This window comes from Orbicella faveolata, unplaced genomic scaffold, assembly GCF_042242905.1.
Source record: "Orbicella faveolata isolate gen_17 unplaced genomic scaffold, um_ofav_v1 contig_34, whole genome shotgun sequence".
NCBI lineage: Eukaryota > Metazoa > Cnidaria > Anthozoa > Scleractinia > Merulinidae > Orbicella > Orbicella faveolata.
This window is the reverse complement of record NW_028301563.1, coordinates 24,631,862-24,757,500: the sequence shown is the minus strand read 5'-3', so window position 1 is coordinate 24,757,500 and position 125,639 is coordinate 24,631,862. Positions and strand designations below refer to the sequence as shown.

Sequence of the window (125,639 nt, the reverse complement as noted above, 5' to 3'; positions counted from 1 at the left end):
CTGTGCGTGCCAAAAATGCAGATTGCACTTGTACCCATTCAACAAAAAATAAAATTCAACGTGAGGTCCTGTGGTGCGTATGAATCCGAGTTAGACTTTGCACCTAAACATTTCAACCTTGTTCCTAGTTTCCCAGGGTATGAGATTACTCAGCGTTTAATTTTTCTTTGATACTTTTATTCGGTTCTTCGGTTTTCGTTTTTTTTGTTTGTTTGTTTTGGCTTTCATTACCATTGCCATTGTAAAACAGTAGTGAAAAGCGCCCGTTTGGGCCGTAACCAATCAGGAGGCAGGGATGATACCACGTGACCAAGGTTTTCCCATACATTCTCTTAAATGTTCAAGCTCCAAGATGGCGCCCAGGTAGGTAAAACATGGCGCCCGTGACGTCACAGCTCGCAAATGCCCAAATAAGGAGATAGACCGGAAGTGAGTTTCAAAAATGATTTTTATTGATTAGAGGAAGTAAAAATTACAATGGTGTGTATCCGTACGGAAACGACATGAAAGTGTTCGTGTCTACGACGCGTTTGTCGCAGACGAGTCCGTAGCGTTTAGTCCGTGTGATGACTTTGAGATGTTTGGTGGCTGGGTTTCTCCAAAAGAAGGTGGGGTTGACGACGTTGATGTTGCGTCGTTCATCCTCGAGAGGTTGTGTGAGTTCGTCGAGTAGATTTTGTCGCATGACGTCATAATTGAGTTGCCTGGATCCTCGTACATTGAGTGAGAAGCCTCGGACTTTACAGCAGACTTTGCCTTGGTGGGTTCTGTATCCGTAATTTTTGGGTCCAGCGGCAGTGAAATCGGTGATGAAATCGCCGTCGTCGAGTTCGTTGGTCATCTCTCCCAGGTAATCGCCTAGGGCGACGTCGGCTTGACCTGGTTTGTGCGAGTAGATGACGGAGTCGGTGTCGAAGTAGAGAACTTGTTGTTTCAATTGTTCCAGGTAGCTGTATAATTTGAGACGCGCCCAGCAGGTGGTGAAAGCGGCGACGAAGATGTTGATTCGTCCGTTATCGGGTTGATTGTTTCTGAGTTCGGCGTGGACGACTTCTAGGGCTTCGTCGTTGGCGATTCTGACTTGTCGTATATCGTTGAAGGGATTGGAAACGAGGTCAAAGAGTTGCGCAGCGTTGTAGACGACTTGGGTGGTGGGTTTGTGTAGATTTTCACCGAACTTGCCCCAGCAGGAGTTGAGCATGAGTTTGGCGGTGGCTTTGCGTCCTGGATTTTTCTGGATCATGGTTGGATCGAGAGCGATGCCTTCTTTCTGTTGGTATTGTTGCACGTACCGTGCCTTGTCTTCGGGGGTGTTACACCAGTTTGGGTAACCAGCGGATTCCTGTTTGATTTTTAGCCAGGTGTTCACGTAATCGGCGAAGAGTCCTTTACGGCGTTGTTCTGGCGGGAAATGGTGGACTTCGTGTATTTTGTTGAGCGTGTATCCCACGGCAACGGCTTTCTGGATTTCGGGTGTGCACCAGGTCCCTCGTAGCGTGCGTTGCTCGGCCGTGTGAGGGCAGCAATGCGATTTCTCTAGGAGGGGTTTGGTCATTTCGTGTTCCACGCACGAGCGGCAGAGTGGGAAGGTGAGTTTACCTCCGTGCCGAAAAGGTAGAACGGGGTGGTATAGTTCGTGAGGCGGCAGTATGTCCACTTTGGCCATACCGAAGTAGTGGTGTATGTCTTGATCTTGGGGGTTGACAATGACTTGCGGGTGTCCTACAGGGTATTCGCCTTCCTTGTTGGCCCAGGGGTAGAGCGACGTCACGTCGACGTACTTGGTTTTTTCTCCTTGGGCCACATTGGTCACGTGATGCAGTTTGACGGCGTTCGTGCGCCCTCCGAAGAAGGCTTCTCTGGGTTCGAGCGGTTCGACGATTTGGAACGTGTCTAGGAACTTGCGGAGATCTGGGTCGGTTTTGACCTCCAGGTCCCAGTCGCATTCCTACTTGACGCAGAGCTGGTAGCCTTGGCGACTGAGAAGGTCGTGTTTCTTGAGCGTGGACTCGTAGACTTCCTGTAGGGTGCGATCGGTGTGGCAGATGGGATATCGGTTGCGTTGGCGAGGGAAACAGCGCGGACATCCGTGCCATAGACATCCGTGGAATTCGTAGACGGTACGAGTGGTTGGATCGTATCCGTCCACGAGTTGATTGGCTAGACGTACTTCACCTCCGTTTCGCACGGTGCGTATACGATCGCCTTGGTCGGTGTGTTGTAACAGGTGTTCTTGCCAGGCTAGCCATTTCAGGGCTTTGACGGACTGATTGGATCGTGCGCCGTGCCATCCTCGAGGTGGCCTGGAGGCGATGGTGTTGGGTGGGACGAGTTTCTTGCGCCAGAATCGGTTGCAGGCGGAGGCGATGGTGACGCATTTTTCCATGGGGTCAAAGTCGGCTTTTTGTTTGAATTCTTGCCGGAACTTTTGACAGCCCGCTTTGAGGAGTTTGACGTCAGACTCGCAGTAGGCTTCCATTTCTTGCCTTAGTACGAAATGGTGGTTGTCGTTGACTTTCTCTTGGTACCACTGTTCGAATTCGGCTTTCTTTTTGGCGGACATGCCGTCGGGATCGTACATGCCTCTCGGCGGCATGGGTCCTTCGTATTCTTGGTTTTCTAGGGTGTTGAATTTGTGCAGGAAGAATCCCTTGCACAGTTCGTGGATTCCGAAGGTGGCGGGAAAGTTGGCCAGCGGGAACGGGAGAAAGCATAGGGAATCTTTGAAAGTCAGTCTGTCGGATCTCAGGGACAGTATTTTGGTGCCTACGGTGATTTGGTCTATGACTTCTCGATGCGTGGCGTAACAGTGTTGTAAGATGAACATCCCGTCGTAGCCTTTGAGATTGTGAAAGAGGACGATGACGTCCCGATCGTCTCCGTCCACGTCGACGGCGAGGGATTCGAGGTGGTCGAACATGTCAGCGTGCAGGTGGGACCGTAGAAGGAGCAGAATTGATCCTCTTCATCGTCTTCTAGGCAGAGTAGAATGGGTGTCTGATCCCCTTCGGCGTCGGTGATGGCTTCGTAGTCGCAGTACACTTGAAGGGGCGGATCTCTGGCTACCCAGACTCGCGTGTCTGGATCATCGGGTTCGGGTTCTTCGAAGGGTCGACCTTTGACTTCGTCGCGTGACACGCGTTTCTTTTTGGGCTCGTCTTCGTCTTCGGGGATGCGTTGGATGTAACATAGGTGCGTCGGCAGAAAGACTTTCTTTTCGCAGATGTGGCATTCGCCCCATCCGCATACGTGATCGGGGTACGACGGTCACCTCCTCGTCCAGTCCTGTGTTTAGGTTCGTAGACGTGGCAACAGTCTGGGCACTTTTTGTAGGTGTCGCAGATGGATGGGATGTTGAGACTCCGGCGTTGCAGGTGGTAGTTGTAGCATTGGTCTCCGAAGAATTTTCTGTGACATAATCGGCAGATGGAGGTGGGTTCGGGAAACTTGCCTCGTGCTAGGGGTCGTTTGGCTTCGATGAAATCGGGGCAGTCCTTTCGTTTGCAAGCAGGACACCATTTACCGTTGCAGGGATGACGTTGAAAGTTGTCGTGATCGTAGCCTCGATTGCATTCGTCGCAGAAGTAGGATTTGCTTAGGAACCCGCTGAACGAGTTGCATCCGTCGTAGTGACTGTCTTCTTTGATGAGACGAATGATCTTGTCCGAGGGTTCGGGTCCCACGTAGATGAGCATGTGGGGTGGGTCGATGGAAAGGACTTTGAGTTGGTACCCGGGTAACGCGGCCTGAAACTGCTGCAGTTCGGGAATGCCGCAAGGTCCTTCGGGGACGTGGGCTAGACGGTGGAGTTCTTTGGCCAATCGCTCTTGGACGGGTCGCCCCTGTTTGAGGTTGTGGTTATCGGGGTCTCGCGAATTTCCGTTCGCGTCTACCAGGGCTTTCATGGTGACGATGGCGCGAGCGCAGCAGAGATTGTCTTTGTTTTTGATGGTCACGCGCGACCGTTTGACGATTCCCCGTACGGCGGCACAACTCGGTTTGTATCGTTTTCCGTGACCACGCCCTGGACCTGGGGTGTGTATGAAGGTGGTTTCCATGGTAAATGTGTCGTCGGGGGTGAATTCTTCGTTGGAGTTGAGTTTGGCCGCGAGAGACTGGAGATAAGTGTCTAGTCTTTCACTCCCTTCTTCGAATTCTCGCACGGTGAAGGTGGTGGATTGAAAGGCGTGCGTGAAGGCACTGGACTGCATGGTGAAGTGGACCGTGGAGTTGGGTGTCAGGGTAGGATCCTGAGCGATTTGTTGCTCGATGGATCGTTGAAGGGCCTGAGTCAATTCTTGGCCTAGATTGTCCCTGGGAGTCACGTCTCTGTGTTGTCTGAGCGTGGCTTCCAACCGTTGTTTGTTGAGGACGTTTCTCCAGTTACGTCGAGCGCCTACGGGTCTTAATTCAAATTCTAGGAGGGGTCTTGTACTACCACCTCCGGTTTGGATCATCACTCGGTCGAGAGCCGGATCAAAGATCCAGTCGTCATCGTCGTCGAAGAAGGCTTCGTCGTGGGTCCGTCTGTTCTGTGAAGACAATTAACACAACGTTTTTATTGGTTGTTTTTTACTGTCAGGTTTCCAAGCAAAGTATCTGACAATAACAATTTTTTGTCGGGTATATTGATTAACGCGTCATTAAAACTAAATCCTAAATAGATTCTCCTTTTCTCGTCACGATTGTTGACATAATGACCATATACAGCAGTGTGATGAGAGACTCTTTCATAAACCTTGTTACAATTACACAAGTTTGGTCCGCATTTACTCGTTCGTATTTCTACGTGACCGTACCCCCATCGTATTTTCAACATATCGTAATGTACAATTTGTTCGTGAAGTTTGTTCAATGGTTCATTGTTCCTGCGGTCGAATATGTGTTGCCAGGTTGCCAGGCAAAGTATGTGACACTTTAGTTCTTCTGGTAGCCTATCCCAGTGACTCTGTAAGAGAGTGAGAACGCTTTCTTGACCACCTATTATTGGCGTACTTGGTGGAGCGATCAGGGTAGAGGAAAGTCTTTTCTATGGGGGCGCGTTTCTTGGCCTCTTTTATAGTGCAAGATAAATACGTTTTTTGGGGTTTGTCGTCAATGTCGATGTAACATCCGTATATTCTCATATGTGCAAATCTGTCTGTTCTCTTCTTTTTTATACAACATGGTGAATTACATCGACATTGAACAATCTTAATGTGTCCTATGCCCCATTGTTCTTTCAGTTTGCCGTATTCTATTATTTCCTTGAGAAGACGTCGTAACTTTTTGTTTCTTCTGCGCTCGAGTAGGATTTGATTCCTGGCTAGGCGCATGATGTAGTCCTGTAGTTCAGGAGGTAATCGATCCCAGTCATTGCTATTCTGTGGGGGGTGAGGATATCAATCTCTTAACGTCCGGTATTCTTAGACAAGCATGATCTAACCCGTACCCTAAAAATATGGCTCGCTTAAGGTTGCGTTCGTCTGTGTAGATTCCATTCACGACCATGTGCTTGTTTTTCATTCCTGGAATTCTTCCTTTGGGACAATAATCTAGCAGACATGTCTCTAGAACTACTTTGATTGCACCTAGCCCCCATTCTGCTTCGACCTTAGCGAAGGTGAGTATCTCGTTACAAAGCTCTCTCCTCATTTCACGTTCGCGCGTCTCGACGAGAGACTGGGACTCTCTGAGGTGAAGGATGTAGGCTTGCATCTCAGGGGGAAGACAATCCCAGTAACTCTATGAAAAGAAGGTGATGAACAAGGCGTGACAAAGATGTCGTGAGAATTTGTAACCGCAAAACACAACGAAACAAAATCTCAAGTCCAAACGGAGGTAGAACTCTAGGGTGAAGGAGGCGACGACGAGTCTCAGTTCCATGGGTCAGTTGTCTAGGGAAGCCACGAACGTACTTAGCATACACAGCGTGTGACAGATCTGACAGTGCAACTTTTCCTGTGTCACCCCCTTGTTCACCATCTGATCATCGAGTGCCCTGGCGAAGCAATCGAAATGCACGTAGTGACGACAGCACTTGGCAAGGGCGCAGGTTTCGGTTCTAAGGATGACTTTCTTACATAGGGTGCACGTTATACTCACTGCTTCATGTTGATCCATCTGTTGGTTCATCTCCTCGTCGGTCAGCTCCTGTGCCATGATTTTTCAAGCGCTCGATACAAGTCAAAAACTCAGAGTGTCGTGAACGGTTCGAGCCGATCTTTTTATACTTACGGTAAAACTGGATCCCAGGTTGCACGCGACCTGGTCCCAGTCTCCGACCGTGAGTGGGGATACCCCCTATCCCCCGTGTCTACCCTGTACACGTGATGTCGGCCTTTTCGTTTGATTGGTGCATGATTGACATAAAGCGAGGTGCGCATTCGACATTTTTTCGGTTTTGGTGATGGAGACTGAATCTGGGCACCGCAGCCGCCGACCTCGAAGTCAGTCCCCCGAAGGATCACCGAGGCGCGTACGTCGTCGACGTCGTGCACGATCACACGATGACGATGAACCACCGAGACGTAGTCGTCGCCTTCAGGGTCATCTACCCGAGGAAACACCGATTCAACAGGTGTGTTTTATTTGTCAGAGAGACATTCACGTCGATTCTCTGGCATCGTGCCAACGTACTCCTTGCTGCGGTGTGTGGATGCATCGACGTTGCTACCAGGATATGGAGAGATGGGTTCTGAACTGCGGCAACTGCCGACGCGTGATCGGTGACAATCAGCCTGAGATCGTGTTGGAAACCGACGAGGAACTCGAGGAAGATGATCATGAGGAGTACCAGTTAACGGCAGGTGCGAATGATCGTTTAGTTAGAATGGATCAAGAGATTGAGCGATATCGTAGTGAGGGTAGACCTGACCACTGCCATTGCGAGGGGTCGTACTTGTGGAATCAATTGCCGTACGACTTAGACCCTAACGTTTGGAGACGTTATTATACCTTTCTCAGAAATTTCGTCACTCTGTATCGGGATCGAGACCTGTACATTCACGGTAGTGTGCGTCTCCCCGTGGAACCGACCCGAGAGGTCAGAGCTATTTTTTACCGTCTGTTCATTTACAATACTCCTTAATATACGTATAACTTGATCCGAATTCAAAGGTTCAGACTCTTCTTTAGACGCGTGGAAGGACAAAGGGATATTGAGATTCGACAACTGTGTCTACTGCCTTTTCCTGGGGGTCCCTCGCTTTACCAGGAGGACGGACTATGGACCTGACACTGTTTTTTCATTTTTACAGTGGACACTCATCGCAGAATGATTCATGACGCCCTTACCTATATGAGAGACCATGGAAAACCCTTCGACACGCACAATTCCTTGACGCGTTCCTGGAATCATTTGCCTTATCCCATTCCTGTCACGGTGTGGTTCCAGTACTATCGCGAGATGGAGGACTTTGTGCGATCCTCGGAGTTTCGAAGTCCCATGTACATTCACGGCACCGTGTTCTTTCCACTCAATGTCATTTCGTACGATCATATACGCATGGAGGTGTATCGCATGTTTTATTTCAACACCCCTTTCTTAGTGTTCGAATTCACCTCCAGAATTAGGTTTCGGTTGCTGTTCATATCTTCGTCGACGTTCGGGGACCAAATAAGGTTCGAACGTCTGTTTTTGACGTCGAATGCCTCGAATACTCTGTACCACAATGGCATGACGTGCGAGAGTTGAAGAAGAAAAACAAAGAGACTCTTTTTTGAAAGAACAACAAAGTGTGTAATTTAATGTTTACAACATCAACAATAAAGTTTACAATTTCAAACGTTTTCTTGTCTCAGGCAGAGTCGTATTTCAGTCCCTTTCTCCAAGGTTCGAAATCTTCCCATCCTTCTTGTAACTTTTCTGCTTCTGTCTTCTTGGACTTCTTGTACGTCTTGCCCTTGGCTTTGCCTTTGGGACTGTAACCACCGTCGTCGTCTATGTATTTCTCGGCGACACCGATGGATCTTAAGAACTCTTTTTGCGCTTCGGTCATGAGTTTACCTGGGGATGATTTGGCAGTTGGTTTGGGTGGAACGGGTGGCTTCTTGCTTGTGGATGGTTTGGTATATTTGAACTCCTTTTTGAGACCTGACGTGGAAGGTGTGGCGGGTTCTTGCTTGATGATCACGGGGGCTCGTGCTGCGGGGGGTTGGTTGACGCCCTTGATGATCTGTTTCAACAGACGTTCGACGGGTGCGTCGGCCATGCCTTCGGGTTCTGTCGTTCCTTGGTACGTGGGAGTGCCGCGTATGCCCGTCCGTATACGTTTCACTAGTTTGACTTCTTCGTTTGCCATGGGTTTGGTCATCTTGACGGCCATGCTGGCGGGGATACGTTTGTCTTTCAGGATGAGATCTTCTTCGGCGGCCAAACGTCCGGCTTTGTTCAACAAGGCGCTCTGGGTGATCTTACCCTTGTAATAATCTTGCAAACGATTGAATTCTTGAACGGGTACCATCATGACTTCGTTCATGCCTTCTGCTGACTCAGGGTCGTATCAGAAAACTCGGACAATTCTCTCAAGGCAGTCTCGTAACAGTCTTGCCAGTACCGTATGGATTCGTCTTTCTTTTCCAACTCGAGTTTAAGACTTTGAACGGTTTGCTTGCCTTTACCGCACTCCCTGCACAACTCGATGCACCCACCGGGCGGTGTGGTATCTCGTTTCGTTTGACAGGTTTGGCAGAAGTCACCGAACTTTAAAGCCATGTACTCTTGATACAGGTCGTGGTACCTCTTGTTCAAGTAATCGTACGAGTCTTTCCATCAGGCTTCGCGACGATTGGCGTCTTGCAACAACTGTACGAGTTTAGGAATGGTATTGGACTCCTCTTCTCTCGGCGGGAAATTGGGTATGACGTCGATCCCCTCCAGCGGGTAACCGTCTTCGCTGCGTCCTTTCACCGTACACAACATGCTTTGAAACAACCGTGTAATCCACTCCAGAACCCCGCTCCGTTTTGACTCAGGAGATGCTCTCTTCGGCGCTTGAGAGAGTTTTTGCGTCTACCCACTTCACGCAGAACCTTTTTATGTCTTTTCAGTTTCCCATAAGTCGTTGCGTTGATGGGGATCCTCTTTTTCAGCAAATTGAGAACCATCTCGCTGATGGCGTTGATCTGATCTCTGTCGGCGTATTGCAACATCCGTTGACGTTTATTTCGATTGGCTTCTTTCAGGACGCTCGTTAAGAAACGACGTTGTCGTCGCAACCGCTTCATCGTTCACGTCTAACGTCCGGTTGGTTCGTCACGCTCTTTTATTCACAAGTCTTGGAGAAGACTCAACACCGTCTTGGCTACGGTGCCGACCAGTTTACCAAGACCCTTTCCCCTTTGGACCCTCCTTCTTCCTCCTACTCGACGTATTCCCACTCGCCGTCTCCTTCGCCTTCTCCTCACCATGTCGTGTTCTGACACGCACGCACTTTTCCACTTGAATGACGTAGGCAGGTGATCACGTGTCCTTTTTATAGAGGCACGTATGAACGTTTCAGGGAATCCAATACCGCCGATTATTCATACCAACACCAACACCACCTCCACTTTGCGGCCTCATTCTTCTTTGAACATCTGAATACAACTTCCATGCTTTTTTCAAATTGCCAAAAAACCCTTTTCCCCTTTGGACCCTCCTTCTTCCCACTCGCCGTCTCCTTCTCCTCACCATGTCGGGTTTCCACCTTGAATGACTCACGAAGGGTATCGTGTGTCCATTTTTATAGAGGCGCGTGAACGAATCGTGTTTCGTAGTCTCGAAGGTATCGGTCGTACGTGGGAGGTGTGAAATCCGTCACCACGTCGTCCAACGTTTGCATCTTGATCAAAAATCCATCCAATTCCTCCACACCGCCCAGAGCGTAGTTCCGCAGTTCAGTCAATGTCTTTTCGTACGTCGTGTAAGCGAATTGGGTCATGTCCATCTTGAGCGAATACTTCTTGAAATCGTTCCATCCTTTCAGTGCGGCGGCGAAAGCCGTCAATCCTACCGCCACGTACCCATCTTTCCACACGGATCCCACGACGATGCTCGCTGCCGCAGTCAGTAAGGCCAGTCCGTTGAGAAGGGCGTTACACAATTTGTAGTAACCGAACATCTGCCTTCGACACCACCAATACTTGTGGTAGAAAGCATACAAACCGTCCAAACGTCTCAACACGTCCAATTCCACCTCGGTGGTAAAAGGTTCATCCAATAAACAGACCGAAGTACTCATGACTCTTCTCTAACCAGTGCCAAACGTAGTCTGACTTTCTGTCGGGACGTTCGATCCTTTTAGCTTGTTGCTCGTATTCCCAGATCTCGTCCTTGAAGGCGGTTTCTACGGATTGGTTCAGGATGTCCTGGACTTGTCTGTAACTATCGCACTCGTCCACGATACGTTTCATGTCTTCGTGATCCATGCTGGTCGCATCCCAGTAAGAGCGGGAGCATCGACATAGATGCAGGAAGTAGGGGAACCACTTGACTTCGCTTCTCAACATGTTGATGTTCTCAGTTTCGCACACTGGTCGAATTGCGAGTCACCGTAGGACGTTGTCCGTTCTTATAGGTAGTCGTGATCGTATTCGTGGTTGTGATGCCTGCGATTCGTCGACCCGCCGCCGTTTGTTGTTGTTGGCGCAAAATCTCCTCCAATTGTTGCTGCATCTGGGCTTGGTCGAGAACACGGGTGCCTCGCCTTCTTCCGCGACCCGATCGAATCGACCAAGGCGGTGTGGAGTCACTACCACTTCCGCCTCCACCTCCACCTCCGCCTCCACCTCCGCCTCCACCTCCGCCTCCACCTCCGCCTCCACCTCCGCCTCCACCTCCGCCTCCACCTCCGCCTCCACCTCCGCCTCCACCTCCGCCTCCACCACCTCCTCTACCTCTGCCTCTACCTCTGCCTCTGCCTCTTCCATCACCGCTACCACTTGCGCTAGTTCTTCTGCGGCTGCCGGAATCACTGGAGGACGTCGGTGTATTTTGACGTGGGACGCGTCTCGGTCGTTTCCCTCCTCGAACGGCTCGCGCCAAAGGTGTGGAGAACGTCGGTAGGGGTGAACGTCTTACACCTCGACGCGACGAATTGGGCGTGCCCACGCCCGTCGTGACGTTGGCGCGCGCCGACCCCGAACCGGCGCTACCGACCCACACCGTGACATTGGTCTGTGACGCACCCGAGCCAGGAGTGCCTACTCCGACGGACTAGACATTTGGCAGGGGCGGTGTCGCCAGTGACGATAGCGGTGAAAGAGCGTTCAGACTCACACCCACACCCGCTGCAGGCGGAATCGGAGTACTCGTCCGATTCGGTGTCCCCCAAGGCGAATAATCGTTCAGAGCCGATAGGTTGAAATCGTCACTACCATATGAGCTCATTTTTATCCATTCCCCTCTCTCTTTCTATCTTCTTCTCAGCGAGTTCTCGTTGTTTATGGACCAAATCATCGAAACCTTCACCATTATATGCGTTTATGATGGACCGTACTTGACGATAACTCTCGCATTCTGTGACCTGTCTCATCGGTTCGTAGTCCGTTTCATTGGGATTCATGCAGTATTTGAGTCTGGTCTTACATATGACTATGAAAAGCGGAAACCACTCGACTTCGCTCCTCAGCATGACGGTGCCGCAAACTGATGGCAACGTACGAATCCTTCGTCTTTTAACACGTGGCTGAGAACGCGTTGATCGTCCTGACTGGCCGGATGAAGATCCAATAGCATGTAACCGTAAGGTCGATCGGTGACCTTTCGAAACGTGTCCAACACTTCCTGCCATTGCGTGGGAAACGATTGCAGTAATAGATTTCGTATCCCCAACTGATCCCGAGGGTTCTTGAAGGCCGCGATGTAATGAGCGTTGCGGGAAATGGTCTTGGCGAATTTTCCGTTAGGGAATAGATCCTGGCACAGGTAAATCACCGTGATGTTCCGATGATGCGAATGTTTGGTGAAGAGATCCAACACGCGCTTGTCGTTGCCACCCTCGTCCATCAGGTCGTCCAGGACCAACACACCCCCTCCAGGAAACCATCGGGGTAACTGTTCGCTTTCAGGGATGCCTTCGTGAAACTTGACCCCACCCTTCTTGAGCTTTTGAAAACCATCTTGCCACGATCCGTAGCAGTAATGAATACTCTTCGGTGTTTGTTGGAACAAGTCGCCGTTCTCCAAGAGCAGTTTGGTAGTGAACACCGTCTTGCCGCACCCAGACGGACCCGCTATCAACAAACTCGACGGAGTGTGAAATCGAAACGCTTTGCGTCGTTCCATGATCTTGAAATGGTCCAGGGTCTCGAGACGCTCCGTTTTTTATCCGAACAACTTGGCCAATGGGGTCTTGACGGCCGGGATGTGTCTCAACAGACCCAATAGGGTGACTCTACGATTGAAACAGATGAGTTTTTTCTTGGCACGACTCTTGATCTTGGCCATGGCTCTCTTGGCCGCGGCTCTCTTGGGACGCTTGGCAGGCGCCGATCTCCTTTTTCGAGGTTTCTTGGCGAATTTACTCAAGTCTCCGAACTTGTCTTCGTACCAATGCCTCTTTTTCATTCTTCTTTTCCTATCTTCTTTCTCGGAAAGCCTCGGCATGGTGGTGGCGGCTCTCTTACGTTTCCTACGGGTGGTCACAGTAGCCGGTAATTCACCTGTGTCAAGGACAGCCGGCGGTTGAAAAGACACTTGTCTTCTGGCGGGTTGAAGTATTTTAAGATCGAGACGTCGTTTTGGCGGTTGGTTTTTCTTGAAATGAGCTTCACTCGGTTGAGGCGTCTTTTTACCGGATTTTCCGTAGCGTTTTTCTAACCTGGCTATCACGTCGTCCAAGTGTCTATGCCCTTGAAGCTGAAGAGCCATGATGTGCCTTGTTTTGTCAGTAACTCCATGATGAACAATTTTATTTTCCGTCGCACCTTTTTATGCACTCACAAAGTGATGGCGTAAGGACTTATTGCCGTAGCGAAGAACGTGCCAATACGGGTAACACTTGTAATCTCTACTAGCGTTCGTTTGAAGTCTGGCTCTGATACTCAGGTGGAACAGAACGTATCGAAGCCAATGATCTTTTTCCAGGTCCAGTATGAATCGGACTCGACGGTAACTGTCGCAATCCAAAATGCGTTCCATGACCTGTCGAAGAGGATCGTCCGAGGACAATTTCGTATACTCTTCTCGACAAAGTTCTAAGAATCGAGGGAACCATCTGCCTTCACCACGCAACATCCTTGTTCTCTCGAAAATAAACATCTTTTATTTCGAACAGCTTACTTTATAACAAATGACGCACTCCTCTGGAGGAACCGCACGTGTCCTGGTGACACGGGGTTTTACAAATCTTGAGCCAATCCAACTCGTCCACGATCAAACGTTCTAACATGTGTCCTACTTTACGATCGTTCTCCACAAACTCGTTTTTCTTAAAACGATTCAAGAACTCGTTCATGTCACGACCTTCGGCTCGGTCGATCAGGAACATCAGGGCGTAACCGCCGCAACTCTGACTGAAGAGGGACTGTAGACTCTTGCCGTTGTGAATCTGGTACTTGAAATGACGGTCCAACCAGGCTTGGATCGGTCCGGCAGTTCCGTACGTGTCCAACGGCAGACCGTAACTGTCCAGTATCTCGCACTTGTTCTTGTCGGCCCACAAAGCGATCCAATGAAATCCCGGTTTATCGTGTGGGTCCGTGTTCACGATGTAAGCGGTCGGTCCTTCTTGAGGTACTGTTCTTGGAAGCCGATCGCAAGGTACCGTGCCGTGAAAAACACAGCAGAGTGACGGATTCGTCCGTGCCAAATAATCCAATTGTAAATTATTCAAGGCCAATCTCTCCATTTTCTTCTCATTGGTACACGTCGTAGATGACAACTCGGTTCTCGTTGATCTCCAGCATGTTCTCGAATTCGCCGTACAACAAGATGGTCAGGTTTGAGCCTGGGGCGTCTCCAAAATCGATCACCAGACGCAGTTCACCTTCCTGCTTGGGGTTCAACACTGGACTGTCCAAACATCCATTGGCTGTGTTATCAAATACAAACAGGTTGCATCTCTTGGCGTGTCCCCAGTCCTCTTTTCGGACCATGTTTCCTTTTCCTCTGCACAATACTCCTGAGGCTTTGAGGAATCTTTGGTAACCTCTCAGATCTTTACTGTCATCATCGTGTTTGAGCTCCAAGGTCTCGTAGGGGTACTCTTCACCTCTCACCAGTTGTTTGATGGAAGCGAGATTGAATTGTTCAAAACTGAACGGATTGACCGTCACAGTTCCATTGAAGGCTATTTGTTTCATCATCGCCACCACTAACCGATTAGGTAGCTTATTGTGGAAAGGATTGTTGTACTCAAAATGACGATTGTCATTGGGATGAGAGTAAGTGCGAATTTCACCTCTCACCGTGGGGTAAGTGGCCACTCTTCCGCCTTTCATGCTGGTCATGAGTTCTCGGTACACCGAGGGAGTCACTCTCACTTGAGACAGGAACAATCTCACTTTCACGTCGGCTTCAGTCAGTCTGAGAGTATCGACACCGGCCCATTGGACTGTCCACATAGTGGGGGCATTGAAGTACATGTCAATCTGGATCTGTACGCCAGGTAGCAGTAACTTGCTGAGATAAAACACTTCCAAGTAAGGTTTGAACCTCAAGGTCACTCTCTTTCCACCAAAAAACTGAATTCGACTCTGAACCATGTTCTTGAGATCTTGGGGTAAAGCTTTGTAATCGTCGTGAGCAGGATCCAACTTATTGCCTGTCATCACATCCGCTTCTCCGCGACTGGGTACACCAAGACAATTGTACCAACCCTCTGGTGTCAGGATCGATTCACCGTCGTCTCGGTCATGGTTCAACAGCGCTTCGATGTAGGCTTTGTAGTGGTAAGTATCGGTCTGGGGGCTGATGAGAGTACCATTCAATCTCACATTGATCTGTTTGAAGAGGTTGTGGGCCAGATTGTTGGCGAGTCCTACGGTACTCGCTTGCGCTATATTACCTCCGGCAGTTGTCTTGACGGCCAACTCCACTTCGAAGAAACTCTCGTTCATGTCGATAAAGTCTTCTTGAGGATCGATTTGGAAGGTCACTGGGTTGATCCCCGTATTGAACGGATTGATTCTCACTTCACGTCGAGACGACATGCTGAGATCCGTGGGAGGAGTGGTGAACATGTCCAGGCGAGGGTTACGAACCTCCGCCGACCTAGCATGAGCCACTAGGTCCGTCATCGTCGTCTACGTCGTCTTCGTCTCCTTCTCAGTGCTGACTTTACCCAACGGTAGTCTGGGAGTTTTGAGCGTCTCCGGAAGAGCGAACCCCCTTTATACGTGCGTATCCCTCCGGGGAGACGTCTCACGCGTCTCGAGTAGATGGGAATCATGATCCAAACAGGTCTTTTCTTTTTCTTTTACTACCCAAAAAGCTTTGGAGCTCTTGCTTTGCTTTACGTTTCCCGGAGCGTAGGGCTCCCCGCTTTAACCCGGCGAGTGCACCTTTCCAATTGGGCTTTCCTCCCGTGCCGCCCGATTTTAAACCTTTCAGACCCTTCATGGCCGATTCTTTCAGAACGTCCTTGAGAATGCCGGGACCTCGTTTCTTGATGCCTTTCCAAATCTGACCGAACATGCCAGATCCCGATTGGTATCCGTCGGGATGAAACCGTATCAAAGTTCCCCGATCATGATTTCATAAAGTGTAACGTCACGATCGTATTACCAGCTCCAAAGGTCACCAGTTCTCCAGTTGCCTCAGCCACTTGCACCTCTATAATGTCCAGCACCTCCTTGCCCACGGGAATATATTGAATGTGGGTGGGTTCAAAGTACTGAACACCGGCACCTTTACGAATCAAGTTGACCTCTCTCAGTAAATCCGTGACTTGATTTCCCACCACACTTGCACCTCCCACGTTGGAGTAAACGAGCAAGGAACGCGAACTGCTTCCGATCACACTCTCAAACGCTCTGTTCAGGTTCAGAAAAGGCCAATTGCAAAAGACGCTGAGTTCCAAGAATGCAGTATTTCTGATGGGGTTTTTCACGACCTGGAAAAAAAGACGATTTCCACTCGAATCCTGTATGTCTCCTCTGGTTCGAATGTCTGGAATGATATCATCGAAAAATTCGATTCGCAAGTTTGGACCCAGCACGTAACCATTTCCCTTCTCCAGCAACCATCCCATTTTCAAAGCCAGATCGGCGTCAAATTGTAATTCAGGTGGTTCCCTTCTGGGACGGTAGACGTTTTTGTTATCCGTGACCAAGTCTTCGCCTTCCCACTTGAACGCAACGTAGGTTCTTCTCCCATCATTCGTGACGTATTTTGAGTTCACTCTCGGTCCAGAGTTATTGAAGACGCGTTCCCTTTCGAAGTGGCTTATAATAGATTTCATGAATTCAACACCGTTCACGTTACTGTAAACCTCTTTGAGGTCATCCGTGTCGAATGAAGCTTTTCCAAACGTGTAGCCATTGGGTGTCTCGGGTTCAATGCGTCTCCACGCAGTAGAGGCCAAGGTGACTTTACCTGCGGAATCCTTGAAAGAAGGAAGCGTCACGTGCGCATCTGGCATGTCGATACTGAACAACCCCACTTTCCATCCATATCCCTCCAGACGTATGGGATTGGGTAACCTGATCTTGAAACTGTTGGCCTTGTTCTCCGTAAACTCGTTCTTACTGCTGTCACTGGGCAATGTGATGTAAAAATCACTCATCCTTTTTTGAAATGCAACGTGATCGTGGTCACACCCGAAGCAAAGTCCACCAGTCGTCCGTCGTTCTCCGACACTTCAGTCTCGACAATGTCCAAAACGGCCGTGCGCACCGGTAGATATAGGATGTGTCTCGGTTGAAGGTCGACCACCTCCGGATCGTAACGAACTTGTTTCAACAGATCCGTGACTTGATTCCCCGTCACCATACTCTGTCCCACATTCGAATACACGAACAAGGAACGACGATTGCATCCGAACGCTTCCTCGTAACTGCGATCCAGGTCCGTGAAGACCCAATTGATGAAACAACTCAAATGTAAGGTGTCCGGGTCGATCTTGTAAAATAGTTCGTCCCCGTCATTCTGGGCTATGATCAAGTCCGTGGCCGTGGGTATGACTTCCTTGGGAAATTCTTTCCTCAGGTGGGGTCCCAAGACGTAACCAGGTCGTCCGTTTTGCAATGTTCCCGTCTTGACCCATTTCATCTTCTTGGCCAATTCGATGCCGATGGACATTTGGGGAAAGACGCGTTTACCATGGATCAGGAGGCTGATGCACGTTCTCGAGTTGTCCAGGACGCATTCTCCATTCTCGGCCCGATGCATGACCGTGTACAGCAATTCGGTGGGATCGTCGGGTTTGTTCTTTTTCTTGTACATGGTCACATCGTCATCCGTTCTAGATCTCAACCTATGCATGTATCGATCTCGTATCGTGTTCAGTAATTCGGTACCATTCCTCGGCGTGAATTCCAAATCGCTTTCTCTCGTCACTGAAGAGACCTGTGTGTATAGGTTTCGATCCGCGTTCACCATATCGATCCACCAGATTTCAAACAGAAGAGAATCTTTCAAACCCATCTTACGATCAGCCGAAGGAAAAGACAGGTCGCTGATACCCACTTTCCATCCCGGTTCTCTCAAATGTAACGGGTAAGGCAGACGATTCTTGAAACTGTTGGCCTTGTTATCCTGGAACTCGTTCGTACTGGCATTGCTCATCAGTTGCACGTAAAAGTCGTCGGGTGACTCATTCATCCTTGAAGTGTAATGTCACCGAGGTCACGCCCGATTCAAAGTCCACTAGTCTTCCGTCGTTCTCGGCCAGTTGCACCTCCACTATATCCAGAATATTGCTGCGCACGGGTTTATATTGAATCTGAGTCGGTTCGTGCGTCGTCTTCATCGGGTCGTGGGGGACTTCTCTCAAGAGATCCGTCACTCGATTCCCCGTGATGGTGCTACGAGCTACATTCGAATACAGGTACAGGGGACTGCGAGGCGTAGGCAGGTCCGGATGAACGACGACTCCACGATGATAGGCCTTGGCGTATTCCTCGTCCAAATAACTGAAGCGCCAGTTGCAATAGGGACTGAGCTGTAACACTCCGTTGCTGCTCAAATCCCAAAAGTTACGAGAACGAAGGTCGTGTTCGTTGGTCCAGTCTTTCTTGAAATCAGACGGGACGGTGTCGTTGGGAAAGATCTTGATCATCTTCATAGTCATGTGAACGGAGTAAAACGCTTCCTCGCGAATCAGACCCAACGTCTTGACCAGTTTAGGACCGAAAAACACTCTGGGACGTTGTCTGTCTCCGGACTCGTCGAGGAACGTGTCGGTGTTGTCCAGAATCAAATCGTTGCCCTCCCATCTGAACACGGGGTAGTATTTTTTCCCGTCCGGTGCTCGTAGACTTTCGTTGGCGCGATCCATATAATGATACATGCGCTCGTGAAAACGATGAATAAGGTATTGCATGAGAGATCTACCACTCGTCACCTTGTGTCGGTCACGGTTCAGTTCCTTCCCAGTGACTTCAAATTTTACGCGGTAACGCCCAGGAAGCCACGTCGACCCATCGGATTGCAAGATGAACGTTTCAATGGTCCACTCAATACCAAACAAATAATCATCATCGTCAAAGTCGTGCGTTTGAGGGCCGGTACTTGATGCGGTCGTGCAGGTGGTATCGGGTAAGAAACACTCACCAAGCCCACCTTCCATTCCTTGTCTGAGTCAAATAGGAGCGGGTAAGGCAGACGATTCTTGAAACTGTTGGCCTTGTTGTCCGGAAATTCGTCCGTGCTTGCATTGCTCAGCAAATGCACGTAAAAGTCTTTCATTTTTTCGTCTTTGGCTTTTTGGTCACGTACAAGCCTTTTTTATCCACCCAACTGTCGTACTTGACTGGCCAACCTTTCCAACGCACCAATACTTTATCTCCTTTTCGTTTGACGATCTTGTCGATGCGGAACAGATCGTCGTCTTTCACGGACACCTTTTGCAAATCCTGCGCGTAAAACGTGCCCTCGACCGCCGTGCCGTCCCATTCTTCCACCTTGTACGTGGTGACCTTACCAGGACGCACCCGGCGTATCACAAACACCTCTTCGGTCCAACCGGGTAAATACCCTTTCTTGAACTGACGGAACTTCTTGTTCAATCTCACACGATCCCCGACTTTCAGTGGAGGTCGTCTCGATTTTTTTCCTTTTTTCTTCCCGTAAAGAGTCTCCCACACGTCCTCGCTATTGGCTAAAGTCACTTGATCGGGAGCCATCTTGATACTGCGATGATACGATCGATTGTACCCTCGGACCAGATCTTGTAACACGGGCACATACTTCATCGTATTCTGCACGGTGAAGTATCGGTACAAACGTTCTTTCAGGGTCCGATTGAACCGTTCCACCACACTGGATTTCGTATCCCCACGCGTCGAAAAATGATAAATGCCTTTCTGCTTCATCAAATCCTGAAACGTCTTGTTGTAGAATTCCTTCCCGTCGTCCGTCTGGAGATTGATGGGTTTTCTACCTCCTTTCAAGATCTTAGCCATGGCTTCCGTCACCGCTTTACCCGTCTTGCTCTTCAAGGGCTGGACCCAGGCGTGCCTGGAAAACACGTCCACCACCGTCAAGAGATAACGATACCCTCGATTGTACCTTGAAATATTGATCACCTCGATCAGGTCGGCCGTCCACTGCTCGTCGATTCCGAACACCACCACTGGGACCGTGGGAAACCGACGACGTCTGGGTTTGTGCAACGTGTACCCCAAATCCCGTTGCAGTACCTCGCGAGCACGTCGTACCGAGATCTTATTGGCCTTGGCGAATCGCGTCAGACCGCTCAGACTACCGGGTCTGGAAGGATCCCGATACCGTCCCAGTAACGTCCCGGTCGAAAGCGGCTTTTTCTTTTGACCTTTCTTCATAGTCGATAAAGTTTGTAAACGCACTGTCTCCACAACTCGAAACGCTGCTCACGTACCTCGAGATACTTCTTAAATGAATCGGGTTGCTGTTTCAACCACAAGATATAAACGACAAAACGCATCACGTTGTGTTCGACGTCGGTATAGTCAAACACCTCCAAGGACGAATCACTGAAATGGTCAGGGATGGGTTCACCTTTACCGTATCGCTCGTAGACTCTAGTGCACTTGGAACACAAGGTTGTCCAACACCATCGATCGGCCATGGTCGCACACACTCTCGAGATCAACCAACTCAAGGCATGAGACATAATGATTTGAACCCAATTTTTTATTTCACCTTTCTTATATGTACAAAAACGTCGTGCCTGATTGGTTCTTACGAAAAACAACTCTGATTGGCTAAACGAAAAAAGAAGGCGAAAAAGACTAGTCTGAATCTGAAAAGTATGCAACATATTCCGTGTTCTTACATTCTTGACCATACTCATTATCACAGTCTTCCTCATAGGTATCCATGGCATAATATTTACAGTTTCTCCAATCACAACCCACTTTACCGGGTCTCCACTTCAGGGCTTCCTCCTCGTTCCCATTCACATAGAATGCTTGTCGCATACTCTCTCTACACTCACCACACAGGTCATCCTCATCCGCCTCGAGGGCACGGAAGAAAAACCGATCCTTCCACAGATCACGCTGACGCATGACATCGTAGATCAACTCTTCCACCTTCAGACACGTTTCCTTGTGAGCGCACCTGTTGAAAGTCAGTATCTCCTCTACCCTGGGACTCTTGTCTGACTCCAACACCCGTCGTGATAGGTCTCGAGCGAACCGCAAGGGTTCAAACAGATCACGGATGGCATCGCTCATCATGTACGTGAGGTTATCCGTGGCGATCAAACAGGAACGCACGGCGTCCAGGGAGGGATCCCGACAATGAATGAATTTGAATTGACCGCTACCACTTCTGTACATCACGCGACACCACTCACCGCAGAAAAGGTAAACATTTTCGTTCCTCTTCATCATCTCCAAAATCGTACCGCCCCAGTCAGGACGACGTCTCATCAAGAGCTCAAAAGACCACAGACAATCGGGTATTTGACCTAACGGTTCGAAGAGATTGTCAAAAATGTACATGTCCACTTTGGCATCCGGAATGGCATCGAGATCTCTTAAAGTGTGTACCTTCTGATCCACGATCCGCTCCACTAAGTCCCGAATCTGGTTCGAGTTGCTATAGTAAGTCATCTTGAAACACACTCTCCGACAGCCTCGTTAAACTTCTTTCATTCTCGATCTGCCAACTTGGTGATCTCCAAGCCCGACAAATGAGGATAGCAACTACGGTCGCCCCAGTCTATCAAGTGCCTCTGAAGCCTATAGTACAGAGGGGAAACAAGACGTAACTCCAAGTCAATTATCTTTACATGCAATGGTCTTTCGCCTTCTTCGAGTCTAGCCAAAATCTCAGAAGCTCGATTCAACTCTTGTCTCAGATCTTCAAGGATCTCCTGCACGGCTCTCTCATCCAAAATCCTATGGGTCATCACCGCATCAAGAGCAAGTCGAGAATGATTCACGGCGTCAAACGGGCTCCTTTTATACCCGCGCCGCGGATCCACTTTCACTCCGTACTTTCACGTATCACGTGCCCTTTTTCAGATCCACCAATCGGAAACGAAGACCGTCACATGATCCCATCGCGCCACACGTCAGCGATTGGTCGTAAAAAACGGTCATAAAGTCGAACCACGCATTCCATCACGAGTCACTTTTCAGAAGTCGTCATGGATTCACACGTCGAACCCGACAGGAAAAAGAAAAAATCGTCCAAAAAGAAGGAGGCGCGTAAGAAACTGAAACTGGTCCTACCCAAGAGAGTGGAAGGAGGAGGAGGTAAACTACAATCCACCTTAGATAGATGGTTATTCAAAAAACCTCGTACCAGACTACGTTTCAACGAACGCGTCCTCTTCAAAGAGATCACACCGGACTCTGTCAGTTGGACCACCGTCCCTCTCAAAGGCTTCTCGCAACCGTGGAGCGTCTTTTCGATCAAACGCCAAGAAGTCAAAAGCCAAATGAAAAGTAACCATTACAGGCGAAGGCAAAGACTGACCCCCAAAAACGCGCGAAAAACCACCCACATCCTAGAAACCATGCTACGGGAAAACACCTTGTTGGGATACTAACTCAATCTCTATCTTCCTCGTACAGACTCAAAGCTACCTGCCATTCAAGGCGGATGCCTGACCGTGATAAGAGAATCACCTCCTCGAACCAGGCAAGTCCTGGAACCCATGGGACTCGACAAATTCAAGAAAGACGACCTCGTAGAAATACCACCTGAAGTGGATGACCAAGGAGAATTCACCGAAGTACAAGTGTTGCAGGAATTCGACCCCGATCAGTTCCTGAACCAGCTGAAAACACAAGATCCCACCTGCCCGCGTTGCATGGTACCCATGGAATTTGGAAGAGTGAAAACCCCCGAAGGTGGTACCTGGTGGGAGTATTACCGATGTCCCTCTTCCAGATTCTACACCAAGTGTTATGTGACCTGTGGCGCCAAAGAGGTGAGCACTTACATGAGACGCGTCGAAGAACAGACCCATCCCTGCTACAGGAACATCGACCCAGCTCGTTTCCGATGTCTATGCAACAAGTCCCTGGTCTTAGCCACCTCCCACTCCCAGTCCAACCCAGACAGGCTCTATCTCAAGTGTCCCAAGCGTAACTGCAAGTTCTTCCAATGGATCGACGAATACCCGCGCGGAGTCGCCCAAGACATACTGATTCATGGACAGAACCCAAACTAAGAAAAGAGACACACAGTTTTTGTAAAAACACACTCTGATTTTTAATTCACATTTCTTTTTTACATGTTGGGTAATCTATCGTTCGCATCGATCATCGCTCGCATTGTGTTCTGATTACATTTGTTAAATGTGCTGTAATAAAAGTTGATGACATTGACATAACGTCTCACCGTATTCTTTTGTCTCTTAGTCCACGTGGACTGAAACGGTTCGAAACCGTAGCATGGCATAAGTCTATGAAACGTGATCCTGTCCACAGGCGGCTTCACCTTCACGTCCCACACAAGGTTCCTTCTAACGGTCAGGATCGCATTGAATAAAGTTCTGCCGAAACACTTCTCGATGCTAAGGTACTTGTGCCGGGTTCGGGTCCAGTTCTCCCTCTGCTCATCCATAAAGAACAACACCTGGTGCAGCATCACTTCCAGCTGACTAGAGTCTTTAAACCTTGTCAGCCAACGTCGGCCCGCCAACAAATCCCGGATGGGAAAATTCATGGCCTCATAGAATCGGGTCCAGGACTCGTCCATTCGATCGATTGCCTCCTCGTAAGTGACCTCGGGCTTTCTCGGTCTGAAATCGTTTTGAATTTGTATCTCCCTCAAGGCCATGGTAGCGCTCAATACAAGTTAAAAACTCAGAGTGAAGAGCCGACGACGCGGATTCGCTTTATGCAGATCCGTCCAGCCAATCACAGATCGAGACAAAGTCACGTGTCACCCCAGACCCAGGGGATAGGGGGTATCCCCCTACCACGCCCAATCACGGTCAGAGACTGGACACCATCATACCGTGTGTATAAAATAAGCGAGTCGGACCGTTAAAGGCACTCTGAGTTTTTGACTTGTATGAGCGCCCATTACAGAAGACTGGGGATACTATCGTTGCTGTGGCTTACCAAAGTACCAAGTGAGTATAGCATGGAAGTATTAGAGCGGTGTAACGTAGAGTTGACTACCTGGGAAAAGCGGGTGAGAGAGTGGATGAACGACGAAGAAGAAGAGACCCCTTTGTACAGGGACCTAGAACAACTTTCAGGTTTTATCGGGGTGGCCCTGGACGAACTAAATCTTTTGTGTCTGGAAGAGAGGTTGGGGGTCCTTGACGAGGACGATACCAATGATTTGGTGATTCATGTAGACTGGGTCCGCAACACTTACCAACAATTGCTTCAATTTTAGACATGGAACCACCCCTACATTGTCACGTATGCAAACAGCTGAGACCCTGCTGCCGCCAACCGATCCTAGAATTGAGCAGAAAAGGGAACCACACCCGATTCGTACGCGCGCTCACGGGACCCCTGAGAAAAGACTGGGGACTATGGTGCGTCTACGCAACCTGTTGCAGGGTCATCTATGGCATGTACCACAATCTGGAAACCAACTGTTACGAACCCGTCTTCCTGGGAAACAGTTACGACCAGGCCCTGTCACGTGTCAATCACGTCAAATCGTTTATTGATTGTTATCCCGAAGAAAAAGAGGGCGCCGGTCAATAGGACCGTGCACACGTCCCACCCTGTAAATTAAGTAGTGTCCAATAAAAAAGTTGTTTTTTGTTCCATTTTCAGACTCCATGTCACGATTTCCTAAACCCGAATGTATATGGTGTAAGGAAGGATACACTCCCAATCACAGTATCCAAGACTACTTCCTGACACCGTGTTGCGACCAATTCTTTCACGGAAGCTGTAAAGCCCTCCACACCTGGTGGTTGAAACCCTCCCAAAGACTCTGCCCTCATTGCAAAACCGTGAATTTCGGACTTCCTCCCGTTGACATCCCCAAAACCAAGTCCTAAAGAGGTAAGCGCTTCGATGGTCTAATGGTTAAGACGTTGAGTTGTGGCCCAGGTTCGATTCCTGGTCGGGGCATTAAAATTTTTTTCTTTTTCCATAGAGACCCCTAGCCTGCAAAATCTGTTTGGACGAACCTCACCCCGACGAAGATGTCATGCTCCTCTTCCTCACCCAACATTTCCCTACCCCCGGTACATGAGAAGAGACCTCTCCAAGGTCTGGCCCTTCGGACGCGTTTTTGAATCCTCCTCAGGCTTTCACGGAGAATTTCTCACCCCGCAAACCATGATGTTATCCCTCGTGCACCTGGGAACCAATGACGTGCAAGCACTCAAGATGATGCAAAAAATCACACAACAAACCATGTACATTCTCTCGTTAAAGGATCTTTATTAATTACAGGCATGATTAAAATGTTTTTTCACTCTGTGGCTGATAGTGGTGCAATTTCTTTAATAAATGCTTGGTACGCCAACTCTTCCTTGTTGTCCCAACTGCTCTTCCACGCATCCCATCCGGCCTCAAATCCATCCGGCAACTTCTCCAAACACACAGGGTCTTTAAACGATCTGGACTGGTCAGCAAGCATCTTCTCAGACAGGAGTTTCCTGAACCTCAGCACATCATCCGCCAGCTTCGTAATTTCTTTCTTCAGGAGGCCATCCATAACACGAGAAACGGCGTTCTTCATTATCTTTCCAAGAATACCCTCATGAACGGCATCCATCACTCTCGATGCAAATTCTTCTCTCGACATGCCGTCTGGTAACTCCTCCTCAGGAACGCTAATCACCTCCACCTTCGTCTTGCTCTCCTCTGAAGACATCTTCGCGTCGATCTCAAAACAACAATACCCACTCGATACTCACGCAAACCCTTTTATTTCCACATCCGAACCTCGATTTCAGGCATTGGCTAGCGCCTTATTTGACCATGCACGCGACAACCTCGATTTCATGTTGCCCTTATTTGGGCATTTGCGAGCTGTGACGTCACGGGCGCCATGTTTTACCTACCTGGGCGCCATCTTGGAGCTTGAACATTTAAGAGAATGTATGGGAAAACCTTGGTCACGTGGTATCATCCCTGCCTCCTGATTGGTTACGGCCCAAACGGGCGCTATTCACTACTTAAAACAACCCCATTATAAAAGGATATCAGTAAACTTACATACCATTACATTGTGTTGCATCCGGTAAGCAGTCCTGCTTCTCGGACTTCCGGCCTACGGTTCAGTTATTCACCATTCTTGGCTTATCGACTATCGCAATATCTGACTCGATTTTAGCCAAAGAAGTTACTTTGGATTGTTCAAAGGCATCCATTTGCTTTGTACATTGATCTCAACACATTTACTTTACTTCCTGGTTGGATAATATTGATGAATTTAGGTGCTCGACGGCAGAAATCGCGAGTATTACGACCATGTTTTGACCTTTCAACTATTCTTTGTCAAGTGTATGCGGGCTTCTTGTATCATCATCTCTGGTCTGAAACACGGCAAACTGGATATTCAATAGGAGTAACCGTTAGATTAGAGTCAGCGCTAGATTTGGTGAAGAACATGGAGCGAGCGAAGAAGAGACACTGGAGAGAACGACGTGACGAAAGCATTCTGAAGAAATTCCCAAACTTTCAAGGTAGGTTTTGTATCAATTTATATTCATCAAATTCGTTGGCCAAAACCCTATTAACTAAATGTAGGTAACAGATAAGATGATAAAAGATACTTTTGAAGCTGATTTTCTCTCTCTAAAGCCTGTTTGAGCCAAATACTAGAGCCCTCAAAATTACCAATTTTGCAATTTTTTTGCAATTTGCCCCAGGTGTCTTCAGCACCCATGGCCAGAATATAGTTTTAACCAAATTGATTTTATGAAATTAAGAAACGTCAAGATCTGTATAATCCCTGCTGCTAATTTCGTTTATGTGGAAAGAGTACTTTCGGAGAAATTACGAATATGGTTGTGCTTGTTTTTCCTGCTTGTCTAAATGGCTGACAGGGAACATAGTAATACGAGCATTTTCTACTGTTTATACAACCCAAATACTTTAACGGCGAATTTTTTAAACTGGGAGAGTGGCTCTACCATCTGTATGAATTTCATTTGAATTGGTTCACATGCACCCGAGTACCAGACTCGTTTACTTTTACTTTTTGACAGTGGAACTTTTGCTCAAAACATGGTCCTGAGGCCGACGTCATCTAGTGAGGTTACCATGGCAACGATACATCTGCCGATCCAAATATGGTTGTTTTTGTTTATCCCCCAAGGTAATCTACCTCCACACAAAAATTGTAGGGGGTTAAAATTTTTCATTTCCAACTTTGCTTCACTTTCCTGGAGAATTGCTCTTAAAAACTTTTACGTCACAGTTACCAAACGATCGCTCGAATCGTGGCGTATGCTCTAAACAAAAGAGGAATGAAATTTGTCCATGTTAATGTCGTTACATTGCGAGGTCATTTTGGTGACGTGGACGTGCTACTTGAGGAAACGGCACTTGATGTATTTGCAGTTACTGAATCACGTCTGGATTGTACCATCCCTGATGGACAAGTGTGTCCTTCGGGCTATGTTTGCTACAGGAAGGATAGAAATCGAAATGGAGGTGGCTGTGCGGTGTTTGTGAAGAGTAAAGGTCCTAGTAAGAGAAGAAAGGATTTGGAAAGTGAATCTCTCGAAATGGTGTGTGTGGAAATCTGTCCAGATAAAGCAAGGAACAGTATTTTTGGTGTGGTGTACAAGCCGCCAATTATGAATCCTGAAAACTTTTTATCAAGTTTTAAGCAAGACGTTCTTGAAAAGCTGACCGATGAAGCGAACAAGGATATTATTATGATGGGCGATTTTAACGCTGATGCTGTTGCATCTAAACCCTGTAAATATACAAGGAGCCTAATGCATGCAACCAGACTTCACGGCTTGAGTCAACTTGTCAAAGAGCCCACTCGCGTAACAGAGCACACAAAAACAGCAATTGACCTAGTATTTGTAAATAATTTGCATCGCATTGTTTCACATGGAGTACAAGAGTTCGCAGCTAGTGATCATTCTGTTGTCTTTGCTGTTGAAAGAGCTGGAGTTTGCAAGGCATATGCGGAAATTCGCGAAGTGAGGTCATTTAAGCGCTACAACAAAGAACAGTTTCGCAGTGAGGTGGCTGGTGTTCCCTAGAGTGTTGTTGAGTCATTCGATTCTCTGAATGATGCCGTTTCTGCTTGGAACACTCTTTTTGTTGATGTTGCCAATCGTCATGCACCTATTAAAAAGCTGAGAACGAAGCGTGCAATAAAGCCGTGGATCACAAAGGAACTGAAAGATGTTATGGCTGAGAGAGACTATGCGTATAAAGTCGCAAAAGATCGGGAGGTAAACAAGAAATGTGGGACAGTTATCGCAAGTTAAAGAACTTAACTAACAGGAAAATGAAGGCGGCTGAGGCTTTGTATTACAAGAAACTAATTGAATCCACCCAAGGCCCTAGAGAGATGTGGCGCGCATTGAATTCAGCTTTGGGAAATGAGAAAGTTGAAAATTTGACATTTCAATTGCAGGAAGGTGAACGTATTATATCAGAACCTAAAGCTGTCGCCTCTAAATTCAACAAGTTCTTTGCAAACATTGGATGTCGCATTACCAAAAAATTGTTTTTCATATCAAAGGATGCCTGGAAGAAATACGAATCTGCTGTCCAAACTGATGATGAAAATCTATGCAAACTTCATTGCGTCAGTTCTAAAGTTGTTTCTAAGATTTTGCATTCATTGAAGGTCAACAAGGCAGCTGGACTAGACAAATTACCGGCAAGGTTAGTGAGAGATGCCGTAGCGGAGCTTGCTCCCTCAATAACATATCTCATTAATAAATCGATCACAGACGCAACTGTTCCTGCCTTGTGGAAGGACGCGTGTGTAACCCCTCTGTATAAAGCTGAAGGCAAACTTTTGGTTGAAAACTATAGGCCTATTTCTGTGTTGCCGGTTCTAAGTAAAGTTTTCGAGAGAGTGATACACACACAAATGAGTGTTTATCTAGATCACCCGGGCTGGTTATACAAACATCAGTATGGATTTAGACGTGGGCGTAGTACGGCACAAGCGGTGGGTCAACTGAACAACTCTGTGCTTGATGCCATGGATGGAGGAAAAGTCGCTGGTATGATATTTCTCGAGATATCTAAGGCATTCGACTCTATAAATCACAAGATACTCCTGGGAAAGCTTGAACACATAGGGCTAGTAGCAAGGAGTCTGAGATGGTTTAAATCGTATCTTGCAAACAGACGGCAATGCGTGTGTATAAACGGGGAGGTATCAGAGACTCGCTCTATTGACCTGGGTGTGCCACAAGGAAGTATCCTAGCCCCGCTTCTATTTATTCTTTACATTAACAGCTTGTCAGCTGCTGTAACGAAGAGTGAACTCATATTGTATGCGGATGATGCTGTTTTAATAGTTGCTGCGTCGACACCCCAAGAGCTTAATGATGCCCTTCGACATGAATTCACCATAATCTCCAACTGGCACACCAACAACAAATTAACGCTTAATGTGAAGAAGACTAAATTGATGCTTTCGGGTAGCAAGACAACGTTGTCTCCGTTTAATGACTTTCAGTTTTCTTCTGATGAAGGGCAAATAAATCGTGTTTCACCTTTTAAGCATCTAGGCGTATTATTGGATGAGAAATAGAAATGGAAGATGCACGTCAATAACCAAGAATCTATCATATGCGGGATCAGAAAAGTCTCACATCATATTTTAATGGCCTTGTCCTACCACACCTAGATTATGCAGATATTGTCTGGGGTGACCAGCCTGGTCTTACAACACAGATGAAACAATTACAATCTTTTCAAAATCGCTTTGCGAAGAAGATCGTTAAGTCGAAAATGTCATCAGCAGAGGCTCTGACGTCGTTGCGGTGGGTGTCTTTACATGCGAGGCGGTTCGGTCATCGATGCTGTGTTGTGCAAGATGCAATGAAAGGTAGTATCCCCGAACATTTCGGTGTATTCGGATCCACCATGAACCAACAACACGGTTATAATACCCGAAATGGCTACATGCCCATAGTCAGTAGGCCAAGAACGGAATGGGGAAAAAGCAAAACATATTATAAAGCCATTAACGACTGGGCCACACTACCAAGTGCTTTAAAGAAACTGATGCCGAAAACTATTTTTAAATACAAACTGAAACAGTTTTTATTGAACCATTTTGAACCTTAGTTAGTAGTATTTTAATTCTCGTTTTAGTTTTTAATGTTAGTTAGCTTACCGCATAGGTTTTTGTCCTTTTTATTGTATTTTAGATTTTAATCTATTTTAAAGGTTTAACATTTATTTTCTCAGAGGACCCTCCTGAAAACCACCTCTAGGTGATTGGAGGCCTCCTCTCAAAATATTATGTATTATTATTATTATTATGCGTGTGCGGAACTGAAATATTGTATTAGTTAACATTAAAAACCCTGATAAATATTATGCGGTACTATACTAATGAATCCGCAACTTTTTGTCAGGTTTCGTAAAGTTTAAAGCTTAGTTTTCCACCAAAGAGGTTTTCAGACAACCCTGGCCAGAACTCTTGGGACATAGAGGCAATAACCCGTAAAAATGACTTAATTTCCCCCTCCCTCCGATGGAATGTTGATGTCAGGCATTAAAGTCATTTTCGGTAGACTCAACATTGCTTGGGGGAGAGGGGGACGAAAGAAATGGTTTACTAAAACTACATTGCCAACCTTTTTTTAAGAGGTGGATTCAGAGTTTAATTAACAAAGTGCATTTTCTCTCTTAATTAGCATAATTGGCCCATGATATTTTGACCAGGGTTATACCTTAAGTTAGTTTTTCTTTAAATTTCTGACGTAAGAATTCGATGTCTTCATGTAACTTCATGTAAGCTAACGCAACATCTCCCCCTATTGTACAAGAGTATCTAGAGAAACGAACAGAGTATGAGAACACTGATAAGAGATCTATGGAATGTTATAACACAGCTTCATCTCAAGCTAAACCTAGAGTCTTTCTAGCTTTCAGCGATGGTTTTATAAATCTCTTAGACCTATTTGCAAGAATAGGTGTTACAGGGGGTACTCGAATGTCTCCCTTTTTAACGGGAATTTCCTTCCCAATAGGGGTTGCAGCTTTGTCCCCTGCGGGAACTTAGTTCCTTATTGATGTCGGTCGCTCATGTTGCTCCTGCTGATTTGGCGGTGGAGTAAGGTGAGCACGGCTCCTTCTTATCGCGCTAGTCGGTGTTTTAACTTTATACGACCGAGGTATTGAAGCTGCGTCAATGACTTTTCCTGACCGCTAAAGGTCCTTGACGAAGACTTCAGTACCCGGTCCGATTGAAGGCGAGGGCTTGGTCCTGTGCCTGGTGTTGGACACTGTTTACTGCTTCAACTTGCTTATGTTCTCTCGTGCACTCAGGTTGCCTAAGTCAGGCCACTTTGGGTTCAGCTGGGTATGTAATAACGAGACTCTGTTCCTAATCTGCCTTTCCATCAGCAACTGTGCAAGAGAGAAGTTGCATGTTAGTGGTGTTGATCGGTAGGCTAGTAATGCTTTAGCGGAGTCTATTTCCTTTTTTAGAAGATTCTTCACAGTATTAACTCCCTGCTCAACTTCTTCATTTGCTTGGGGAAATCTAGGACTACTTGTGGTATGCTTGAATCTCTATTCCTTAGTAAAGTAAGAGAATTCTGCACTGTCAAACTGAGGTCCATGGTCGGATGGCACTTGCACTGGGATCCAAAGTCTGGCAAATGTCGACTTAAGTGCCCTAATGACCTCACTTGACTTTGCAATCTTCTGTATAGCTGCTACTTCCACGTATCTTGAGAAGTAGTCTACAACAATAAAGCAGTGGACGCCTTTAGCTCGAAGAGGTCTGTGGCTACGACTTGCCAGGGACGGTCAGGTAAGGGTGTCTTGATAAGCGGTTCGGGCTTGTTGTCCCTTTGTAGAGCACAAACTCTGCACTGTTGTACGAGATCCTGGATTTCTCGGCTTATTCCTGGCCACCAAATAGAGCTCTTGGCCCGCTCACGGCGTTTAGTGATTCCTTGGTGTCCTTCAGGGATCTTATCCAGAATCTCAAGACGCATGGAAGAAGGGATTACGATCCTGGATGCTTTGAGCAGAAATTTCTGTACCACAGACAGTTCGCCATTGCTTGACCAAGAGAGTTTCATTGCATCGTTTAATGAATGATTGTCAGGCCACCCCTCAGATTGCTCGCAGACAGATCCTCCTCTTGTGCTTCCATGATCTGCTGAAATCGCCCGTCTGAGGCAGGCAATAATGAGATCGGACTTCCAATGTGTGCATGTATTTCATCATTGTCAATTGTTAACTTCCCTGTTTAGCTTCGGACCGAGAGTCTTGAAAGCGCATCGGCTATGTACATCTTTATTTTCCGGGAACAAGCTTGATCTTGAAGCTTAATCGTATCAGTCGCATTCTAAATCTTTGAATTTTCCCACGATGTACTCCCAGACTCGTTTGCATGCCCATGTGAGCACTAGGGCTTCTTTTTCGATTTGTGTGGATCAGGTTTCAGTGGGAGTCTTTACTCTGGATATGAATGAGACTGGTATCCACGAGTTGTCAGGTTGGAGTTGAAGAATTACCCCGCTTAGGCCAAAGTAGGAAGCATCAGCTACCACTTTGGTTTCCTTGTTTGATCATACAGAGCCAGCACTGGGGCTTGTGTGAGGTCAGATTTGATCTGCTGAAATGCTTTCTGTTGCTCACTGCCCCATGTCCATTGCTTTCCTTTGCAAAGAAGGTCTCTGATACTCTTTGTCTTGTCAGTGAGGTGCTGGGAAAACTTGCTCAGTTGGTTCACCATGCAAAGAAATCTTCTCACTTCTTGCGCTTTCTGAGGTGGCGGCAGGTCTGTAATTGCTTAAAGCTCTTCAGGATCTGCCTCAATTCCACTGAAATTTATAACGTGTCCAAGGAACTTGACTCTGTCTGTGCTGGACTGGCATTTGTGTAGGTTGAGTGTCACGCCAGCTTCAACCAGACGTTTGAGTACTGCTTTTAACCCCTGATCGCGTTCAGTTTGGTCTTTGCCATGGACTAAACCGTCATCCATTTTGCAACTCCACGCCAATTATTCCCAGGAGGATCTGACTCATATTCCTCTGGAATTTCTCGGAACCAGACCTGAATCCGAAGGGAAACATTTTGAAACAGAAACGGCTCCATGGAGTGATGAAAGTTGTCAGTGGTCTTGATTCCTACGCTAGCTTTATCTGCCAGAATCCTGAGTTCGCGTCAAGGTTCGAGAACACTCTGGAACCTGCCAATCTTCCGAGAGTTGTGTCTACTGCTTGAAGTGGATGGTTCTCCCTATTGACGTAGTTATTTGGCTTGCTTAGGTTGACGCAGACCCTGACCTTGCCATTGCTTTTGGGAGTCACCACCGTGGGAGCGCACCAATCAGTGGGTTGGTCAACTGGATGTGACACCTGCCTCCAACATCCTTTCAAACTCTTCTTTTGATTTCTGATACAATGGGGAGTGTACTTTCTTTGGACCTGACACTTGGAAAGGTTTGGTATTTTTTTTGAATGTGATACAGTAACTGTCCTTCATGACACTTAGTCCCTGGAACAACTTGGGGTACTTGTCTGCCACTTTACTCTTGTAGTCATCACTGCTCAGGCTGTCAAGTCTGCACAGATCGCTTCAAATCCTCTACTACATACACGTGTTCCTAAGGAACCTTGTCTTGCCCTTGCCACTCTGTTATGAAAGTTGGTCGACAGCTCAGTTGATGTTTAAATGGAGCCGTGAGTAGCCTGGTGGTCCTCCTAAGTGATGGAGCTGGTTGCAAACTGTAATACAGACTAGGTAAAATTACTGCTACATCCGCACCGGTATCCAATTTAAATTCTGCTAGCAGTCCATTCAATGAAACTTTAGCTTTCCATGAATCTCCTGTACTTCCTTGGAAAGCAGATAGTTCAGTGAGTTCACCCAGGAAGAACTCTTCTTCCTCTTGTCTCCCATATTTCCGTTTTTTTTTTTCTGATTCTTCGTCATTATAAAGGCTATTGGGAACTTCCCACTGACACCATGTTGTGTCAGTTTGGGTTTAAAGTAGTCCTCCGTGAACAATACGTGTTTACTTCAATACGCCATCTTAAATAACCGACATGCATCTCGCGCGTAACTAACTTGAACAATACTTCAAGGAAGCAAACACAACAAATATCGCCTTGGAAAGTAGGAAAAAAAACACAGAAGAGGAAACCAAAGTTATTACAACAAGGGGTATTCGTATTGTGGTCACCCAGCCAAGTAGAGACCCCACCCGGGCTTAACTTTGTTGAGCGGACGATGACACGGTGCTATCCTTGTGGTATAAGGAATATACGTTAGATACAATTTTTCTAAGGTGTCTCAAAAGGTAACAAAGAGAGGAAAGAGAATCATTGATACTGGCTGGGAAGATAAAGAGAAAAAAGAAAACAAATGGGAATGAACTTGCTTTGGTAATCGGACAAGATGTAGCGACTTAGTCCTCCCTTGTATTTTTTTCTCGCTTGCCCTCTTTTTTCCACTCGTCCCCAACTACCGAGAGCTTGGAACAGGTTAGCCAAGAAGCGATCCTTTTTTTTTATAATTGTCTCGGATGACGATCAACGATAAGTTCGCTTTTTATTTATACGTTATTGTAAATAAATACACATAAATAAAGACTTCACACTAACTAAGGATTAAAAGTTAGCAAAATTATAAAATATTCTTATATACAAATGTTTTATACTGCTTTTCTTCTGTGTAGTTTAAGTTTGTTTAAACTCAAAACAGAAGGCCAAACGACATAAATAGAAAACCTCACCGCAAAGTTGCAAAACTGAAATCAAAACTCACGCATATCTTGGGTTAGCTTAATCGGGCTTTAAAGAACCCGGCCCAGGAGCTCCGCTTTTAGGCGTGGCTAAATCTGTATATCATGTTATACTGCCTATATTCATCCAAATGCCCTTCATGGTACGGTCAAGCATGTCTATTCTCCTTCCTACTTCACCTAGCAAACATTTGGCGCAAGCATTTCTTCTGAGGGACTTATCAAACTTGCATGGGCACCAAGGAAAATATATTCAGCGATACACGGCTCTTTCTCATCAAGAGTTACAGAAAATGATGCCAGATGCAGATGCAAGCCTGGAGTTTGTAGTGAGTAGTGAGCTCAGACGCAGAATGGAGGGATTTGGCCAGTCGAAGAGAGCAGCGCCAAGGGACAGAGTTGCATGGTGACTGAACTTTTTGGTTTCAGGACGTTCCTTTCGGCGCAAGGAGCGATGCCTCTCCCTGACTGCAACCATGCCTGTCACACGACACTCGATGGACAATTTTAACAGCCATTTGCTTTTGAGATGTTTATTTGTCCTGCTCTTTCTGTTTTACCAAAGTTTACAAAAAAACTAATCAAAATAACTACAAATAAGTTTTCTTTCCCGCAGGTACAAGTCATAAATGGTTCTCAAAAGCCGAGTAACTTATAATGGATATATAGAAGATATTATTGTGCATGACCGCCCGAATTTTCTTTTCAAGTGCACCATCAGTACGAGAACATAAAATTCGTATCTATAAGCAGCCATGCAACTTTCCCTGTTAATTATATAGATATCGATGAAACATCCAAATCTAAGACACCTCAGTTTTGTATTCATTTCAGAAGCATCGAAAACGGTGGTCACCTTAACTGAGGTGGGGTCTGTAATCGAAAATGTGTAAATTAATATGACAACCATTTTCATGAAACACAAAGAAAAATTACGTTTGCCTCTTAGAAATTGTTATTTTCTGCGTTAAAAAAGTAAAATTGAACTTTAATGACGTTGAAACAGAAATTATAATGTTCGTAACCATGATGGCATCTACATCTACGAGATGAAAAAGAAATACAAATTTTACGAACAAGAAAAATCCCGATATTTCATCAATATCCATGTAATAAATCATTTTACTTTTTAGCTGATATTTCTTTACCGATTAATCTTTACAGAAAAGCTACAAATTGTCTACAAACAACAGAAAAGCAGGCACAGATAGATCAGTAGATATCAAATCTGAAGGCCTCTTTACAGGACTCCGGGATATATGGATACCAGTCGGCTTGCCGCTAAACGATAGCAAAATGTAATCTTTACATGAGCCCCGGGCTGGCTGGTCGTATTGACATCAGCAGGGTCAACATCGCAGTAAACAAAAATAGGGGATAAGGGTGAAATAGCAGTATTTAGTAAAACTATTTCGACAAAACCTGGTCTCAGGACATTATAGTGGCCCATAACGGAACAACAATGGCTATATGTGCAAAAGTGTCAACTATGGTTTCTAACTGGTGGACTACATGGAAAATGTCAAGCTGTGTATCGGAAAGAGCTATCCAACAAAAAGCGTCAACCCGAAGCTGCGTCGCGGTGATTTTTTCCCAGTCAAAAACCATCCTGGTTCCTTGTAAAGAGACCCTGAATTGTAACAAATACCTGTGTATTGTTTCCTCTGCCACCCTGCTTTGTGTTTCACCAACTAGTTACATTGCCTACATACCTATTTATAGCAGGGACAAGCAATGAATACGACAAATGTCTAACAACGCGCATAAGCAATATAATATTGCAGAAAGAATAAATATGAGTTAAAATGGATACATCTCTTGCACCTTACCAAAATTTACGAAAAAATTAGTTTATGTATTCCTCCGATTTTTATTTTACCCAAAATTTATTGAAGGACTGTTAGATTGTCTACATAACCCTTTTCAGCAAGAACATGACAAAAAGGTGGCAAAGGCCCATTTTTAGATTCAGAAAACGAAACCTTTTCTTTTTTCACTGACCCAAACTGAAATGGATATATAAGGTTATCATTCTCCTGCCTCCTCATTTCCTAAAAATGCATGGGAAACAATTGATAAATTCTCCTATAAATCCCTCTTTCGCAGTAAGATTGAAAAAAACCCATGCAGGCACAATGCAAGTGTCAGAGATACGTTCTAGTTTACCACCTTATAAGCCTCCCTGCTTTTGCATCTCACCACGAATGCTACGATAAACGTATAAATTGTATACATATTCCTTTAGCGCAAGAGATGAATATCAAAATGTCACCAGACATATTAACAGCACTCTTCAGTGCAATTAAATTATAAGCAAGGGTAAATATGAATCAGAATGAATACAGAAGCATACTGTTTTCCTGCTTTTCTCTTATGACAAACTATTTGAGAAAATGTTTAAAACTGTCTACAAATTCCCTCAGAGCAGGCGCTACAGACCTATCGTCCATATATTCCTTGGCGGGCACACACGCCTGATAAATACATATGAACCAAAATTTATATATAATGTCCTTCCGTTTACGGAGTAAGATCATCCATGATTTGTTATCCTGCTGTGCGTTTTTATCAGAGTTTACTGGAAAACTAATCAAAATCTCTACAAACTGTATTGAGCAAGCACAGGCGAAAAATATTTCTTGAAAGCTAGATAATTATGATCTGAAATGGATGTTACGGTTGATTGTTTCAATCCCTTCCCGTCTACCAAAACTTTACTGAAAACCTATAAATTGTCTGCAAATTCCTCAGTCTGTAACAGGCTTAAGATATGAAATGCAGGCACTAGTGATGGAACGTTCTAAACTGATAAATATGAAATAAAGGGATTCCTTTCATTTCTTTGCCTGCTCTTGCAGTTACCTTAGCAGGCCCAATGGACAGATATGGGACGTACATATCATCAACCATGAAAACAAAACAAAAAAACAAAACAAAAAAACAACAAAAAAACACGCAGTAGTGCGGTATTTTTTTACGAAAATGAAAATCAGCTTGTAATTCACCTGCCTAGAATTTTATCACAAGTTTACGACAACTTCGGATCAAAGATGTCAGACTTATTAATGCCATGTGACTTCATTTGACGTCATAACTAACAGAAAATCTAATCTGGTAGACTAAGTTCAGGGTTATCTATGCAAAGCAAAAAAAGTTTTGATATGTCTTATTGCAACAAAAACCCAAGGAGTGTGGCATCCACCTCCAGGCTAAACTAGCTAAGGTTAATAAAACTTGGGCTATTTTAACATTGTCGAAACTTTTGTATGAAGCTGTTATATCTAGTTAATTGATCTCATTGGGTATATTTGTTACCATGGAGACGTGCTGATAGTGTCTCCATTTGAATAAAAGGCGTCTGGATGCCAAGGGCTTCGACTTATTATAAATAGCGAGAGAAGCCAGCATACTAAAATGGAATTGTACTATCAGACAGAAATCTCACCAACATGCTACACAAAGGCCTGGATCTTTGGAAAACAAGAGTGGTTACCTAGCTTTCTTTTCAAAAGTGAGAATGAGAGATTTTGAAAGAGAAAGTCGACGAGTGCAAATACTACTAAAACAAGAAACAAAACTTTGTTACGCACAATTTCTTTAAAGATCGAGGAACGTTTCTCGGAGCATAAAGTAAGACTATCGCACTGGTCTAGTCTACTCACCTAGTTTTGAGAGTTTACTTTTGTCTGTCAAATTGCATTTATGCTGCCATTGACACAGCAAATGAGGGATCCATTTGCTGTATCTTAAAGAGGTGATATTTTATTAATGTCTAAATACTGTCAAGAAAGAAGTCTCCCTTGAAGTCTAAAATAGTGAGTTAAAGAATTTTTAAACTTTATAGTGCTCAGCAATGATTCTCAGTTATGTTAGCTCTAACTTCTACACTTTCTGAATCGGGTTCTAGAGGAACTAAACAACTGGTATACATCGTGCAATAGGAAAGGTTAAAAGGGCTATTCTAGTTACCTAGCTCCTTGTTAGTATTATAAACTCACACTGCTTTACAGGTGTATGTCTTGAATTGTCTCATGCACCGGGAAATCAGCGACTGTCAGAAGCGAAGAGAATTCGGTTTGTGTTCCTTGGTGACACTTTTCGTTGCTGATTTTGGCGACTGGACGATTGTCATCCTGCTGGTCCAAAGCGTGATCATCGCCTTGTTCACCTTCCTCGAGAGTAACATCAAATGCTCCACTGTCTTTAACAGCCGTACGAAGTGTAGTCATTTCAAAGTGTCCCGTTTGCAGCTGGGTTTTCAAGACGTTTTTCCCAACCATTCCTCGAATTTCTCCTTGCAAATCGACGAGAGGGAGAAATAACGTCAGACAGCAAGAAAAGGAGCAATGAGGATTTTTACGCCACTCCTTGAAGTAGTCATAGAGGTGCAAGGCATACTGAACTGAGAACAAAACGAAAACAGAAAATTCGATGTTTTTGGCACAGCACGTGAGATATCTAGTACGTCAACGGTGGCAAAAATTTCACAGTTTCTATTCTCCATTAAAAATCATTGTCACATGTCTAGCATCGCACTTTCAAGAGGGTCGCAATGAGATTAGTCGTCAACCGTCCAAAAGGATAAAAATTAACTACCTATCGCCTAATAAGAAAAACTAAAATAAGCGTCAACTGTCTAAGCAGTCAGTCATACTTAGTTGTCAAATGTCTCAAAAATGAATCTACTCGCAAAAAGGCTAACACAAAATAAATCAATGTTGTCAAACAGTAGTAATTAGATGTTTGCAAGAAATTTCGATGTAACGGTTTAAAAAAACTTTTTTGCTAAAAAAGATCGTTTGCTGGCTAATAGCAGTTTTTATTACAATGACTGATCGTAGAGACCTAATCGCGGCGTGAAAGGTACCACTTGTCAGGCAATTAATTTAAGTGCCTAGGCTTTGTGTTATTTACGCAAGCAAACTACATTTTCGATAACACTAAGATAGAGTGCAACTTTACCCAGAAAAAACAAAATAATTTTGATAGGTAGTCTATGTGCCAGCCCACCGATTTGACCTGAATTTTGACGTGAAGCAACGTCGTCGAGGCGTATAATTTTGAAAAATTTGATATAAAATTGAGGTTTTAATTACATGCGGCTATGGCAACGCTAAAGTACTTCTAAAAGATGGTATATTAATATTATGGGGTAGCTTACACAACTATGTTTAGCTTGCTAGCCCTATAAAAAAATGTAATTGTAGGGTCTAGTTTTGCTCTTTAACGGGAAAAATAGGTAAGGCCACCTTGACAATAAAAGAAAAATTCAAACAATTTCTAAGATACAATTTCGAGCAAGTTGGTAAAGACCTTCATCCTGACAAAGTTGGAGAAAACCGTGCATAGGTTGCATAGGTATTGTTACTTTTATATACTCCAGTAACGTTACAGCAAGACGCTCTTAAATCCTGACAGGAGCACGACAAATTATAATTCCTTCCATAGAACTTTAACTACACTCTGAGACATTGTTTTAACTTTTGTTTATAGAAAAAGATGTATCAGTTCAACACCGTGACAAGCTTTTCGATTGTTCTTTGGCTGCAAAGTGGAACATGCACCTTATTTCCCAAAAATAGAGCTATAGCAAACCTTTTTTTGGTTTTCAAAAGCTTTGAGGTGCTTCTATCAGACACGACCAAACTTTTAGCGCTACAGTGAAAAATGGTCTTTTAAATCTTAAAACATCAAAAAAAAATATTGAGTTTTCTAACAATAAGAATCTAGATGTAAAGACAGTGAAGAATACGAAAGCGCGAAATATATTCTCGATATTTCGCTTTTGCTAAAATTCCATGTAAACGTTGCAGTCTTGGTAGTCCCAGTGTTTCAGAGCTTTAGATCTTGAACTGTAAAGATCCAAAGGTTCAGTGGGCTCAAGAATGCTCCGGCGCAATAATTTTTTTCCCATAGCATGCAACCGTTTCCATGTTTTTCCGCACGCTCCATTTACAGGCACTGTTAGGTAGTTCGCCCCAGACGTCCAGAAAGGCTTACCTGACAGAAGTTACATATGCAATTCTGACCAAACTACTTGAAGTTGCAAAACTCGCGTAAATCAGTAAAGGGATTATTCTTGAGACAAGTGACTTTCTTCGCCAATGCGCTACTATTTAGTCGACAGTACTATTGATTGCTACTTAGGCCCACGCGCATGGGCCCTGGGACCGACATGACCGGGCGTGTACATACAGTAAGCAGTGTGTGGCGTGCTCAACGTGTTCGAGCTTTGCTCGCCCGCTTTGGAATTATTCTTCATTTTATATTGGTATATAAGTCTTAGCCATCACCTTGCGATCTTGCTATAATCTTTTGCTCCACTTGTTGTTTCTGCCGTAGAATTAGGATACCATTTTGTGCACTCTTCCGTTTCTATGCGGCCACAGACTTATTTTTTGTACCGCGAGCTAGCCATGTTTTTTCTCCTCAGTCTTGTTTCTATGTCTTGGATTCGCCTGTACTTCCGTTAGTTTGCACATTTTGTATTTCTTGTAGTGTCCTTAGAAAGTTCCACCGCCAGGGTGAGCTTGTTTTCAAGTTTACTCGCTAGCTTTAGTTTAGATCACCTTAGCTCCCATTTTGCTGTAATTAGAATTTGTCCCCGGTCGTGATGACCACATGAGGTTTTGCATTACATTTGTTTTTTAGAAGTTTATTGTTGGATGCAGTGCAGCCTCCAAGTTTCCTGTTTCCTAGCTTTAGCCGCTGACATATATTTCACAAGCAAAACCTCGTATTTAGTTGAATCATGTCCTAAATATTAATTTCTTCAATTTGTATTAGGTCCTACTATATATTACAGCGTTGTTAAAGCAAAACCTATGTCTTATATGCATTCTTGGACCTGTTCTCCCATGACATATCTAAACAGAGGAGACAACTGTATACATTAAAATTCATTTCGTCGACTGAATTTCCCCCTTACCCTTCATCGCCGAAATTTAACTGCTGACCAACAAATGACAACTTTAGAGTTCCTGTCCATAAAAATGGAAAATAACTCGGCAAGGGTCGAAAATTCGATTTCGCTCATATTTTTATGGTAGATGGGCTAGGGCATGACAAAAACTACTGGATAGTTTTTTTTTTTTTGGCAAAATATCCTTTTATTTCAAAGAAACATGCAAATTACCAACTTCCGTTAAAATTGTCATTTGACGCACCATTTTATTAAGCAAGTTTGAGGGCCTCGCATGCAAAACCACATCATTCTTCCGTCTTTAAAACACTCAAATATTTTTGTGCATTGTTTAAATGTGTACTGGGTTGATTTTAGGAAATGTTGCGTTGTCTTTTTGGGTGCAAAATAATGAAATTTCGAAGACATGTATTTAATTCACTTAAAAGTACTTCGTGAATATAATTAATTTTCACCATGTGCGAAACCTTCTTGAATTGCAGAAGGATGGTCTACAGATTCCTGTAAAAAATTTTTGGGGCAAATGATTGTGAGAGACGCGAGAGCTTTTCAAAGTGCGTCAAAAGTGCAAATATTTGACCATTCCCTCGTCAAATTTCGATTCACGGGTCAGACGTATATTTTAACATGCGCCGCATGACTTGACCAATGTTAAGTTGAAATAGACACAGAGCTGATAATTTCGAAATGTTCTAACCTTATTTGATGTAAAAGGCAGGGCCAAAGCCGATTTGACGTATTTCTCTCACCATTCGTTGCACATAAAGCAGAAGTTTGCTTTTGTTTACATAACGTCCGATGTACATCGTCAACTGTCAACTTATTTAATGATCGAATACCATGAATCTGTGACCCTCTTTCGACACATATGATCACCGCTGCATCTAAGACTGAAACGGCTAAGTAATTTGTAGATAGTTGCTTGCTTTGCACCACACCAAAATATTACGTTTGATCATCATGGTTTGATGGCTTGAATCCTTGCTTGCAGCGGTTCCTTGTTCGTCACGCAATGCTGTCATCCCATTTTAGGGGGTAGGGGTAGGACAATTTCTATCCTAATACATAAGGCTTCGTAAGGCTTAGAACCACTGGAAGCACACAATCGTGTTGAGTGGGAAGAGATTGAATTAAGAAATGAAAAGAATGAATAGTTTACCGTTGCCCCAGTTGTTATTTTTTACTCTACCACCGCTACCTACATGCCCTGCGTAATAATGTAACGCTAAACTCATACCTAGGTTTTTTCGTGCTGTGCAATGATTTTTGGTTTACATGTAATACAGTGGGCTACCCTCGGGTAATTGAGTGGTGACCACTTAATGGGGCTAGCCGCCTAAATAGAGGTTGGTGTCAGTACCTTGAATATTTAGGGCTAGGGTTATAAATTTCGTGGTGACCATGGAGTCAGTTCAAGTCAGTCATGATAGACGTGTATTTGAATTATCACTCGTCATGCACCTTCAATTTCAGACTCTTATCTGCCATCGACCTTTCCAAAACAAAGTTTTTAAATTTTGGGTGGCCGGTTAATAGGGGTAAAGACAATAATTAAACCCTTATCGGAACGACCAAATGGTGGTGGAGGTAACCGGTCAATAGTTGTTTTATTTACAATATTTTACTGACAATAATTTTGGACTGTATTGACAGTCCTCTATTTTCTGTTACAAACATGCCAATGCCTCGCTACTAGGCAAACTAAATACTCCAAATGAAATGGCATGGTTATGGCTTTTTACTCACGTAATTACTAATTAAATTTAGTCTGTTTTTCTCACGAATTAAACACGCTGTGATTTCCTATTTTTATTTCAGCTAGTTCTTGCTTCATTGATCTATAATTTGTTTTATGGCAATTTTTAAAAAAAAATTCTAGTGAGTACAGGCACTAGCTTTATCAGCTGTTGTCTGAAACATCAGAACGTACAACAAACGTGATTTGGACCGAGGCCACGTACACTATAGAATACGATTATATAAATATATACATATTATTATATATGAACAAACAGATGAACAATGATTAAATTGTTTCACTTATCCTGAGAGTGCTCTGTACAAAAGAGATCAAAATGTGTAGCATATGCCGTGACAGCATTGCGTGAAGAACAAATAACGGCTGTAAGATTGTGCTGCGTCGACACGCTTATCGGCAATGGTCAGCAATTTATCAAACGTAATATTTTGGCGCAGTGCAAAGCAAGCAACTATCCACAAATGACTCAGCCGTTTTTTACTTAGATGCAGTGATGTTCATATGCGCAGATAGATGGTAACAGATTCATGGTATTCGACCAATCATAGGTTGACAGTAGCCGATGTACATCGGACGTTAACCTTGTGTAAACAAAAGCAAACCTCTGCATGCGCGACGAGTGGTGAGAGATCGACTAGAAACCCGTCAAATCGGCTTTGGACCTGCCTTTTACAACAAATAAGGTTAGAACATTTCGAAATTATCAGCTCTGTGTCTATTTCAACTTATTATAGGTCAAGTCATGTGGCGCATTCTAAAATATACGTCTAACCCGTAAATTGAAATTTGACGAGGGAATGGTCAAATATTTGCACTTTTGACGCACTTTGAAAAGCTCTCGCGTCTCTCACAATCATTTGCCCCAAAAAATGTTTACAGGAATCTGTAGACCATCCTTCTGCAATTCAACCACCAGAAGCTTAATCCATTTGAAGGTTTCGAACATGGTGAAAATTAATTATATTCACGAAGTACTTTTAAGTGAATTAAAAGTGTCGAAATTTCATTATTTTGCGGCCGAAAAGACAACGCAACATTCCCTAAAATCAACCCAATACACATTTAAACATTGTACAGAAATATTTGAGTGTTTTGAAGACGGAAGAATGATGTGGTTTTGCATGCGAGGCCCTCAAATTTGCTTAATAAAATGGTGCGTCAAATGACAATTTTAACGGAAGTTGGTAATTTGCATGTTTCTTTGAAATAAAAGGATATTTTGGCAAAAAAACTATCCAGTAGTTTTTGTCACGCCCTAGCCTATCTACCATAAGAATATGAGCGAAATTGAATTTTCGACCCTTGCCGCGAAATTAAGAATTTGTCTGATTTTTACAGGCAGGCACTCTTAATTGTAAACAGTCAAAAAGCTTTATTTTAAAATGTCAACCGTCTGAAGTAAACCCCCATTAAACGCCCATCACAAGCTTAAGAGCTTGACTTTGCGCAACAAAACAATACTGATTTTTGTTACCGCCGCCAGAGCACTCGTTTGCCGTGTGTTAGGATAAATTATAACATAGCCTTTAGCAAAGCGCGCGTTCTGATTGGCTAATACGCTCGATCTATTGTCCGTGGGTTGCACGCTCACGTAAGTTTGTTTATATGTACTTTTACTCGGAAATTTTGTCATTGATGTTTACACTTTTTAAAACATAATTCCTTTTTTTTAAAATAAAATCTAATAATTCTTCCGGAGATGAGGAAGATTATTCCTGTGAGCTAGGAAAGTTCGAGTTCAAGTCTTTTGCCGGACCTCCACCTAAGATATTTGAATCAGCTATACAAAGGCACTCGGCACTCGGAGAAGGACCAAAGAAAACAACAAACTGGTCTGTGTCAGCGTTTTGAGGTTAGTAATGCATAGCGGAAATTTGGACAGTTTCTTGAGTGCTTAGCAAACCTCCCAAGTGCATCCATAACTCGATAGTTGCACGCTGCTCGTTCACTCTGCTTGTTCGGCTTACATAAGTCAAAAGCGCCATAAACCGCGCGAAAATACTCATTCAAAAATCTGAAAAAGCGACACATCAAAATTCTTCTTGGATCGCGGCTAGTTTATAGTTTACATTTTCTCAATCTCGGGTAAACAAACAACTTCAAACTGTTCAGTTAATCTAAATATCAAGCTGAAAATCTTTTTTAAAAGCCATTTATGTGTTCAAGTTCAGCCTTAGACGCGCAACTGATCAAATATTTAAAACGAAGTGGAAAGGAAAACGAAACCCACAAACCTGTTATTGAATAAAGCATCTCAAACAACTCAAAACCAGGGTGTTTGTTCGCTTTCTTCTCCACTCTCGCTTTTAAGAAACGTCTGGTTCCATATTGTCTTCTTTTTTCCGAAGAGGCCGTGAAGGACAGAGAACTCAGCCACCAAAAGATTCAACCATGAGCGGTTTGTTTTTAATTCTTCGGAAAAGTGATCCAAATCCAAAATCGAAATCTCGAAAATAGCTGTTAAACACTGCAACTTTGTTTCGCGACCGAGTTTGAGGAGAATGGGTCCAGCGGGTGTTGTGACGTCTACCCAGGAAGGTTAAATATCTCACGCCCTCTCATTTCCTTCAGGATGGTGCAATACACATTCGAAAAGTGCGCAGAAACGCCTTCCAGAAGTGCTATCGGCTGTTGAAGCAATATCCCAGTTTTGAAGAAAGACATACTGTACAATTTACTGGCGATGATCGGTCAATGGTCCTGGTACCATAATTGCAACTTAAGGTGGCTCCCTATAGTTTTTTGACCGCGCGCGAACTGATTTCGAAAAACGCGCGATGGCGCGAGTGCTCAAAACTCTTCGCGAACGTCGCTCGCGAGATTACGCAGTAAAATGCGGACAAAAATGGCGTCCGCATTTTCGAAATTTGTTTTATCACAAAAGTTGCGTGAATCTCCTTTGGTTTCAAATTGTTTATCGACCGAATAGAAGACCCTACCCTTCTGTATTTGATTTAAAGGAGAAAAGTACGAGGTATGTAGGATTTTTAACCAGAGAAACTGATTTGGTCGATCGTCACGATCATCGCACGGAGCAAAACAAATATATTACCACACGTATTTGCAGTCTTTGGCGTTGTTTGTGGAGCAGACACAAATTGCCAAGATACGACGGAAGAGGATTCCGCTAAATCTGGAATGAGCCAGGATGTTACTTCCCAACAACCTAAGTCGTGTAACGAGCTCGTGGAGCATGAATATGCCATGAAATACCAAACAACAAAAAAAGGTCGAATTTTAGCAGCCATAATTGCTCATTTACAAGATGCTAGCTGTCCATAGGGTAAGAATTCCTTGTTCTAAATTTTCCTCTCTAAAAATGTGTCATAATATTGCGAAAACTAATTTTAGGTAGGACATACGAGCTAATCACGATTCTTTTCCGACTTGCACGCGCAAATGACGCCAGTGGGTCATTGATACGCATGCGCGCGTGGTCGTTTCGAGATTTTATGACGTCACAAAGAAACTAACGAAGGAAAAAAGCGCTTATTTTTCTCGTGTTTCCTTCGGTGAAATTTTGCGAAAGTTTTAGTCCGTGAGTCAGGCAGCCAAATTTAGGCTGTCGGTATCATTCAGGGTGAATAAGTTTCCTGGTGTTTTTTGAAAGGCCCTGCTATTGTAGACTTAGAAAATCCATGATAGCACTGGATCGATGGTAGCTCCTCCACGCTGACTGCATTTATTTGCACCCCCTCCCAAGCTATAGCACATTAGGCCCGAGTTAATGTTCAATTATATGCAAATACAAATGCTTATAGAATGCAATAAAATTAAGTGTGGAGACATAATTATACTTTTAAGAGTCTACATAATGTGTTCGAGAACATTTTGTTTAATACGCGACCCTGCAAATTTTGGTCAGCGGTTTGTTAATTTATGCCATGTCTGAGAACTCTGTTGTTTGGTGTATCCGCCATTTTGATTTTGAAAAGGCCAACTTCGTTAAGGTAAGTGTTTAAACTACTAGATATCTATCAGTCACTTAATTATTCCACAAAGTATGAATTTTATAAACATTTTATTTTTTCTGTACTCTTAATTTTGAATGAAAAAGTTTGAAAAACTTTGTTTTGATTGCAAAATAGCATGACAAAGACGACAGAGCTGAGGCACACTAGATACGAGATGTTCAGTAAAACATAATCTAGAGTACAAACAAACAAAGAAAAACAGTCCACTTCTGTCGTGGCAATCAATAGCTGGAAATATCTCTAACCTTCTTCATAAAAACTCTAGTATTTTTTTAAAACCCTCCCTCCTTTATGCAAAAAACTCTTCTTCTCGGTTTTTTTCCGATAATTCACCTTTTATCTACTTGGAACGTAAATTGTACGGTGTCTTATAAGAAAACAAATCAGTTCCCGTTAAATCTTTTTTAAACTGTTTTAGAAATTAGCCTTTCAGTTCGATCTAAAGTTTGAAAATACTCGATCTATTACTGAGTGCTAATTTACTAGTGCATCTATAACGTATATGAAATCGTTGATATCATTTACGCTATTGCTTCAGAGTAAATAATAGATTTATTTAAATTCTCCATTTACTGAGCTTGCGTTTGCCATTCAGATTGAATGGAGAAGGACAAGCACTAGTGCATAATACACTATGCTGCATGTGATAAGGAGGAAGAACATCTTGTGTCACCAAAGGACATCAGCTCTTGGCTGGCTTTGTGGAAATGCTTACCTGGAAATCGCTGTGGAAATGCTTACCCAGCTGCATCGTTTTCTAGTCGGACTGCTAACTGGAAACCCTCAGAATGAAAAGCCATCAGAGAGAGTGTCAAATCTCATCCAGTAATTTGGTCAAGACCTAATATATGCTGTCACATGCGGTCAGCATAAGCCTCCCAAGCATGTGCTCCTTCCTTATGCTGTCAAAACATTAACTGGAAACACAGAGATAATCAGGATACTTAACAAGTCTGGCCACGGGATGACATATACTCAGCTTGAGGAAAACGACACCGCTTTGTGTCTACAAAAGCTGACATCAGGTCTGGATGAAAGAGTGCCACTTCCTGCCTCCATTAAGCCACACGTCTTCACAAACCTTGCCTGGGACAACATAGACAAAATCGAGGAGACCTTGTCAGGGAAAGGAACATCCCACCGTGTCAATGGAATAGTTGTACAGTCTAGAGTCTTCGGTCCTGATCCAGCGCCGAAAGATCTACCACGCATTGACAAAAGGAAACAGAGGACTTTGAGCACACAACATCAACCCCAACTTGACGTATATGTCGCTGGCCCTCGTGTGGGACCACATCCCCTCAAAACTAAGGATGACTATGCTGGTGAAGCCAACAAAGCTGCGAGAAATGCAGAGCAGAAAAACATGCTATGGATCCTTGCTAGGCAAGTCAATTTAGACGTCCAAAAGGTGCCTTGTTGGACCGGATTTAACATCCAAACAAGGGATCAAGTTCAAGTAACAGCAGATTTCGTAGAGTATCTTCCGACAATAAATGCTCCAGCAACAGAATTAACAACAGTGTTTGAGATCCTTAACCAGTCAGAGGATATCATGAAGAAACTTGATCTATCACCAATTGTCGTTGTCATGGATCAAGCACTTTACGCAAAAACAGCGGAAATTTGCATGGAAGCAAGACCAGTTTTCGAACATTGTTTTGCGAATTGGAATATTTCACACGATTTGCGTAGCATTGGCTATCCTGGGGAAACGATTTGGAGATAGCGGTTTGAAGGACATCTTCATTGAATCACAGATAGTTGCTGAGGGCTCCATAAGTGGTGTCATTTATGGAAAGCATTACAACCGTGGCGTGCGGGCACACAAGTACGTGTATGAAGCACTGATGAAGTTAGCATGGACTGAGTTCATGAGAAGGCTCGAGAGCAGTGATCCCAATCATCGCATCACAGTGGCGTCTTTTCTTGAGCAGGTGGATACACTGGCTAATAATTTGGAGGAAGAGAGCTTAGACCAGCTGCTTCAATGCCCAGTCCTGCCTCAAGTGATGACTATGTGGAGAGAGTTCCTGAATCATCTTCGTCAAAGTAACGGTGAACTTTCAGCATTCTGGATGTCATATGTGGATATGGTAGAGGGAATAGTTCTTGGCCTGTTGCGAGCATCTCGTGAAGGTGACTGGATTTACATCTCCATTCCATACGAATGATGATCCCTTGGTGTTTCGCCTATGACAAGGTGAACTATTCACGATACCTGACTCCCTACTTTGCTCAGATGACAAATTTCGGTGACAAAAATCCTGAAGTACAGATGGCATTCAAAGAAGGCAGTTTTTCCGTTTCGTTAGCCAGCAGTAATCCCTTTGGGAGGATTCTAGTTGACCAGACAACTGAGGTCACAGTTAACAAAGATACCCAGAATCCTGGTGGAGCCATACGCTTTAGTTTAAAACCTGCAACTGTTCAGCGCTACTACCTCACAGCAGAATACCGAAGTGTATTTCTCGGGCAGCTAAGAAACATGGTACAAGGATCCAACTCGGAAACACAGCACACAGAGCTTCAGTCATCAAGAATAGAGAGAGATGAGCTGGCGGTTTCGTCCATAGTTGACCTCATCCAAGGCTGGGTTAATCCATTTTCCGAGAGCCAAGAACTGATTAGCATTTCAACTGCAAGGAAAGCCCCCAGAGAGATTGCCACAGACCTGAAAACAGCACACGCGGTTGGTGAAAGATGTTACGCAAAGTTTAAAGACGAGAGGATGGAGAAAACTCCTCAAATCAGAAAATTCCATGACCCTCTGGAGACCAACAAACTTAAGACATTCAGCGACATGAACAAGAACAAACAGGTGCAAACCAACGACCGATCGATTATTTTGAAAGCAGACAGGTCCTTGTTTGGAAGAATCATAGTTATTGCACAAGAACGAAGCTTGCAGATGGATACCATCCTTTCACACCCTCTTGGACCACTTCCCTGGACCTTGTCAACTCCAGATGGCCCTCTGACAAAGACAAACAAGGCCTCCCTGGCATCACTGTTACAGAAAAATGTTCAGTTCTCTGCGGAAGTCCCCGTAAATTCTGCTGCAGTTATTGATGGCATGTCTCTGGCACAAAGGCTAAAGGGAGATCAACTGACCTTTACTGATGTCGCTATGACTGTCCTGTCTATGGCAATGAAAGAAGGGATGTCGTGTAACAGAATAGACGTCGTATTTGACACCTACAAGGAGCTATCCATTAAGAACAGTGAGCGGCAACTGCGAGGTGAAGAGTCAGGACACCAGCTTGTTAACATCACTAGCACACAGACAGTTAGGCAGTGGAGGAATTTCCTGACAAGAGTGAGCAATATGACGAGTCTTATCACCTTCATCGTCAACGAGTGGAGAAAGGAAGCATGCAGACAGAAAGGAGAAACTGTTGTATGCCAGTGCTGGTGATACCTGACATGCTACAGAATCACCGCGGAAGGTAGTGAGGGGGTTCCAACACTGAAGTCTCAACAGGAAGAGGCAGATGGACGACTACTGCTCCACGCTTCCCATGCAGCTAATGAGGGCTTCAACTCTGTTCTTGTCTGTTCGGAGGACACTGATGTATTTGTCATGTCCTTGGCATTTAGCAGTGAGATAGGAGCTTCCCTGTTCATGAAATCTGGAACTCGTACACGGACAAAGGTTATTGACACTACAAAAGTTGCTGCCTCACTTGGTCCAGAAGTGTGCACATAACGAGCCAGACGTTCTTATCAACCAAAAAACAGACCTGGGATCCCGTGGAGATGTAGAACTTTTAGTCCTACATCTCCACGGGATATCCAGTGGCTTACAACATTCCAGTGTAATCATATCCCTGTCGGTGATCGTTTATGTTCCACAAAACGCGTCAAGTTTTGCACGAATGTGTCATAATCCTAAAGTGTGAAATTATATTTACTGTAAGGCAATTCCATCGTGTCAGAAAGATACAAAACATTTTAATAGACGGCAATTCGGGAAATCGCGCGACTGACGTGAGGAATTTGCATTAAAAGAAAAAATAACTTTGAAACAATGTGTTTTCTAGGTTGGGGCGCAAACGCCAGTTTAAAACTTAGACTTTTTGATACATTTCTTACTCTTGTAAAGCTACGGAGCACGCATAGATGTAACATTTTCGCCAATCTCAGTTATCAGTGTTATTCAGTAAGCGAAGTGACTATGCCCAGCAGCCCAGAAATGCTCGAGAGTCAGAAATGTTCTCAGATGTACCGCGGAAAGCCTCATTGAAACCTGTTTAGGGTATTCTCTGTATACATGTTTGTTGCTTAACGATTCCAAAAATAATCTGAATTTTCTAGTATTCGAATTCGAAGATCATGTGCACCGACACTTTGAAAATCAGTCAATGTTATGGGCAGTCAGGAAATTATCTCAAAAATGATGACAAAGCTCTCAAGAGCGATAGAAATCTCGAGTACATAATGCAATTCTTTACGACAAATGCCGAGCGATTCTGGAAACAGCACGACGGAAAAATCACTAACACGATTTTGTAACATATCCCGAAGCACTGAGGAACTGTATTGCATGAACTTCAGCCTGGATGAACCAGAAAAGGATACGTAAAATGTTCCTATAATGTCACGCACGACGGTAAAATCACTATGACGATTTTGTTACATATCCCGAAGCACTGAGCAACTGTATTGCATGGACTTCAGCCTGGATGAACCAGAAAGGATATGTAACATGTTTCTATAATGTCACGTACGACGGAAAAATAACTATGACAATTTCGTTACATATCCCGAAGCGCTCAGCAACTGTATTGCACGGACTTCAGCCTGGATGAACCAGAAAGGATATGTAACATGTTCCTATAATGGCACGCACGACGGAAAAATCACTATGACGATTTTGTTACATATCCCGAAACGCTCAGCAACGGTATTGCATGGACTTCAGCCTGGGTGAACCAGAAAAGGATATGTAACATTTTCGTATAATGTCACGTACGATGGAAAAATAACTATGACAATTTTGTTACATATCTCGAAGCGCTCAGCAACTGTATTGCATGGACTTCAGCCTGGATGAACCAAAAAGGATATGTGGCATGTTCGTATGATATGAATGAGCGAGGGGAAAATCACGATTTTGTTGTTGTTTTTGTTTCCTATAGTGTCACGCATTACTGAAAAATTATGTGGTTTTTGTAAAATATCCTGTAGCACTCGGTAACGTAGAAATACTGCGAGGATGTTTGCGAGGGAAAACCAGAGCGGATTTATAATATGTGGCTACATGGTGATTTTACTATATATCTGGACTCGTCTTTCAGAAAACTGGTGTACCATGGACTTCAGTCTAGGGTCTAGCCCACGAATGAAAATAGTGATTTAATATTTTAGTAGCTATCTAGTCCCCATACAATCTAAAAACATGAAAATGGGTGTAAGTTATGATATAAATAAAATACTAATCGGAAGACTTAGCTTGGTGCGTTTGACTTGTTGAGTTTTGAAGCTGTTGTCTTGATTCGATGCTCTGGGAGGTTGGTCACGGGCAGCGCAAGCTGAAAACACTTTCTGCTTCTCTCCGTCGTTCTTGGTTGAAGGAATTCATGTTTAAATCAATTGTGGCTGGCGGTTTCGTTTGGTTTTCAACAACTGTGTTATGGTTTAAGCGAAAACCAATCCAAATGTATAATCAGGGTAGCTCCTTTGTTTCCCTTCCAGTGAAAAGAAAACCCACGCGCCTTCTTTAACTCCCCAAGGCAAATTCGATTGGAAACTGGCTCAATTTCGCACAAATGCGTCAGAGAGACACCATATCTTCTAACTCAGAGGCACATCTCGTTTTGTGTCCGTTTTCAACGACCGATAACGGGTTCATTCGAAGTCGAAGTCTTTTTTTTTATATGACCGCGCAATATTCCCGCGTTATGAAAATTTATTATAAAATATCAATTATGTGGCCAGATCATATCTGAAAATAACCAGTTTACTTTTGTACACAATTACTCTCACTGAAAGCAATTATCGCTAACCACAATAGAACCGCAAAAGTCTTGCGATGACAGCAACCTAACAGATAAATGACATCACCCCATAGCAACCGGACCTGGCGAATTGTTGAGCTTCCGGTTAGCTCTGGCCCGTGATAAGGTGTTTTCGGAATGCATGCATTTACTGGGTGTGATACTGTGAGCGCATTTGCAGGAAAGGGAAAGGCACAAGTATTGAAGCTATTAAAGAAGAACACAAGGAGCCGAGAAGCGTTAACAGAGCTGGGAAAAGAGTGGGGCCTATCTCCTGAATTAACAGATAAATTAGAGGAACTTACTTGTCTTCTTTACTCTAGTAACACGGTCACCACGAAAGTCAATGAGCTGAAGTACCAGCTGTTTTGTTCAAGAAGAGGGGAGATAGAAAGCCACCAGCTTTCTCCTTGCAGACATTGTCTTGTGAAGCACGCAAAAAGAGCAAATTATCAGGTTGCCATATGGAAACGGTGTTTACAGAAAGACCCACAAGTTCCGACTCCTGTTGGACAGGGATGGAAGATTGAACATGAAGATAGTGTTGCCAAGTTAGTTGTTGACTGGATAGACGTAAAAGCAGCACCAGAGGCCATACTTGAGCTATTAGCGTGTAACTGCACTAAAAAAGTGCGTCGCCCCTAAATGTGTCTGTGTCACAAATGGCCTAAGATGCTTTGATATGTGCAGGCTTGCTGAATGTGAGAACCAAGGTTCTGTTCAAGAGATCGAGAGTGCCGATGATGACGATGGAGTGAGCAGTGATGAGGATTATTAAACTGAACGCTTAAGAAGTTTCTGTGAATTCTCACAAGTGCTTTCTATGTATGCCAACTGGTAAATATAGAAATTAGGTCACGTGACTCATTTACTTAATGATATTCTTAGCTATACCCACGTTAAAGAACATCAGAAAGAACGTCAGAAACATTAAAAAGAGCAGGTTGAATTAAAGTGGATTGGAGTGCCTCGTAGTACAGTCTTACAATTGTCTGTCTGGTAAAAATGCCATTTTAAAGGCCCTGGTAACGTGTCCAGTGATGTAAACGACGGGATAAACAACACAAAAATATAAAAATTATATTTGTAAAGCAATGATACTGTTGAGTAAGTGTTTTGTAGATTTAGATGGACATTTTAAGCTAATGAACACACATATGTATGTCAAACCAACTTCAGCCTCGTTTCCATGCCAAAGTCGTGCTCCGGTCACGTGACTAATGAAATGAACCATTTGTAATTAAAAAATGTATGAGTGAAACAATGGTACTGTTGTGTATGTGTTCTGTTCATTTTGGTGGACATCTGAAGCTACTAAGCACACAACAAGCTTCAGCCTCGTTCCCATGCCTGAGCCACACTTTAAAGAGCACTGTTATCCACTAGCTACCATAGAATCATTGCTATCATGCTTTTCCCTATTATTTATGGTCTAATCTACTAGAAAACCACCATAAACCTTATTCACCCCGGATGATACCAGCCAGCCCTACTGGCTCACGGACTATTTGTATATTTCATGATATAGATGCCTTCTTCATAATATCATTTTTGACAAAATTTTATCCTAGGGATTTCTCTTTTTTGATCAAAATTAAGGCGATAAATAATTTTTGCGAATCTACCAGATAAACTTTTCATTTTTTTCAAATTAAACTACTGTCCGAAATCGTTTTGACATGACTGCCTAGTTTAAAGATATTATACTGAGGCGAACCCTAGAAAGAGAAGCAAATAGGTGGAAAATAGTAAAAAGATGGTTATCTTTACGATTGGATGTTACTATGGCAACGGTCTGCAATACACTCATACGAACGAAAACGAAACCCCAGGTGTGTTGCTAATCTTCCTTGAGAATGCCAGGGGCTAAAAACCAAAGGTGAAACAAGTAGTTCATACATTTTTAGTTCTTCATCCTTCTTCAGGTGAAGATACTGTTAATACTGAAGGGAGCCACCTTAAGCGATGGTTGATTTTGTCGAACCAAAACAAGCGAACTGAGTCTGTGAGAACCATTGAAGAACTCTCACTGGAATTTGTTCTGCAAACTTTTTATAGTCTATTTTTAATTTTTTTTTTTCTGCTTAAAGCCAACAAGCAATTTGTAGAAGTGCTACCGACAACCTATATCTTCCAGTTCCGCAGTATTTATAACATAGCCGGCAAAGTTGTGTATCAATCAAGAAGCGTTGCGACCGATATACTGATGTGTAAATAGGTCGCAACTGTACGCCGCCAACCAGCAGTTACTTCTCTTTCGATTTAGATAAAAGTTGAAGATTAATCCTTTAGAATTACATGATAACAAAATGGCTAGTCTCAGAGAGTTTTTAAAAGTTTGGAAATCAGCAATGCGACAAACATTCTGTGCAATAGTGTCGAAAATATGACCGCGTAACATTATCTGCGGACTGCAAAGGGAACACATCGTTTTCGCTTATCCGACAAATTTTATTGCAAACTTTGAGAAAAATTTACATTGGTTATTTGAAGTTACGACTTTAAACGTGTGACAATGGGAAATCGGTAATTGTATGAAATGTTTCCTTCCGCCTTGCTTCCCGCAGCTTCAAAAATACAGGTCCGAACCATTATACGATTTTCAATCGATCGAAGCCAGTGTTTTGGAGGTTATCAAGTTTCGAAAACTGCAACACTTACGTCGCTCTTATAAACATGAAGAATTCCAGAAAGTAACACTCAAACTGGATTTAATAGAGCAACCATATCCTGACAAAATACATTCTCGCTAAGGACAAATGTAAACGGGCAATAAACACGCGTGGGAATCTTGTGTTTAGGTGACGAAATTACCATCCAAAGCAGTCCTTGAGTTTTTTTTACCTGCTTTTCGTTTGCCTGCTCCGCCGCTTCATATCTAGCTTTCCATTCCTAATATACAAGCAGCTCGTCCGCCAAGAAGTCTTCCCCTTCGTCGCTTGAAATATTACAAATTGCTGTCAAAGCTCTACGCGCAGTTCACAGTTATCGAACGTGCTCGATAGAAGTTTATTTTGGAGTCTTCCGAGTCGAAACTAAACTCTGATTCCAGTGACGAAAGAGAAATGATTCTGGAACAAAACTTCGACGTTTTTAGTCCCAAAATGTATTGGAACGATTAGTTTTGTTTTCCATTTTCTCGAGCAAATACAGAGAGCTGACTGAGGCGGCATTGTGTTTGGTTTCTGGGTAGACGTCGTCAGCAACCGCCGCCCCAAACTCCCTAAAACGCGGTCGCGCCACACTATAAGCTCGACTTTGAAAGGGCATAAAAATCGAGTATTCAACCAAATGAATTTTTTTTCCGCCCAAATGATTCGAATAACAAGTGGATTCGTTTTAGTATTAAAAAAAAAAAAAAGAAAAAAAAAATTAGGGGTTAAGTGCACCTTAACTAACTTTGGAGAAACGCTTTTACCGGCGGCAATTTTCATTTGTTGTCAGCTTGATATTTAGGGTAACCGAACAGTTTATAGTTGTTTATTTACCCAAGATCGAGAAAATGTAAACTCTAAACTAGCCGCGATCCAAGAAGAATATTGATGTGTCGCTTTTTTAGATTTTTGAATGAGTATTTTCGCGCGGTTTATGCATGGCGCTTTTGACTTCATGTAAGCCGGACGAGATTCAGCATACACTATCTCAAAAGTCTCAATGTCATAAAAGAAATGGTAAACGTGCAGCGAGCAACTATCGAGTTATGGATGCACTCGGGAGGTTTGCTAAGCACTAAAGAACTCGGCCATCGCCTTGCGCGGCTCTTACGCTTCTTTCGTGCTTAGCAACCTCCCGCGTGCATCCATAACTCAATAGTTGCACGTTACACGCTTACCAATTCTTAACTAGTATTTGTAAGATTTAGATGTATCATGGTATCCAGTAACTAGGATTCGATCCTCATAGACTAACAGCACTGTAACTAGACATGGCAACACTATTAGATCGATGTGTATCGACCAATTTCACTTTCGGTGAATAATGAATGTACATGTACTGGTGAAATTAAGAGTCTTCCCCAAAGTTAAAAACAGAGGAAAAAACCGAACAGCACAAACAAATAAAAATATCAAAATAAAATAAGCATTAGCATTATCTTCAATAACCTGTGAATATCTAGATCCAGGAGACTCGAACCCAGGCCAACAGATTGACTACCTAGGTCTTTGTATGGCCAAAGACATACAACTTTCGAACTGGGTATTTGATCTCGTGGAAGGGTGGCAATTTAGATTAATCATCATACGTATGTTGCATCGTTTCTTTATATCCAAATTTATAGTAACAATAGAGTCTTACCTACTACTAGGCCAATCACCAACGAATTTGCAGCGAACACCAGTATCTTGAATAAGAGTGCGTCAGTATCAGCATCCAACGACTCTGTCGTTATATTTTCGGCAGGAATCCTGCTTACCGCTCCAATCACCAAGTTAAAAACTGTCACGGCAAGAGAAGTCGTCATCATTCTGTTCTCCATCACGTCTTGTAATGGCTTGACCCAGGCGAAAAGGATCCCATACATCCCAGTGATGACCAATGCCAAACCGATGTAGGACCTACTCTCTTGTCCCAAAAAAATAAGACCGCATGTCAGGATCACTTTACGAGCCGTTTCAACCAGTTCCCAATACCACGAACGGGTTTTGTAATTTACAAAGAGGAAACCCATTCCAGAGATCATTTCTTGATTGGAGGCCCAACCCTGTGATCTCTCTGCATCTTTTTTGGTCAATGCTGCTCTTCTCTGTCTCCAGATGGCGATGAATGCGGCAGAAGGCAGAACAAAAATGTAGGCAGTACAAATGTATGCTACGATAACGTAATTATTGTACTTTTGACCTTGGCATGACACGCTGTAATCTGCTTTCAGGTACTTGGAACACAGCTCTTCCTTGTCATCCCGGCAAAGTTTCCTGCAGGCCAGTGGAAGGACATTGGCCGTCTTAGAACACGTGCTGAGGTACGTTACGTACAGGAAGAAAAACATATTCCTGTATACCAGCTCTTTTGATTGTGAGACTCTTTTAGACTTTTCTTCGTCCTCCAGGTTGTGATTTCTGAGGATCATAAGCCTATGCACTCCGTAAGCAATGCCAGCAATGCAAATGACACCAGCATTTACTGCCATTATTGCAAAGAGACTTCCAAAGGCATCCAAGCGCATTTCGGGGAAAAGGCAATGGACAGGTGCTATTTGCAGCACATTCAACTGAAGAAATCCTGAATATTTCGCCATATTTTCAAGAGAACCTGGCCATTTTATGTACGAGAACGCATCCAGCAAACCGTGCGTGACCTGATAAAAGCCAATTACGATCTTGAGCTTTGAAAAAAACGTATCCATAAGACGGCCTTCTCCTTTCTTCCTAATTTTTCTTCGGCTCGTCCACACCAAAACGGCGATGATAAGTAATACAATGACCAGGGTTATGGACAGCTGACCAGCAATCCATTTCTTTGATGGGCATCGGGTGCAGATTTTGAACTGTTTAAAGTGTCCTGAACTGCAAACGCTGCAAAGTGGACCCTCGTACCCATTCTCACACGGGGAATCTAAATCCCCCTTGCATGATTCCTCAGCTGGGCACTTATAAGGCGTTGGTATCGCATACGGGTATTGTATATGGAAAGTATCTAGAGTTGGTGAAGATGCCAGGAGATTTTTAATGAAAACTTGGTAACGATTTTTGTGAGTCTCATTTCGCCATTCCCACCAATGACCAGATTTCAATGAAGCATAATCATCTTGGCATTTCAGTCCCCCTTGACCACACTTGAAACATTCTTTGAACATGTGGGTTCGATATTGGCCTTCTAAGCATTTACAAGCACGGTGTCCAGCAAAGAAGTCAGTTTCTGTACCTGTTGGAGATTTAGAAACAATATGTCATTTCTCAATGACACCATGTTTAACATTGTAAATGATGATATTGAACAATGTAATAACTTCAATGAAAACCTTTCCTCGATAACCACCCGCGGCACGGACCAAGTTTGGTGACCTTTTACAATAAAAATAATGGGGTTTTGTATACACTGTTCGTCGATTCTTGATCAATTACCTTGTCGAGAGGTTATTTTGACCGGTTGGGAGGAGTTTTAGTGGCCGTTGCCGTTGTGGAGAGGTAATGACCCTGGTAGAGAGGTTAAAACAAGAGCGATGTGATGGACTCTTGCCGGGACCAAATAAAGTAGCCGCTGTAGTATGTGGCTGTAAGTGGAGGTTCGACTGTATGTTAAAATCTCTTCCTGGTTATTTACTATCATTGAGTAGTTAATGATCTCTCGACGATCTGTCGCAGTGATCATAGAGAGATCTTACTGTCTTAAAAAGTTCAAGGCTAATTATTAGCTAAGAGATGTTTGGGCAGGACTTCTAGGTTGTCGCTGTCGAGTAAAGTAATAATGACGTTTGCGAACTGAGCTTGGGCTACGTGTTGTCTAATGAGCACAAATATTGAGTTTTTATCCGTCAACTTGGTCTTATCTCTCCTACTGCATAATAACGTGACGCCATACTAAAAAAATACCTAAGAGTCAGAATTATAAAATTTTGTGGGATAACCATTACACAACCGAATGAGGTCCATGCAAAGAAACTCCTATGCAGAGGTGCCGATAGGATGCTGGTTTTACTAGGTATCGGTTAAGTGACCACAGCTTAAAGTCATCTATGCGTGAGTGAAGCGTAATCATCCATTTAACAGTGATTAAGATAGTAGAGGGATTATCTAGACAGTCCACCTTACCTAGAGGACATGACTTGCAATCCCGATGATACTTTCCAGGTGCTTTATCAACTGCAACAAAAGAACCATTTGGACATCTCTTGCAGCTTTTGCTCACATAGCCGAGAGTGTCAGAGAAAAAACCTCCTGGGAAAAGACAAGAACAATGCTATGTTATGGTATGATATGCCACCTAAAGAAATGTCCGGTTGGGAAACTAGTTTGCTATACATGTATAGTAAGTAATGGAAGCAACTTGGCGATGCAAAGAAGTGTCGTAAGTAATGTACCACTAACCCTAACACTAATACTAACACTATAGTGTAAGTGTAAGAAGTGTAAGTAAAAAAAATATAGTGTAAATGTAAATGTAAGTATAATATTAGTATTCTAAGTAATGGAATTGTTCGTCCTGTTAATAAGCTTGCATTTCTAATAAAAAAATAAAAATTAAAAAAAAAAAAAACACTATCGCTAACGCCAAAACTAACGCTAACACCAACACTAATACTAATATCTATAATATAAGCCGAGAAATCTCGGAGGTTTGATTGGTTGATAGTATCACTATTTCTGCGTAATAGTGGTATAACAGCAAAAATGGATGGTATAACAAGGTTACCATGACAACACTGAACACAATTACGTTTTTGTTTTTGTTTTCAAAACAAATGGCGGCAAGATTCCCTTAAATTTCCTGTTAGGAAATACAAAAGCTCACCCAAAAATCAGTGAACCAAAACCCAGTCAAAACTACTAAAACGTGGATGAATGTTTGGAAGTCGTGGGCAGAAAGCAAGGGCCTTAAGAGTGATTTTCTCGAAAAGTCGAGTATCGGAAGACAGTCACCAAAAATCGATTTTTCTTTTATTTCGCCAAAACATACTTTTGGGTGAGCTTATTCAAGGAGAAATAGTTTAAAGTTCCAACGATTTATTTTACGGCCAAAATTTAAGAGAGTTCGAAATTTGCATATAATGGCGGTTTTCGCGGCTTAAAATGTTCAAAATTTCACGCTTCTTTACGAAAACAGTAGGGGCGTAAAAACGATCCCATGAAAACGAAACCTGGCACAAATATTATTTCATTCTTATACTTAAAACAACGCGATATTTTCCTAGAATTTTTGTTTGTAGCTTTTCAACTAAGCGTATTTGTACAGCCACCATTTGCGTCCCTTGGAAAGGAACAATAAAGGCCAACTTTGACTAGTATAAATGACCTTTGACCCTAAAATATATTTTCCATTTACAGTAGTTACCTGATGATGTTTTCTCCAACACAATCTCTTTACCCTTTCCAACGCCATACACGCGCCAAGCTGTAATGCTGTCGCCGTAAAATGCAAAATTGTTAAGCTTGCTGATGGTGGGGATCTTTCTACTGTCTTCTACCAAGTCTTCAATGGTCTCCATTGAAACAACCCGCACCCCGTCTATCCCCCCCCCCCCCCCCCCCCCATGTGAGAGAAGAGCATCTTTGAGCTGATGTGCTGTGGTTACGTCATTCCCTTCGTTGATGAAGGTTCTGACGTGAGATTTGTATGTTGCTGCTAACGTATCGGCAGCACCTTTTCCGCCTTGTGTGTCAGAAAACTCAATACGGTGTATCTTACGCCGGTAGAGACTGATATCACTGGGCAAGAAAGAATGGTTGAAAATGAGTGATAACAGCCGGCGTTGTCTTGTCGTAAATATGCTCCGCTAACTTCTTTGTTGTCCAGCTTAATGGTGCTTAGTACATCTTGCATTATTTTCACCAATGAGGAACTTTCTTGGTTGCATGACTCGATGATATGAATAAAGCCCTGCCACTGGGGCGCACAATCCAAGGGACGGTACACCACAGAGATATGCCAAGAACTCCCTCGCTTACCGAACCAGTCTGTTTGAGATTCTTGATGTCTCTGCGGCAGAAATTTCCTTGCCCAGTCGTTGACAATTAAGATGTTTACTCGTCAAGTTGTTCCAAAACGTCTAACCGTGCCCGGTATTGGTTAGTTGATCTCAAGATGTGACTTTTCCAGGAGAGGATGGAACAGGAACAGCTTCGTCCTTTTCATCATCCGATGGAAATTTTGTTTCGCTGAGGACGCGTTCAATCTCTGTCAGGTTTTCAATAAGACCTTGGCATCTGTCACAACTGTCCGTGTGGTCAAAGGTCATTTATACTAGTCAAAGTTGGCCTTTAATTGTTCCTTGCCAAGAGACGCAAATGGTGGTTGTACAAATACCCTTCGTTAAAAAGCTACAAATAAAACTTCAAGAAACTTATTACACGATTTTAAAGTATAAGAATGAAATAATATTTCTGCCAAGTTTCGTTTTCACAGGATCGTTTTTACACCCCGGCTGTTTTCGTAAAGAAGCGTGAAATTTTGAACATTTTAAGCCGCGAAAACCGCCATTATATGCAAATTTCGAACTCTCTTAAATTTTGGCCGTAAAATAGATCAAACTATTTTTCACCCAAAGGTATGTTTTGGCGAAATAAAAGAAAAATTGATTTTTCGTGACTGTCTTCCGATTCTCGACATTCGGAGAAAATCACTCTTAATGAGGAAATTGTCAAATACGAAGCTAAAGAACTGGACGAACGTCTCTCTCGATTCTTTGCCCAAATTCGCAAGAGCGCTGACTGCGACTATGAGCCGGACATCTTAAGGGTTATGTTAGCTGCCCTCGACAGACACTTCAAACAAAATGACAGCAAAATATCCATAGCGAATTCGTCAAGTGCAGACAGGTCCTGGAGGGAAAACTGAGCAAGAGCTTTTCGCGAAAAGGCCACTGAAAACGACCAAATGGAACAAAAACAGTATTAGCATTAGTATTAGTAATATTAAAACTAGTACTACTACGTACCATATTTATAATAAGAGCTATTAAGTTCTAAGTAAAACATATCTAAAATTATAACAAATAGTGATTGCCATGTCGCAAGGATTCTTTAAAGCCACTAAGAGTGGTCTGTGTTTTGTTTGTAGTTGGAAGGCTGTTCCATAATGTAGCACCTCGATACTGCAGCGTACGTTTTCCGGCCTCAGAGAGTGGTCTGGGGATAACGAGATTATGAGCGGAGCCCCTCAAGTTATAGGTAACTTGTGTAACATAATGTCACATAAATTTGAGTCATTTAAGGGCTACACGTGACTAAATATCGCGCAGTCATGAAAAAATACTATGCTAAACACTATACAATGTAATATTCTATTCTCTTCTACTGTACTCTGCTGTGCTGTAACCTCTTGTTTAGTATAACAACTATTGCTTCTTCTTATAGGGTTTCGAGATAATGAACTTTCTCCTGTGGAAAAAATCGAGGTATTTAAGCTCAATTTCTGACCCTTGAAACAGAAACTGACATAAAAATAGATTCTAAGATTAGTGGCACTTTATCTCTCTTCACTGGATTGACAAAAGAAGCTAGAAGTTACCTGGCGGGCAATATTGACATCCGTCAACTCCGTTTGTTGAAAGATTGGTAAATGTTCCTAAGGGACATGGTGTAAATGCTCCGTTATTTTGGCTGAATCCAGAAGCCAAGAGAGCGGACTTATATGCTATTACAGTAGGCCAGTGATCGGGTCCTTTGATGTAAATAGCTTCTGCATCGGAACTGACTGGACTCCTGGAAAAATAATTTTGCTCTTGTGGATTAAAAGTAACAACATCTAAGCGTTCCACATTATAGATCTTCTGGTATGGGTTAGCAATAAATACTCACCGAGACTGAAATTTAAAACTTTTTGCAACACTGACACCATTGCGTAGTGGTGAGTGCAATTTAGAAACAAACTTTGCATTATTTATGGCTACGCGTTATTACCTTATTTCAAGTAGAATTTCGAATAAATAACCAAGAGTAAAGTTTTCCCAACTTACTAAAACTACGCAAACACTTGGGTCGAGTGCAATTTGTAGTCTTGAAAAAATTACAATTGTTTGTTTATTCCAAATTGCACGAGAATCATTGTGTAATTACTTTTTAATGACAGGTTTAACGATAAAACCAAGAAACGTGCAACATTGCGGAACATCGAATAATTATAATAATTATGAGAAAAATATGTAGAGTTAAATTTTCAAAAATTAAATTAAACAAAAATAAACGGGTATCAACTCTGAATATAAAAAAATAAAACAAAAACAAAAACATAGCAAAAAATAAAAAAATAACAAAGAGAAATGAAAATCACTGCAATAAGTGTAGGCTCGCAACTGAACAGACAGATCCATTCCTTCCAGTCGTTCGCCATCAGTTAAATTACGTGACTGTCCCTTATTCCCAAATTTCGTTTTTCATAGAAACCAACTCTTTAATCAGACCGAAAGAAATATGGCAACACGGGTGTGGTTTCTTTATTCAATTCATTACGTCAATTCAAAGATATGCGTCTACACGCTTTCTCATAAAGACATTATGTCTCTCTGAAATAGAAATGGATACTCTTCAGCATTGAGGTTCTTGTCTAAACTAGTTCAGACTGCTCGAGCTCTGATGATTTATTAATAATAACTTGCTTGTTAATCGGGCTTCCGGAAAGGCCGAGTCTGCACTCGGTATGTCCCAGTGCCAGGCGTTCCTAGCGGAGAGCGCGAAATCTGGGGATGATAATTGCAACATGAAGACGGAACAGTGCCAAAACTACTGCTACTGACTTAACAAACAACTGTATGATGCTCAGACGAACACCTCAGATGTTGAAGAGATCAAGGATTAAGAAAGGAATCGCAATGAATTACCTTGCATTCATCGTCCGAATCGTCCATGTTTGTGTTCAAAAGCAGAGTGCTGTAAAGCCACGTGACGCAATTGACGGGAAAGAAGAGGAGCCTACACTTATTGTGGTCTGTTGAACGAATTAATACCCAACGCTCCCAATCCCTCCCCTACCGATTCCCCTTCCCCCAAAAATATCTTTTCATATTTCGAGCTGATACCAATTACCAATTACCAATTTTACATATTTCCTCATAATTATTATAATTATTAGATGTTCCGGGATGTTGAATGTTCCTGGTTTATCGACAATAGATAAATTAATTAACCAATCCCCCAGCGCTTGAAACAGTAGGAGCTACAGGATAAGAGAACGAATCAAAATACAGGTCTGCAAGAGGTACAGGACTACTGCTTTTAATACGAGATGTTCCGAACGGAAAGTGCGAGCTCAACAAGCTTCACTTAACAGCAGCAACTCGGTCTAATAGCTATAACGCTGCGTAATAATAAATAGGTGTCCATGAAGTATTCAGTAAGCGTCCTCCAAAAGCAAACTTGTATTCCTGTCCAAATGCGTGCTGTTTTCCATTGTTGAGAACTTCAAAACATTTCCTCTAGAGGAGAACGCTAATTTAATAAGTGAGACATTTGGTTGAACTAGCGATGTTTCCATACCATAGACGAGAGAGTTCACTTTATACTTGACCGCAGTCATCAGTAGCGCGGTTTTGTTTTGATTCATACCTTCTTGCAACCCGAAGGACGATATCATTGCTTCTAAGCCATTCTAGCTCTCTTTATCTTCGGCCGAGTCTTCTTGACGCTTATTCCTTACCGTTTCGAATTCTTTAAATTTTGTTTTGTGGTTCTAAGTGAAACATACTAGCAAAAGTATGGCTCGGTGACATAACAACACAAGTTGACTAGCCTTGCTCAACACAACAACTTTATTCTCTAAGCATCTTGGGTAATACAACAGCTTAACACAACTTCCGGTTACGAATATATTGCACTGCTTTCCCCCAGATTTTCAGGATGCACTTATACCCAAGACATAGTGATAACCTACAGTTACAGGTTAAGTTTAACAACTGGTTTTCTAATCCTTTGAGATCTTCGCAAAACTGTAGGTGGACTACTTACAACTAAAGGAGATACAACAGTATCCTCGTTTTCAGGCAGATCTACATGTGGTTCAGAAGTACTATCGAGAGGATTCACATTATCATCATTTATTTTCTGACCACTTGATTCAGGCACCACGACATCTGGCTCACTGACATAATCTGGTACATTATCATGTGCTCTTATCCTGTCATCAGTGTGCAGATATCTGGTTTTGTGTCCTGTCCTAACTACATAGGTTCTGGGCCCACAAAATTTAATTATAGTGCCTGGAATCCACTTATCAGTCTTAGAATTAGCCCTCGAGTTTCGTACCCGCACCCTGTCATTTCTTACTAAGGATCTTTCCCTCTTACATTTCAAATCCTTATACATTTTCTGTTTCTCTTGCTTATTCTCTATAACTTGTGCCAGATTAGGCTTAATCAGACTTAATCTTGTTCTTAGGCAGCGCTTCACCATCAACTCAGCGGGGGTCACACCAGTTGTACTGTGAGGGGTTGTGCGATACCGAAATAGAAAATTAGCAAGTCTGTGTTTCATAGAGATGCCCTTTTTACCCTCAAGCACTTGTTTAACTAAAGCATCCTTAACAACTCTCACAGACCTCTCCGCTGCCCCATTAGATTGAGGGTGATAGGGTGAAACCAACGTGTGCTTGATGCCGTTTTTGCGCATGAATTCGGCAAATTCAATGGACATGAACTGTGGTCCGTTGTCAGACACCACCTCTCCAGGTAAACCATGAGTAGCAAAAATTAAACGGAGCTCATCAATAGTCCGTTCAGTAGTTGTAGAGCTCATATGTTTCACTTCAATCCACTTTGAGTGGCTATCGATTACTACAAGGAAGAAATCATTACCCTTCTGACAGAAATCAATATGGATCCGTTGAAATGGTCTAGTTGGCCACTTCCATGGGATCAGGGGTGCACTGGGTGGGGCATTTCTAACATTTTGGCATACTGTACATACTCTCACTGCTTCCTCGATTTCCTGATCCATTTTTGGCCACCACATGCATGTACGAGCAATTGCTTTCATACCACATATACCAGGATGTTCCCAATGCAACTGCCCCAGCATTTTGGCTCTAAAGATTGGTGGAATAATCACCCTAGAGCCCCAGAGGACACAATCCTGTTCACAGGACAGCTCATTTCTTTTATTATGATAGGGTTTGAGGGTCTCATCAGGACACCCTTCTGGCCAACCTGAAATCACAAATTGATGTGCCTTACCAAGTACAGGATCTACAAGGGTTGCCTTTCCTATATCTTCTGCAGTGATTGGAAGATCATCATCAATTACACTCACACTGTAGACCACACCTTCACTTCCCACTGGGGAGTCCTCATGTGGTAGCCTTGAGAGAGCATCACAGTTGGCATGGTCTTCAGATCTTTTGTATTCAATCTCATAGTCATACGCCGAAAGTACTAGAGCCCACCTCTGCATTCAAGCTGCTGCTAGTGTGGGGATAGCGGATTTTGGATTGAAAATTGCCAACAATGGTTTGTGATCAGTGATCAGGGTAAATTTACGCCCATACAAAAACTGGTGAAATATTTTTACACCAAAAACAATTGATAATGCTTCACGCTCAATTTGTGCATAGCTCCTTTCACTTGAGCTCAGTGTCCGAGAAGCATAGGCTTTTGGCCTCTCCTGGCCATCATCCATCACATGGCTAATAACTGCTCCAATTCCATAGCTGGACGCATCACAAGCAAGTCTCAGTTCACGGTCCCCATCATAATGCACCAACAGTGCATCACTGGTGAGACCTTGTTTACAAGCTTCGTATGCTTGCTGACACTCTTTTGTCCATGTCCACTGGACACCCTTTTTGAGGAGCTCATGTAATGGTGCTAGTGTGGTTGCTAAACCTGGTAGAAATGGGTGATAGTACTGGACCATGCCCAAAAAAGATCTCAACTCACTGACGTTTTGTGGTACTGGTGCCCGTTTTACAGCATCTATTTTTTCCTCAACTGGATGCAAACCTTCAGCATCTATCTTCAAACCCAAATAGACAACTTCCCTCTTCAGAAATTCACACTTTGCCATCTTCAAATGCAGGTTATATTTATGCAACCTCTCCAATACCTCAGCCAGGATTTTGATATTCTCCTGCCAACTGACACCACCAATAAGAATGTCATCTTGCTTACACACACATTTTTCTACTCCTTGCAAAATCATATCCATTTTAGCTTGGAATATTTTAGGTGCTGATTTAACCCCATATGGTAGTTTGGTGTAGGAATAGAGTCCCTTGTGTGCGCTAATCGTCAGGTACTCACGACTTACTTTATCAACACTTAGCTGAGCATATGTTTGCGACAAATCAAGTTTGCTGATAAATTTGATCCCGAGAGGGCAGCATACAAGTTCTGTTGGGTGGGAAGGGGATACTGCTCATCTTCAACAGCTGAGTTGATGGTTACTTTGTAGTCCCCACAAATTCTAACCGATTTGTCAGCCTTTGGCACAACTACTATTGGGCTTGCCCAGTCTGATCTGTCAGTTTTAACGATTACCCCATTTTCTCTAATTTATCCAACTCCTTTTCAACTTCATCTTTTAGTGCATATGGAACCCTACGTGGCTTAATAAATATGGGCTTTGTACCATCTTTCATGGTGATGTGTGCTTCTAACCCTTTCATGCCCTCATAGCTATCTTTGAACAACTCACTGTGTTTAACTAGTAATCCATCAAGTTGACTTTTGGCACTTTCCAACTCGGATCTTGTTAAACTAAATATTTCACCCCACTCAAGCCTTATATGGTTTAACCAATTTCTTCCCAGCAAAGTAGGCTTCTTCTCATAATCAGCTACAATAATTGGCAATGTATATTCATGGCCCTTGTACACTACATCACACAGCCTTTCACCACACACTGTAAGGGTTTCACCCGTATAGGTTTTCAATTCAACTTTTGATGGACGAAGTGGAAAATTACTGAATTTCTGAGAATGTGAGCTCTTACTCATTATTGACTAATCAGTTGCAGTGTCTACTTCCATTGCACATGGTGAACCATTTATGGTCATTTCTACAGTATTACCTTTTGTTGGTAGGATATCTGTACCAACTGCATACATGGAATACATACCTAACTCATCATTATCATCATAACCTTCTGTGTTTGATTCTAAGACACTATGAACAGTACCTTTAGCCCCTGGTTGTTTTGTTTTCATGCTAGACTCAACATCTTTACTGCGACAAACTGATGCAAGGTGACCTACTTTGCTACATTTGCAGCATTTTGCTGACTTAAATTTACACTTAGGTGCAGCATGCTTACCACCACACCGGTAACATGAGGGTTCCTTAGTGTTTACCGTTTCCAGTTTATTTACTATGCCTTGGCTGTCATCACTTGCACTGACAGGACGGAATTCCTGGGTGTTCTTCTCTGCCATTTCCATTGACTTGGCAATCTGGCACGCTTTCTCAAAAGAAAGATCCTCGGTGTTCAAAAGTTTATTCTGTATTTTGGAATTGTTCAATCCGCACACAAAACGGTCTCTCAGAGCTCGGTTGAGAAACTCTCCATAGTTACAACGAATCGATAACTTCTTCAAGGCCACAATAAAGTGACTGATGGATTCGTCTTGTTTTTGATAGCGAGTTCCAAAATGAAAACTCTCTGCTATCTCCAATGGCGCTGGATTGTAATGTTTCTCCAATGCTTTGACAATGTCCGCAAAAGGAGTGTCTTTTGGTTTCACTGGTGCCAGCAGATTGCTCAGGGTAGAATATGCTTCGGGTGCAATCTCAGTCAGAAAGATAGCACGTTTTCTATTTGCAACTGCGAGATTGGCTTCCTCTTTACCCTCGCCTGTTTCTTCTATGATATTATTTGCCATTATTTGCTCAGGGCTGAACTCGCCGACACGACCAAACAATCCAATTCCCGCCATTTTGATAGCACGTGCTCAAACTTTGATCAAGTTGCCTCGGTCGAAAACAAACCTTTTCCTCACACAGAGAAAATCCAAACTTCCCTGGATTTCTCATGCGTCTTCGTGCATGTAGAGTATCCCATCCTCGTCGCCAAAATCAAACATACTAGCAAAAGTATGGCTCGGTGACATAACAACACAAGTTGACTAGGCTTGCTCAACACAGCAACTTTATTCTCTAAGCATCTTGGGTAATACAACAGCTTAACACAACTTCCGGTTACGAATATATTACACTAAGTACAGAATTTTGCCGTTTTCTAACCACGACACAAAACGCCATGTTTGTTTCGATGCGATTAAAAAAGTACCTTTCCCCACCCTCTAGAATATGCAACGGAACAAAACAAAATAGGTACCAAAGAAATCTCTGGGGAGTGGGAAAGAGGCAATCTCTTAGTATTTTCAGAGGAACACTTGCCTCACGTACCCTGCAAGGAGTTCATCGCGCAGAATGCCGCGACACATCCGGGACTTAAATGTAGAGTGCGCGCGAAATTTAATTATTAATTAGGCTGCCGAGGGTTAAACAATAAAGAAAATGACCAGAAAATGGCCGACTACGCATACTTGTTTAGAGTTTACGTGTTTCATACTTGTGTTTCGTAGTGGTTATCATAGGGCTTTTGTAGATGAGACATTGATGGAATAAAGGAGACATTTTTTGAAATGTTACGAAAAGTAGATTTAGTGGTTTTCTTTTCCTGAATTTGGTCCAGTTGAGGGAAACTATTATATCAGTAAATATTTGGAGGAAGAATTTTACTCCTTCAAAGTGCCCTTCTTAACGGTTATCATACGGCTTTGAATGTGTGTTGTTAAAGGAAGCTTTATGCCAAGTTTTAACGGAAAATAATGTTTTGAAGTGGTCGTTCTGTCCAACTTTCGAACACTCCTAACGATCTTTCAGCCTTCGTTCGCCTCTGAGACTAGAAGAACGATAGAGCGAAACTCTTTTGAATTTCCCGGTAGAATATTAATATATGCTAAGCTCCCCCTTCACAAACAATAGGACACACGTCGACGCTATAACGCATTGAAATTGAGAGGTAATAAAATATATCACTTAACCATCGTATTAAAAGTAACGCTTTGCGCGAGTTGCAATAAACGAATTTTCAGCATGTCATCTGTGCAAGAAATGCAGCGCGTTGATCGGGAGCTCTGTTTAGAGCTCATTGAATCCCCGGTCAACCCCGCTTTCTTGCACATCTCCACTCCACTAAAAGGCTACGACCCAATGTTTTATCTCCAAATAAACGGCGAGGCTCTCTGGCAGTGGCGCGTTGTCAAGAAACAAAAACAAATGTTTGAAGTGCTTCAAGACAACTTGCTCCAACTTGGCTACAGACTATCGAAGTGTTCGGACGGCTCCCACGTGTTTTCAGTTGAAGGATAATTCTTCTACTGAGCAAAATACTCTGCCTTGCCCCCTTGATTTCGTTTAGAGACTATGCGCTCAACTTCATAAATACCCATAACAACGGGCTTTTGCTTGGTTCGGTACTTACAACTGAGGCCACGATCATAAACGTCATCAAATAGTGATGCGTAAAAGCCGAGCTGGTGTCTCGCACGCTTTGACATGTTACTCCAAAGAGGATTCTAACAACTGGATACTCGAAACTGGGCCTTTTAAATGTTTTGATCAATTAAAACGGTTCCAATTTTGAATAATTAACTCACACAAACAATGGACAACAATGCTCGCTCAGGCCTAAGACGCGCTGCGTGCCCTTGCTTTTTTGTTCGGCTCTGGATTTCAAACAGAAGTGTCATTTATTTTCCCCTTCATCTTCCGAAAAGAAAAAGACCTGTGTTGTCTTTTAAGTCCTCGATCAACTACAGACTACGTAAACCGATCGAGTAAAAGACTACGTCTGATGAACTGCTTTGACCGGTCGAGTAAAAGAGGACAACGATAAAGTAGAAGAAAGTTTTTTGCGCACCGTTCTTTCCATTTGGCAACGCTTTGGAAGAAGAACTTTTTTTGTGGGAGACTTTTGGCTCCCGCGCTCAAACCATTTCGAGTGTGACATTTCAACAAAAAAAGTGAGAATGTCGCTGCACACGACTTTGTTGACAAAATTCTTTGTGAAGAACGCAGGCCGCCTTTAAATTAGGGCGCTTTTGTTAACTTATTACACCTTGGGATTAACTTCACACGTCAGACCGTTTGATTGACAGCCGCCGATTCATTGACGAGAGCAGTCGGAATTCCGACAGCTAATCTTTGTAATTATTATTCCACGCATTTGAAAACTGAGCACTGCAAGTATATGTCGCGAAAGACAATAGCATTCTGCGCGATGTCATATGCGCCTTTAGCTACCTCTGCACGAAATTAATAATGAAAAGTTAACATTGAAAAGTTAACAATGAAAAGTTAAACAGATTTCTGTTACCGTCTTACCGTTTAGTATGCCGTCATATTGTGCCCGTCAGACGAAAATACTGACATCTAAAGGCCACGTGTTCGATCAGAAACTAGGATTTCCCTCCAATTTCCTTTCCCAATATTTTAACCCCAAACGTTCCCCGTCCTACGGACTTCGCACTAAAAATAGACTACTTCAGCCATTGCCTATATATTAAATGATTATTGATGGAGCAGACAGTCCCCTTGGTGCCCATCCACAAATCTTATGACATTTTTAAACGTTTTAGTGAACATTCCAATAGTGGTGGAAAAATAATGATTGACATATTCGGAGAATCTTAGGAACTCTTTGGAAATAATCTGCACCATTCGGAAATCTTCGAAATTATTCAGGTAATACTCGAAAATCTTAGAAAGAGTTCAGATGATCTTCGGAAGCTTTTGGGACGTTTTTAACAAGTGCAATGACATGGGGCATTTCCCCCATCTTATGTGGAACTGCACCTGATAACATGCACGCCAAAAGTGTCACCTGATAACATGCATATGGTGAACCAAGTTCTCAAAACTAAGCATAACTTCTGTCCCCCATTTGTTGGAGGGGCTACCACATGCAGTTGTTTCAATACATCCGTAGGAGAACCAGCTTCCATTCTCAAACCGTTCCATCCGTCCAAGGATGTAATTTCTCGCTCAAGATACAAGGCCAGTAGCTGACGTGCTGCATTGACACAGGAGCACAAGTATCCATGACTCCCATATCCATCTACAAGGTTTTATATGAGAAGCTGTCGGAATCGGACAGAGAATTTGTCGGGCAGGAGATGTTCCTAGGCGATTCTAGGATGTGCACCCATGAACCTTACCCGAGATGAAACAGACGTCGAATGAGTATACGTAGTTGGAGGGGCATCCAAGTTGTTTCTCGGAATACCGGCCAACAAAAGTTTTGGCCTTATTCATAAAATCCCAGGGAGGCAGTGTCAAAGCAGTCCACCGCATGCGTTCTCCTGTTAATAACTCACTCAGATCTGAGGTAAAGGATGACATTACAAACCAGCCGCTCTTTGAAAGCCTAGGCAGTCTAAAGAGCGAGCACACAAACATCTGAAGAAAGGGCCATACACTTTTGCCTGACCACCCCAAGGAAGGTATAATAACCAGTTATGAAAATTCTGCAAGCGGAGATCGAATGAAGGTTACAATGTGACGTTATTGGATCAGCAGACGAGCCAAAGAATTGTGTTCGTCGATTGTGGTAGTGCCGAGGCTGATGGCAGGGTACGACATCCGTTGACCACGCAAAACTTAACCAAGCAGTCCGTCGAGATACTTTTACTAGTGAACAGTCAAAAAATTATTAGGAGGTGTTAAAGAGGAGTGGGTATTCTCCAAGCTCAATGCTTAGCCAGGGTTTAACCAGATAGTCCTCAAGCCAGAAAGTCCGAAGCTAGTTATCGTCATTGTGGTCTTTCGCATTTTTGAATTCAAGATTCCGCCCTCAAGAATATCAACGGCACCGAAATATTTCCAAAAGAGGATGGATAAACATTTGTCTGGAAGAGAGGGGTGTAAAGTGAGACATGATCGATATTCTAGTCATCGGGAGAGTCCAAGCGGAAAATGATCAGTGAATTCTAATTTATAGCCATGTTTGGGAGCTTGGCATGCAACAAGGCAGCAGAATTAGGGTGTGTTATTAAGACGGCTGTAACTTAAAGCAATGCTATAACTGCTTTGTCTATGACCTGTGAGGCAGTGGAAGATAGCCAGTATTTTAAACTCGCATCGGCGAATAACACGGCAAAAATCGGAGCAGTCGACAGTAAGAAACCCCATTGATTCCATCACCCTCAACTGGCCTTTCAAAGACACTTTTTAAAGGCGCAATAACGAGCTTTAACGCTTTTACGTTCAGTTCTCAGCAAGAAGAAGCTTTTGATAAAATAGAGTTTCCCCGTATTCTGCAGGCACAAGTGCTAGAAACAGCTCTTCTAGCTAAAAGAGCTCTCACGACCGATTCTTGCTCGGGTTTTAACGTAAATTTTCTCAGGCTGACGAGATTTACATCTCGCAAAGCCCTGGCTAATGCATTTTCGTCCGCGACTATTGTTAGCTGTTTTTTATGAGATTGTGCAAATGACAATTAAGAGGAAATGTCCACATAAATAAAGATAAAAAAATCAAATTTCTTCAGCAAGGCTAGAAAACACAAATTCTATCGTCTTTGCATATAGCTGCCCCCTAGCAAGAGTGCAAAGAGGCTGAGGTTTTTCCTTGAAACAGTTTTGTCTTTCCGAGAAAAACAGTATTTTCGATCTAACCTTCAGAATCAATTTCGCGGGTTCCAACAGGACTGAAAATCGCCCATTTTCATTCCATTCGCATTTCTCGACTGTTGAGCCAAGAAAATTTGTAACACAACCAGCTTACTGCAGATCTATTCCTTGTCCAAGTAAACAAAAGGAAAGTGTTCTCCAACGTTGAGCTAGTCAGTCGATGAGAGAATTGTCATCTTGATCATGTGCCATATCTCGGAATTCCAAAAGATTTTAGATTCCAACTAAACTAGGATAGGTCTTTCAATAAATGTAAAGTTTAGTTTGGGAAAATGATTAGGCAGCCGTCAAAAAATTATTCAAAGTAGTTCACAAACGACACGAAATCATGGCAGCGGATATCGAGTGCGTGACCAAACTATTATTGCTGCACTGGCATATTACTTCAGTTCGAAACGTCAGCATTACCAAGCTAGAAATAACATAAACATCATCATCATCATCATAATAATAATAATAATAATAATAATAATAATAATAATAACATGTTCACCCTCTTTGTAATATGCTTAATCTTGCAAACTTATTCTTTCCCTGCATATTTTCAGCGGCGTTCTCGTCAACGCTCACATCCGACTTAGAAGAAAAACAATTACTACCAATTCCCATTTATGCATTATTATACGTATCATCTACCTGTGCTATTTTTGTCGTTTTTTCAGCCAGTAGTAAATGCTAAAGCGTTATTCAATATGTGACTTTCGGGTTGTCATTTTGAAGAAGTCTGTCAAGGTGTGCCGATCGTGCGTTACAACATTTTTACATAGGGGTGAGGGTCGGGATTTCAGAGCTTTTCACAGATCGTTACTTTTCTTTGTTTGAATTTTAAGCCAGAAAGATCTGGTTAGTGTGTAGCATTTTATCGCGTTACCTAAGAAAGTAGACCCTGCATTGGAACTAACATCGAGATATTGAAAAAATTCTAACGCTTTTTCTTTCGGCAATAATCCCAACCCCACCACTATCCTGTCCGAAAACTTATGCTGGACAAAGGACGCGGAGCGATCGAAGATGGAGGCTTATTTGTTATTGCTAATTACTGGGGATTTCTGCCTGAAAGCAGGTTTAATGATTACACCGCGCAACCCAACGGAAAACGCAAGAACATCTGCATAGGAAATTGGGAATACTGAGCGATTTTGGGGATTCAAATTCACTAGACGAATGCGTACAGGTTATGCAAACTTAATGGAACACTGTTGAAATTTCAGTTAAAGAATGTTCTTTGACAGTCAAGACACGATATCCGAGCTAAGTTGAATATATTTATGTTGTTTTATGCTTAAGTGACGCTGATAATCCCGTGATATTTTGAATTGAAGTGATTTAATAACAAAAACAATGGTAGTACTTTTGGTCATGAATTCGACTGCTAGCGTGTTTTTAATGCTTTTGTGTATGATTTGAATAATTTTTTGACGGGTTCCTAATCGTTTGCCCAAACTAAACTTTACATATATTGAAGGACATATCCTAGTAGTATAATTAGAATCTAAAATCTTTTGGAATTACGAGACACGCCACACGGTCATGATCAAAATAACAATTCTTTTCACCGACTGACTAACTCATCATTGTAGAACACTTTGGTTTTGTTTACCGCAAACTAGTCAGATTAATCCAATATTCTTGAAATTGTGTTTTTTAACTCGTGAATTGCGCATGCGCAACACGAGTTATCGTGAGTTATTGGGAAATGTGTCGCTCTCTCGATGGGCTGTAAACATTATGCAAATGAGGTACGCTCGCGGCTTACTTTTAAATTGCTGTCCATCTTTAATTAAAATAAGCGGTTTTAAAGGTCTAAATTAAAAGATATAAGTTAAAGAAGACTCGGCCACAAAATGAGAACATCCAGAATCGTAAAAGCGATGAGCAGCAAAAGTTCTCACTGGATGCGGACTTCGTATGGATTTTACAGAAACGGAAGTCATTGAAGTACGGTTATGGTATAGTAAATGCACATATAGCGAGCGAAATGATATAAACACAGAGCAATTATTTATTGTATCGCTAAAAACATTGAAAAAAGAAAGGAAAAAAAAGATAAAAATCTACATATACCCGGAGTCGATCGTGGTTACTTGCCAATACGGATTTGTCCACTACCTGCTGTGCTAAGTGAGCATGGCATGAATGAGAGGGAGAAAATAAAGAATACAATTAATTAAACCGCTGATAGCTCAGCGGGCTCGAGTCGGTACGAAGATTGTCTCTCCCCTGTCGTCTGTAGGTTAATTTGTCCTTCACTGAACAACTGTCAGTGAGTATATTTGGTATTCGTGGATTTTTCTGACGCTCGACAGTGCCTTTTTTAAAGCTTAGAGGTTACATGTGTTCATTCGTCGGCAAATAGGGTCGCAAAGTTTGTTTTGAGGGAAGGTCTTCTGACTTGTTTTGCCCCGGGGCTCTTCGCAAGCTACACACAACACAGGTAAGCTGAAACAAGATGTTTTGCTCAAGAAGCTTGGTTTCGAAGGAATCGGAGTGAAACAAGGTAGTGGTTGAAGGATACATTAGTCGTCGCGATCACCGTCTTGATCTGCAAAGAGGCTAACATTCCACATTAGGCCGTTTGTATTCGACTTTTTTGAACATGGTGAAACAGAAGTTTTTGAGACAGTTTGTCCTGTTCTTTTTTCTTTGATTTCCTCGATGAAAGACCAGGTGTCCAGCCGGAACGAGATAGGAGTCAAAGCTGTAGTTTTGGGGCCAGAAAGTTCTGACACGGAAATTAAGGATGCTTTTGAAGGTAAATACAACCTTGGTTTACAATGTCGGTGCGCTGTCAAGTGGGTTTTGAATACAGATCGCGGATTTCAAGCAGCTTCCTGGACTCCAGAAAACAAAAATGGTAATGTACAGTATTACTTCGAAGTTTAATTCAAATTTTTGAATGACTAGTAAAGCCACGGCCGTTAAAATGACTACAAAAGCCATCGGCACAAACTCAAGCTTTCGCATTAGCGTGAAAAATTCATTTGACGATGCTGTCACGCAGCGAACCACGTCTGCGAAGTTATGAACATTATTTTGCTTTTAGATAGTTTTTTTTTTTATTTTTTATTTTTTATTTTTTGCCTCATCTTGAATGAATATTTATTGTTGTAGAACTTCCTGTCAGGTTTCTTTCATTTGGTTACCTTTCTATGGAAATTTTAGGTTTTTAAAGTTAACAGTATTTTTGCACCGTGGATTTCTGTATATTTAATTTAGAGCGACCTCCACGGCCGTGTTTGTTTAGTTTATTCGCCTCGTTCAAGTACATTTTTTTAGTTTTATTCAACTACTACAAAACTCCTGAGAAAAGAAATAAGTTGGCACTAATTAAATACAGTTGAAATACGATTTATCTCAAAATAATCGGCTTTTTTTGTCCTCCTTTTTTATTTACCACTTTCATCTTTCTTTCACTGAGCTGTATTATTTGTCGCACGCGAAGAAATTATCTGACTTCTTGTTTTTAAATTGTTGTTTAGATATGTCTTTTCGCTTTTATTTTCCGGTGTTTTCTCAAATTTTATCCGCTATAGTAAAAGAATGGGAATTTTTTTGTTTTCGGTTTCGTTTTTGCGTGTTCAATTTTCTCGGCTTTTGTCGCGCGGCAAAGAAAAAATATAACTTCTTGTTTTCTTATCAGTTTTAATAAACCTCAAGTTGAGCTTTTTTTGTTGATAATTTTTAATATTTTGGACTGTCATTTGTTCAACTTTAAATAAACGATGTCTTGAAATCTGATATTATCAGGAGCCATAATCATTATTGCTCCTGATCTTATGCATGGCTGTGGTTACTGGGCATATGGCTTACTTTTCTGCTTACGTACGCTCGCTCTGAAATATTTCAAAAAACTCCAGGCCCGGGTTGTTCAAAGCACGATTAAGCTAATCCAGGATTAGCGTAAATTTTTATTCCAATTTTGTAACATTTCAGTGAAGTTTTCTGTTCAAATTTTTTGTCCCTCAATTTTGGCTTTGACTTATGTCAAACTCCAGGAAACATGGACAGTGAAAACACTTTTATTCAAGAGAAATTAGAACTCTGATTAACTTTTAATCCTGGATTAGCGTTAATCGGCTTTCGAACAACCGGGCCTAGGGAATTAGGGGTAAGCTGTAAATCATTATGTCACACCCATGTTTTCGCGCCAAAACGTATACAAATTTCAAATTCGAATCCGAGCAAGCGGAACAAGTGGACTTCATTTTATAGAAGTAGAAATCTACTTGTGGCAATTTCATGCAGGATGTAAGCGTTAACTTTGAATGGCTACCCAGGAACTGCAAACACTCATGCGCCATCCACACTACATCGGAGAAATTTGAAAAGGATGTTAATCACTCTGAAAACACGTCAAATGTTTTCCGTCCACACTTCGTTGGAGAGATTTGAAACCGCAACAATCGCCAGTCATTCTGGATTTGTGTTTGAGGAAATCGTGACGTCATCGTTTTGGAAAAGCTCCATTTTGAAAATGTTTTCCGTCCACATTAAAACACAAAGCCGGCGTTTTCAAATTCCTCGGGTTTGAACAGTGTTTTCGTTTGAAGAGCGCCCGTTTTCGGGGCGAATTATTGTGGACGGAAGACCTAACCGTAGAAATAAAGCTTCGTTTTCAAATTTCTCTGGCGTAATGTGGATGAGGCCTCAGTATAATCGTTTATCAAGTATAACAAATCAAACCTGAAGGTCAAATTGCTAAAATTACGCACTGCTCGGTAAACACGCACTGAGTATCAGATAAGATCGAAATCTCCGATGGTATCACAAATTGCTCCTGCGGACAGACTGGTTGGTGGTTTCCACTGGAATGCTAGCAGCCTCATACCAAGAGTCTTCGTTCTCCTTGACCAGAGGTCGGGAAACGAGCGACCCTGGAGAGATCCGATTTGAAGTCCGAAAATATCGGACTTCTGGTTGAATTTGCCTAGCTCATAAACACGTGGCTCAATCAAATCGCTTGCGTTTTTTTTTAGCATGCGAGGGCACCTGTTTTTTTCTGCTCTTGTTTCATGCGCAAAAAAACCAGGAGCCAAAAAAACACCGGATGCTCTCGCAGGCTAGTTTTTCTTCCAATCATTTTCATTGTTTTTAAAGCCAGTGAAACTAAAGGCTGCAAAGGAACTAGATATTCTTCGCTGTGGATGCTCTAGGCAACTTGTTCATTCTATATTTTCCTACATTGGTTACATGAGCTGGAAGTCTGTCTGTTTCCCTCGACAAAGGAACATAACCCTCGTTTCTTCGTCGCCTTGTTACAACTTGAAATGAAAAAATGGCCTAAACTTTGCATTTCACGAAATCTTCACATATCATCGGAAACTTCCATCGGAAATGTCATGAAAGTGTCCTTGTACATCCATATAAGCAGAACCTGAAAATGCCGTTTTGCAACAAAACTTAAAACTCGTTTCGGTTTATCTCATTTGATAAAGAGAGAATGATTAATGTTTTCATTAAGACAGTATTGCCTTGATCTTTCAATATTTCCAATGTTCGCTTTTCACCCACATTTACTGCCAACTATTTCTTGGTGAACCAGAAACAAAAATGAAAAATGTTTAAAACACATGCCGTCGTCCACCCTTGTCAAATGTAAAAGCATGATCGTTTCAATTGTAATGCCTTCTTATCCAAATGCTAGTTTTCTTACTTTGTTTCTTTGGTACCTTATTAGTGAACACTGAACTACTGCTCGTACTCTAAACATGAAAATCAACCACAATATTCTCTAAACTAGATAATATTAAACATAACCAAAAAACTATTTTAATTCATGTGTTCAATTCACGAGTTTGCTCACAGAGCACTTTGATTTTTTGGACAAGGAATAGTTCTGCATTAAGTTGGTTGTATTACAACGTTTCTGCGCTTTATAGTTGTGACTTGCGAACATATTGAAAATGGTCGATTTTCGGCCCAGCTAGCACTCCTTAGGTTGATGTCTGGACGTGAAATCGATGTCGTTTTTCTCTGAAATACCAAAATATTTGACGAAAAAACTACATAACATTTTAACTTTTACTAAGGCCTACTTATATCAAACAGTAGGGGAAATTCTATTTCTTAAGCCTTACCGACCTATTTTTGATTTTTGTGGACTTTTGCTGTTAAAAATACACGGTGAATATTATCCAATGGGAATTTTGCGTTCGCCAGCAAAAGCAGAATTAATCACAAGAGGGTTGTTATAGCAGGCGTTCTTCCTTTCTCCCAGTCCCCCTCTTTCCCTATTTAACACCTGTTACGCAGGCTAGGCTTTTTTGTGCTAATTCAATCACTCAAAATCGAAGTTTCTTTTTTTTTGGATCACGACACAGGCGACCCAAGCTCTCAATGTTATCTTTTTTTTTCACTTTTATGCGAACGTTCAGCCTAACGTGACATATGGCATATACTATTACATAACGACCGAATTTGACTACGCGAAACGCGACTCTGGCCTTGCAGCATATGGAGGTGCTGTTACAACGGTTTGAATTTATAAAGGTTTGTATGAGAACGCAACGGCTTTGCTTGAAAAGTCAATTATTCTTATATTTTGTGAATAAAATCTACTTACCCTGTTACTGTGTTGTATTCTTTGTTGTTTGCCAGCTCCTCAGGCCGATCTAACGCGATTTCGGCGACTTATCGTTCTGTGGGTTTCCACTACTAAAAGAAAGACAAGGCCGGACACTGATTTCCGGAGTGCCCGCCGCTCGAAGCGAATAAATCCACTGAAAATAACCCTGCCGGCTTAACATTGAGAACTTGGGTGGCCTGTGATCACGATTGTTGTTCCCTTCGTGACAATCTTGCCACTGATGAAAAGCTAATAGGGGACTGGGAACTGGCTTGTAACTTTCACAACTGGAGTTCCCTTAGTTTTGCGGTATCCACACGCTGCCGCCGGGTTTCTGGCTGAACAAATTTCAAGTCAGCTTTTAAGTCCCGGAAAGAACCGTTAATCAACTAAAGAATAGTGAGCTGAAAGATTTTAAAGTTATTCCGAAAAGAAAATTTGATGCGCATGGTCATGATATCGACTCCCGCTGGGGACTCGGAATTTTTCTCTACGATGCGAATAACAAACTGAATATAATTTGGTTACGGATAAAATGTTGATTTAAATCTTCACAACACAAAGTTACATCAAAAAGGTTATTTCCGGATACTAACAGGTATATTGTACATCGTTTCTCGAACTTTAATATTCTAGCAGTTCGATTCTCCATCAGCCTGCAAAAAAAGGAAGAAATTAAGAACAGACTAAGCATCGCTTTCATGACAATGAACGGAGATAAAAGTGTTTTGCATCTGTACAGCACCGCAAATGATCCCTGACCTCAAATGATCCCCAGACGGAGAATAATCCCCAAATTGGACCGTTAATGATCCCGAACCGCAAATGATCCCCGATGTAGACCGCAAATGACCCCGCCGGAAAACGAGGAATGGCATGGAGTCTTGTTCCATGTTTTTATTTCTTTATTTTATTTTCATCATCCAAACGATAACTTAGAATAAATGTAAAGAAAATATACTGACAAAGTAAACTACAGTTTAAATATAATTCTCATGTTCCCTTGACAATTCTTCTCAAAAATCAGGGACACAATAAAAACTCGTAAACAGTGATACCATTTCTCAATTGGCTCGATCTTCAACAATAATAGCTTAATGCTACCATAACGAAGACAAAAACAGCTTGTATACATTTGTGCTAATACCACGTTACCAGTAAGAGCGATCGTGACGTATTAGTGACCATTTAGTCCTACGAATGGTATTCTGTGAGCCAGAAAGTCGGCATCTCACCACTCCAAGCCGGTTTGGCTTTCGCATCTGAAATTCGCAGCCTAAAAATTCCGTGCTGATTATGTAAAAGGTTGGTGTACTTGCATAGTTGAGCGATGATCTAACACTTACCTTCATTAGCCGTGGAAGACATATGCAGAAAAATCGAGAGACAGGATATCATTTCGGACTAAAAGTAGAATGGCAGCAGTAAGCCGTTTTCGTGTAGGATTTCCAGACCAAATCATGAACCTTAACCTGATACATAGGTTGCACCACTACAACCCGATATCCGTTAGAATTTCTTACCACTGACTTTGAAAATCGATAACAAGAGTACCCTTAATATCAGAGGTTTTTTTTTTTTCATTTCGCGTCATTCACAAAAACCGGAAACCGCACTTGAAAGTCTTTAGCACCCAGGGTATGACCAAACGTGCAGGCGAGAAAATTAGACACTAGTTATCAGACGTTATTTATTCGTTCGCAATTTTCGCTTCGGTTAAACTGTTATGAAATTTTGTACTATAGGCAAAGCCGATTACAAGGTATTCCGCAGAGCCTTTATTTTAATCTATCAGGAGAACTATTTATCATGAAAATTTTATCTATATGGAGAATATGGTCAGTCATGACCTGTTTCTGTTAAGGTTAAAAATTGAAATCTCGACCCGAGAAACAAACTCCATGCCATTCCTCGTTTTCCGGCGGGATCATTTGCGGTCCACACCGGGGATAATTTGCGGTTCGAGATCATTTGCGGTCCAATTTTGGGATCATTTCCCGTCTGGGGATCATTTGCGGTCGGGGATCATTTGCGGTGCTGTACACATCGCTTTGGGTTTATTATGCTTTGTTTGTTTGTTTAAAGTAGGTATTAACAATGGAGGTCTCGCTATAAAAGCCTTACTAGGTACACAAGCTACATATATTATAAAAATATACAGATCATGTGTTGTTTTGTTATTATTATTTTTTTTTGTGATTCGTGTTTAATATATATATATATATATATATATATATATATATATTGGCATGTTAACGCTCATTGTATTCTTTATCCCTGTTGGGCTGCCAGCCTGACCTTTGTTTACTGGGAAATAAGAGAACAGCAGATTAGGACTAACATGGTTATGGTTTAAGGGACAAAACCCCTTTATTGGAAATCAATTAAAAAATATATAAATACATAGTCTGGCCCAGTAAAAGTGAGGGCATTAACAACCCAACACCTAACTACGTGATAAAAGAAATGGATAGGATATAGAGACGAGGAGAGGAAAACAAATTTAAACGTTTTTTGATGCACGTATAAATCGAAACAAATGCTAAGCTCGTGATTTGGATGGTCACGCGACCCCAACACAAGTTTAACAGGAGTATACGACCTCTAAATACTAATATATACAATGGGCGACAAAAGTGGTTGAGACACCTTGAGGAAATTTCACCACTTATTCAATTTGATTTGCATCGAGCGTTAATTCTCTGATATTCCTGCCCCCCAATTCGATGCTGTGTAGGCGCCGTGGTCTGTGCAGTCTAATATATAGAAAAATCATTACTGTTTGGGCGAGGGCAGGGGGAGGGAAGGGGAGAAATGTTTCCAAGACCCTCGAAAATCGAATTTTACAGCCAATATCTCCACACTTTAGTTGCCCATTGTAGTCTTAGCCAATTACAGTAAGTTAACCTGACTTGAGCCTGCCGATTAATCGAAAAGCAGTACCTCGATGAGCTCTAAATCTTAGATTAGGATATGGTCACTTGAAACTGGTCAGCGGATACCTTGTTTTGACACGTGTCAATTCACCATAATATGGATGCGCAATATCAAAGATTTACGCAAGATGACGGTCAAATACTTTAGAGGACGCCTTTCCGTATGGAACGGGTTGCTGTAACGCAGCTTTCAGATTAAACGTCTAACAGTCCAATGCGTTTATTCAGCGACAATGTTGTGACGACTTACGGTTTACAAATCGACGATGACAAGATATCTCACTTAATGTTCCGGTTTCAGAACTTTCAAAGACTGTAAAGAAACGTACTCGAAAGGGACTTCAGGTGAAACTCAACTGATAGCGAAGCTACAAAAACACTAGGTAGCATTTTGAAACGTTCTCCTTAGCACAAGGAGCTCTAACTCAGAGTCCCGTATCTAAAACTAAGGCATGGCGGGATGCGTCACGCAATCTAAACGACTAAGAAGGCGTTACATGGCCCCCCTCACACATTGTAAGAACGTTTCGAAGTGTTAACTAATAAAGAAATATCAAAACTTAAAGTGTTCTCAGAGTTTGATTAATGTTAATCTTTCCTATATGAAGAATCAGTTTAGGCTCCCCGACGTGGTCGTCCTCCGGAAGTAAAGGTTCCTTTATCAGTGTTTGAATCAGTTGTCGCTTTCATCTTCATTGGGTGGCAAGTCAGGATCAAACTTTGTGGATGGTTCCTTTAAAAAACTTCTTTTTCCAGGACTGGATGACGAGGAGGAGGACCTTCCGAACAAGTCCGTCCTTACTGGTACAGACTTCGGTTACTCTGGCAAGTGGCCGCGATTTCCTAGGACAGGATTCGTCACGAACGAGGACAACATCACCAACTTGACTGTCGGAGCTAACATTATTCCATTTTTGATGTTTCTGTTCTAGCAGACAATACTCTTGTTCAAATCGGCGCTTAAAATGGCCTTTCAGGTACTGAATTCTGCGTTATCTTCTTCTTGAGTAAAGGTCTGGTCGCGAAAAAATTATCCGGGGGGAGGGTTAAAACTACTTTCTCTTCAAGAGTAAGCAGGTGACTAAGCGTGATTGGCTCAGGCGCCTCTGGATCTGATAAATTGTCAATAGGATGCGGATGGCACGTTCAACTTGAATTCGATCAGGTCACAATCTTGGGTTAGGAGGAAATTCTTCACAGAATCGACGTTTGCTTCTCTCAAGGCGAACATTAAGAAACACTAAGAAGTTTTAAAATTAAAACTTCTAACTTTTTAATAGAATTAGATAAAGCACAACACAAACGTAGTGTTTAGGTTTTTGTACATATTTAGTAGCTTTTTATTTTACTTTTTACCTTACTTGCATTAACAGTCAATTGTATTTTATGTAGTGATCACCGGTCATACCAGCGTCTTTATATTGAATAGGCCATTTTACAGTTGTCTGCTCAGTGACCTGGCCTTTGGATGGCAGTGAGGCTGGAGTTGACCTTGTTTTGATACAGTCCTCGCTGCTCTTATCATGCGAATGCACCTGGTCAGCATCGCAACAACTTGTTTTAAAGTAGTGAGGTCTGTATCAAAACAAGGTCATTTCGAGCCTCTTCACCAGACTCCTTCTTGCCAAATCGCTGTGCTCTTCGCCACTCGCGCATGTGACTCAAAGGTGACCCTGCTCGCAGGCTATCTTTAATGTATCCTAATGCACTTTCGGAGCTGGTGGGAAACAGAGGAGCGTCCGTTTATAATCCAATAACTAGCTTGTCTGAGGGTGTTGTGCGTCATACCACAGCCTTGATGACCTTGTTCTCGACTGTGATACTGTCTGATCAGAAGCGCATTTGCGTGACTCTTCTTGGGCATAACAACGGGGTGTTTTATTTTATATGCTAAAGCGGCTTTCTGGAGGCGGCCTCCTACTCTGTGCAATTCTCTTTCGTCGAGAAAGGGGTCAAGTCTAGAGAGTGAGCTGGTCTGCTTCAGCTTTTCATTTCTGTTCTGGGCACTCTGGCGGTTCTGGAACATGCCATCCTTGTTGCTGAAGCTCTGGACAGGTAATACATTTCGACGAATTTTCAAATCCTTCAAGTCTTTGGAACGATCTTCAATAGGCATGGCTTCCAGCACAATTTTACTGTTACTAGCAAAATTGCGTCAGCTCAAACTGACGGATGCACACATCAATTGCCTGTTTCTGATGACATCAACAGCACTTTAAGATGTGACAAAAGACTTTTGATCTATCGTCTACATAGAAGTTGTTCTTCAGAAGGTTTGCAGCTTCCTAACAAAACTGCTCTTAACAAGTTTCAGCAGTTGATTGAGGCCAAAATTGGCGACAGACAAACAGCCAGACAGCCCCAGACAGAGAGACTTTCGTGCGATATTCACAAATTTGGCCATTGACATTGTTGCCTTTAGACCACAGAAATCTCAGAAAGTCTCTGTGCTCTGGATTGACATGAAAACTATGACACATCTGTTCGATGTCACATGTTACTGCTGTGTGCTCTTTTCGAAATCGCGAGAGTACACCAATCAGACCATTCATCATATTGCGTCCTTGTAAGAGGTGTTTCTTGAGAGACTGATCTTGAGAAACGGTACTGCAGTTGAACACTATACGTATCTGGCCTGATTTCTTAGGGTGATAGATGTCAAAATGTAGGAGGTACCAGTCACCTTTCCAGCGTTGGTACTCTTTTCCTCTGGCGGGATGAGTCAGGCATGAATCTTGATAAAGAACTTCTGGATGAACTCAGTGTAATGTCATGTTTTAGTGTCTTGCCATTTTTAAGGAGCTTCCTTTTTATGCCAAGTAGCCTTTTCATACATTGCTCAAGTTTGTTCGGCAAAATCACGTCATCTGTTTTGAAAGGTAGTGGCATCTCCCAATTTCCTTTTTCATTCCTGCGAAGGTTGGTAATGAAAATGCTTCGGAAACGTTTCTTCTCCACTGACTCACTCTACTCAGTGCCTGGAATGTTTCGGGTGTGGTGAAGCACACTGTAGTCCAACTGCATCATGTCTTTGACTTGCTGGGGTGAAGTTATATCTTTGAGATGGTGTCTGGTTGCAAAGGAGACTTTAAAGAGTCGTCTTTGGCACTGCTGCTTGTTCCTCTTTGATATTGTTGCTTGTTGGGACATTGCAGTGGTTCTGAAGACTCTCTCGCATTCATGCAATGTCTTCTTTGCTGTCTAGACACACAGGACCAATGAGTGTCCACCCGAACATTTTCTCTTGAGTCCAATGCTAATTTTCTTTGCCGTAGATGAATCTGGATTGCAGATGGAATATTAAGGCCAATTAGCAAGCCTATCTCTACATCAGGCTGATTATGGAAGCGATGTGCCATCTCTTTTAAATGTTTCCAAGACACGGCCATTTCTGGTGTTGCTATGTCTTCTTGACTGGCTGCTATTTTCTCTTAAGAATATGCGAATAGAACCTTAATAAACTTGTGCAGATTTTCAATGTCCTGGATGTGCAGTCCGTTGACTCTCCGTGTGCGATTACTGTTAATACCTGTAATCGTACTTATTTCCAGGTTCACTTCTTGGCCTTCCACTCCTGCTGTTCGAGCAGGGAATCTGTAATAAAAACATCAGGCGACTGGTCGTCCAGTGCTGCATAGGTTAGTACCTTTGCTGGTGAAAAACTTCAAGACTGTTCGTGCGCAGTGGCGTGCAGGCTGGCTTCGTCCACAAACTTGAGAACAGGCTGACTTAGCTTGGCTGGTGCCTTTCTTTTTGACTCTGGTCGGATCATGCTGTATAGAGTGTGTATAATGGCCCGTCAAAATCTAAACCTTGGAAAGTGCTGGAAGCTGTTTTGAGCCACCTTTTGTTTATAAAAGTCATATGACGTCATCTGTCCATGTTATGGACTTGAGCTGGAGGGATTTCTTTAAAAACTGCCTTAAATACTCTAGGTTTTATTGCCATATATGTAGCTTTTAGGTACAAAACGTTACACAAAAGCCTCCTCCTGTAAATAAATATTGGGTACATTACAGTTGAGAATCTAGGCCACCAAGGCCGATCACTGATTCAAGGTTCAGTATTTTCAGCTTCGTCCGTAGCAAATATCTGTCAAAATAAAGGGACACAGAGTGCAAACAATATTTGCAATGTAAAATACAAAATCGTTTATAAAGCACTGAAAGATTGCAAAATATTGTCGTAAAGGCTATCAACTAATGGTCTTTTTTGTTTAAAACCTTGTTTTTTCGTGTTGCAATACTTGTTGTTTGGACCCTTGTTTAACTAAATTATCTAAATGTAAACTTTTTAATTAAGGTTCGAGAGTATAGAAAAAAATATTACGTGTACTGATTCACGTAGAATTTACCAACATGAGATGCATCTTATGAAAGCCTCATGAACCTGCATGATCAGCATGTCATTAAAACAGTTCTGGATTGATGGCTCACTGATTCAGTTTTTATCACTTCATGTCGAACCAAGTGGTCTAGTCATCGTGGATATAATACTGATATAAGTGCATTAAGAAATAACCTACATTAGTAGATGAGGGGCGCCACGTCTGAATGCTTCTGGTTCGATTGTCTCTATTGGATTATCCGACAACATTCTGGAACAATAACAGGAAGGATATAAGATAGGAAACTAGCATAACGAGTTGCTAAATGTTCAGTTGGTGTGCTGGATATTGTATGTCAACGCTGTGCAGTTATTTGTCAAATTAATAATAATAATAATGATGATAATAATGATAATAATAATAATAATAATAATAATAATAATAATAATAATAATAATAAGAAACATTGTTACTTATGCATCTTTTTTTCAGCAGGCAGTTATCAGTTGCAGGTCACGTCGTGGGCTCTCGACCGATGAAAGGAAAGCCAAAGTACATCAAGCGAAAAAGAATATTATCATTCGATGCCGTTTTTTCGCAATCTTGTGCCAGTAATAGTTAGCATGGTGCCGTTTACTTTGTAAATTCAACTAGTTTACTTCTCATTACTTACATGATCTGTTCTTCATGGTTAACTCGGTCCGTATACACATTATAGAAGGCTCGGTAAGGAATATTTTTCAATCCGTTTCCAAACACAAATCTAAAGGTTAAGAAAATGAGATTACGAAAGGAGAAGATAAGGGGACTGTGTGTATAATTTACTATTAGTTTCATCTGAAGTTAGGATGGAGTTTTATTTTCTTCTGCAGTTATCAAGAACGTTAATTTATTGAAGCACTTCTTTACTTCCGCAGAACGCTCACAGATGTGCGATTATACAAAATTCAGTAGAATAAAAAAATACTTTTTCAGCAACGATGTTTCGTACCAGCAAAAATGTTACTGTAAATTTAAAATGTAACTTAATTACGCTTGATGGAATGAGAGTTGATGGTCTATTCTAAAACTTTGACAATTTTTCCTCTTAAAAGATTAAGCAATTAAAGATGGCGGGGTTTCTCAGAGGATTTCACTCGTTCACCGTGTTCGAAGGAAAATTGCCCTCTTAGCATGTGATCTTAATATATTGTTCTCCTTATTCAAGGCTGCGTTTGAAAAATGCTCTTTGCCGAGCAATAAGGCGATGTATTTAACAGCAACAAGACAGGGCAGAGGAATTGGTGCTTATGCAGAAGTTTCTAAGATATTCTTCACATATAAAATCTTTTTTTTTTTCGTGGGTAATTCTAATTGAAAAGCATAAAAAACCCTACTTTTTTTCCTGTTACTGTAAATTGGTTATTTTAGACCTTTATTAGTAAAAAAAATTTGAACATGAAAAAAAAAAAAATAATAATAACATAATAAAAATACATTTGATACTTATATATTGCTTTGAAATACATACAGATATTGAGCATAAGTGGTAAACGTCTTATTTGAAATGATGTCTATCGAGTTATGCTGCAAACTCCTAGAAATCGACGAAAATAGTTATTCTATGGGTCATCTTTTAACATACTTGTAGTTAACAATTGTTTCCTTATTACTCGCTTAGTAAGGGACAGCGCGAATAGCAAATCAAAGCACATAGTCTACTTCAGTTATGCTATAAAAGCTCCTCTTAGGTAAAGATACTTACAAAATACTCGACGCTTTGCCGAAATTCTGCGGCAAGTATTCAATTTCGTTGTAGGATAGATCTCTGCAGATCGAAAAAACGGCAACAGCAATGAGAAAGAAAAAAATCGGAGAAACACTTCTGGAAAAACAAAAGCAAAATCAACACCAGAGTTTAGCAAAAATATTTTGGTAACTTATAGTAGCTTCGACGCTTTTAAATGGAGCATTTGTGACATAATTCCACTATAACCGAGTGCACCTCGCTCTCTCCTTAGATCTTGACAGTCAGGCCCTGATTGCTAAATTTTATGGTGCAGAACGAAAAGCGCAGTTTTCAGTTTTTTACTTTGCTTAACTTAATAATAAACAGGTCAATGGATGGTCCTTCAGAAAACTGCTTGACTTTGTTTTCCTCAAATCTCGAGAAAAAATAAAAATGTCACCCCCCCCCCCCCCGCCCCTTTAGGTCAATAACGGTAGCCGCAGTAGCGGCAACTAGGGTTCTTCAAAGGGAAAAAAGGTAGAAAAGAAAAAGGGAAGAAGAACCTGCCCGTATCGCTAACAATTCTGAATGAGGACACCCTTCAAACGAGAGTTGAGAAAAGTATTCTTGGAAATTCTCGAAAATGAGGAAATAAATGTTGATATGCACTATATTGGAATCTCGAAGTATCTCTCACTCTTTAATTAGTACTCGCTCTTTAATTAGTATAGGTTATCTTATGAATGCCAGTGCAACTGAGGATTTGCACTTCAAGTGATATTTGAAAATTCTCTCAAAATTACATTGCAGTGCAAATTAAAAATTTACGATTAATTTGCGTGCTCTCAGCCAATCACAAAAAAGGTTTATTTCGTAGTCGTATAATAAGTTTTTTCAATTAGTACTCGTTCTTTAATTAGTATAAGAATTCTCTTTTATCGAATACTTTTCGTTGGTTTGTTTTTCAGGCTAGCTTTTTTTCCCCAATTTATGGGATCGCTTTAATTTTTTGACTACTTTTTTATTATTACTTAACCTATTAGCCTACAACAAAAGGGGAGGAGGGCACGAAGGGCTCATGCTTATTTAATTTCGAACTTGTGTTTCCCAACAAGCATTATTAAAGCAACAATAATAATCGCCGAAATCGGTTATCTTATGCCCTGTTTACAAGCAGGTAGTGTAATCCTAGTGCCAGGTTTACCCAAGCAAGAAGATCAAATATAACCCGCGTTTACAGGCAAGGCAGGCTTACCCTACTACCCGGGATAACTCTAGCCGGTCACGCTTAATTTAAGACACAACCGATATTAATTTTATTACCAAACCTATTGACACTTGGATTACTTAGTTTATCAGTTCTACTGAAGTCATTTCGATTTCTAAACTAACTTAAAATCTTAGATAGCAATTTTGCTGGGGATGTGGGGATGTGGGGATGTATTTGATAGCAAAACTGTCAACAATTCTGTAATCGAATATTTTAGCGACAGTAGCGACAAACATTATTTCAAAAATTTCGTCTCAAAATGTCATTATTCGACCTCTTCCTATCCAAAGCGAAACTAAGGCAAATTGTGAATGAATATGCACTTTTTTAAAATCACAATTCGTTTGTTCTACCGGTAATTTATCATCATTATCTTGATATATATTTTGATACATATATTTTATTTTATCATATATGTTTTGCCCTGGATAGGCGAGTTGTCCCTAGCAGAGCGTTTAAAGGGCAGGTAGGATAATCCTGGTTCCAGAGTGACCCTAGCGCTCAACTAGGCTTATCCTAGTGGCAGGGTAACCCTAGCTGCATTGTAAACACGTCTATTAAGAAAAAAGGGAAATGTGGGAGTGCTAAGGTAATCCTCTTACTAGGGTAACCCTCTTACTAGGGTAACCCTCTCACTAGGGTAATCCTCTTACTAGGGTAACCCTCTTACTAGGGTAACCCTCTCACTAGGGTAACCCTCTTACTAGGGTAACCCTAGCACTAGGGTAATCCTAGCTCTATGGTTACCCTACCTCCTTGTATACAGGGCCTTACTTAAGAATTATGGAACAGCAATTATTAAAAAGGAAACAACATTTTTTTCATTTTACAGAACATTTTTCGACATTTCTATGCGATCTTCAGTTGCAAATATTCGACGGTTGTACATTTGAATTTTCACTCTATACTGATTGCGTTATAGAATTACGCCACAAAAATTTTACGTTAACAATTTGAATATTGGAATACGCTGGGAACAAAGGCTGCGCGCGCGCCAACGGTATTAATACAGAATAAAAAAAAGTAAAATAAACAAAAAATGAAAAAGAATTAAAAAGAAAGAGACAAATCTAAGTGCCTCAGCTGTCGGTTTAGAGTTAGAATTTCCCACTTAATATACAGCGGCTCTTTTATCTTAAAGTGCCACTAACCCCGAAAGTTTTATTCCTTTATTAAAATATTCTAGTTTACGTTTCTCTGATTACTTTAGCGAAAAATTATCGCCATTAATAAAATCCCTGCGTTTCTACGGGCTTTTGAACATGTAATTTCTATGTTCACGACCGCGCAAAGTGGGATCTGTGTCGTTCTACTAGTGACGTGGAAACATTTTGCAGGTATGCAGGACACCTATCATATATGAACTCAGTTAAATGACCTTGCTCTCCATGAGGTCTCGTAGCTCAGTGGATAGAGTGCCCGTCCGGTGTTCGGGAGGTCATGGGTTCGATTCCTGTCGGGGACTCAGAATTTTTCTTTGTCCCACGCTCGTGTCATGTTGATTAATTCCCTTCACATTTCATTACCGAGCTTAAAATTCACCATCTTTATTAACTTATCAATTTGGGATTATTTGTGATTCATATTTTATCAAAACTGGACAAGATTTTTAAGCGAAAGAACTGTATAATCTAGCATTACAATTCGGAGTCTAGCTACGATTTGGAGGGCTGCGATGTATATATATATTTTTTCCATTTTGAAGTGCGGCTCGCCAGTCGAGAGCGCCCATTGTAATTTAGGCTAGGATCAGGATCAGGACCATTTGCCGGTCCATTTGGGTTATAAAGGTGCAAATAATAAACAATTATTGGGTGAGGTGTTTGTGATATCCGGAATAATCAAGGTCGAGGTAAGTGTTATCAGTAACCGAGATCGACCTTGATTATTTCGGATATCACAAAAACCGAATCTAATAATTGTTTTACATTGTTTTAAAGAAAATAACGACAATCGCATTATCATACCGAACACGGTTTAATTTCGACAAGCCACGCTCTTACTTCGCTGTCCGTGAACTTGATAGTTCCCTTGGAAGTTATGTATTGCGCGCGCAACCTACAGATTATTCACTAATCTGTTAGCAGATTAGTGAATAACCTGTAGGTTGCGCTGTTTCCCATAATTAACTGTAGGCTTTTGGCCAATGACAAGACAGATGGTGATTAAAATGTATAATAATGGTTGAAAACGTCTAACTTAAAGCTCTTTAAAGAGTTATAAAGATATCAATGAACACGAAGAGTTGGTAATTTGACTGTATGGAACGTGCAGATTTCAGATTGTCAAGAAGAAGAAGAAGAAGAAGCAAATATTTTTCGATTCAAACATTGATTTCCTCCGAAATACAAGTTATTATTTTCTTGTCAAGCATCTGAGCAGGCCAGATTCCTAAATCCTCGAATTTGATCGGCTAATCACGCGGTTGTGCTCGGTCCAGCTTTTAAACAGACAAACAAACAAACCCATTTGTAATCTGTGAAACCAATTTACTGCAGGGAAAAAAAAAATTAACATATTATTTGCCGGCTTATGGTCGGTCCGTATAGTGAAAAACCGTGACCTGGTGACAAATTTGCATATTTCCTACTAGTAAATCATGGAAAATACTTCGACAAGATCTTGAAAAGAGGTTCAGTATAGTATAACGTAAATAAATACATTTTTACTAACTGCTATTTTGAATAAAATGTCCATTTTACGTACGCTAATAACCTGGGAGCTCTCGACTTATCAGTTTGCGTTTCGGTTGACTGACAAGCGCATTCTTCTTTCAATCTCCATCGGTAGCTATAGAGTCGAACCTTAATCGTTTGTTTCACTTTCCTCATAAATTTCTACATGCTTGGTCCATTCTAAGTTTGTAATTTAGATATACTTCGTTCCTCAAAGACGAAGCTCAAAAAACAAAACAACTCTCTATTCGGAACGGCCATTGAGAAACACTGCCAGATTACGACCTCTGGCGTGCGCGTGTTTTTATGAAAACCTACAAATACATAACTAGTTCATCAGTACAAAGCGTCAACAATCTCAATCGCTTCGTTATGGGACGTAGGTTTCGTTTACTTTTCGTTTAGAAAAGTCTCTATTTCGAGTACAAAAAAACGCGACGCGTTTAATCTACCTTATAATTTTCTCACCTATAGCTTCGTCCGGGACTCATGGGATCTTTTGCGCTCGGAATACTCAGAATAGTCGGAATAGTCAGATCGCTTCCAGCTTAAACCAAATTCTTGTCTTATGCATAACCTTGACAATGTTAAGCTTTCCACTAGAGATAGAGAAAAATATACAGGCCATGAAAATCTTTGGTTTTTACAGTACCCTACTGTAAAAACCTAAAGATTTTCATGGCTTGTATATCGGCGGCGAACCTGAGATCGAAGAAATCCTCGATGGCTCCCTGGCTTTAGCTTCGCACAGATCAGCCCAATTCTTGGGTCTTTTTTCTCATTTCTGGCCGAGTCTCATCGAGATAGAGGTATTGAAGAGGAATTCTTTATCTTACGCATCCTGTATTGCTACACCCTCCAACAACACATCTTGATCTTTTTTGCATTCCGCAACTATTTTGACACACAATATCGCATGTTCGCATATATTCTTATCAGAAACAAAATATTGTTATTCCCGAAATGACGTCAGAAACCAACTCGTCCCATTCTCCACTATTCCTCGGTCGTGAACGTGGAAAAGAGCAATTTTACAAACTTTGAAAATTCATACAAAATTAACGAAAACAGCTACAACGATAGTTTTTTCGCAGTGGTGATCAGGAGAAAAAGGAAATTTATATTGGGGCGTTAGTGGCACTTTGACTTGAAAACTCGAGGCGGCAAAATCTAGAATCGTGATAGATCCTGCAGGGCATGGGTCACGACAAGTGACTGCAAGTGCTTGTAAACATGCCAAACCTTGTAAACATGCGGAGCTGTCTTAATTTAATCTGCGCAACTTTAAAAAAACGACCAACAAAATGGAGATTATAGAAATGTGTGGACGTTCCATCAGAGCTGAGTTAGCCAGTCCGTACGTTTGCCGGAGTGACATTCATTTTCTTTAAAAAATAGCTATGACTAGTTTTGTCAATAACCCAGATGGGAAAACGTGTTACCGTAAAATGATCGTCAGCTTCTTAATGTCTCCATGGAAACCAAGCCAAGTGTTCTCAATCTTATAGACCTTGTGTACTAATATCCTTACTAATCCCAATTTGTGAGACAAAGGGGCAAAGCTGAAATAATTAGTAAGAAGACCAGTAAAAGTTTTTTGTTTTTTTGAAATACAGTAGTAATAAGGGATGAATGACTGTTATCTCCCATTTTGTCTAGGACTGGTGATTCTTCTCAAATTCCCTTTCCATCGTATAACGTATATTTGGATGTCAGGTGTTAATAAAGTCAAAAAACAAGAGCGCGCCATGTTCAGTGTGGAACAAGCAAACGGTGTCATCAACATAACGTTTATATCATATAACTTCAGAAGACAAATAATTATCCAACCAGATCTTCTCATGATTTCTCATAAAGGGAAACAATATTTAGGTTACCCAATTACTCTGTTACTAATTTGGTCTTTTGCATCCATGTTTTCAAACCTGCTTTGAACTTATTTTTGTATTATCATGTTTACATTTCTCATTTTAAAGATTTTGTGAAGAGTTACAATATGTGCATCTTTGTACAATTTTGTGATTTCAAAATCAATTTTGCCGATTTTCTGCCCATTTTTTGAAATGTATGACGCCATTGTGGCGCAATATAGCTTGATTTTCACTACAATGAAAAGAAATATTTTCGATCCTCACACCACATTTAAAAACGTTAGTTGAGCTAGTATACTCAATTTCAAAAACAATCCAGTGTGAGAGGGCATGAGAATGTAAAGTAAAGTAAAGTGCAAGCTTTATCAATGTATCAATGTATTTAGGTTTCACAACTAATTGGGGACACAACAAAAAAATTAAATTATTTACAAATAAGGAATAATAATAAAAATGTATATACAATTAAAATATGTAGCATGTATAAATTGTACAATGAAACCATGGGTATATAAGAGGTAGTCTCTCAGAATGGCAAAAGGTTACAGCAGCTATTGCTGTTGTTTAAGAGTGACGTTAGGTCTTTTTTTCCCAATGTTCTTTTTAAAAGATTCAATATTCGAGGATTCTTTCAATTTATTATCTAGTTTCGACCATATATGAGGTCCTTGATATCTAATAGAATGTTTTCCATAGTCAACAGTGTTAAAAGTAGGAATATCAAAATCACTGTTTCTTTATGATTAACTAGCGCTTTTCTGCTTAAACAGTTCGTCAACAATACTTGGTGCGAGGCCATGTTTTACTTTGTACATTAATATAGTGATATCTTGTAGTCTTCGATTTAGTAGTGCAGGTAGCTCTGCACGAACCAGGTCTTCGTATGATTCTGAATGGAAGTTAAATACCGCTCTAAGTGCGCGTTCTTGAATCCGCTCTATTTTTCTGCTGTCAGAAGATCTGCAGTTTTGCCATACCAGATGGCAATATGTCAATGTGAGGTAAGATGGATAATTTTTAGATTATCAGTTTTGCTTTGCATGGTATCAAATTGCTGATATGGCTGGTAAAATTAAGCTTGTCATCAATGTCAACTTCAAGTAATTTGATTTGCGAAGTGTTGGTAATGATCTGATCTTCAATCTGCAGGGCTTCAGTCTGTTTATCTAGGTCAATGTTTCTTGGATTAATAGTAAGACATTGAAACTTCTCTGTGTTGACGAGTATAAAGTTATCCCTGTACCATGACATGGCTAACTTTCCTTGATATCGTAGCCTGGAAGATGCGATGTTGTAGTCTGACCCTGTTACATATAGCTGATGGTCGTCAGCATACATGAAAAGGTTTGTGTCTTTAAACAGAATGGCGAGATCAGATGCTGCTCTCTGATTGGGTATCAAGAATGCAATGTAAAAATTCAGAGCCACCTGGTGAAGAAATCGTTTAACTTTACAAGATCTAGCGAACAAGATATTTTTTTGAATGAAAACCACTTTTACTTTAAACTCGTGGAGAAAGCAGTGCCTCAAATTTTACAATCTTCAGCGAAAAAAAAAACTGAATACAAAATACGGAGTAATTTAAGACAAATATTTTATAGCGGAGCTCCGACGCGCCGAAGACGCGTGAGCAGAGCCCCATCTCCTAAAAAATTTGGTAAACACATCGAGACAAGAAAATTTGACGTCACTGTACGAACGTCTGTATGTACAGACTCTAAGGGAGGTGAATGGAGTCTCAAGGTAACCTTAACGGGGAAGTTCAAGAATGCCATGTTTTCTTGGCGGGACTTTTAAAAAAAAGAAAACTCATTTCTATTTGTTATGTCAACAAACGATAGAGGAGGTTGGTCTAACGCTTTCAAGATAGGGTTTAACTGAGGCAGAACGTGAAGAGAACGGCAGAGAGCAAGAATGAACGGGCAAAGAAGTGACGAAGAAGATCGGGAAAGGGTGGACCAGGGCTAAGAAGAGGGCGAGATAGTTCATTCATACATACATACATATATACATGCTGAACAATGCAGTGAATTAGATCGAGTCAGGGTTAGAGAAAGGAGATGAAATAATACGGAACTATGCCGAGAAGCAGAACGAACGAGGGCTATAGAAAGGAGGCAAATACCCGAGAAATTGACTCAGAAGACTACAGAATTTTTCTAGTTTATTCCTGCGCCGAAATATGTAGTCGTGCAAATCACATGATTCATTATGTGATCAACAAGTTTCGTGTACGTGTTTAGAGAAATTACAAAACGGTAAACATACAGGAAAAGCGGTTGATTCATTGATCTATCAAAAAGATTACGTCACTTCAGTCGTCACAACTTCTGCTGGACGTTTCTGTCTAAAGGATTCACACAGAAGTGAATTGCAAAATTGCAGTAAGCGACTGTGTTACATAAAAACTTTCGTCGCGTTTTCCATAAAAAAAAACTATCAAGTTGCTTCGTTGAGTTTTAAAGTCTTCCTGATTTCATTGAAACCGTGCTGTGAAATTTGACAAATTTCAAACAACACTTAAGTTGCTTTGTCGAAGTTGTTGTATAAAGTTGCACGTCGAAATCGAACAGTTTTTTTTTTGTCGTTTTGCGCCGTCTATAGATAATCTCTCGTCTAAAAGTAATAAAACTGTATTTGTAAATACTGTCAGGCGAGTTTTGAAGTTTTCTTTAATTTGTGTTAGTAGTGGCAGCCCCTTCATAGACTGCTATAATTTCTTCCCCTTTTCATAGTTGGAAAATGGAAAACCATTTCGTGCTTAAAAAGCAGACAGGATTTGCCATCTTTGCCATCTTTTGACGCTCGTACGTTTTTATGCATATTGCGCTTACATAGTATGGGGATTTCGTCGTTTTGTTTGTTCAAGTTATTGGGTTTGGTGAAATGCTTGGCTGAATTTCTTTTAAGCTACGGTCCATAAAAGGACTACAAAGCCTTCGGCAAAAATAATAATTATTAAACTTAAACACCACGAGTCTTTAAGATTTCGGGCGATTGCCGGCTTCTAAATGCATTTCTTGGCTATACCTGGAATAATAATCAGTCCTAAACGAATTTTCTGAAACATTTCTTTCATTTGGCCATCCTTCGTTGAGACGGGATTTACTGTTTGATACTCTGGTGTAGTGATATGCATTTGTGTTTATATGTAGATTTCCTCGGTTTGCTGCTGTTGTTGTTGTTGTTGTTGTTGTTGTTGTTGTTGGTGTTGGTGTTGTTGAATTCAGTCGATCAAAATGTCCAGTAGAATATTAATATAAATTAATATTGCAGTAGACTTCCTTTCTGCAGAAAGTATGGAATATAATTTACAAACTACTCCATCTATATACTCTTCTGAAACCTTGTGAATTGGCATTATAGCACCTCCAGCACTCCAAGGTCCTCCAAGCCCCTTTTTACTGCAACAACCAGTAACCCTGCATGCAAAGAAAGCTTTACATTGATTTTGATTTGCTATTTGATTCCATTAGTGCCACTGCTTTTGGTCGTGGATACATAGTCCCTGTTTCCCAGTTTGTTTGAGGGGTTTATAGGTACAGCTTTGGTGCATGTAGGATATATTGTTTATCCATCTAGCTGTACTGTTATTGATGTGTCAGTTAAAGCATATGTTGACTTGGCTGATCAAATGCACAGGTGCATCAAAACTTTCGTGCGTGTTCGATTTTCTACATGTAGTGAGGGCAAAATGCTATACATAATAAAACTTACTTATAGCTTACTCAATAATCTTTGGCATAATTTAATAACAAAATTGAAATTAATGGTCACCCAGTTCCTGTAGTCCACAGTCTCAGTGGAGAAAAAAAAAACATCCCTTAATTATTGTAAATTATTATTAGAAGCCTACATATAAGGGATAAACCATTAGAAAAGTGATGGGGAGGGGCGGCTGTTTCAGCCAGCAGGAATTTATTTTCACATTCACTGCCTCAGTTAGGGCAAGTCCCCTGCACCAAATTTCTTTTTCTTCAAGTTCAAACAATTATTTTATCATTATTTTTTTTAACTTTCACACAGTCGTTTTGCTTTCCTGTGAAAATTATACTCGGGGGAAATATTACCACGCATCAGATATATACGAGTGCTATTGCCTAAAACGGGGCTGCATTGCATTTTTGGTTTGATGTTTAGGGAAATGACAATATGAAGCCGAAGGGCTTATACAACTGGGGGATCTGGGGGCATGCCCCCTCCCAGAAAATGTTGCAAAATTGAAGAGCATTTGGTGCGTTTACCGTGATTTTCAGCCAATTATTGTAATGTATCAATTGGACTTGAATGATAATGCATAGTTTACTTTGCCAAAAGCGTAAAATAGATTGAAAATAGCTCATACTAAACACATCAGTTATAACCTCTATGATTGTCTTTGATTGCATTGATCTTGGCAGCCATCTTAGGGGAAGTGTTACACTTTGCCATAGGTGTGCACATCTGTGTTCACAATCGTCATTTATCATGTCAGCTGTGAAATCACTCCTACATTTTAAGCCTTTCAAAACACGGTATGTGTTTACTTTCTAAAATGCAAACGATTCAAGCAGAATGGCCATTTATAGCACATAGTTTTTTATCACTATTAAGCCATAATTATCCATAAGAATTTTTCTGCCAGGGTGTTTGGCTACCAGTGTTCATGATGAAGTTACTACGCACAAAATGTATCAGCCGTGAAAGGGAAAATATCTGCTTTCTAATTAAAACTGCAGTATAAAGTGGCTGCCGAAGAGTCATTCGATTTCAGGCAGGTACAGCTTGTAAGCCTGACGATGCAATTCACTCTGCGGGATTTTTTTTTTTTTTTCTTTCCTTCTTTTTCGGACAATGAATGAATGTTGTAGTTTTGTGGTAGGGAACAGATCTCATTAAATTCCTTATGCTGTTCTTAATACTGTACAGCTGTCATACATTCAACTGTATCTTTTTACAGTCACTTTTAGGAAGTGTCCCCAGGCTACGTAAAAGTCCAGTAATTTTTTAAAAAGAATTATTTTCGCGATTCGTGCGATATCGGCATTTTGCTCGAAATTTAACGTGGAATTCACTCGTCAGATAGTGAATTTTTCTTGAATTGCATAGCTAAAGCCACCAAATCACTGGGCGAACCTAAACGTTTTCTACTTTTGTGCGCCACGTCAGTGCGCAAACAATTAAGGACTTTCACACCGGAAAGCCTGGCTTCTAGTCTCGCGGTTTGTAGGGACAAAAACAAATATGGCGGCAGTGTGACAAGAATTGTGAGGTGGTTTTGTTGTTCAGCATTCTGCACCAACAATTTTCGAACGCGAAATCCTCAAGGGGAATCGATCAAGTTTTATTGTTTGCCCCGGGACCCTGAGGTTCAAGCTGCCTACACCAGGATTCTTCAAACGACGTGTATAAACTGGCATTCTGGCCGTGGATATAGAGAGAACGCGAGTGCTGATTTTCCTGACATCCCTGCTCCAGCCACTCAATTAATGACACTAGAAAAATGCTTAAACAGTCGAAAGCTCAACTAGAGAGAAAAGCAACAAAGCCTGCCAAATGAAAAGTAAGTAGTCTCGAAAGTAAACTTTCTCTGGCCAAGTGGTGTTCTGTGTCATTTCTGGATCTAAAAAAAAAGAGAAGCTCCAACAGAAAGAGATCAGCCAACTGCTGAAAGGTCAAGACAGTTATCTAAACGACAGTTATCTACTCGTTTGGGTGCGTCGGAAGAAGATAGACCTCTTCCTAGCCGAGTTCGAGGGCCGTACTGTAAGTTACGGACCGGGTTTTTCCCCCATTGGATTTATGGCTGAAGTGCGAAGCGCGCGGGACATAAATCGAAGGGGGAAAAACGGAGGTCCGCAACTTACAGTACGGACGGAGAAAACGAGGTTAGTGAGATATTTACTATATCTCTACCGGGTGTCTGACGGGTTCAGGAACGATTTCTATTCACACACAGAACGGCTTCAAATTTCTGACGCACCTCGAACTGCTAAACTAGTCAATTTGAAATCGTTAGTAGGTTTTAATACATAATTTTTATAAGTAAAAGAAAGTTTTAAACTCTTACCTGCTAGAAATGTTAAGAACACTTGGCGATAAATCTCAAAACAAATTGGCAAAAATAACAGCTTTAAATTTTAGCGGGCCGTACCGTAGATTACGGCCAGCTAAATTGATCAATCAAAGCGCGCGTACTAACTGACAGATGTAATAAAAGCAGCTATTGACCGAACAGCTGACCAATGCTCAAGACATTGTTAGAAAACTAACGACTAAAAATCTCAGTTTAAAAATGTCAAGTAAATTGCGAAACATTGAACAAACCCAGCAAAATACTAATAAACAAAATGAGGAACTGAAGATTGCTGTAAAAAGGTTACAACAAGAGCAATTTAGCTACTCCAATCTCATTAAAAAGCCAAATACATTTAAGTACTTGTGTCGATTATCTGTTGAACAATTCAATATTCTCTGGAATTGTGTGCAGCCTTACAGTGATGTCATCATCTATTCTGATTGTAAAGGTACTGGAAAGAGATCTCTAGATAAACCAACAGAACTCTTTGCGGTGCTTACAATCTGTAGACATTCTCTCCATCAGGGTGTGATGGCATAAATGCTTAAAGTAGGAGAGAGCACAATTTAGCGTATATTTGTTGATTGGATAGTTTTCCTTGAGACATTCTTCACATGTATTAACCTTAAGCCTGAAGCTGAGTTTTTACTGAAGGAGATGCCAGACATTTTCGTGAACACTGGCCATGGACTCACAGACATGATCATCAATTGTACTGAATTCAAATTTCAGCATGTATCAAATCTTGATTTAAATTCTCTCATGTTTCTAACTACAAGAACACGATAACAGGCAAAGCCCTCATTGGAATTGCACCACACGGGATGGTTTTTTTTTTTCAGTGATATCTACCCAGGTTCTATATCAGATAACTGTATCACTGAAAAGTCTAGGGTTGTCCAGTGGATTCAACCAGAACATGAACTAATAGCAGACAGAAGGTTTGCTATCAAGATCTTTGTGCTTTAAAAGGAATATACTTGAATAATCCTGCTCAGAAGTTGTCGCACCAGTTTACTCAGGCAGAGGTTGCATCCAATTTTGACATTGCATTAACAAGAATTCATGTTGAACGGTTTATTGGACGAGTTCGGGAATGGTCTATTTTGAATGCTGCTTGGCCAGTGCAACAAGTGGACTTACTGTCCTCCACCTGGCAGGCATTGTGTCACATTGTTAACCTGACAATGCCTCCTATTGGCCCAAGAGAAAGCAAATGAAGGAGGATGGTTTATAGATCCAAGTTGCGTCTTTATTAAACTCAGTACTGCTGATTACAAATGAAAATACAATATGAAAGTCAGGGTTATATGTAACAAAGCCAGCAAAGTGAGTCTTACTTCACTTTACTTTGAGAACTCGACTACAGGAACTGACTTTACCAGTGCATTTATGTGAGATCTTAGGGGTTTGACACTTGCAAAGTCTGGAACACGTCCAGCTACATTTTCTCCTAAGAGTTTGTAGTAGTTGTTTTCTGAATATTACCATTCCATTTTTTTTTAATTTAAAATACTGTTTGAGATGTCTATTATAACAGACATTAAGAAATCATCTCTTTTGATGAGGAAAGATGATGCTTGTTGTGTTTCAGGGTCACATGATTCTAAAATGCAGTATGAAGCACCAGTGCACACCATTACTAATTGAGGCCTTTATGTAGTAACTTGGCAGCTGTTTCAGTGATGTAAGCGGCCGTTCAGTTTTTCCTGGTCTTGTCTTGACTTCCAAAATTAGAGAAGATTCAGCCAATGCATCTGGACTAGCACCATAGTATAAGTCACTTGGTTCCTCAAAGAACCCACAGGTTTGAGTTTCACTGTTAGACAAATTGTAAAAAACTGATACTGCTTCTTTCTCAAATTTGTGACCCCTTTTGAAATTCTCAAAGTTTGTATTAATAACATCACTTTCTTTCAAACCTTGTCTAACCACTTTCCAGTAGTTGATGAACCTCTCTTGTCCATGTGAACCCAGGAGTGCAGGTAGTCTACTTTCAGTTATTTTGAATGTATGCAGATCTTCCCATACATTGGTATTCTGCAGAATATCATGGTATTTTGGCCCAGCAGGGTAAGGGGCCTTTAGATTGCTAATGTTTATTGCCAGTAAAGGCCTCTTTTCTTGAAGCTGACCTTCAATACTGGCAGTGACTTTTTTATCCTCTTGAATGATACAGAACCTGCCTCATACAGAACTTTACTTGTGTCTACTGTTACTGGGTTTGATACTTGTTTCTTATCAGTCTCTTCTCTTACTCCAGCTACACATTTAGCAGTGAAGGCTCTCTGAATGCTGTTTGTTATTAGGTCCATTTTTGTTTAATCATTACAATCGACTCTTTCCTATCGTCGGAAACTTGAATTTAGCAAGCAATCGTGACTACAATCATGGTGCTGTTATAAGGATTTACTGAGTGTAAACAAGGTGCTGTTGCTCCTAAGCAAACATGGGGACCCCTCATTTTTAATTTTAGAATTTAAGTTCTTATAATATAAACAATCAATAGGCAAAGTTTCACAAAAATCTCAGTGTAGGTTCTATTTCAGTGGAATGACCTTAACTTTTAACTCCCTCAGTGGTACCATTGGCATAAAACTCTTGTGTGAGGACCTATGCCATTTCTGCAGTTGTTCTGAACATGTTAAGGCTTGTATTTTCTCTCCAGTTTCATGATAGTGTTTCGAGAAGAGAAGCAATGCTAATACATGGAAACAGATTCCACTTAGTCATACTGGACAACTACAATGAGCTTTGGCTGGTATTCCATTTTCAAACATAATAACTGTGGGGCGTTGCATGGACCCGTAAGACTTTTTTATCATAGCCTTCACGTAAACTACTTGCTCGTTGACAAAAGTTTTGACATTGACAATTTTTCTACTTGTAAACATTTGTAATGCTTTCTTCTGCTGACCAACACTACCTTCCCGTTTTATGAAAACATACTGAGTAAACATTTTATTGTTGATCTTGGGCAAATCATCGTTAGCTGCCCTCCACTTGGCTGTGGCCGGTGGAATATCCGCGGAATCAATACTACAGGGAAATACGTAAGCTTTTTCTGACTTTGCCTTGAGTTTCTGGACTAGTTCTGGATACCTTGATAATCGATTTGTCCTCATTGTTAGTTCTTGTTTTCAACCAGATGTAGAGGCTCCGATATCTGCCAACCACTTCACGCAATTTTCCTTGTTAAACTCTGCACTTTTCTCCATATTTCTTGAATTTCTTTCTGGCCAACAACTTGAAAGCGGGTATGTGTATATTCATAACTTTTACATACGGTTTTCTACCTCCAAAGGCGAATTCCTACTGAAAAGTTTTTTAAAACTATGACAGTTCACGAAGGACCGCCATATTTACAATTTTTCCCGCGACAATTTTGTCTCTACAAACCGCGAAACTAGTACCCAGGCTTCCCGGTATGAAAGTCTCTAATGGAAACCCTTTCAAAGTCAGGTGTCAAGATCTAGCGAATACGAAACACGATATTTTCAGAATGAAAACCACTTTTGTTTCAAACTTGTGGAGAAAGTAGTGCCTCACATTTTGCACTCTTCAGCAAAAAACAAGAGGAAATTTCTCAGAAAGAAATGGTATTTCGTTTCCGGAAAGATATTCAAAGTCTGAGAAAGCCTGGGATTTTGATATCTTGTGCACGAGAAGTCCTGGGGTGAGGGGGATATGTGCTAATGCGCCGCTTTGCACCGCACTGATCTGCGCAGTTACCAGAGCCTGGATTTTTTCGTCCAGGTGAGGTTTAGTATTTAACCTATCGTAGAAGAGCAAAGGCTAATTAACTTAAGAGCTTCTGCCTGAGAGACCGGGGCAGACTTGGAAAGAAAGGTCGGCCGATTTCGCTTAAAATTGGTACACAAAGTTGTTATGTGAACTTATGTAATATGCCAAAGTTTCAGGTTCAACGACCTTCTTTTAGCCGAGTTCTGGATATCAGCCCCTCAGGGGTCCCCACAGGCTGATTTTCAGTGCAATTTTGGCCAATTTTCAATCTCTTTTTTAGCAACGTACAATTAATTTCAGACAAAAGCAAAACCATGTCTGTAACGCCCTATTCTTAGGCTTCTATGGGTGTAAACATTAGCTCACAGGAATTTTTCATTAGCTTGTGGCTGTTATCACAACTTTGTCCTATTTGAAGCATATGGAAAGCAACAGGAAATGGCCTGTTTTTCAGACCACATATTTTCCATGTCCATGTTTTATATCATGAAGTCTTAGTATCCCTGCAAAGTTCAGCCCTTAGTTTAGTAATATCAAGAAAAAAATACTAAGGTTGAGGCTTTTTTACTACGAAACACTTCAAGAGAAATTACCTACTACGCACTTCCTGCCAAAGTCTTAATTTTTTTTTTTTTTTATTAAGAGAGATTTTTAGACATTAGCCGCAAAATTGACATAGTGGGTAGACAATTTAAGTTAGGGATATTTTGTTCAAATATGTATGCAGATGATGATGGAAGAACGATCCTTGAACAAGTGGAACAAATTTAAGACATTAAAGCGTGTAAAAAAAATCTTTAAGTGTAAATTCTGGGAGTAACGTATACTCGGAAAAAATCCGAGTCCCAGATGGGATTTGAACCCACGATCCAGAATCTACACTTAATATCATGTTGTTGTTGTTTCTCTGTTAAAAATGAATTTATGTCTGATAAAAATGCATGCAGTCACTCTACCCTAGGATACTTAAGGGATGCAGTAGGTATCACAATGCCAAACTCCTTAAATATTCTATCTGACACGTCTGCGGTAATCTTCTTCGGTTTCTTTAATTTCTTTTTCTCCTTGATTGAAAGGGTGTTGACATGCCCCACTTTGGTCACACAAACAGGTGAATTTTTGGCGGTGACGTGGGCAAATTACAATCCTCTTTAATTCATACTTTAACTTCCATTCAGGGAAATTGTCAACTCTGCGCGACGCGGCCAGTTTATTACCACCAGCGCCCACTTTAATTTGACCATCAGGTGGGTAACATCTCGATCTAACGTCGCTACTGGCAGAGTCACAGCAGGCTCTGATGGCTTGTTATCTCATGCCCCGCATATGTCATCTTCTTTCCAAAACTGAGGGACACCGTATACTCATGTTTCTACATGTAGTTTTCCAGGGGACTAAACTTGCAATAGCCAGACTTTCGCTCCTCTGCCTTTGAAGCACACTCAAATGAAACAAATTCACTTACAGACAGAATAGAGTTAATAAGTTTAATTAACTGATCGCAGATAGTTTCATTTCTTGTAAATAAACAATCCAGCCGGCAAGATGTCCACGTGCTGGCTTTATATTCATTTCGCGGTTGTATTTCATCAATTTACGACAGATTGAAGTAAACCTGTAACGTAGTAACGCAGTTGGATTCTATACAAAACTGGCAACTGCCTAGCGCAGAGCACGGTCGCGACCTAATGGTTAGCGGGTTGGACTCCGGATCGAGCGCTCCTGGTTACTAGGGCGCTGACATGTCGTCTTGGGAAAGGCAATTTTCGTTCACAATGCCTCTCTCCACAAAGATGTATAAATGAGAGCCGGTGATGATCATCCTGTTCAGGGAAGAAGAGCAATAACCAATTTAAGCTCCAGCAGGTATGAGGCACTGGGCCTTGTGACGACTTACCTTACCACCTCAGCAAACATGTTGGTCATCCTGGGGATTATTGCTTCTTACTGTGGAAATCGGAGTTAAGGGCTAACAATTCTAAAGCTAGGGGTATTAATTTTTGGCATAATTTAATAACAAAATTAAAATCAATGGTCACCCAGTTCCTGTAGTCCACAGTCTCAGTGAGAAAAAAAAAACACATCTCTTAGTTATTATAAATTATTTTTGGAGGCCTACATGTAAGGGATAAAACATTAGAAAAGTGATAGTGAGGGGAGCTGTTTCAGTTAGCAGGAATTTATTTTCACATCCACAGCTTCAGTTGGGGCAAGTCCCCTGCACGAAATTTCTTTTTTCTTTAAGTTCAAACAATTATTATTATTGTTATTATTATTATTATTATTATTATTAGTGTTAGTATTATTGTTATTATTTATTTATTTATTTTTTTTTAACTTTCACATAGTCGTTTAGCTTTCCTGTGAAAATTATGCTCGGGGGAAATATAACCACGTATCAGATACATCCAAGTGCTATTGCCTAAAATGGGGCTGCATTGCTTTTTTGGCTTGATGTTTAGGGAAATGACAATATGAAGCCGAAGGGCCTATACAACTGGGGGGGTCTGGGGGCATGCCCCCTCCCAGAAAATGTTGCGAAATTGAAGAGCATTTGGTGCGTTTACCGTGATTTTCAGCCGATAATTGTAATGTATCAATTGGGCTTGAATGAGAATGCATCGTTTACTTCGCCAAAAGCCTAAAATAGATTGAAATAGCCCATACTAAACACATCAGTAATAACCTCCATGATTGTCTTTGATTGCATTGATCTTGGCAGCCATCTTAGGGGAAGTGTTACACTTTGCCATGGGTGTGCACATCTTTGTTGACAATCGTCATTTATCATGTCGGCTGTGAAATCACTCCTACATTTTGAGGCTTTCAAAGCACGGTATGTGGTTACTTGCTAAAATGCAAACGATTCAAGCAGAATGGCTATTTATAACACATGACAAGCCATGGTTATCCATAAGAATTTTTCTGCCAGGGTGTTTGCCTACCAGTGTCCATGATGAAGTTACTACGCACAAAATGTTTTAGCCGTGAAAGGAAAAATGTCTGCTTTCTGATTAAAACTGCAATATAAAGTGGCTGCATAAGTGTCATTCAGGCAGGTACAGTTTGTAAGCCCGACAGTGCAATTCACTCTGCAGGAGTTTTGTTTTCTTTACTTCTTTTTTGGACAATTAAGGCATGTTGCAATTTTGTGGTAGGGGATAGATCTCATTAAATTCCTTATGCTGTTCTTAATACTGTACAGGTGTCATACATTCAACTGCATGTCTTTACAGTAATTTTTTAAAAGGAATTATTTTTGCGATTCGTGCGATATCGGTTTTTCGGCCGAAATTTAACGTGGAATTCACTCGTCAGGTAGTGAATTTTTTTTTGAATCGCATAGCTAAACCCACAAAATCACTGGGCGAACCTAAACGTTGGCTACTTTCATACCGGGAAGCCTGGGTACTATTCTCGCAGTTTGTAGGGACAAAAACATATGGCGGCAGTGTGACAAGAATGGTGAGGTGGTTTTGTTATTCAGCATTCTGCACCAACAATTTTCGGAAGCCGAAGTTGACTATTCCGAGTGAAACGGCGTCAGCGTCCCTGATCTAGACGACGTTTATGGGAAGGTTTGTAATGTCAATGGTTGTATAAACGAAGAAGGCAGTGTAGATTCTCTCTTGTTTTCATTTGATTTTTCAAGTTTTTTTCCTCGTATTATAGGGCTTTACTAGTTTTCTATGTCGTAATTTATGTCCAGCCTTCACAGAAAATACACATTATAGAATTAAGAGAGCCAAAGAGTTTAGATTCGCCGAATTCAATGCGAGAGATTAAAAAAAATATGTATATAGTACACCTTAGGAAAACGATTGGTGACTGCTTCGAAGACAAGAGTGGCATTTGTATTATCAAGACCGAAACTGAAAAAGGAACAAATCGTCGCTGACGTCCACGTTGGAAATATAGTTTGGATTCTCGCGTCTATCTAGTGGTTCATAAAAAAAGGTTTAAATTTATCTTCAAGTGCAATGGTTACAAAACTCCACGCCGCCCCTTGTTCTGTGGCCGTGCAACAGGCAAACTTGTTATCTGCCAAATTATTCTTTCACTTACTTTGTTAAACTGCGTGCAGCGGCATACCAGGTGAGTTTGCTAAACCATGGTTCGTACTTTTGCGAGAGGAGTCCAGCCGAAATACCCATGGCGAGACCAAACGAGCCTGATATGCCGTCGAAGCGTACGAAAAAGGTACCATTAGGTATTTACCGTACCCAAATTAGGCCAAATGACCCGATATTGTAGCCATATCAGGTCAGTGACTTGATGTATTAGGATATCAAGACAGTAGACACAGCTTCTGATTGGCTAGTTGGGAATTTGGGTATGGTAATCTAGAGTTAGATGGGGAGATCTACTCACAGTTGCGAAAGATAGTTGTTGTAACGGAAAATATCCTCAGGTAAGTCTTTCAACTGATTGTTTTGCAAGTACCTACCAACAAATAATCACAGTCAGTATCAATTGCACAATAAAATGGAAATTAAAGAGTGTGTGCTGGGAGGTTCCCTTCCCGATATTGGAAACCACAGTACAGAAAAGAAGAACATAAAAAAATAAAAATGGGAAAACAAAACTCTCTTAAAGGGAAACTCTCCATGTTGTTCCTCATTCTAGAAAATTCTGAGATCCCGGAATTGTGGGAGCTCTTTCATTTCTGGCACTATTCTTATTTAGCCTGAGACATGGGAGATTAAGGCAGAGGGTCGCAAAGGGTCCGCGCTGACCTAATATCGAATTTATCTTACACAACAAGCGTTTTAAAAGGCAATAATCGCCGAAATTGATGATCTTACTAAGAAACTATTGAGAAACAGTTCAGTGTGTCACTTATAAGGATATATAACTTGTCCATCTTAACCATGTCTTGTCCGTCTCTATCAGGAATGTCCTCACACGACAAATTGCGGGGGAGTGATGACCTGCGATGGACTAGCTTCCCGTCCAGGGGGAGAAGAAATACTCTTAGCCGCTTCATGCTATAGAAACCGGGATAAGTTCCGGCAACTATGAGCCAGTCAACTTCAAGGCTTCACTTATCATATAGGCACACTTCATAAACACCTCTTGCAACGATGTTGAAAATATAACACGGTTTCTGCTGGAATATATTCAGCTAAAGATATTACTCTTTACTTGTCTTTTACTTGCTTCAATGTCTCAAGGACAAATGGGCAAATTTTATGTAAAATATGACTTTTGTCTTGCTAATTAACGTACTCCTATAGACGAAAACGGCGTTAGTTGAAGAGATGAAGTTTCGTATCTTAGTTAAGAGCTTCTGCCCGAGAGACCGGGGCAGACTTGGAAAGGAAGGTCAGCCGATTTCGCTTAAAAATGGTGCACAAAGTTGTTATGTGGACTTATGTAATATGCCAAAGTTTCATGTTCAACGACCTTCTTTTAGCCGAGTTCTGGATATTAGCCCCTCAGGGGTCCCCACAGGCTGATTTTCAGTGCAATTTTGGCCAATTTTCAATCTCTCTTTTGGCAACGTACAATTAATTTCAGACAAAAGCAAAACCATATCTGCAACGCCCAATTCTTAGGCTTCCATGGGTGTAAACATTAGCTGACGGGAATTTTTCATTAGCTTGTGGCTGTTATCACAACCTGGTCCTATTTGAAGCATATGGGAAGCAACAGGAAATGGCCTGTTTTTCAGACCACATATTTTCCATGCCCATATTTTATATCGTGAAGTCTAAGTATCCCTACAAAGTTCAGCCCTTATTTTAGTAATATCAAGAAAAAAATACTAAGGTTGAGGCTTTTTTACTACGAAACACTTCAAGAGAAATTACCTACTATACACTTCCTGCCAAAGTCTTAATTTTTTTATTAAGAGAGATTTTTAGACATTAGCCGCAAAATTAGCATAAAATTAATGATCTCGAAGTAAACTATTGAAATTAAATATACATTTACAAACCAAAGACTAGAAATTGATTTTCCTACTGACAGATTTGAATCTAAATTTTATGCAGCATTTGTACCCTGTACCCTGGGGACTGGAAGGTGATGAGGGGGAAACTTAAAACGTTGATAACGAGAAAAGTAATCAAAATACAATGAAACAAGTTGTTTACTGAGTGTATAAGTTAGGTGGGAAAAGCTGAGCCCAAAAAAGCCTTATTTATGGGACTCTGCCTTGTTTCCATGGCAACCTTATTTTGTCAGGCATAATTACCCTAAGTTTAAGTTTTCTCATCTCATTCTCTGTTTTTATTGACATTTTCAAGTTTCTTGGGACAGAGTTTTTTGCACCTTTTCATTCCTTTAGTACCCTTTCTATTCTGTTTTAATTTTGCTATAATTGGCAAAAACGATATTTTGACTTCATGGAATAGTCATGAAATCCAGACTGGTGGATTCAATATGATGGATGTTTTGGAATTTATGACATTCTAACGTCAAATGCCTTCATAGCTTACTATTCACCATTAGAATTTTAAGCCTTGAGTTATTTTTCTCCTTCTCCCTGCCAGAAGATCACAAATACCTTGTGTGACCTGTGGTACTGAAATTTTTGACTTAACTACGACACACCCAGAGGTGCTTTCCTCCAAGCTTCGGTCTTTGCTTCTCTTTGGTATCGATTCTAAATACGAATACCATCGTTATGATAGAGATTGTAAGTAAGGAAGCCTCGTGATACAATAGGGGGCAAAATTACTTCCTATTTTCGCCTGGAGATTACATTGTTTGAGCATGACACGCAAAGCGTCTCCGCTGTGATTTAATATTGGGCATGTGAAACTACTTAATTCATCTCCAAGCCCTTTCGACTTTTCAAGTGAAACAACATCCAATATGGCGTCGAAAATGTTGACAATTGAATTGTGGGTGGGTACACAATCTAAGTTAGAGATATTTTGTTCAAATATGTATGCAGATGATGATGGAAGAACGATCCTTGAACAAGTGGAACGAATTTAAGACATTGAAGCGTGTAAAAAAAATCTTTAAGTGTAAATTCTGGGAGTAACGTATACTCGGAAAAAATCCGAGTCCCAGATGGGATTTGAACCCACGATCCAGAATCTACACTTGATATCATGTTGTTGTTGTTTCTCTGTTAAAAATGAATTTATGTCTGATAAAAATGCATGCAGTCACTCTACCCTAGGACACTTAAGGAATGCAGTAGGTATCACAATGCCGAACTCCTTAAATATTCTATCTGAAACGTCTGCGGTCATCTTCTTCGGTTTCTTCAATTTCTTTTTTCTCCTTGATTGAAAGGGTGTTGACATGCCCCACTTTGGTCACACAAACAGGTGAATTTTTGGCGGTGACGTGGGCAAATCACAATCTTCTTTAATTCATACTTTAACTTCCATTCAGGGAAATTGTCAACTCTGCGCGACGCGGCCAGTTTATTACCACCAGCGCCCACTTTAATTTGACCATCAGGTGGGTAACATCTCGATCTAACGTCGCTACTGGCAGAGTCACAGCAGGCTCTGATGGCTTGTTATCTCATGCCCCGCATATGTCATCTTCTTTCCAAAACTGAGGGACACCGTATACTCATGTTTCTACATGTAGTTTTCCAGGGGACTAAACTTGCAATAGCCAGACTTTCGCTCCTCTGCCTTTGAAGCACACTCAAATGAAACAAATTCACTTACAGACAGAATAGAGTTAATAAGTTTAATTAACTGATCGCAGATAGTTTCATTTCTTGTAAATAAACAATCCAGCCGGCAAGATGTCCACGTGCTGACTATATATTCATTTCGGGGTTGCATTTCATCAATTTACGACAGACTGAAGTAAACCTGTAACGTAGTAACGCAGTTGGATTCTATACAAAACTGGCAACTGCCTAGCGCAGAGCACGGTCGCGACCTAATGGTTAGCGGGTTGGACTCCGGATCGAGCGCTCCTGGTTACTAGGGCGCTGACATGTCGTCTTGGGAAAGGCAATTTTCGTTCACAATGCCTCTCTCCACAAAGATGTATAAATGAGAGCCGGTGATGATCATCCTGTTCAGGGAAGAAGAGCAATGACCAATTTAAGCTCCAGCAGGTATGAGGCACTGGGCCTTGTGACGACTTACCTTACCACCTCAGCAAGCATGCTGGTCATCCTGGGGATTATCACTTCTTACTATGGAAATCGGAGTTAAGGGTCAGCAATTCTACAGCTAGGGGTGCCATGAGCAGTAGTTTTTGAAGGGGAATCCACTCCTACCCTGTCTTATCTTTGGATATACGCAGTACACCGATTTAGTCTGGATCTGTACTGACTGAGAAAGCAACAAAAGGAAAATCCCGATAGAGAAAGGGCAAGTGTGCCAAGGAGTAATTGTCTGGTAATTTTGGTCAGACATCCAGCAACTTGGCGGGGAAAACGGTGCGTCTTGGACGTCCTCAATTTATAATACCTAGGCCGTTTGCACTGGGGGACTGGGTATGAATAAATATTCAGTAACATATCCATTCGCTCTTTAGCTTTTCAAGCAAGTTCTATACCTAATCATTCTCTGCAGTATCAAGGAGACGAATCTAGACGAGACAAAACTGAAGTCAGTCATAGCCAGCAAACTACAGATAAGTTGGCGTGTCGTAGCGTCGCCATGTACGGTATGAATCAACCTGAATTTTCATTACTCGAAACAATGCACTCACTACCAATTTATCGCTGAGGCTAAGGTTTTTAACGTTGCTTCACCTTGAAGGGATTATAAGAAAGGGGCATACCTCTAACCCTGAAGCCAGGTAAGCGTTTATAGTAAGTGAATTTATCCAGACAATTTGTATATAGACTCGAAGAGTGAGACTGCATTTTGTATTGGACAATTAGCTATAATCGTATTCGAAATTTCCATAAGGTTCAAAGCGATTTTAAAGTAGTGTTACGAGAGACGTTATAATTGCATTTGGAGTGATTGATATAAAGTTGTTTTCTTTAGAAAAGAACTCCCTGACGGGTGGGTTATGATACGAAACGGGATCACAAAAGTTGGCGAGTTATTTCTTGATTTAATTAGCGTTTCATTACTCGGGGCCACAGACTCGTTTCGTTGAACGGGTTGAATAAACTTAATATTGCAGTTTGGACCAAAAAAGATGCAATGGTGCATTGTGATTAACCGGCGAGAGACGGAGTGTTAGGTATATATATGGTTCTTTCACAATGACTCCATTATCTGTAATTTTCACACAAACAGGTGAATTTTTGGCGGTGATGTGAGCAAATTACAATGTTCTTTGATTCATACTTCCACAAAATTTATAACCGTTGCCGGACCAAACTCTGATTGGTCCTAAAAAGTCACATGAAATTTTTTGATTAACTGTAAGTCTTTTCGGTTACAATTAACTTCAGAGTCTCTAATTCATGACTTAGAAGAAAAAATGTATTAATCGAATTTAAATGGCTGATTTTTACAGACACGCTTTTTTGAAACTTGAACCGAAAGTGGCCTGGTTAGTTATTTTCTTGTAAGTTTTTTTCTTGGTAAAAAAGCCTCAACCTTAGTATATTTTTCTTGATATTACTAAACTAAGGGCTGAACTTTGCAGGGATACTAAGACTTCACGATATAAAACATGGGCATGGAAAATATGTGGTCTGAAAAACAGGCCATTTCCTGTTGCCTCCCATATGCTTCAAATAGGACCAAGTTGTGATAACAGCCACGGGCTAACGAAAAATTCCCGTGAGCTAATGTTCTTACCATAAATGCCTAAGAATAGTGCATTACTAATATGGTTTTGGTTTTGTCTGAAATCAGTTGCACGTTGCTAAAACTGAAGATTGAAAACTGGCCAAAATGACACTGAAAATCAGCCTCTGGGGACCCCTGAGGGGCTGACATCCAGAACTCGGCTAAAAAATGGTCGTTGAATCTGAAACTTTGGCATATTACATAAGTCCACATAACGACGTTGTGTACCAATTTTCAGCGAAATCGGCCGATCTTCATTTCCAAGTCTGCCCCGGTCTCTCAGGCAGAAGCTCTTAAGTTGTCTACACATGTATCAGTTAGTATAGTCAACGCGCTTCGAAATGTATTTACTTGTGATACTTTACTTTGACTCTGCCCTAGAGGAGGGGGAGTGCTCCTCATATCGGCTCTATAGGTATGTCCTGCGTCAGAGGGACATGTTTTTGTAAGACATTTTAGTCAGAAGTAGAGTATCGATATTAGTCACTTTGGTCTCAAACTGGGTATGGTTTTTGCGCTGTAGTCTTGAATTAGGTATGTTTTTTTAGAAGAAGCTACCTTTTTCATCATTATCGATAAGACCAGCAACTAAAGCCATTCACAATACCTTTAACATCATTCTGAACTAGAGAACTACGCAAGGTCTGAAACAGGGTATTAATTTAAGGGTCAGACCATAAATAGGTAAGAATATCGCAGACTTTGGTCTTCAATAGGGTAAATGTTTTGGGAAGCGGGCTGCACAGCCCCGCCAAATTTTTCAGAAATTCAAAGTATTGTGTGTGTGGCTAAATAAAGCTAAGAGGCAAAAGCATTTGACGCATAATTTTTCCATTTCTGTGCCGGGCAGTCCTTGATTCGAATGGATGCGGAGCTCTAGGTTTCGTTGTCAGTGACGCATGATATTTTTCTTTTCAAAAAGGACGCCTCATGTGTGACGACACACTTTCGCTCGAATATTATGAAGCTAAAATACAAGTGCTATCCGTGTTTTCTTGGAAACCAGCCCTTGAAATGCCGCAGTATGTCGAAATACAAATTTACGTATTTTTAAAAGTGCGCTCTAAGAAGTAAAGTTACTGGAATTGCGGCGGAAAATTCGAGAAATTCAATTAAATCTGGAAAATGTCGACACCTACGATATGAAGAAATCCTCATAAAAAAGCCATATTGTGCCTATTTTGCAATATACCAACGTTAATTAAATTACAATATGATGCAAAAGTTACCTTCCACAATAGATCGTATCTGTAGTGTCGTCCAAACGCTCCAAGTGCGTGTTCTTTTCCCGTAAACAGCCACAGAAAAGGGGCGGGATTGTTATTCCTGACAAGTGTTCTGATTGACCAAAATTATGTCGCCGTAGTTGTGATCTTAATCACATTTAAATCAAGCACGGAAACAGATATCTTCGTTTCTCTAGAATACATCGTTTCAGTGAGACTTAGGACCATTTCAAGTCGCCAATTATTTCCACCTGCATGACATTTTAATTTCCTTTTCTTTCCGTCTCACGAAATAAAATTTAGTATCGAGAAGTTATTTTTCTTGAACATGTTTATCTTGTGAATTACAAGCGTTACTGGCTGATAACATTCATACTTACTATGTCAATAAATCACTCTGAAACGGAAAACAGTACCATTTCTTCGTTGAACTAAACAAAACGAACTGCTTCCATCGGCTTAAAATATCACATTAGTGGACAAATCGCGTGGTCTGGCGGTCTCTCTACCTCCAAAATAAGCTTCCTTTTCAATATTACTATCCGAGTAGAAGTCTAATGCGTAGTTCTCTTGTGTATTTTAATAACGAGAAACGAGAGTTTCAGTCGTAACTCCATTTTCGAATAAAGCAGCAATTGAAATGTTCGGAAAGCCACATTTTGTTGCGATGACCGAATTTCCACCGTATTTACATTAACAATTACGAACTTTACTCTGATTGGATATTACAAATTACTATGTAAATAGTTCACCTCTGAACTGAAAACAATACCGCTTCGTTTCTGAGGAAACGAAACAAAAAAACTGAAAGTACAAAATACGGAGTTATTCAAGACAAAGATTTTATAGAAAAGTTCTTTCATTCAATGAATGTCTTGGATTCGGCTGCTACCATACAACTTGGCAAAATGTGGCGCTGACAATCAACAACTGAAATGCTCAAGCAAATGGAAAATTTCAAGCGTTCCGGTATTAAGACAAGATCTACAAAAAACTAGTAAGTCCTTTACAGTTATAAAAAAAATTGTATTCAAAATGTAATGATTGAGACTAGAATTTCTCAGTAAACTCTTACGAAAAATAGCACAAAAAGCTTAAAAGTCACCATTTTGCTGTTTTTCTTTCATTACAGAGAGTCACTTGTTGGTGTCATGTTGGACTGAAAGTTCACGGAAATATTTACCGGAAATTATTAAAAGTTACTCCAGTAAACATCCCGCCAGCTGCTCCAGCCAACTAGAACGACCGGCACTGCTGTCACGGTTACTAATAGCAGCCGTGTTGCTTGACGGAGCTGAGCTGTTGAGAACAATCTCCCGTAAAGCATGACTAGAACAGCTGTTCGTAGTTGTCTTGCTTGGGTTGAAACCGGCCAACTTATTGGACATTTGCCGCTGTTTTTTTTTTTTTTTTTTCCAGAGGATTATGGCTGTAGCTGGATATGGATTCAGGATTGGCGTGGCCAGTCAGCTCTGAGATCTCCAGTCGGTCGAAAATATCACGGAGGGCTTGGATGACTGTTTTGCGACCACTCGAATTTGTGAATTTGCCGTCTAGGGAGGCAATGGAAGCAATACTCTGCATTTGCTTTGCCAATGTATTACTACCATTTGGAACCATATCATCTTGTACCAGACATTGCATTGTGGGCAGTCAACTGGACTTTGGTAGAAATTTCCAGGAACGATATCACCCTTCAGATGATGTCCAACGTACTCGATAAATGCTCTGTGTAGATCTCGCTCTCCACCATACGTCCTCCAAATCTTGTTGTTATACTATCTCGCCCGTTTTGTCGCAGTCGGTTCGTCTTCCTGGCGGTTCTTGGTTTGTTGTTCTTTGTATTCGATGTGCTGCTCTGTCACCCTTAAATCGCTTAGTTTACAGTCATGTTGTTCTTTAAAACCTCTCATTCCTAAGGGCTTGACGTTGTTTCACCATTCCAGATGGAGAAGAGAGCGAGGATTTTGAAGGCCGATTGCACCTGACGACCACTTCTCTTCAAAATCTTCTGTTTCAACTGGTTGAGCGGCATATGGTTTGTTACCATGAACTTTTTACTTCAAATCTGTTTTCTTCATAGCTAGCATGGTTGAAACTTCTTCAAACTCAATCCCTGAAGATTTTTCGAGGTCGACGTTGTCTACTGCCGGTGGACATAAACGCTCCAGAAAGTACCTTCGTAAACCATTTCGGTAAGTTTGTAATGTTCCTGGTTCATATTCTTTGCCTTTGTTTTCTTTTGCCGTCTGTTTTATTTCTAGAAAGAAGCTGCTTGAGAAGCTGCGGTGCTTATTGCTTTGAAATTACATCGAAATTAATTTGTTTGCTGTGTTTTTCCCTGAAGGAAGACTGCAAACGGTGTTCGTCATCTGTGTAGGTTACAATGGCTTGGTTTTCCGGAATATATGATTAACTTTTTCCGGCATTGGCTATTTGGTTTCCTTTTGCGACGCTTGTTTAGTTTTCCTCTGCGAGAATTGTCGTTTGGCTTTTTATCCCTGCTCTCTGCCATTTTTATTCGGGCTTCCGTAGAAGAGCCCGAGTCCTAAAATGCTAGCGTTTTGGTCGCCAAAAGGGGGGTCATGGTCCCAGGCGTTCCATGCGTAGACCATGGAAACTGGGGACGAGAAACGCGACATTGCTCGCTCTTCGTGACAGAATGCGGTGTTTTGCAAAGAAGGTTTTGGCAAGAATCGCGCCTTATAGATTCATCTCACATACAAAGATGTCGATTGTTTTCAGAAAGGATCGGTCCCGAATTATATTGCTTGAAAGCCAGCCAGGTAAGCAAAGTTCACGCTCGAAACGTTCTCGTGAGATGACAACTGAATCGATTACGGTATGAGTTCAATCTACGAAAACGCTGGGAAAAAATAGGCAGTCAATGACGGTATGTGGCTACTGCTGTTATTATTTAGAACATTGCAGTAAGACAAATCATATTGCAATAAAACGAGCTAAATACGAAAACGTTTTTGGACTCGTAGCTCATTAAAAACATATCGACATTCGGTAACTGAATTAAATATCTTACATCCCGATTAGTTGGCTTTCTAGTGAGGTGCAGGAAAAAAACAACAAAAAAACGTGAATTTGGAAGCACATTGTGCGGGAGAATTAAACCTTCGATTGTGCGGAAAATTGTGCGGGATTATTGACGAACCAATGCTCTTGCCAAGTCCTAAGGAAAATCTGCATTGACGATAGTTTAGCCAGCTATTTCACTAGTAGTTGAAATATATTTAGCATTCTTAGCAATCGCCCATTCTTTTAGAAAACTGTGTCTGACTGCAAAAGAAAATCATGTTGCGTGACATGAACTAGACGAGCATGAAACCAAAATATATAGCAAAACAGAATGGTGCATCTTCCCTTATAAATGAGAGTCCTTTTTAAACTCGTGGATACGCGAAGAGTAGAAACGTGTTTGTTGCGGGAACTCCGATATGCAAATGTGTCACTCACTCACTCACTTAGGTGTAGACACTGCTCGTAATTAGTCGGCCCGAACGAGAGCGCCCGAGTCCGACGCCATGTTGGAATAGTAACCGCGCCCGACGCCACACTGGAATAGTAACCGAGCCCGACGCCATATTGGAATAGTGACCGTGCAGTCAGTGCGAGCCTACTACTCAATGCGTGCATCGTGCCAGCCCGAATATTGATGATTTTGAAGCTTTTACACGACCATTAATATTAAGTGTTTCGCTAAATTGAAGTGGAGTCGACTTCGAATGTTCGAATTAGTACTATGGCCAACTTGACGGCTGAATTTCAGGAGCGTTTGAGTCGTCCAGGCGTTCAAAATGACCAGGAGATGTACATTTGTTTGCTGGAAAGTGACCTGAAAAGCTAATGTGGTAAGCTTTGATGAGAATGTGTCTTATTCCTCGACCTTAATGAGCTTATATGAGCGAAACGAAACAACTTTTAATGAACGAAACAGCTATTGAATACAAGACAAACATCGGCACCATTGTATAATATTGTAATTTCATTTTTATAATTTAGTAACATCTAAAGCTGAGGCCAGCCGAAATATTGTTTTGACTCTACGACGTTGTGTCAACCTTGCAGTAGTGAGGTATTATCGTTTTACTTTTCAAGTTTGGCTGATTGAATCTGCTGTGAGATCCAACGTTCAATCAAGCAGGACCTTCGTTCACCGCTTTGCAGTTTAAACTCTTAAGTTTTTCATGTTGAGTTGTCCATGTTCGAGTGGTATCGAGTTTAGTTTAGATTAAAGTTGTGTTCCCTATACTTGTCTTGTTTATTTTAGTACATTGATCTGAACTCTAAGTGGGATGTAAAATGCACATAAACTTGGAAAGAAACTCCCAAATACTTGATTCTGATAAGCTTAAATGATTTTTACCCTGTCTTTTGTTTACACTTTTGCTTCCTGATTGAAAAGATAGCAAAGGGAAAGAAACCCCTTGTGAGCTTGTCCCCAATTATTAGTTAATACTAAATACATTGACACTTCAATGAAGCTGTTATTATTATTGTTGGAACATATTTATGGTTGACAGATTTGTCGGATCAACAGTGAAAATGCTTGCAAAAGAGTCTACTTATTTTGATGTATTTTAAGTGCAATATATATATAAAGACAAGCGCTCCCATATTGGAAAAGAAGTGCTGTCTCATAAGAAACCTTATCTATACAAACTTGAATGAAATGCAATGAAAAACGTTTGTGACCTCGTACGACTTGAATACATGCAAATTTTTCCAGCAGGCAGATCAACATCAAGATCTTGGTATGAGGGAAGTGAGGGAGGGGGAGAGAGTACACTATGATTTGTTGGGCAGGAGTGTCCTCTATGACCCAAGAACCCTTAGTCTTTACCACTCCATGTTTTGCTGCAATTTTGTCACCCTAGCTATTCTGGACGTATATCTTTGTGATATGTGTGCCAAAAAAAGCCTACACTTTGTGAGTTAAGTGCGACCTTACATGGTACAAACCCGGCTTGTTTTAACAGCATTTAATAATACACCAGTAATTGCAAGTTCACCAATATGTTTCATCTCTAGATTACCTAATCCACGAGTTTGGCCATAGGTCTCCTTTGATTAAAAATACGCCTCCCTTGATTCAAGAAAAATATGTAGCTTTAATATTTCTTCATAAACCGCGTTAAGAGTCGCAAATTCTTGGAAGTTATCAGCAAAATACACAACTTGAAAGTTTATGCAAATTATGTGCAATGCAATTTGAGCCTAGTCACAGGACTGTTGTTTTCGCGAAGGAGTTTATCATGATTCGTTTTGGCTCTCTCGAAAGGGATTATTCGCTCTCCAAAAGAGAAATGACTCTTGAAAAGAGTTTAAGATCGCAACACGGCAAAGATGTTCAGCTACACAATTTACTCGGATCGCCACGACCAGCAAACAAACTTCGTACAATTTCTGCTAGCATGTACAAAGTAATCACCATAAGTTGTAAAAAGACCTCGAAAATTCTATGCAAACAACTTCTCCATCAATACGAAGGCAGTTGTGCTTCGTTCTTGAACCAAAATGGTTTGAATTCACAACTTGCGATAGGATGAGGAGGATACTCAACGAAGCAACTTGAATAGTAGATATCTAAGCGGAACTCTTGTGCTAAAATATCCTGATTCTTCAATTTGCTTTTATTGTGTCCAATACTCGTTTTCGTAAAGTACGATTTGATACTGTGGTACGAAACCCGAGTAAACGCCCTTAGAGCCTCTAGTTTTTTTCTTCAATGCGTTTTCTCGTACTTTTGAGTGTGACTGGTTTCTTCAAATTAACTAAAAATTTAAATTTCATGTCAAAATTTGGCAGTCATTCATTTTTGTGGGACCTTCAGCCTCCATTATGCTACCGTCGGCGGAATTTATTTGTCTATGTGTAGCGTATCGCGAAGTCTTCTGGGAGGAATTGAGCAGGCTTATATGACGTAAGCGTTCGATACGGCGGGCATTGCTGTTTTGAGTACATGTAATATTTTTGCACAGCTTACCGTCGCGAGCTGGTTGCAGTTTTCAAGGTAAGTTATTTTCCATTTCTAAACTGCTTTGCCTTGCTTTTGTTATATATTATCTTTCTTCCCGTACTGCCCTTTACAACTGAGTACTCTTTCTTATTTCCCTTAGATCTTCGTGAGAAAATTTCTTTGGCGATACAAGATTTGTTTTGTTCACGCAAGCCATTAACTTATCTAAGCTCGGCTCGTGATCAGGATGGATTGCACGGGAGAAGTATTCGCTTTCGCAAACACTCACCCTCTTTACCCAAACGAGTGTCTCAGGTATTGGACTCTACTGTATACATGTACTTGTACTGTGCAGTCATTTTAAGCAGCTGTGAATGCAGTCAAACTGCTGAACTTACATGTACTGAAGCTGTTTGTTAACTAGATGACAATATTAACTGCGAGTGTGGCGACATCAATTGAACAATATCGGTCGAGGAAGCGAAGGATGCCTTATCACATGTTCATCCTTGAGGCGGGAGATGGATTTTTACCATGTTTTAGCTAAATGTTTTTACTTGACAACATTGAAACAAATTCTGGACATGTACAGAAATGATGGGCTAAATTTTGTCTACATCCCAATACTTGTAAGGGAAAGGGAATGATGTGGAGAACAATCCAGGCCCTGCCGGCAGTATTTAAGATGATTTCCGCAGAACATTCGAGCAATAATGGCAAAAATTAAGTTACCAAAAAACCCTCATAAAATTGAAATATTTGGAACACAGTAAAGAAGAAATTGTCGAGACTAAAGCTCTCAAGGTGACCCCGCAAGAGAAAATTGAACTTGAAGTTATCCGTATTTCAGTGAAACAGACGTTTCGTGTTAGTTAAAAAAACGCAAAAAAAAACATTCTTTAAGCATTCTTACGAGGTTTGGCTTTAACTTTCTCGAGAACGCTTGAGAAATTAATAATAATAATAATAATAATAATAATAATAATAATAATAATGGCATTTCGGGCAGTATATCCACAGGGTGGCTCTTCGCCTGCCCGATGCTAACTAAATTTACAATTAAAAGATATCTAAGAATTTTAAGAATTTATATCTATATGTAAACGAGATAAAATTGTGTTTTAAGATATGCTAAAATAAATAAATGAATAAATAAATAATTAAAATTATGCCAGGTGTTCTAAAGCTCTCTTAAAAATAATGTTTTTGGTGTTTTCAATTAAACACGGAGTCACTTTGAGAAATTAACTAACTAAGGTGAGTTGTACTAAATAGTATTCCAAAAGTTACCTTGCTAGGAGTAGATTTTTAGAAATAATTTTTGCACTTATTGTTCGAACTTTGAGCGGAATCCGTCTTAATAACAATAATCCAACAACCACTGTGTCTGCTGGCCACAAGTCAAGGAACTGAGAGAAGCGCACTTTGGTGAACGTTAGTAAGCAGTGTGTTGCAAATTATGTTCACTTGATTATTGTTAAAATTTACAATCAAATAGAAGGTACTGTACTCAGAATATGCTTATTGGATCGGGCCTATACAGATCTACAAGATATAAATTCTGTACAAAAAGATGTGCATTTGCCGTTAACTGTTACAATGAGGTTAACTGATATTCCATGAATAGTTTCAGTTTTTGCCAGAATGTACATTCAATGCAGCGTAATGCAATTTAATACATTGTTCATTATTTTTACTCTTGACATAAAACAATGCCAAATATATGTCTCTTAAAAATTCACTTGCAGAAGCATTTTCAAATAATTTTCTCAAACTCATCAATAACTCATCAGGTTTAAACAATATAAATCATAAATGTGATGGTGTTTGGATATCTGATCTTATTTGACATAGATGTTGTAATTTAAAGTCGCCTTTTTCTCCTTACTTTTAGTTTCAATTAAGAAGATAGGTGTACTTGTGTATATAGTGTGTCAAACACCGAAGATCACATTCCATCACATTTCCAACACCTCAAAGTTTATCAAACATTCTCAGCTCTGTGCTATATTTTAAACACTTCTCTCCATATTTGGAAAGGCGGTTAAACACGGTCTTTCATGCCTGATGTATTACGTCATTGTTACTGCAATTGTTTGTTACAGTGTTAAAGACGTCAGAGCACAGCTTTGGCATATTTTAAATTTAACTTCGAGGATTTACATGGGATACCCCTTTCATTTGAGGGATACACTTTGGTCAGCATTGAAGAGCGTAAAAACCTATTATATTTGCAATTGTCTTGCTTACAAACGTGGACTGTTCCTTTCAAAATGAAAGGTGTACTGCACGTGTCTTGATTTGTGGTTGTCAAGCTGATATGCCACAAGTTCAGCACGACCAGGAATGTGATTACAGTGAATGAATGTGTGTACGAGAAATCCTTAAAAAAGCTGATAACGGTTGCATTGTGTTCTTCAAATAACATTATATTAATTAACCTCCCAATATAAATAGCATGATAACAAATATGTTATTATCTTTTTGTATGTTAAAACAGATCCAACCGAGCAAAGTAGTATTGGGCTTGACAAAACAATTATAATACGTACAATAAGACAAATCTGTACCAGGTCATGGAAGCATAAGAAGCTAGTAAACCAGAGTGACGCACACTGAGCAATGTGGAAAACTCCTTTAGACATAATTTTGATGTTTGCCATGTAGCATTTGACGTTTTATCAAGTTCCAGCTGATAAACCTGTACTGCATACTTTTCACGTGAGTCGTCGGAAGCTCTATTGCACAACTCTTTATACAACTGCATGCTAACAACCACTTGAAGATTACTATTGAATCCAGAAACAAACATGGATGCACTCTTCTATCCAGAAATTATTATGCAAACTACTAGTCAATCATCAACATATACTTTTAACATCACAAGGATCTACATGTGTCAAAAGAAGCATACAAAATGTACCAGCAATATGTTTATATATACAAAAAAATGGAGTGAAATTCTCATCTACTACAAAGTGCTCAATAGCTGAACTAGAGCGGCAATAACAGTAAAAACTCAAGAGCTAGGTTATATGGTCATTTAATCGCTACTCCGAGTTTCATGCGTCATGCGAGGCAATCATCAGGCGACTGCCAGAAAAAAACGGTTACATTCAAAGATATTTGAAAATACAGAACAATACAATTACATACTAGACGTGTTGCGTGTCACGTGGCGCGTCACGCGGGATCTTAATCGCTAATTAGATGATAACATTTTTCAGCAAGAATTTCCTAGCATGTCTGCAACAC

The 125,639-nt window shown here is 41.4% G+C and overlaps 6 protein-coding genes and 3 pseudogenes across 6 annotated transcripts; 2 read left to right on the top strand and 7 right to left on the bottom strand.

Annotated features, from left to right (window-relative positions):
• Positions 1-6,339: 6,339 nt before the first annotated feature.
• On the top strand, positions 6,340-7,216 carry LOC149105399 (uncharacterized; annotated as a pseudogene).
• A 2,390-nt stretch (positions 7,217-9,606) lies between these two features.
• On the bottom strand, positions 9,607-10,732 carry LOC149105398 (uncharacterized). The gene has a single exon (XM_089271884.1). It carries the CDS (start codon positions 10,200-10,202, stop codon positions 9,705-9,707), a length of 498 nt encoding a protein of 165 aa, XP_089128010.1. The 5' UTR covers positions 10,203-10,732; the 3' UTR covers positions 9,607-9,704.
• Positions 10,733-13,772: 3,040 nt separating this feature from the next.
• LOC149105397 (uncharacterized) lies at positions 13,773-15,201 on the bottom strand. Its single transcript, XM_089271605.1, has one exon. It carries the CDS (start codon positions 15,199-15,201, stop codon positions 13,819-13,821), a length of 1,383 nt encoding a protein of 460 aa, XP_089127731.1. The 3' UTR covers positions 13,773-13,818.
• A 1,483-nt stretch (positions 15,202-16,684) lies between these two features.
• LOC149105396 (uncharacterized) lies at positions 16,685-17,395 on the bottom strand. The gene has a single exon (XM_089272351.1). The coding sequence runs from the start codon at positions 17,384-17,386 to the stop codon at positions 16,685-16,687; it is 702 nt and encodes a 233-aa protein (XP_089128477.1). The 5' UTR covers positions 17,387-17,395.
• A 209-nt stretch (positions 17,396-17,604) lies between these two features.
• On the bottom strand, positions 17,605-19,007 carry LOC149105395 (uncharacterized; annotated as a pseudogene).
• A 1,327-nt stretch (positions 19,008-20,334) lies between these two features.
• LOC149105394 (uncharacterized) lies at positions 20,335-21,162 on the bottom strand. Its single transcript, XM_089271411.1, has one exon. It carries the CDS (start codon positions 21,160-21,162, stop codon positions 20,335-20,337), a length of 828 nt encoding a protein of 275 aa, XP_089127537.1.
• Positions 21,163-24,915: 3,753 nt separating this feature from the next.
• Positions 24,916-25,451, bottom strand: LOC149105393 (uncharacterized). The gene has a single exon (XM_089299042.1). The coding sequence runs from the start codon at positions 25,358-25,360 to the stop codon at positions 24,956-24,958; it is 405 nt and encodes a 134-aa protein (XP_089155168.1). The 5' UTR covers positions 25,361-25,451; the 3' UTR covers positions 24,916-24,955.
• Positions 25,452-38,400: 12,949 nt separating this feature from the next.
• Positions 38,401-88,542, bottom strand: LOC149105391 (uncharacterized). The gene is made up of 7 exons (XM_089271631.1): positions 88,371-88,542; positions 87,863-87,937; positions 81,506-81,565; positions 63,233-63,426; positions 59,818-59,943; positions 57,365-58,930; positions 38,401-38,816 (listed from the first exon to the last, which is right to left on the bottom strand). The coding sequence occupies exons 1-7, from the start codon at positions 88,439-88,441 to the stop codon at positions 38,419-38,421; spliced, it is 2,490 nt and encodes an 829-aa protein (XP_089127757.1). The 5' UTR covers positions 88,442-88,542; the 3' UTR covers positions 38,401-38,418.
• LOC149105392 (uncharacterized) lies at positions 50,653-53,749 on the top strand (annotated as a pseudogene).
• Positions 88,543-125,639: the final 37,097 nt, after the last annotated feature.

Bases quoted from the DNA above. Each gene is read 5' to 3' on its own strand.
- LOC149105394 (XM_089271411.1), bottom strand. From the start codon at position 21,162: ATGACTTACTATAGCAACTCGAACCAGATTCGGGACTTAGTGGAGCGG.
- LOC149105396 (XM_089272351.1), bottom strand. From the start codon at position 17,386: ATGCATAGGTTGAGATCTAGAACGGATGACGATGTGACCATGTACAAG.
- LOC149105398 (XM_089271884.1), bottom strand. From the start codon at position 10,202: ATGAGTACTTCGGTCTGTTTATTGGATGAACCTTTTACCACCGAGGTG.
- LOC149105393 (XM_089299042.1), bottom strand. From the start codon at position 25,360: ATGTCTTCAGAGGAGAGCAAGACGAAGGTGGAGGTGATTAGCGTTCCT.
- LOC149105397 (XM_089271605.1), bottom strand. From the start codon at position 15,201: ATGACGGACCTAGTGGCTCATGCTAGGTCGGCGGAGGTTCGTAACCCT.
- LOC149105391 (XM_089271631.1), bottom strand. From the start codon at position 88,441: ATGTTGTCGGATAATCCAATAGAGACAATCGAACCAGAAGCATTCAGA. The intron at 81,566-87,862 runs GTAATGTACCCA...CTTTTTTTGCAG, and splicing joins GGTGGCCTAGATTCTCAACT to GCTGATGGAGAATCGAACTG. The intron at 58,931-59,817 runs GTAAGGTGGACT...AATCTCCAACAG, and splicing joins TTGCAAGTCATGTCCTCTAG to GTACAGAAACTGACTTCTTT.